At 37.8% G+C, this 144,179-nt stretch overlaps 3 protein-coding genes across 3 annotated transcripts; 2 read left to right on the top strand and 1 right to left on the bottom strand.

The window, feature by feature from the left end:
- The first annotated feature begins 28,188 nt into the window (after positions 1–28,188).
- Positions 28,189–60,041, top strand: Dad (Daughters against dpp). Its single transcript, XM_028305546.1, has 5 exons — positions 28,189–28,717; positions 41,616–41,669; positions 51,517–51,597; positions 57,793–57,977; positions 59,297–60,041. Exons 1-5 carry the CDS (start codon positions 28,204–28,206, stop codon positions 59,639–59,641), a joined length of 1,179 nt encoding a protein of 392 aa, XP_028161347.1. The 5' UTR covers positions 28,189–28,203; the 3' UTR covers positions 59,642–60,041.
- A 2,175-nt stretch (positions 60,042–62,216) lies between these two features.
- LOC114353522 (synaptic vesicle glycoprotein 2A) lies at positions 62,217–83,146 on the bottom strand. The gene is made up of 10 exons (XM_028305559.1): positions 82,932–83,146; positions 80,618–80,815; positions 76,178–76,340; positions 74,871–75,052; positions 74,234–74,418; positions 73,484–73,635; positions 72,346–72,561; positions 69,259–69,444; positions 67,942–68,069; positions 62,217–63,455 (listed from the first exon to the last, which is right to left on the bottom strand). The coding sequence occupies exons 1-10, from the start codon at positions 83,044–83,046 to the stop codon at positions 63,400–63,402; spliced, it is 1,581 nt and encodes a 526-aa protein (XP_028161360.1). The 5' UTR covers positions 83,047–83,146; the 3' UTR covers positions 62,217–63,399.
- Positions 83,147–91,380: 8,234 nt separating this feature from the next.
- LOC114353790 (synaptic vesicle glycoprotein 2A) lies at positions 91,381–129,702 on the top strand. Its single transcript, XM_028305903.1, has 8 exons — positions 91,381–91,705; positions 101,974–102,027; positions 125,303–125,464; positions 126,217–126,361; positions 126,945–127,084; positions 127,544–127,791; positions 128,615–128,820; positions 129,504–129,702. Exons 1-8 carry the CDS (start codon positions 91,678–91,680, stop codon positions 129,700–129,702), a joined length of 1,182 nt encoding a protein of 393 aa, XP_028161704.1. The 5' UTR covers positions 91,381–91,677.
- The last annotated feature ends 14,477 nt before the right edge of the window (positions 129,703–144,179 follow it).

Below are 144,179 nucleotides of genomic sequence, written 5' to 3'. Positions count from 1 at the left end.
GACAAAAAAACCAACAGCATGTGTCTGCTGACTGCAATTCGCAGTTTTAACATTATATGCCTGAAAACTTTCAATTGTCAATCCGTTCCCCCTAATAACAATAGCGAAAGAAAAGGGTAGTATTTGTCAGCGATTTAACGCTTCTAAGCTGCCTCGAAACAAAAACACAACTTTGTTGAATCCTCGCCTACGACTTGTTGCGGCCAGCGCTAGGGATGGGAAAGTATCAGATTCAGAATAAAACCGTATTTTTTAGAACTATTAATTTAAACGAATGATTATTGAGAACCATTGCAAATGAAACCACCAAGGCTGTGTGATACATCATTTTTTGCAACGTTACTTAAACTTAAATCGTTTTTTTTTGGCTTTTTTTTCGTCGGGGTTACGTGAGGCTCGCCTGTGAACCAACTCGCAGGACGATTCTCTTCTCTCATTACGCCCATAAAATTGCAACATTCGAAATGTCGTTTTTCTTTCTCAATTTTCAAATATTTGTAAGTGTAAAGTATAGATAATAATCTGAAGTCGTTACAGAAGTATCAATAATTGTATCTTAACGGTTTTGTATAGCGATTGTGTGTAAGTTAAATTACGGTTTTTATAACGTCCACGCTTTACCACATCCCTGGTCGGCGGAGTGGTGGAATTTGTCGCGTAATTGGTTTCGGGCCCGCAAATATTTCCGGTTTTTGCCGAATCGGTCATGATCGACTTCCACTGACGGACTTTTGTTTCTATTTGGGGTTTACGGAAGTCCTTTTATAGATAGACAATGTTTTCCGATTGATTTTGCATAAAATAAACAAGCTGTGTGAAAGATAAAATAAAAAACAATCTCAGACATTTTTTGTCATTTTTTCCGTCGATAAAAATTTTCACCTATTTTCATATGTGCACTTTATTAAGACCCACACTGTGAATAACATTGAAGTTAAAAGATTAGTTTAATAAATATGACTTCTCTTCTTTTGAGGTACTTTTCGATAGCCAGCACCAAACACAAATTACTTACCTTAGGTACCTACCTGTTAAATTACATCAAATCTTCTCAGTATTAAGTAAATAAAACTAGGTAAGTATTCAGACTTAAGATACATTGTCTTCATGTTCATATACAAATACCTCGTGAAATTCTTCAAAGGTATTGGTTGCCAATAAACGAAAGAAGCCCCTCAAACGTTCGTATAGTGTAAATTAATTATCCGTCTTTGATCATCAATTAACTTTTCACAAATGAAAAATGAAAATATATGCTTTTCGTTAGGATACATAATAATATTCGCACGATTAAAATACAATAATTGAAACAGCCGTATACGTTTTTATGTCATCTGTTTTCACGGTTTTCATTGTGCAGATCCTCTATTATCTATTATCTTTACAAAATCTCCTATTTCAATATTTGTTTGACCTTAGAATCAATATATTTTAACTTTTGAAAAAGTATGAAGTAATTTTCAAGTGCTTCAAAGCGAAGGATATCCCCGTCGCCGGATTACCGGCGGGGAATAACCGGAATTACGGTAAAACAGGTCGAGTAAGTTCAATGGCGGTTTTTAAGATTTTTGTTTGTGTAAAAATGTAAACGTAGCATATCTTACTTACAAACGTGAATAATGAATATTTTTTGTTGCCATAAGAATGTATGAGGCTGGTTGGCGAGAACTAAAATATAGGGATAAGTACCTACCTACATTCAAGTAACCACGTAAGTTTTATAAAAATTGCATGCAAGTCAGATAAGTCGCAACAGTGATTAATTTTACTGACGTAGTATGTTACTTGTTANATAATCTTGGCACCGACTCCAGAAGTATCAATCATGGTATACCTACATAAATATTAATAATTCGTCCTAATAAATAAGTAGGTAATTAGTAATTATTTTTCTACTTTTTTAGTGTAGGTTTTTTGGAGTCGGTTTTAATTTTTTTTATAAAATTTTTATTATTAATAAATGATTAGTGTAATTTGAAAATATTACCTCTAACATACTGAGGTAGGTACTTATTTGCTACTAGACCCATAGCTGTATACATTGATATACATTCAAAAAACATAGTAAAGTAACTGTTATGTTATCGGTAATAGAGTACATAGTAATTAATTTTAACGAGAGAACTAATTGTAAGTTTGTGTACTTATTTCTAATTTTAGTGCAATAGACTTACCTCCTTACTAATAAATGTTGTAATAACCAACTGTTTTTAATTCTTTTAACGTTATTTGCGTTGCAGAACAAAAATAATTCAACTGAAGAATCCCCGACGTTTAATAGTAAAGAGATTATGTATTAAAGTAACCTAAGAAAATAAAAACCGCTCACATTATAATAAAATTGTGTAGTTATCACCATCAAACAATATTATACTCTCAGAACTTATTTCTTTCTTTCAATTGACTTTATTTTTATTAACAAGTGGGACAAAAGTTCATATTGATGCTATACAAAATCAATGGAGAAAATGAGTTTCGACAGCTCACAGAGATTATAGTTGTGAACAACCGTCCCAGCTATGACATTGATAGGAGAACGCTACTATCACATTATCAATACTGGATTATTAAGTAGTTCCGATTTTTGCCACTTGACATTTCTGAATCTTTTTTTATGCATAACAAGGCAGGTATTTGACCACAATCGCACCTGATGTTAAGTGGGATGCAGTCTAGGATGGTACATATCTGTCCTGTAAGTGCCTATTCACTCTCGCCTTGAATCGTTTAACTATACCTCAATTGTTTGGTAGTGTTAATTACTCAACACACATAAGCTGGCAGAGGACGTATTTTAAAACTGTATTTTTATGTATATCAATGTTTCGTATTTCATAGTAGTGTAGCGTAGATTTAGTTTTCATTTCTATTTTTATTTGAGAATATTTTAGAGTTACATTACAAGTAAGGTATCCTATAAAAACTTTTCATATTAGGTATGTATCTAGTTTGAGATAATAATAATTATGTAGAACTTTGTCAATTGCAATCCTCTGATCTGGTGGTTTACATTCTATGCCACAAAGATAATGGTTGCGGGTTCGACCTAAAACTAAACTTGTAGTACTTACGTTCTTATATTATTCTAATTGCACTTATGTCAATTTTACACGTCGTATAAGACGTTTTTCAGGATTTTGTTCAACGGAATGAGTTAAGATATAAAAGTAATTACACGTAAGGACGGTATCATCGTAAACAAAAATATATTGTCATAGAAAACACGTTATTTTACTAGTACCTACTAGTAAATCATTTTTAAGTAATGAAATGTATGATTTTAAAGTATTTTACACTGGATACACATCCGTTAAATACGAGGTTATAAATAATATACATAATTTATGTAACAACGCTGATTTGAAGACATTGTAAAGATAAAAAGAGGATGAAATATCATAGTGTATGTTTGGTATATCAGTATAATAATTTGTCTTTATTTTAATTTGTTTGAGTACAGAATATTCTTTTAAGTTTCTAGTTTATTACTTATTGTAATTATTATATTCCTAACTTAATATAAACTGCATATACTTATTTTTAATTTGTCTTTTTTATTTTAACCTTTATTACACTTCCGTAGACGTTATTCATTCGCAAAAGAGAAGAAAACACATATTATTCGACTGTTATTTTTGATATTTACATAAAAGATATTTATAGAACCAATCAAGGTAACTAACTAAAGTGTATTATTTTACTAGATAGAATATCTGAATACCTATTTTTTCTTTAAGATTATCAGAATTTATTGAAATTATTTGAAATACATTATATTTATCTATAATGAAAGAAAAATGGTTGTATAACTTTAGCCACATTGTATTTAGCTGCAAATAAAAGTTAGTAGTCAATTTCTTCCATTTATAAAGTCTAGATATGCATAATTTAAAATTAGGGTAGTCGTAGAAAAATAGTTGTTCAAAATTATATTACTTAGGTCTCGTGTACACGACACCTGTACAAACGTAAGCACCTCAACCTACTAATTTTCCTCAATTGATTTTAAACCATACACTAAAGACATAAATATAAAAAGACATCGATTGGGATAAGTGTAAACTTACTACTTTAATTATGAACTGTTACCAATTCACTATTCTATCTACTACCCGACTATTTGTCAGTGATATTACCATATTTGGTCGAGTTAGATGAGAGACAGAATTAATGTCGATTTAAGTAGCATAACACTTTTACTTTTTACGTGCCAAACCTTTGGTGGGATCATACTTCAGACTTTATTATAATTATAATATGCCAGGGCCGTATTATGAAATGACACCCGAGTGGGTCAAAATCATAGCAAGGATGGTCATACGAGGGCGGCACTGAAAATTTCGGGAATCAAGGAAGTGAAACAACATTACTATTTAAAAATGTATTTATTGCTTTTTAAAGTATTCTCCGCGAAATTTGACACATTTTTCCATACACGAAACCATTCATTGAAGCAACCATTTCATTCGGAAGTTTGGGTCTCCAAAATGGCCGTTTTGTAGGCTTCCACAGCTTCTTCAGGTGATGAAAATCTCTGACCACGCAATTTATTCTTAATAGTCGCAACATGGCCGGTTTTGGAGACAAACGTGGCCACCATTTTTTTTGCAACACTCCGTGAACGAACAATTTTTGTTGGCTTTAATTCATTTTCGAACACCCAAACTCGTGACTGGTTTTTTGTTTCGGGTTCGTACGCGTATATCCATGATTCGTCACCTGATACGATGTTGTATACAGCATTTGAGGATCCTGCATGTAATCTCCCGAGAGTTCTGACGCACCAAGTAACGCGAGCCGCTTTTTGCTCTTCACAGAGCGAATGCGGTATCCATCGGGAAAACAACTTTTTTACACCTAATTGTTCATGCAAGATTATTTGTATTTGACTCATGCCAATGTCTAAAGTTGCCTGAATTTCGCGGTATATCACATGTCGATCTTCTTCAATCAGCTTACGCACAGCATCAACGTTTTCTTAGGTGACTGCAGTTTTTGGACGACCTTGACGGGGATCATCACTGAGCTTGACACGTCCACGTTGAAATTCAGGAAACCAGCGATAAATTGTGGTTTTGGATGGGGCTTCATTACCAAATGCAGAAATCATCCGGTCAACACACTGTTTTTGTGTTAAACCACTTCAAAAGTCATAATAAATCATCGCTCTTGAATTTTCTCGAGTCAATTCCTTTTTCTCAACGACTAAACAAGTTTGACAAGACCTTGTGATACGACCGAGAATCTTTTTTTAAATAAATAAATGGTATACGATTTTTAAAACCCTGGAGTTTGTAATTAAATAGATTTTAATATGACTGGAACAGTGGAAATATTCCATTCCCGATACTTTTAGTGCAGCCCTCGTATGACCTTAAGAATATGATTTTGAGCCTTGTCATGCAGATGTGAGTGAGTGAGTACTAATCTGCGACTGTTGTCACCCCCTGATGTTTGGCACACGGGGCGGACCTAGATTTTTTAATAACATTGTTGTTATGAAATGTACGCGAACATAGGGCCAGTTTAGTTAGACCAATCGCAGGCTGGAATTTATTCATACTTAAGTACAGATGAAATACTTGGGTATCGTTTCAAAATACGGGCTTTAATTTATTTTATTAGTAACAACAAACAGTCCACGGAATTCGAGTCCTTATGAGCAGTACGACGAATCAGTCGGGGTCCAAAGTTATTTTTGTAAACATTTACACTCAACATTTATATGTTTTTGCATGCAATATTTGTTCAAAATAAGTAACGCAAAGACACCAATTGGCTGACTAACCATATTAAAGAAGGATACAATATTTTTTAAGATTTAGGACCGTTAGTTTATGTAGTTTACAATCTATCGTTATATGGGGAGAAAATGTTCTCATTTCTTTTTTAATTAATTTCAGGTGAAAACCACCACCCTGTATTAGAAAAAAAAAATCGGTTCACCGAATATTGTTAATGCACTGCTATTTATTACTTTATTTATTATAAATTATTATGTATGTTTAAAAAATCCCGTTCTGCTGCACCATGTAAGGGAATTTCTTTTTAATTACTAGTGGTAGTAAAAGAAAATGTATTTTTATTTGAACGTCGAAGTATCGGAAGTTATAAGGATAGGCACTTTTTACTTTAATAAATTATTATAAATGATATTATACGTTTCATTCTCTCCTAATAAAACCTAACCTACCTTTTACCAAAATGTATTCACAAATTAATTCGTAATGTAGTTAGTAGCGAACTAAATGAAAATTAGAGATAAAAGACAAAATATAGAGCTTATAGTCCAATACTTATCTTTCTCCAGTTGGGTTAATCGTTGATATGTAAGTAGGTAGGCAGATTATTTTTTAATATAGGACTAAAGATTTCAAGAAATATCCTACATCCCAGAAAAATAAAGAATTTCGTTTCTGACATCTATTCGTCCTAGATTATAATCGAAAACGGTAAAGTGTTGACAGATTTAGTTTTTCGTAGTATCTAGACACATATTCGGCCATTCCAACCGCCCCAATTGGAGCGTGTCCTACTCATCATGATGTCACATGCATTTCCGCGGCGCCAATCTTTTTACGACGAATAAAAAGACCGCGGTATGCGGCTGAATCACAGACGTAAAGGATTGGCCACACTGGTCGCGATCTGCGGGCAGCGGTTAGGTCGAAGTGAACGCAGCCCGCATAACTCTATGGTCAGGGCAAACGGTCAGCGGTCCGAGCAATACAATCTGTTTGCGTTCTTTGCTCATACCCGCACAGTCAGATCGCGTCAATACAAAATGTAGGTATACTTACTTAGAGACTGGTAGGGCCCAAAAGGTAAGAAGACGTCATGTAAAGTGCCCCTTAAGGGTTTTTAATATTAATTTTGACGTTCATAAGCGCCAAAATACTGGTCAAAATTGAATATTTTTTTGGATTTTATCTAAAAATAAAGTTTAAACCGACAACGTTGTTTAACATGATGCGGACTACGTTCACTATGACCGCTGCCCGCAGTACGCATCCAATGTGGCCAATCCTTTAGTTTCCAGAAGGACCAAGGCTAATAATGTTTATGGTACAAAATACTTGGTAATCATTATGTAGGAGTTAAAAACAGTCATCAACATTAAGATATCTTGGGAGATTGTTATTGTTTTATTCAAAACCGCAAATAAAAGGTTAGGTTCCATTAGATCCGCGGCTACAAAGAAGAAAAGAGGATTTCTTCTGTTTTATCATCCCAGGCAAATTCAAGGAAATATAGTTAATGCTAAAATTACTAAGCTGCTACTGTCGATAAATTACAATCCTTTTACATTTTGTTTCATTTTCATAAGTAATCCAATGGCCTCATAAAGGATTCAGTGATTTACCCAGGTCTTAGGTACTTAAGTGGGTAGACAGTCTTGCTCTTGGTCCTGGGTTTGATTCCCAAGCACACAAAATGATTCAAGATCGTATAAGGTACTTGATACAAATAAGGCCTATGTTCTAATATGGCCTATACATCAGAAAACACAGATAAACAAATCCAACCGGGATAATACTTCAAGGACACGTACTCATATGCCCTACAACCCGGTAGAGTGCAAGAGCGTCCCGATCCACGATCCCAGCACCAATTGGCACGCGTTCTTCTAAGGTGGTGGGTGATTTCGTGCTCTCTTATAAAAATCTGGCGATTTCATCTTAAATTTTCGGTAAAATAACGCTGTTTTAGATTAAGCTTTTCTTAGTAATCGTTTCTAAATATTTCTTACTAGCTAATAATTACCTTAATTTGTACTACTGGCTATAGATGCATTATTTGTAAATTTTTAAAGACAACAAGAGCGAAATATCTAATAAGGCCTAGGCCTTATTTCAGTATGGTAGGCCATATTGGATACTTATGTCAACACCTGATTACGGACAAATTCATTAAACTAAATGAGTCAAAAAGTAACTAAATATTTATTTAATAAGAATATTACTAACAGCACAGAAAATAAAAAGAAAAGAGAGTAAAAAAAAATTACTAAACCTGTAAAAAAAAAAGAAACAAAATACAAAACCAATAAAAAATAAGAAAAAAAAGCTAAAGGATTAAAGCTGATATTATCATGCCTGTCTCGAAGACAATGTAGCAGATATGCTACCATAAAGGACTGCTTTTGGTGGTATCATAAAGATTGTGTAGGAGTTCGTAAAGATGATTCAGAAGCCTTTTTATGCCCTGGTTCTAACAAAAATTGAGATCTCATTTTGTTTACAAAAAATCAAGACTAAATGATGTTCCTAAACTGATTTATTTAAAAGGTTTAATGTGTAGGCCTTATTCGAACACGGTGTTTTAATAAGCCCTATACAAAAAAATAATATTGTTTGTTTTTGATATTTTTTTTGATAATTTAAGTAAGGAATCATTACTTTGTTACTATGAATATTTAATTTTATCTATAATTTATGTATTATTCTTAATAAGTGGAATTTAAGTTTATCTAGAGATATACAGTATATTTCTGTTTACTTGGTATGTAAAATTTTGATAACGCAAACAAATCGACGTGTTTAATGTTATAAGACCGCATTTTGTTTAATACAACCTCAATTTTAAGGTCTACAGGCATTCGAATCATATAGGCCTTATTCCGTGTAGGTGATTTAATAAAGACAAAATCAGTGGTTTCGTAATTTGTTTATTTTGAATAGATTTAGTTAAAAATTGTGTTATTTTTTGTAATATTGCTAAAATTAAAGGATGGAAGAAGTTAATTAACCTTGTTTTTGTTGACTGGCGTTAATATTTCTTGAAATATAAGCATTTAAAGTTAGGTAGGCCTTATTTGTATCAAGTACCTTACATAGAATAGTTCCGAATTAAAAGAGTAGGTAAGTACCTACCTAATATAAAAATCTATAATATCTTGTCTACTTATAATGACCTGACTAATCAATTAAATAAACTAACCATAAAAGAACATAATTTCTTTATTCATAACTTTTCAATCCATAAGATGAGCAAGTTAATAAGGCAAACAAGTCGTATAAAAAGTGAGTAAACAAGGGTCTGTCCAACAAACATGGCAATGGCAGACAGTAGGGAACACCTTTCTAAGCGCGTGTAAAATCATGCGCAATAAAATAAGCCCCAATAAATCATGAGCAATCATTAGTAGGGCAGCAGCGGGCGCGGGCTAGGCGAGAGGCGGTAGCGATTTTTATACAAACAAAAATTAATGAATTTAGAAACAAAGTGATCCAATTGCCATGAAAGATTGGTGAGATGCATCCGACCCACTTCTAATTTCAATTGGGTTTGCAAGTTTGCTTGAAGATCGGTCGGAAGAAGTCGGTTCCAATATGATATGATATGACTACACTCGGTAAGAAAAGATGAAGATGATGCTGCTAGCATTCTGCATTTAATAAGGATCATGGTAAAACCAAGTGGTTCTGAAATTGTAATGAACCTACCAATCGGTTTAATGCATGTTAAGTACTCGTCTACGCAGGTACACGTTCCCCAAGATACTAAACGATCGATCGACGAAGAACCCCTCAGCGCGTCATTTTTTTCAATTCCCATAATATTCCGATTTTTTTTCCTGGTGTTCGTAAAGGGATTTTGGCAAGGTCTGATTGCTACGATCAAGTGTAAAGTATCAAGTGTATAAATAAAATACTTACTTGGCTTGCCCACCATAACTGCACTGATCTCATCGCTTAGGCCAGCCGCTCACTTTCGGTTGGACCGCGGGGCGCCGGCGGGCGGCGGCCCGGCGCGGCTAGGCGGCACCGCCCCCGACGATCGCAAATAACTAGGCGCCACTAACTCAATATTGTCTTGCACCCGCTACATAGGTGTAAGCCTTGTTTTCAACTTGTACGACGACTACTGGAGATAGCCTTGGTCTTTTTTTCGAGTTAGGTTAAAGGTCACTTGCGGGGTTCTAGAGCTAATGTTGTCTTGACCAGCTAGACATAGAAAAGTCTAGTTTTCTCCTGAAAATTTGAAATAACTATTCTAAGATGATATTATTTTCCTAAAGCTTATGATACGAGTAGATCACATCATTCACTCGAAATTTTAGAACTTCACATGCAAGCTTCGCAAACTTTTAAAAACTTTTCTGACTGACGTGCTGCAGATTTTTTATCATTTAGTGGGCAATTAGCAGGTCTTCAATTTCGTGGGCTCAAGTCTGCTTCAGTTTCGTTATCTCAATAATATACTCAACATCAAATAAATCGCACCTTCCGTGACGCGAACTGTCACGATTTTCTTCTGACACAATCATGGTGCCCCAACAATATTGGTGTTATTTGAAAGCCCAATAAATATCCTTAAAGAAAAACACATTTAATTTCTTAATAAATGATTAACATATACCATAAATGTTACTTGAAAAAATACCTCACTTTGGGCCCACTTATGGGATCAATTACACCAATTTTTATGGTTATAAAACCAAATAATGATCTCACGTGTAGGGTTGCCAGGTCCAAAATCACAAAAGCCGGACTTTGTGCTTCATATGGCCGGACATTTTACCCTAAAAGCCGGAATCATCGGTTATTATCCAACATCCTGATCAGTGCGCTTCATATGATTCTGTGGCTCGTCTTTCGCCTGGCGCAGCAACCAAATAAAAAGCCTAACAAAAGCCGGACAGGCCGGACAAGGCAATATTTGGCCGGACAAGTCCCTAAAAAGCCAAACATGTCCGGCTAAAGCCGGACGCCTGGCAACCCTACTCACGTGTCCTCTTTAACAGATGGATAGCGATTAATCCCAACTTAACAGTTTTATAGCCATAAAAGTTGGCTCTAGCGTAACTACCTATTTTTTGAAGAAGTGACTCTGGATCCTTCTAAAGACCCATTTTGGGGTAAAAAACTTTCCTTTAATGCAATGAAGGTTAGAACTAGGCTTTTAAATGGTGCCAATATTGGTGGGAAGTGGGGAAGCATACGTTTGAAAATGCTTGTCGCGGGAGGTGCGATTTATTTGATGTCGAGTGTATTTTGTTGTCTGAAAAATAAACAGTACCTATTTTGAAGTCCAGACGTAGGTACAGTTTCAAAATTAATTTATTTTGCAAACATTTACTCTTTGAAGGAAAATTAAAACGTCTCATAAATTTGAAAAACGCCAACAACACACTTCAAGCCTTAAATAAATTCATTCAAACCCAAAACTTGCCAAGCTATTGTTAACAATTCACGCTCGTATAACCCGAGCTATTCTTTTACGACACCATACTTAAGTAAGTATCCGAAAATATGACATTATCGTGGGCGTCGCGTCAAGTGAACCACGTGATTAGCCGTGCATCCCGACCGGCGCCGCCGCCGACGCCGGCCCGCCGGTCGCCGCCCGGTGCCGGCTGCCTTAGCTGTACCCGCTGTAGGGCTGCTGCTGCCCAAATTGATGACATCAATAAAATGAAATAAAGTCTCTTTATTGTGGGAAGACAGTAAATCAGTTGGGCTCTAAACTCGGAAGTCGTAGATTTGATTTCTCTCTGATCCAAACAGTAAAAGCAGACGCGTGAATCGCAGTGCCACCATGTGAATCGCTTCGAACACAGTCGGTTTCGAAACTTCGATTCCTGTGGATCTAGCAAAGTGCACATTAAAATCGCAAACCAGTCGAAAAATGGTCGAAGGACCTTTTGTTTGTATGAAGTTAAGACGGATCCGATTTTCGATTCATCAGAAAGTGCAACTTGTCTAGGGGGCTGCAGGTAATAGAGATTAGATGCTCAGCTGTGCTGTTTGGTAGCATGGATGTACTTAATTTACAAAGTGAGATTTCTTACTTTTTCAAACAATCACTGTATCGTAATAATAATAATATAGTAATAGTAATCGTTTATCGAGATAGCAAAGCACATAAAATATCTTTATTCTATCGTAGGTAAATATTAACTGAAATAAATACACTTTCAGAGGCTTTTGCCATCCCTTTGACAAGGCACGCTACCGTTGATCAGCGTAGTGATCCAAGGTCGCCATTATTAAAGGGTATTGTCGTGATAGTACTTACGGTAATAGCTACATTTTGTTATATTGCTAAAGATTAGTCTAGTGGTTAGGTATTTAGCTGAGCTCGGGGTTTGATTCTCTGGTGGGGCTCAGGGGGCATTAAGAAACAAAATTTGTACTTACTTACATAGAGCACAATTAACCTAGTCAATATGATAATGAAAAGTAAAATACCTTTTTATAAAAAACTGACCAGCCACGAAGTTTTGCGCTATCGGACTACCCACATCGCCTTATATGTTGGGGTTCGAATCCCGCTGGGGGCATATAAATGTGCTTAATGAGCGCGGGAATTTTATACGCGTATTAGTTAATAATATGGTATGGATTTTTTATCTCTTCGCCATAATAATACTTAATCATTAAGTAGGTCGGTCATTCTCCGGATCTNGGCCGGTGGAATGACCCAGGTATCATAATAAATAACATAATGGATGCAATAAAATATTGAGTATTGAGTATCCTTGCTCAAGCTGCACCTTTCCAAGCAAATAAACTAAAAGCAGCTGGATACTGAAACACGAGACAAAACAAGAAATAACAAATAACATCGATGTAACAACTGCAGTGCAGGTAACGAGGCAAATGAACAAAACAAGCACCAATGAAGATGTTAGCAGCGTCGCCGCGGCGCCGCAGCGGGCGCCGGACGACTCCTTGGCTTGGGGGCCACGAAAAATGCTGTTTGATTCTGAAATTAATGTCCCGACGAAAAATAAACTTTAGATGATTGGTTAAGTTGGAAAAAGCTAGTTGTAATACCTACATAGTGTTAAACAAGCTTTAAAGGATAAATAAATCTAATCAAAATCATGTTTAACATCGCAAACAGACATCAATGAAAATGATAAGTTTAATATAATTTTTCATGTCTAAAGGTGGAAGATGGAGACATTAAAAAACTTATAACAACTGCTGTATGTAAACTGTAAACCCATGTTCGCAAATAAAAATTATTTGATTTGATTTGACAAAATAGACAAAGAGTTGATCTCTTCTATTAAGTGCAAGTGTGCAAGACGCTCATGTGACAGAAGAGGCAACTTTTCCTTATAACACTACTTTATGGTGAAGAATAAAAAAATCATTCTGAATAAAGTATTTTTCACCATAGACTCATTCTTCATGAAAATCCAGAAAAAGCAAACAAGCGAAAAAGGATTCCTTCCGGTTTCAGATTCCGCGCTCTTTTCGTGGCCCCTCCCGGTCCAACAGTTTTTGAGTGTTTGCATAGCATGGCATTGTGGCGGTTATATAAATTAGGGGAGCTCACCGATTCATCGATTCCACCATGACATAATGTCTGGGGGCGCCCTCGCCCGATGGGAAGAATATTGCCCTAATGTGGGATCTGATTGTGTTTGTCCAAGATACTCGGGAAGTGTGGAAAAGTATTCAAGTAGTAACTAGATGATCCTTGAATTCCCTTTGTTGCTTAATGCTTCTCAGAAGTTTTGGAACTTGATAACTTTCGTATTGTTACTTCATGTTACATTAAAGTTAGCTCAACGGTACTTTAAAATGTGTCGCTTAACTTCAAACTCGGATAAATCCAATTCTAAGATTTTTTGAGATTTTGGTGTCAAATCAAAGAGAAAAAAAATATGTTTTAAACATTTTTATCAGTCGTGTATTAATCAGCGTGGTTCTTGAGAAATAAGCCGTTAAAGTCGTAATATTTTATCTAAGAGAGATAGATCCATGAGACATTTTTTTTCAAACGTAGCTAAGTCCACGAGAGCCAATCAGGTAATTGCGTTTCTTCAACATGGCCGCCAGTTGACGAAAACTCAGCGACCAGTGGCACCATGCGCTCCCGCTTTTTATTGTTTATTTGCGATATTCAGACAGCTCCCATGGATAATTATATTAAAATTGTGTCACCAACTAAAGCCCGCAAGCGGCTTAATATAAAAGTTCACCTTAGGAAAGAGGAAAAAGCGAAAACTCGGTAAATTTGAAATTGGCACTAGTGTTGTGTTAACCATTTTCGATTATTATTTTGTCCTTCTATTGTTACAGAATATTTTGGACTTGTATGTTTATGATATACCTAATATTGAGTACATTTCTTTCTCCGATCAAATTTGTGTAGGTATGTTCATGTAAGTTTTAGAATATAAGACATGCTTTGTGGAGTTGGGTCGTCTGGATATGTTTTGCAGTTTTTTGCTAAATATAATAAATTTGTAAATGTAATTATGTGAAATAAAATATTGATCTATTTAAATTATTTATGATAAACTAACATTTTTTTTTCTTTAAGTTAGGGGCTGGAAACGCACTTTAGCCAATTGGGCATAATGGTCATTGTTGGTGGAATTGAAATATGTATTGTTTATAAAAAATGCTTAACCCACTTGTTACGGAATTCACTTTTTCTATCACTTACCTTATATCAGTCATGATAAATTTATCTCAAAACAATCGCTCCAAAACTTTATAGTTATTTACGTCAGTGTACTTATAAGACTTGGACAGTACTGCGACACACCTCATCTTTCAAATGTTGCACATAAAAATTGTTTACACTACCCACATTAGTAAAAATATTTATGTAAAAACTAGCGTTCTTTTAAAAGAACGCTAGTAACAAGTGGGTTAATATTGAAAATGTGATAGGGCGACCAATTCACGAAGAAGAAATTGAAGAAGATGACTGAAGAAATATTGATTTTTTTTTTAAATAATTAAATTGGGTACTTCCTTTTTTTATGAAATAATAACTAGATTTTCTTATTTTGTTTTATTGTTCTATTCAGTTTGCTGCTACAAATTTAACTGTCGATGGTATACCGCGATTTCGTCACTGCCACATGTGCTACCACATCCCTAGCTCTAATCGTGTTTTTTCATAACTAGATAAATCCGAATCTATTAAATCAAAACTCTATAAATCCTCATTGCGTTTTATCAAAGTTGGATAAATTGCATTCCATTATATCAAATGAAGGTAAATCCAAACTAAATATTAAATTTTTGAGAGAATGCGTGATTTAAATACTGAAATGAATAAACAGGATCATTTTCTTCAATAGTAGTGCCATAATAAAAAAAGACTGCCTTTTAATTCATTAAAATAAGACTATAAACACTTTTTGTTAAATATCTCCGAACATGGTAGAGTGGATTTATCCGAGTTTGAAGTTATGCGACACAAATATCTATCTACTCAATTTTCCGCTTGCATTTGATCCAATCGGGCCTTGCAAGGCCTAAGGAACTATTATTTTTTCATAATACTACTACTTACTACTAAAGAAGGAGTGACTTCAATAAAATTTCAGTACTGTGTAAATATTTGTATAGAGACCGCATTGCACTTTCAGGGAATCAGGGTACTTGTACATACGTCCTAAATACTATTTGCTCTGACTTCGCTTCGGGACAAAATGTAGCGCAAGGAACTCGGTCACAATTGTTGTTAGACATTTGTTTAATAACAGGAAATACAATTTATAAGATTTCTCTTTGAGTATTTTTGATCATAATTATTTTCTTAATTGTGTAACATAAGCACTACGAGAGTTAGAACATAAACAATAAACATACTCTACATAATCTACCAAAATGCTTTTCTTTTTCCACTCTGGACACTCCTGAATAACTTAACACCATTGCTGTCAATATCAGCATTGACTGTCATATATCAATACTTTTCTGAATCCATGAATGATTTCTGGTAATCTTTTGTTTTCATCGAATGGTAATGAGGAAGCCAGCTCATCCATCTAAACTTCGGTTCGCGCTTCTAATGACCGATGCGTGATAGATTGAAGGTAGGTAAATAAAAAAATAAGTGTAGGGTCTGGAGGGTGATGACGTTTATGACTGATCGCTAAAGGGTGTTCGGATCACGTTACTAAATGGTTAAAATATTGTTCGAAAATTGTTTGATGGGTTATATGAACTGACTGTTTCACTTGAAGTTTAAGGCTGGAGTGCACCATCTTATTTTAACTACAAACGTCAAAAGTCTGTCAAAATCCATACAAAAAACAACGGTTATTGTAATAGTTACGGTTAAAGTAAGATGGTGCAACTCAGCTTAAGTTATCATTTCTGCTTCGACTTTTTTGGTCAAAAGTCAAGTCAACCAGGACAGACTTGTAGTGGATTCAAGCTTCCATCATTTCATGGTAGTCAGTAATTAACGTTACGAACCAAAACTGGAAAAAAAAAATAAAACCGACTCCAAAAAACCTACATTAAAAAGTAGAAAAATAATTACTAATAACCTACTTATTTATTAGGACGAATTAATATTTATGTAGGTATACCATGATTGATACTTCTGGAGTCGGTGCCAAGATTATGAAACATGTAAAGTTTGCCTGCACCGACTCCAAAAGTATCAATCATGGTATACCTACATAAATATTAATTCGTCCTAATAAATAAGTAGGTTATTAGTAATTATTTTTCTACTTTTTAATGTAGGTTTTTTGGAGTCGGTTTTATTTTTTTTTATAAAATTTTACTTATTTATTGCTTTTTAGTTAACTAATTATTACCTTGATGTTACCACTGAAGGTAGGCAGTACATTGAGACCATACTCTTCATGTCTAGTGTAAAATAATATTCCCTACAAAATACAGGTTACCATATAGGAAACCTAAAAAGACCTTAAACCGTCAGCCCACCTTAAAAACATGAAAGAATACAACTGTTGGTCTATTTGTACTTATAATATTTAAAGAATTATCCTCCAACTCCTAAGCATTAAGGAGTTTTACCTTCTATCATCAGCTCATCAATATGAGATGATGATTTCCAGGAGCAAATATATGAATAACTTAAGAAAAAGTTTGAAAAACGATATACGTGCCTATAAAATTTGAGGGTTGCTCTCGATTTCCCTAGGATCCCATCATCAGATCCTGACTTGGTGACAATGGGACCACCTCAGAAGTGTACCCTATCGAACAAAAAAAGAATTTTGAAAATCGGTTCATAATTGGCGGAGTTATCGCGTAACAAACATAGAAAAAAAAAAAAAAAAACATACGGGTCGAATTGAGAACCTCCTCCTTTTTTTGAAGTCGGTTGAATAAAATTAAATTCGTACTTACCTACATACACTATCCAGCGATGTTCCGTCCCGTCCAAGTCCCGACAAGTGATCTTCGTTTTCATCGCGGTATTTTGTAATGAACACTCTCCATCCATCTAGTTCGACTCCCTGTTCGCGCTTCTAATGATTCGGTGCACGTGTTGACGACCATTGATGAACGGTTTTGCGAGAAATATGACTGGGAAATAGCTAATAACAGCTCAGTGATTCCCAAAATATGCGTAGTTAGGTACTGTCCGTGGTGTACTTCATCTTTTTCTTTGTGTACCTTCATACTAGTTTTTTTTTAAAGAAGTCGATGAGTGGCCTGCACAGTTTGATCTAAAGCGATCGTAATAATTGTAAACAAGTTACTAGTGACGAGAAGAACAGGTAAATACCACTATAAGTGACCAAGTGGTTCTCCTTCTACTAATTCTAGTTCGTGGGTTCGATTCTCAGTTTTGCAGTTATTGAAAACTTTGCATAAAAGCTAGATGAAAAAGACAAGGTATAGCAATAACTTCACAGATAATATTATGAAAGTTATCGTCCTCTGAGAGTATGATGTCACGCACGTGTAAAAAGAAGAAAATCAAATTAATATTAATATACATGCATACCTTTTGCATCATGGCATCCATAATTATGGCAGTCTGGAGAATATACTCATCGTTTATTTTTCGTCAACCCAGACTTCAAATATAGTTATCATAACATGTTTTTACGCTTAATAATACTTAAATTATGCTGCTAATTTGATTACTAATACCGATGTGTAATTAGGTGTTCGCGTGCGATTCTCAGATATAACCCCGGTTGATAAGTTCGAAAGTCGTCCCAAATGGGATGTGAGCAAATAATTTTTATAGTCGGCAGCCATGTGAAGCAGGGATGTTAAGGATATCCGTAACCGTAACCGAAACTATCGGATATCCGAAATAAAAAATATCCGTAACCGTAACCGCAACCGATTCAAAAGTTTCAGATAAAGGCGGAGTCTAAATCTTAATATTTTTAATATTTGTTACATGTCTGGAATCCTCTGGCACCATTCTGATATACCCGCCTGTTTTACCTTTATCATAGGTACCGTCATAGTACATAAAATGGCTATGTGGGTCGCGCAGCATCTTGATATTTGAATTTACTTTTTTTAAATTGTAATATCCGTAACCGAAATTATCCGAATCTTTCGGATAATCCGAAATTATTTACTATCCGTAACCGTAACCGACGCCGGTATAATATTTTTCTAATATCCGTAACCGTATCCATAACCGAAACATCATATTATCCATACCATAACATCCCTGATGTGAAGACAGCGGGCGCCGGCGCGGGCGGCGGCGACGGCGGCGGTGGCGGCGGCGCGTCGCCTCGCTCGCGTAAACAATACCTCCTTATGCTTGATTGATAGATGCTGGTTAATTGACTCGTCTTATTTTTGGCCACCTTTAAATGTCATTTGGATAACAATACCTCGATGTATTTATAAAAATAATGAGGCGTAAAAGGATTTATTTATAGAAAGAAGTAAGAAGGACCTTTGTCCCACAATTAATAATTAAAGCAGCTGAAATAGACGGAAACTTTACGGGGAACCCATCATTCCCATGTTAACGATAAAGTAACTAATTTGAGCTTATACTCGTAGGTATTTGAGCTAAATAAAGTACCTCGATGTCGTAAAACGAATTATTTTAGAAAGAAGTAAGTAAAAAGGGCCTTGTCCTAAAAATATTCAATAAACAGCTGAAATAGGGACGGAAACTCTATGGGGAACCCATCATTTCCTTGTTAACGATATAGTGACTAATTTGAGCTTTTATTTTGAGCTAAATAAAGTATAGTTCCAAAATACTGGACTGTCCTGTCGATGACATTGACAGTGGGGCGCCACCGTCAATACCGGATCGCTGGTTCAGATTTTTGCCATGTTGGAAACCATATAGTTGAACGATGGTAGCGCCCCCCTGTCATTGAGTTTGGCGGGACAGTTCAGCGTGGGTCATCTATACTTTTGATCGGGACAAGATTTCTATTATGACAGACCAAATTACGCGCCATGCCAAAGTCAAACGCTATAAACTAGTGATCTATTTTTTCCAAAATAGGGCTAGATACGAATGGAATAATAAATTAATAGATACTAATAATTATTATTCTTGTTGGTACAATGGTAAATTTTTTTATAGACATCGAACTAATATCACTTAAAAATAAAATAGTGCTACGTCTTAAGTTTAACATGAGAAACTGCCATAGCTTACTACATTACATTATCATTATGAAATAACACAATTTCCATCAGTTTTCATTTTTCTGGAGTCGATTTCCCCGTAGGGCTCCGAGGACGCGTCTTTCCATTCTATACATAGCCAGAACGCAAGGGTGTGAAACTAATCGAGTATAGTTTGGATGTGACTTTTTTTACTAAGCTCCTCCAAACTATACACGACCAGTACGCATACGCTGCGTACTGCTCGCGTATACTTTGTAGTGACTTAGGTCACTTATCTTACTCCAAAATATACATCGTCAGTACACATACGGACTAGACTAATCATGAAATGTATGTATTGTAATAAGTGCGCGATTATAATGTATATGCGAGTAGTTGCATGCTCGTCATTTTGACTTATTTACCTCTCTTTCTATTACATATTAATTCATATCTGCGTGTCTACTTTAACATTGAATCAATTTCGACACGTGCCATTGTTTTGATAAAAAGAGATTTTTGGTGTTTCATATTCTGCCATAGAAAAGATATTTGTTTTGGGGCTGATATTTTATCAATACTCGAATAACTCTTAAATTAAGAATTATGTATGTCAAAATGATTTTGTTCTTGAGATAAAAGCTTATAAATAAAAATAAATATCCCTGGACATTTTACACTGCGCTTCTAGTCCCAAACTAAGCAAAGCTTGTACTATGGGCACTACCCATATAGTATGATAGTGTAGTATAGTTTGGAGCGAAGACGGAATCCATCCACGACACAAACTATACACGATCAGTACGCAAAATTCGTGTATAGTTTGTAGTGACCGATTTACAAACAGGCACTACAAAATATACACGAGCAGTTTCCTATGGGTGCGTTCTGGCCATGTATAGAACGGAAAGACGCTCCGAGGACCTGAGAATAGACTTCAACGCGCGCTTCGTGTTCTAAAGGTAAAATTTCCATGCTCTAGGCTTGTTGTTTTAGGTTCTACTGCCAGATGGGACACAGAAATTGTAATAAATTATTATTTGTACTTAACTACCTCAATCTAAATATACTCGTATATAACTCAAAGGTGACTGACTGACTGACTGACATAGTGATCTATCAACGCACAGCCCAAACCACTGGACGGATCGAGCTGAAAAGCATGCAGGTAGATGTTATGACGTAGGCATCCGCTAAGAAAGGATTTTACGAAACCACCCCCAAGGGGGTATAATGGGATCCACGCGTACGAAGTCGCGGGCGGCCGCTAGTTTACTATGCACTCAATAAAAGAAAGCGCACAACAGCTCATTTAATAAAATCGAGGTGGTCTGATCACCAAAGATTCATTGTCAACTTAAAACATTAATATTGTTTGTTTAACATAAATCATATACTTCTGGCCGAGGATTGATTCCCACGGCTGCAGGTCGTAAACAGTGTTGCCAGTCGGGTCTAGTCAGAAATTACCAGAAATATAAAAAAAAAGTAACCTTTTTGAATCAAAAGTAACCTTCATACGGGGGGGGGGGGCGGGGCTTTGCGGAGCGATGATTGTGTAAGTTTGACCATGGATGGAAAATGAATACAATTGATCATCTAAATTCGAAAAGTGACCAGTCGTATAAAAACGTTTCATGGATTTGCGTTTTATTATCGAAAAACATTCGCTAAAACTCATTTTTTTTAACAAATAATAAATCAAATTCAAGTTTAAATGCACTCTATGACATAATTTTTAAATTGTCACTATTAATATTTTTTACTGAATAACCTGTAAAGTTAATTCTACAATTTCTGAAAAATCACCTAAAAGTAACCTTTTCATTAGTGTAACCTAAAAGTAACCACAGCAGTTTAAAAGTAACCTAAAAGGTTACAAAAGTAACCTTCTGGCAACACTGGTCGTAAATCAGCCGCTCCATTCGGCCGTAAATCAACGCGTTCATACGATCGAGTACATTTGCCAACTCAGTGGCCACCGTAATGGAGATTTATTTCAAACTAGCTTTCCGCCCGCGGCTTCGCCCGCGTGGAATTTTGTCTGTCACAGAAAAACAATATCGCGTGCGAATTTGCTCACCGTTTAGACCTACCCTGGACTATGACAAACATTTTAAAACCAAAATCAGCTCAATCGGCCCAGCCGTTCTCGAGTTTTAATCAGACTAACGAACATCAATTCATTTTTATTTATATAGATAGAAGATGGGCAGTGAGGTTCATGAAAGACAATGACATGTGTTTTAATAGATGTTAATTTGTCACCAGTTTTGGTTAAATACTCAAATTCAAAGTTGGAAGGGAAAACTGCAAGGCATTCTCTTTCTAAAGGAATGGTACCGAGTTGAAAATGTAACTATTACCATATAATAATATTATGGCTATTACTACGAAACATACTACGATTGCTACTGTAGCGTCAGCGTACACTGCATTTGTTTATTAGACAAAACACAGTAGGTCGCGCGTCACGACTGACGCACATCTTATTAGTATATAAGCAGTTAATAATTAATAAAATACGTGTCGTAGCGGAGCCTGTTTTTATTTTTTTACCATAGAGTTAAATATTATTTTACTTCTCGAAATAAATGATAAATAAATAAATAATATCTCTGTTATATGTAGATTATACATAAATGATAGCATCAAAAAGTTGCATCTTATTTAAAAATATTACTGCTGAAAATACAAGACGTCATCTCTAATTTGAATAAAGTTTTTTTCTCTTAATTTTTATTTTTCTTATCTTATTTAATTCCTTTGCGTGTCTACTGCCAAGATGGCCGTGTGCCGCGTCGCTAGTAGTGATGGGATGATAATTTTTCATGCGTACGGCACCAACAGGGCGGATGCAATCTGCCCGCGCGTTCGGATATGTACTCTTGTCGAATTTTCTTTTCATTAATTTATTAATTTTCTTTCTAGAAATATGATTTTCAAGTTTGTTGTAGTTTTCAAATTAAATAACAGGATAGAATAGAAAATCTACAAAGTTAAAAAATATTAACAATGTCATACTTATTTTGTTTATCGTTACAACTGAGGTGAGCTGAATAATCAGCTGTAAGCTTAAGTAGTAAGTGGCGCTCCATAACTTTTTTTGCTAAGTAGGAGCAGGATCAGGTAAGGAAGGTCAGCGTTACGTGTGTTATTCCTTATTTTTTTTACTTTGACTCTATGGCAACTATGTGCTGTCAGACTAGGAGACTGGTGGCTCATTATGTCTGCCACCAGAGTGTGACCTCCCTCCCGACGGCAGCTGTGTTTATGAGAGACTTTACATGACTTAAATACCTACTGTAACTTTGATTTGCCTTTACCTAGGTACCTCTAGTTCATGAAATTTTATTTGTCTAAATTCCCGTCCTACAAGAGCCTGCATCCGAACGCGTCGGTTACGGTTGTGGCGACTAGTGACTAATTACACCAGAGAGCTTAATATCTCTCTCTACCTAAGGATAGTTGTCATGAGGTAAGACATCAGAATTTCTGTAAGACTACCTTATTTTTCTAAACCCATTCAACAAGAGCCTGCATCCGAACGCATCGGTTACGGTTGTGGCGACTACTAACTAATTACACCAGAGAGCTATCCCTCTACCTCAAGATAGTCGTCATGAGGTAAGACATCAAAGTTCTGTAAGACTTCCTTATTTTCCTAAACCCCCGTTTAACAAGATCCTGCATCCCAACGCGTTGGTTACGGTTGTGGCAACTAGTGACTAATTACACCAGAGAGCTATCCCTCTCTACCTCATGATAGTCGTCATGAGGTAAGACATCAAAGTTCTGTAAGACTTCCTTATTGGACTTCTTGTCGGGAATTTGAAGCGTCATGTTAGCGGTTTTGTTTTATTTCTTCAGATTCGTGTTTGGGCGACTATTAATGTGTAATAATGGTGGATTATTAACCATTAAGTGTTCGTGAACGTGCATGAGTGTGGGCAAGTGAAGCAAAACAGTGCATCGTGATTCTTCTGGTTCTCTCAAGTTGTCCATAGGAGGTCTCAGTAAAGCACCACAACTTTACTAAGACTCAAAGGGTGGGAAGGTGTATCATCTATCATCATTCATTATAATATCATTACTTGATCTCATTTTGTAACTCGTATCACATAAATACTTGAAAATGGCACCAATCAAGTCGACTTCGACGTGTATTGCCAACATCATCAAAAAAGAAGAAGAAGACTTCCTTATTTTTCTAAACCCATTCAACAAGAGCCTGTATCCGAACGCATCGGTTACGGTTGTGGCGACTACTAATTACACCAGAGAGCTATCCCTCTCTACCTCATGATAGTCGTCATGAGGTAAACCATCAGAAGTTCTGTAAGACTACCTTATTTTTCTAAACCCATTCAACAAGAGCCTGTATCCGAACGCGTCGGTTACGTGTGCGGCGCCGACGTCGCGCGGGCGCCGCGCCGCCGTCGTGTCGGCGCGGCGCCGCCGGACACCTAGCGCTGCCAATCTGTCGGTTATTGTTCAAGATAAACAATTTCGGTGACGGTCATTGGCTGGACGCGGCCGATGCCTTGGATCGATTGGTGACGGGAAAATTGAGTTTAAATCTGTGGTGGTATTTTCTGACAGATTTTTTTCTTATGAGGGTTTTCGCGATTGAAAAATCCGCCAGATGGCACTACGTAGACGCGAGGTCCAAATGCTGCATGATTGGCAGCATTTTTGACATGACATTGACAGATATGTCAAAATCCACCAATTACGCAGCATTTGGACCTCGCATCTACGTATTGCCATCTGGCGGATTTTTCAATCGCGAAAACCCTCATTGTTTTGAAATTTTTATTTTGCGATTCTTACTGATCTCGACTTTAATTTTATTGTTCCAATAATTATGCTCCGTTATTAATAACTGCCTAACTCAACTGCAACTACCTACTGCAACTCATAATAAACGGTTCTTACGGTCCACAAAGTTAAATTACTTGACGTTTTTTCTCACTGGTTCATATTACTGTTTCTGAAATAATACCTACATTTTTTTTGGGTTTTCGACGATTAATGCTGACCTCTAATAAAATTATAGAGAGTATCAGGCCTCTACTTCAACTTTTGCTACTGGAAAAGTGTATGTATTGTTTCAGTCTTTTAGCTACGTACCTAATGGAAACTTTTTAAAAAGACGGAAAACATTTTTAGCAAAACCAAGCCAAATCTCCACATACACAAAGAGTTTTCAACTCGCAACTTTCATTCAAAGTCGACATATCACTTCATTCAGCCCCAGCAGTGCATAAATACGAGGGCGCCGAGCATTTCCCGCCATTCCGCCCTACGCCGCCGGACTCGCTGGGCGGCCCGCCCTAGCGCGGGCGAACTTTCAAATGTAGGTTCCTACGCGTAGTCGACAATAAACAGAGCTTGTTAGATGTTTAAGTGTGAAGTTTACAGTGTTTATAATGGTTTGGAACGATAGTACAGAAGGTAATTATTATGTTAATTATATTATTTATTAAAACATTATGATTAAATACAAAAAAAATTTTTATGAGGTAAAAATAAAAATAATAAACTTGCAAACAAATATCATCGCTTAAACATTGTGAGTTAAATAAATAAATAATGTTAAAGGGAGTTAATTAAATGAAAATTGAGTTGATATTTACTTATTCTGTGTTAGAGTCGCTTTTCTGGTTTCAATATTTTTCATGTAGACTAAAAACGGTTTATTTCATATTTTAAGTGTTAAGTACACATTCAAAGGATATTGAACAATCTTTTTAAGAATTAACTAAAAACATTAACTTACAAAAAATTTATATCGTGAGACACTACGACGAATTTTAAGTAAGTACTTGTATGCTACACGTCGAAATAAGTACATTTAATTTTTTCAAATGCAAGTTTTTCATTTAATAAATTATTCTTTCATTTATTTAAGGAAATAAACAGCAATATTCATAAAACACATTAACCAAAACAAAATAAGTACCTAAGTAAGACGTTTTCCTTAAATTATTTCAATTATTATTTTATTTAATAACATACTAAAACTTTTACTGAAAATGTGTTTTAAAGAGTTTTCTTTACAAATGGTGTGGTAGATTGAGCGTTTTCAGTACTCCTAACGACATCTATGCTCGACTGCGTGAACTAAAAGTTAACTCAAGCAGTTAGTTATCGCAGTTGTTCAAGTTAATAAACTTTGACTTCCAGTTTCTAAAGTTGGCGTCAATTTCTTTCTGATGAACTTTAGAACTTTTATGTTTGTATGTACTTAGTCATAAATTTATTTTTAATTGCATTTTATGGGATGAGTTCTTTTGTAAAGTAACAATCAGTCCAATATTATTATTTTGCATTTCTCATTATTCAAATTACGAAGGTAGGTTGTTATACCGAGATATCTGCTTACATTTTATAACAAAATCTTCATTCAATAATGCATATTTTATTTTATTATTTAAATGAAGAATAAAAACAATCTTTGATTTATCATACTACTCTTAAATTATTTTTCTAATCAACAATCTTGACTTGGCTATTGACATGTTTATGTTAATCTGATTATAATATTATCGTCTTAATCTTTAATCCTTTAAACTTACTACAAAAATAGGCCCATTTGACTTATTTTATCAACGCTTTGAAGATTGACGTCATTATAATTTAATTTCTGAAAGAAATTAATTTTAACTCATACTAGTATTATATTATCTGTGCTCATACTATTAAATTAAAGCAGGTAGCTAAAACATTTGAACCAATGTCACCTTCATTCCATGTGTATCACAAAATGTTCCTATAGCGCCTATATTTTTTAATAAACTAAGATAATGCATAAACTTCTGCCATTTAATCATTAAATGCATTAAAGTTGTCATTATAGTTAGTGTACCTATTTGTATAAGTACAGGTCACGTGTACTGTATCATAAAAACAACTAGTTAATTCTTGTTTCTGAATCACAATAACTTTATTATGCATTTATTCGGCACGCCTTCTTTTAATAGACAAAATAAAATACCTAACTCCCACGGTCGGCATCTCTTCCTGTCCACCTACATGACGGCATTTTCGAAATGTCCTTAAGAGAACCAGATTACATTTTTAATTTTCACACCGCACTAGAATTCGAACTTTCGCTGGTTTTGAACCCGCGACCTTTGAGGCAGCGCATGCCACTAGGCCACCGCGGTCGTTACCCGCGGTTGGTAACTTCTAGTTGTATGGTGGCGGTGATGTTGTATGGCTAAGATTCGGACGCATTATCTTGAAGGAGCGGCCATTATTTATTAACTTCATGTGTCTTTTAGCTCGCGCATTCCGACGATGGATAGACAAAGATTATTTAGTGTGCAGAGGGGACTTTTTTAAATTCATTCTACCTTTTACGGTTATGAAAATTCATCTCTATTATTTTGTGCTTATTAAATCATTAATTAAATGTCTTTCGGTACATACACGAGTATTTATTTTTTCAGCCTTGCCTAAAAGAAGTTTCTGTATCGTTGATACAGCTAGCTGCTCATGTTAGTTTAAGTTAGTTTTAGTTATTGAAATTAGATACCTCCTTTTTACCAGGCACCAAAACATTGTGGGCAGAGCAACAATCATTAACAAAATGCTAATAATTATCAGATCATGAATTAAGTTTCAATCACATGATTATTATGCGTCAATGGTACAGGGGTGTGTTACGGTTGAATTCACGTGTTTCGCCTACATAAATATTAGACTGTGCACCTGTGATTTTTAATTGCTAATTATACCTAATTGACGCCCACGGAAACACAATGATTGACGTAATTGTATTAATAAAAATGTTATGTAGGTATGTACTACGTTGAATTAACAATTTTTATGATTTCAATTATTATTTTATACTTATTTTATTTTATTGGTAATAATGGGTAGTAGATGTCGCATTAACCTGCGACGAACGAATACGATATGAAAGAAATCAGACTTCTATGTATATTTGAATGGTACACCTATTATACCTGCGATTAACACGGTAATAAATAAATATCCGTTCTGAAAATTAAAGTACAGAAGTAACGTATTTACCTACTTTCCTATAAAGACTATGTTGGTTTTGTTTTTTGGTGGTGGGCAAGCTATATGTACATATTTGGGACGTGTATAAAGTGCCCTAGTAAGGGCCTATGTACTGAATAAACTATTTGAATATGAAGTAATGTTTCGATTTTCTTTTTTTTTTCAAAAAAAAACCTACGGTGTCTCTCAGCGACGCGCCTCTCGTATCCACAAAACATCACATTCTCTTCGCCTAAACTCGTTGCTCGGTGTCCGAAGCGGGCGGGTGGCGCCGCACGCACACAGGCGCGCGCACCTGACGCCGCCGGTGGCGCCAGCCGCCCGCCCCCCGCGCCCGCTGGGTTGCCAGCCCGCCGCGCCGCCGGCGAGCGGGGAGATTGCCGATTGATTGGGGAGACGCGGAAAATGTTGGCGACTTATTGTTTGGTGGATTGCAGTATTGTAATGGACGGGATTTGATGTGAACGAGGATTTGGTTTTATTAGGAAGATATTTTTGTTTTGACATTGTTGCACGTTTCTTACACTAAAATAAATGGTGAAATTAATGTTATTAATAAATAAATTGTACTTTATTTTACTTAACGCTTCCTATTAATTTAATTAAATTACTATTTATTTTTTTTACATCAATACTCTAGGATCTGTCCTAAAAATTTTTCATACAAAGACCACTTATTTCTACTTTCTAGGATTTTGTATTGGCAGATTTTATTACCCATAAATATTTTTAATAGAAACTTGTCTAATGTAAATCATTTTTGTCAACCGAACTATTTAAATTGTGGCAGCTTTAAACTTTAAATTATTGTATTATACATATTGCATCCATGAAACTTTATTAGGTAGGTACACAGCATTTAACCGAAAATATGCTGAAATTTCAAGACATCCAATCAAAACGTAGGGAGTCTTATTTCATAAGTCGAGCACCGGGATCGGGGTGTCCGGGCTGCACGGGCTCGGGTAAACATCGCGTGCAGGTGTCGCGTCAGCGGCCGCTGAGCGCGCGGGCGGCGGCAGTTGCAAGCGCGCACGCGGCGAGCGATGACGTGCGCGAGAGATGTCGCGCGGCGGCGAGCGCGCGGCTCGTGACGCCGCGGCATGTGATGTTCAGACGGCACGCGCTGCGGCGGCGCCTGGCGGCCGCCGGCGCGCCCGCGGTGCCCGCCGACCAGCTGCGGCGCCTGGCGCGCGCCCTGGACGCCGGGCCCGCCGGCGCCGACTGCGTGCCCGCCGGCCACGCCGCCTCCCTGCTCCGCCTGGCCGTCACCCGCGCCTACAGGTTCCCCGACCTGCGAGACCTCGGCGAGCTCCGCAGGGCCCCCCACTGCGCCGACCAGCACTGCTGCAACCCTTACCACTGGAGCCGCCTCTGCAAACCCGGTACGTCCGGCCGTTGACCCCGGCAACAAGTGCATGGAGTAAACACGAATCACTAGTGTATTTTGAAAATAGAATGTGCGCTTCATTGAAACGGATTTTATGTGTACGCGCGGAGTGCATCTGTGCCGGATTGGGAACGTTCGTGAAGGCTGACATGTGATCGCTTATCTCCGAACCTAACCTAACCTCTCGCTGCGTGTGACCCGTCGGCCGAGAGCCAGCGGGTCCCGGAGGAGTTCATGTGCACTTTCCCGTGGCCAGCCGGTGTTATTTTCACCCGCCCCGTGGCTAACTTCGCGCGATTGCAGCGGTTATCAGTGCCAATCGTTATCAAAGTATTTATCGCTACTGTTTGTTTCTGTATCTGTCGTTACGTTGCCGTGACGTCACCGGTCTCGTGTGCCCTGTCACATAGCCTCCAGTCCTCATGTTTCATGCTCCACATCGCTAGAAACCAGTGTTTTCTATTCCAGTAGTGGATCGCACAAGTGTAAACATTTCCGTTCGTTAATCTATTTATAGAGCTGACATCAGTTTAGTTGTTTCTTGGTTTTATTTTATTAAAATATTAAAGGTCACGCACATTTTAAGTTTAATAATCTTTGCGGATTGCTTGCGTCAATAGATTATGGAGAGCGTTGTATTTTTCTTGTTGTTGTCGAGTTGCGAGTGTGCGTTACGATATTGTGGTGGTGCGCGTAGAAAGAAAAGTAAGCGGCTATCACCTAATCTGCGCAGGGTCAGGCGCGCGATAGCTAGACAAGGTCGCGGCGCCGGCGCCGGCGGGCCGCGACGCGCGCGCCGTTAACTCTTGATTCGCGAACGCCGTCGGCCTTTGTCGGCAACGCATGATCTTTTCCTACTCCTGAAGGTTACACGGATGTTTTAAATCTCCGGCCCGTAGAAACAGGCCTCGCCATAGATGGCCAGATTTCCAATAAGATATTAATGGTTTGCAAGTATTCGTGTACGTTTTTGGACACAATCCTATCAATTCTCATCAACGGCTTCTACTTTCTACCCTCTTAAATATCATATTCTACATTCTACTAAACCAACACTATTATACTAGTATTCGTGCTGATAATCCCAAGCTTAACGAACAAAAACGGTGTTTCTTATTAGATGTTCGTTACGTCCGAAAGTCTTTACGATACGATCGAGTCAAACGATGTTTCTGAAGTAATGAGTGGCCATGACATCGCCTCACGCGCAGTCAAATCGCCTACAAACTTCCGCCCACGCCGTGTTACCGATGGGAGTACGTAGGTGTGTTGACAATGCCTTTTAGCATATTAATTAAAAAGAAAGGTGGAGAGATATGAATATTATCGCTTCCTAAAGGTTTGAGTCCTTTGTACGTAGAATGTTGGAGCCACAAGGTACATTCTACGTCGTACCACTGGTTTTGTGCCCCTGTCGGTAGGTGTGGCAGCTTCAAATTAGACTCGTGAGAAATTCCTCCGACTGTGTATTGAGTCATCGAGCTCTCGCCCATCCCATAACATTGGGCGAGTACCTACTTGGCGACGAAATTCTTTGTTACCAAGTTAATGGGCCTACAATCAACATGTGAAGCAATGGGAAACGAAGCGGCATACCTTTTTGGAATGTGCTAACTAACTTAACCCTACGGTAGTCGCGCTCTAAAATATTACGTTAATGGTCGCGCGGATTACATGCGTAAGCCATTTTATGGAGTAAAAAAAGAAGACATATCTTTATAAAAACATGTTTCTTTATTTTTTATATTTATTGTTATGTATTAGTTAATGAAATAATCAAACAAAGAAACGAGCAGTTCTTCTCAGTTTTTATAAATTAACCAAAACATAAAAATCATCATTTTTCATCAAGAAAATGTCAACTTTGGCAGTTTAGAAATTATCCAGTACTAATTGCACTTATTTATTATTTATATTTTGAACAGGAGATACAGGCCATCATGGAATGATAAGGACAAATAAATTTGTTGCACGAATTACAAGTATTTCCAGTACTTTGATTTCGCTTTCTTCCGCAGTAAAAGTAGCGACCTAAAAAACTCCGCTGTGATGGTTCTGAATTAGATGGATAATCACTGGTCTGAGAAACTTGTTCTCTTGTGGAAGAATGTGCACTTCTTCATTAGAAACCGAAGACTCGCCAGAAGATACGCTTTCATTGTCAATTACTTCTAGCCATTCTGCAATTTGTGCTTTTTGTCTATTGTTCATGATTTTTATCTGAAATACAATTATTTTATTGAAAACACAAATGTAAATACATACCTATGCCGTAATTATTTATTATAAAGCATTAATTTACTCTAATAATGCAAAAACAAACACATTAAGTAAAAAAGGTAACTTAAAAAATACTTACGTAATTGGTCGCGCGGATTACACGGGTAGACCATCGGCATTTATGGGGCTCCTGCGACACATCCAAAAGCGACCTGGCGCTCACATGTCATTAAGTGTGATCTTCGACTATGCAACTTAAAGTACACGAAGTATCAAAACGATCGCGTTGACCGATTTCAAAATATTCGACAATTTGCACGAGTGGATTACGGGTGTAATCCACGCGACCACTGTAGGGTTAAATTCCAATTGGCGAACATTTGGAATTTGAAGTCGGAACACATTTTGGAGTTTTGGACATGGAATCTTTCAAAGATCGAAATCAATAGTTAGTGAAACTGTAAATGGAATAACCAAAAATTAACTGAATTGGTTTTATTCAAACATAATATTACAATTCAATGGAACATGTACAGGAAAGAAGATTTGAAAGCTAATCACAAATCTATCACAAAAAGGAATTCATTCACTTAAAATTACAGTAATTGCAGCCATCCATTTTTGTACACCTATCAAAATAGACGATCATATTTCGATACCAGTTTCTACATACATCCTTCCATTTATAGCGTTGGAATGTACGACTAACGTTATGCGAGGCGTCTGGTCCTTGCCTCGCGTTATATACAGCTCACTTTCGCTTTAGATCGCCGCCCATTAGCGACTGTCAAACTGGCCAAACACTCGAGCCAGTGTAGCTGGGTTCTGCGAGCAAAAAAGAAATCCTTTAAGCAATGCAATTTGAGCGATTTTGCTATTTTGTCTCGCTGTAGTTCAAAATTCCATTTGTAGTTAAGACCATGTAGTTTGCCTTTGCACCAATTCAAAATCACCCCAGTTCAGGGTTACTTGTTGCTTGTAATGATAAGAATCGGTAGTAAAGATTTCAATTTCAAATTACAATTTTTGTCCACTTCACTTGGAGAACCATATCAGCTGTTGATGAGAAGAGGTATCACAAGAACTCTCTGTCAACATTGTTAGCTGTTTTTATAGCCGAAGAAGTATATGCACCATTAAGACATTTAATATCAACCATTCCTCACAATCAAAAGCCACTAGGACTCGGAACCCTCAATCGATTTCATTCACACTTGACCAGTTTTTTGCAATGGTGGGCAGCGTCTTGCGCGGACTAGTCACTGCGTCTCTTAATTTGCTCACGTTAATTTGAAGTTAATTAACCGAAGCCTGATGTTTGAGATGCGAATTCGTAAATTATCGACAGAAGAATTTGTGGTAATGGGTGGTCTACAGACGGAGACGTCTGGGAGGCATCCTCATTAATTTTAATGCTATGGCAACTTACATTATTCATTATTTCAAATAGAAATGGTATGATTTTAAGCAAATAAACATCTTCAAGAACGAAATTGCCAGTAATATTAATACTTGTGCTCAAAATAATACATATAATCGTCGAGTCAAAAAGTGTCATAACTTTTTTTACAAAGTTTATACTCATAGCTGTCGCTAGATATTCTACACAAAATAATAATAAATATCGTAAAAACCGTGACAGAAGCGTTACAGTCAGTAATTTTTAAAATTATGAAACGAAACAGGTGACAAAAATACTTACTCGTACACTAGCATCAACTTTCTGTATCGAGTCAATAATTATTAATTAGTGTTTATTTTCATCTGGGGGCACGGCAGTGCCCCCACCAAGTCGAGCAAAAAAGCGGCACGGCCGTACCATCCTTTTCTCGAAGCAATTCAGGCCATTTTCGACCGCCTGTAACTTCGTTGTGGATAAAACTAGAAGGCTGAATTTTCATTAGCTATGCAGGCATTGTAAAGACACGGTATATTTAAAATTTCATTCAATTTGAACCAGTAGTTTAAGAATTATAACGGGTCAAAGTTACTTAATTTTGTCACTCACTGACTGACTCACTGACTCACTGACTCACTCACTGACTCACCGATCATCAAAACTCTAAGGCACTTCTAGCAGACCTAGAAGCTTCAAATTTGGAATATAAGAAGTGTTTGGTGTATGAATCAAGGAAAAACTAAAATATTTGGGGGCACGGTAGTGCAACCGCCAAGTCGAGTAAAATTTTTCAATTTCGGTCCAGTTTTCTAGATACATAACTGCTGTCTACAAAATACAAAAAGAAATGAGATCCCATCAAAAACAATACTTGTCAAAAAAACCAAGTCTCGCAACTCAGTTGTTCTACGGTAAAAAGTTGTGAGATCCATGTAATACCAAGTCCAGGCCAGGAAATCTTTAACGTTTTACATAAATATATTGACTTGGTCATCGCATGAAAACACGTGTAAATAAAATTATTTAGTGCGATGGCCAAGTCAATAATTTATGTAAAACGTTAAAGATTTCCTGGCCTGGACTTGGTATTACATGGATCTCACAACTTTTTACCGTAGAACAACTGAGTTGCGAGACTTGGTTTTTTTGACAAGTATTGTTTTTGATGGGATACACTTGACCGCTGACAGTTGTAGACCTTGAGTTTTCTTATGCACCTCGAACAAGATTCACGGGGCCCCTTCCAAAAGATCTAGCTTATTAAACAATTATTATTAAAGGTTGAATTCTGTGACGAGACGGGGGTAATTGCAAATGCGACTTTTATAAAAATGGCTTTTGTGATGTTACGGAAGTCCTTGGGCGTTATTGATTACCACTATTACCACCATAAAAAAGATGGTCTCTTCTATAACAAAAGCAAAAATATTTGCATTTAGCAAACAAAGGAAGCAAGAGCGCTATAAAAGTCGAAGCAGGATATATTCTAACGCAATTGGCGCCATATCATTGATGAAGCCGTCTTTCGGAAATTGCCGTGCACCTGGTAGTAAGTGCGCCGCCGCCAGACCCCACCTGAGCGTTTTTGTCGGCTCGTCTCGCTCGGCGCCACCGCTTTGTGCGCTTTCGCGGCTGTTCCCACAGCCGCCACCACTAAATATAGTCTGACGCCGCTCTTCGGTCGTCCTTTGATTTGCGTCTCTGATTGACATCCTTGTCTTCGGTTATTGCTGATTGTCTCGTTACTTTTGGACTGACAGATAATGAGACGGTTTTTGCGGACCCCACTTTCAAATTGTCATCGACCATTTAGTTCGCCTTATCTTGCAAAACATTTACCGTGCGTAAATTATTGGCGTCTCGGAAATCAAATTTATTGCTTGAAGATTTGGTTCACATTATTAGCTCAACAAATATCCCCACAACTTATATAGATCTCATTAAAATCATTTTAGCTGTGCAGTTTACCTCACACTACTCGGTTTTATTGGACCAATTCAGGTTTCAGTTATTTATTGGCGTTATAAGGCTAGAGGAATGTTAACTACAAATACGAGAGCAAAATCCATCCACATCAATCTATTGAACATACCATGCGCCAGAGGCGAAGATCGAGCAAATCACGACGTGCCGTCGGCCTCTATTTGTGAATGTTTTTATGAGAGTCGGCGCTTTTCGACCGACGTGGGAGAAGGGCGCGGGAGGGGGGATCGTTATCTTATCGTGCGCAGGCGTCGACGCGACGCCGCACGCTCAGGCAGGACCAAAGATTGGTACGAACCTTGCGCGGGCGACTCCATCATTTGCTCAGTTCATTAACTCTAATCTAACCCTATTTAGACAACACCCGCCATGAGCTCACGCGCGTGACGAGCTCGAAACGTTATCGACGTAGGCAACTACCATTTACAAGTGATTCCGTGCCTACACGCCATTTTACCGGCCATTACGAGTGGGGTCCAAAATTTAATGATGTCGTCTAGATACACCAGTATAAGAATCCATCTGTTGATGTAGTGCGCGTCGCGTCGGAGGCGGCGGCATGGCCGATATTTATTTAGCCATAATTGCTTGTCGGCTGGCTGGCGCCGGCGCCATGTCGCGCCGGCGGGGCGGGGCGGGGAGGGGAGGGCTGCGGCGGCGCAGGTACGCCGCCCGCGCCCGCCACACTGCGTAACTTCAACTCGATTTTCGTGATCGGTTTTTTCCCGTTTTATTGTAGTCTGGTCATGTTTTTAGGTTGCTTTGTTGAATTTGTGAATGGTCCGCATTATGTGCGGCGGACAATAGGTTCGCATTTGAAATTTGTTTACAGCTCGTTACTCCGTGTGCTTTATACTGATTAGATGGCACACGATGGGAGTGTTTTAGTGGTCTCGTCGGCGGAATATTTAATTTGTGATGTATTTGGCGTAGTTGTTTCCTTGTGAGCGTGAGACGGCCAGCGGCCGCGGCACCTGCGCCAGAACCGGTCGCTCCCGGCGGCGGCTCCAGCGAAACTGGAAAAATGTCCACTTTATTGCCTATAACAGCATGACGACGTGTCAGCGATCGCTCACTCGCGCTTGTTAGGAGGTCTCTCCAACAATTTATTGGGCCTAGACAAGATTTGTTTTCGTAACAACGATACTCTGTTGCATGTTGTTGGCATTTAGGATTTCCTTTCTTTCTTTCTTTATTTGAAATGGTTACATCATCTTTTCTAATTCTATTCTCGATAACACTTCAAAACTGTTACGACAATTCCATTAGAATCACGTAAACGATACGCGATAGTAACTTGAGTCACATGGTTATATTTTCGTAATGTTACAAGAATTTGGTCGGTGTCTCGCCAGGTTATCGGGGGCCTCTTCGGGCTTAGGCACCGTTACCAATCAAAATTAATAGCACTTTATTGACAAAATTCATCTTTTATATCTACCTTACTGGGAGATTTTGAGGTAACATTATTTTCTTTGCTTAAGATGGGAGTTGGAGCATTAGTAATATTTGATGGTTTACTAATGAGTGTTAATTAATTCTTCAAAGGCTGATTATATTATAAACTACTAAAGCCGATGTCGGTCGCCTCAATGAGGCTCAATGGCTATAATTGGGCATAATTAGTCTTTGAGGCGGTCCACCACAGCGTCTTGCAGCATGGAGACTTTTCTATGAATATTTAAATACGCTGGCTATGGGCGATTGAAGCTAAGCTTGTTGCTAATTACGCCATCAATTCTGGTACTTGTTGTTTTAGAACCGTTTTCCTACTGTTCCTATGTTTGGTAGAAAAATTATTACTCATACTCATATCTACGCTCATATGCTGTATCCACTTAGAAGTAAAGCGTTCAACCATAACCGAACCAGTTTGCTCGCTTACACTTCAGGATCAATTCTAATGCCAATAATGTTATTTTGGTAAAATACTTTCACACTTCTAGAAAGTGTGTTGGAATCGCAGGCCTCGTTTCAACTAGAAGATCAGTGGAGTCGTGGTTCAGTGTATCGATAGCTTCTTTGTCTTCGCCGATCACTCGTCGTGTCGGATCGTGAGCATCATCTGAATTCTTGTTCCGTGTTGGTAGTACGTCATTGGCTTCCGGTAGTGCTAGCGCGTTGACAGGCAAGGTCCAATGCGTGTGCGCAACTAAGCCGCACGTAGGGCCGACACAGACGACATTCTCCCGAACAATTTGCATAGTTGATATTTGGACTTGATTATGACTCGTGTCACCGTGTGAGGTCAGATCGGGATATTTATCATCGGCATGCGAACAAAAATATGGTAGGTACTGAATAAATGAGAGACTATTCGAGCAGATTTAAACAATTTACTAGCTAATTTTACATGGCTCTGAAAACATAAATTATCAGATAGAATAGATAAAACAAAACTCTGAGAAAGTAGGTATGACTAGAGTCCAATGTACAACTTGCTAGGTGTAAATTGAAATCTAGTCGTATTGACGAATTCTGATAAGTGTTTTCTAACCTTGCGAGGTGATTTGAGAAATATCTAATACACAAGTAAATGTATTTGTAACAATAACACTACTTTCTATTCTTGTACCCGGCTATTTAGATGTACGAGGAATTCACTTTGTAACCAGATATTTGGAGTCTGAATCACCAGAACCAACAGACCGGAGTTATGTAGGTCTCGTTTGCACTTTATTCGTTTACAAATTATCGTGACAATCGAAAATGTTGCAGTTAGATGCTTCGGATGAAAGATGTGATTTAGCATTTAGTTAGGTTCGATCAATTTCAGTTCCCGTGACATTGTGCATTGTGAATAATATTGTACCCATTTGATATTGTTGTATTGTAGATTACTGAGGAAGAAAGATAGCGCAATGATAGGACCTGTCGTTACTATTCCTCCGTTTTGATATTCTGTCAAGTATGACTCATGTCCTCGTCTTCAGCCTATCCTTATATTCGCCACAAGCTTCTTCATGGTATTGGCCAAATATCCCTAGATGATTCAAAGAAGTAGATAGTGCCTTGTATGCAAATAAATCATTGTCCTGAATACCAGATTTCCCAAAACGACGGAATGTTTTCTCTGAAAGTAATCAATCACCTAATGTTGTGCTAGGCCTTACACGTTCAGGCGAGCATTCGCGCTCGCGTGGCGTCGGAGCGCTGCGCCGGCGCCGCCGCTGGCGCCACTCGCGTTATAATTCGGGCGGGCTATTTCGGGAGATTCACACGCGGCCGCGCTCCACCGCCGTTCCGTGTGTATAACGTTTTTTGAATTTTAGATCTGTAATAGCAAACAGATCTTGATTGTAATAGTGCACTTACAAACACCATGTTAAAGACGTAATGGAACTATCCTACTGCGCTTACATAGCACTTTTACTACGAGAGACACATAATGCTGTGTTAGGAGTTGAGGACATGAATTCGCTTACTCCAGACTAGTCACTTTTAGTATATTTAATNTTCCTAGTTTTTATAGTTTTCCCTTTACGTGGCCATTAAACCCTAACTCTGTACCAAATTTCAGCTCTCTGAGTTGATGGGAAGTACTAGTTCTATTTTGATGATCATCAGTGAGTGAGTGAGTGTCGTAAATGCGAAACTTTGCTTCCGCATAACTTCGGAACTAAATGACCTACAGACTTGAAATTTTGGATTTTAAGTATGTGATTATAGCTTACTAGATGACGAAAATTTCAGCGTTCTGGTCTTATCCAGAGGTTCTCAAATAGAGGCCTGAAAATGCGGCGAAATGGTTCCAGTAAAGGATGGTACGGCAGTGTTTGCTTCGCGCTCGACTTGGCGGGGGCACTGCCGTGCCCCCAGATTTCGGATATTATTTCTCCGACGTTCATCATACATAGATCACGGAACAACAAACCAAGAGAACGGTTTTTAAACATCAGCGGAATCCAAACAAATTATTACTGTCTGCTTCATCCATAGATATCTCGTTAAAATGTTCATGATTTATCCAAAATTGTATTTGCTGTATTTATGAATCATTTATTGACTGAGAGCACCAAAAAAACGTGCACGCGTTCTAATGGTTTAGATTGGCATGCCGATCTCGGCGGTTTTGTAAAAATTACGGGCATTATATTAAATCTGCAGCTGGAAGGATGAACATGAAGATATCATGCGTAGCGATGAGGAAACGTGCACGCGAGTTATTGATCATTACGTGAAATGTAGAAGGCATTCAATAAATCGACTGTCGTGTCTGTTCTATTACGCATAATGATCACGATTGAGAGACATGGCGCGAGAGAGCAGATATAAACAGAATAATAATCTATGTTCTTGTCAAAATGTTTTAGATAGATCCAAAATGGAACCGGTGCAGGCGCCTGTCTCGTCCTTGAGACAATATCCGTACGCCGTGGAACAACTAGTTGATACAGGTTTTGTGACGTTTTCTGTTTTCTGGCAGATCTATGCTGTATTTAATTTGTATGATTCGTAAATTATGATTGCTAATTAGTTGGGAAAACCAATTAGCGTGATTTCCTGAATCCCGTCTAAAGGGTTACAAGACCAAATTTGAAAATGGCATTAAACGTTGAGTCAAAGTTGTTTGGAAAACGCTGAATGTTGTAGCATTGTTATAATTTGTGTCACGTGAACGTCAACATAGTTGAAGAGGAATGTTAATGGAAAATCGTTACGGTTATAGTCGTCCAGAAAGCAAGGATTCAATAAAGTTTAATGTTTACTGACTCCTCAAATGCTTGCACCTTAAATTTCTAGTTGCAGCAACGCCAATAATTTTCTAAACACGCCGGTGAATCAGCGGTGTATTTGCCACTTTGTTTTACCGCGCTGCGCCGGCGCCGCTGGCTTGGCACACATAGCTATCTGCGATGGTTGCCTGTGTGGCAACGCCGTAAATCTTTTCACCTCTCGACTCCAGTTCCTCTATAAACGTTGGATTTAATAACAGAATCTCAGAAACGTTGACTATTTCAAAATGGCTGCACCGCAGCTATGTGACTCGAGCACTTGTTTACAAAATCTTGTAAGTACAGGTTTTTATCACACTCTTCCGTCTTTATTCTGAGATTCTTCAAGTCGATGTTTCGATTATCATAATAATTATGCTCAATGAATATTTGATTTTTCCTGGACGCGGGCCGACAACCTGATTTGCCGTGTGTGACTGTCTTGGGTTATACATTCCTGTGAATTTACCTTACAAGTTTGGAATTACGGGGCTTGGGAGGAATCTTATTGATTATGTTATAGTTTAAAACTGTATTATGCGTATAAATTGATTTGGTTCGGTAAACGCGTCCGTGGCGTGGCGCAACTCGCCGTACGCAATGGTTTCCGTCGATAGAGCGATTAATAAGCCTATGGAGCGGCCAGATTGACCGGTTCGCTTGTTACATAGTCACCGAAGGACAAACTGACTGACAACGTACGGTATTTATTGCTATAGATCGAATGTTCAGATTAATTACACATGCCGAGACTCCAGCGCTCCATACTTGCCTACCGACGTATCTACCTCATCAATTGACATTCCACAATCCGCCCGGCCAATTCAAACCCTATCTAAATTTATACAGAACTCATTATCCATTGACAGATCCCTTCAATAATTGAAACGCGATATTGCACATCCTTGTGTTGAAATATAAACCCTCGCACTCAGACCATTCGATACATTTCGATTCGCGCTCCTTGCAAGTTTAAGCTTCGAAGCGAATGAACTAATGATTTCTAATTAAAGCTGTTTCGAAAATATACTTTACAACGGTCAAGACAGAGTCTTTTTTCCAGCGGTAAGTAAGGGCTCATATGATGTAATATGTTTAGAAGAAATTGAAGTCACGCCACTGTAGATATGTTTATATGGATGACTTTGTCGTCGCAGAAAAGAAGATATTCCCGATGATGAATAGCCAATTTGCATTTTGGGCTGCCGTGATAAAGTTCAATTTGATATGGAGAGGCCGCGGTTGTAGACGCACATCAAGAGATTAAAGTCGACAACTGATATTATTTATATCTGCTAGATGCTACGCTAGGCGTTTACGGTCATTTACTTTCGCGTCGCAATGTTTTTTTCAGCTGCAATGTGTTGTGGAGCGCTCACACTTGCGTGACTCGGGATTGCTGTAGGCATAACATTTGGTGCAGTAACACCATACAACATCTTTTATTCAAGAGTCTGTATTGAAATCCCATTTGGTATTGGGAGTGTAAAGTGTTTAAGTGTACGATTAAGCAATAAAAGAGTCGTAAAATGCAATTGACAGATTTATACGTTCCCAAAATCTGTGGCTTTAAAATTGTCACTCAATATGCAGGTGCATGCATCGATTGTTTTGAAATTTCTTGCGCAAACGTCGTTAAGCGCTTCTGGGAACGTTGCACACCGTATGTCATAAAGTCTTATTGAATTCAAAAATGTAATTGACGCATAATTTGTATTCGAATTGTCAACCAGTGCGATACTAAAAAACAACGCTTGACACGTCCCGCCGCCGCTGGCGCCGAATTGCAAATGACAATTGCACAATTCACATTCGGAATTCGAAAACACTAAATGGCGTTCGAAATTCAAAATCACCCGGCGCGCGTGTCTGTGCTGGTTGCGGATGGCATAGGCTGCGTTCCAAATTCAAATATATTTTATCTTTTTGATAAAAAATAACGGATTTTTTGATTTTGGAATCCTTTTTGATTTTGGAATCCTTTTGTGATTGCTGTTTCTAATAGGTATTCGGCGTTAAAATTAGATGGTGATTTCCGAAACGGTGCATGATTGTCCCAAATTATACGTTTGATGCGAATGACAGTCGGAATTTCTGAGATGGCTCATAAAATTGTCGTTATACGAGATCAAAATATAGGTTAGTTATTACCTGCGCGCCGATCAAGGTTCGATTCCCGGCGGCTAATTGCGGCGGTTGTTATACCTGTTCCCCTGTGTTTGTTTAAACTTTTGTTTTTGTTTTATGTAACGCCGGCGATTAGTTGCGAGGGAATTTTAAGTGTCCATTTTTGAGTCAAGATTTCGGCTGGTTGTTTGGAATTCGGCGAAAATTGCCGTTCATTTTAGATGTAGACGGTGTTGTCGCCTGATGTCTAGACGGATGTAAAGATTTTTATTTGATCTCCTGTTAGTCATATTCTAATCCTATCAGACATTGTTTTGTATTTGTTGTTAAGAGAACGCGAAGGTCTCATGAATTTGTATAACCCGTTTAGAGTTTAGAGCTAAATTAAGTCTTATTTTATCAATTTCAGAAGTTTTTTGACATTAATTGCTTGTTTTCTTTTGTTTCAGAAACTCCCCCTCCCCCTTATAGTCGGTTCGCAATGGACGACTGCAAGCCTAAAGGTTAGTATCAAAAATCTATGTTCTTGCTTTCCTACTTGCTTTAGCTGTCTTATTTATCTTAGTGCATGTGCTTTAACATCGGTATTTCTTTATCTTATTTCAAATTTGATATTTCTACATGACGTTTTGTGTTACAATTTTAGTAGTTAGGTTTTTTATGATTTTAGTAGTTTAGTTTTCAATTCACATAATTATTATGATTTCTCGCTGCTGTATTAAATCAGTTAGATGCTTCCCAATCGATGATTATTATGAATAATGCTCTCATAAATACTTTTTAGACAGAAAAGGAGAGATCAGAAATATTATCAGCATCGCCAAGGAGGTGATGACCTTCATATGCCTGCATATCAAATAAACAATTGGATTACATACCTAGAATCAAATTTTTTTTCTGATCACTTGAAAAATATCGCCATCCATTAATTTCAATCTAAGTTATTTTATCCGATCAACTTCATTCAACAAACTGTCCATATAGCCGCAGCTATAGTCATCAATTCCCTTAAAAGAGCAGATAATTCGAATATAGATCATAGATGCGCATGCTCACGCGCACGGAGTGGTCTCGAAAAGGCGGGAAGAGTGGAATCCGGCCGCCGGCGCCCGCGCGGTTCCTGGAAACTAGGGATGCGTGCGATGCGTATCGATAAAAAGTTTCTCTTTCTGACAAAAAAGAATCCGAGATTTATATCGTAAGAAGATTCTGTATAAATCACCGCTAATGTTAAGCTCAGTAAATGACTGATGATTGTTTAATTTATAGTTTAGAATCCGTTGATTTTAAGAGCGGTATTGATATTATTCATAAGTTTTTGATGTGTGGAAAAATTTAAATAAACACCTTATCAATGAGAACAAAGTTAATTCTCCTTATCACAACCAAAGAGGTAATCTAAAATGATATTTAAATATTTAGCATGAAAATCACTCAAAATTGTTATCATGATTTATCAGTATTTATTGGAAGTAGTGTTACTCTGGCGTGAACAGCCAAACATTCTCGTTTCCCATGTCAAATTTATAATTGACTTGCCTAAACACTGGAAAATTAATGAAGATAACTGCGCGATAAATAAAGTGATATTTATGTGTGAAATATTACTTTCACGCCGTCTGATGGACTGGTATAATATATCAAACTAAAATATGACGTTGTGTTTCAACTTAAATGTTTATCAAGCGTTTTTATAGAAAATTATTAAGATTATTAAAAAGATTGTCTCGAGTTGCCAGCGGTTTCACATGATAATAAGAATGATGGTTATAATGAAAAGATATTCAAGTCCCATACCAAAAATGATTATAAACTTATGATTGAGCTTCTCAACGTATCACAAATCACAGGCTTGTCTCTAAGTTTGCCTTTGAATCGAGATTTGAGTATTGTTTACGATGTACTTACCTGTCTTACGAATTCGCCGAACTTGAAAAGAACTTGATTGTTCGTTAGGCGGTGGAAAATTTCAATTAATTCCTAGATTTTCTGCCTCTCACATTCAAGCAAAAACTTGCCTTGTTTACATCAATCCAGTATAAGATGAAGCGATAGCAGCGCGTGCGCAATAGCTTACCTATTAAATACCTAGCAGTTGCTAAATGTAAGCCAGACTCGTTCCGAAGCTTACGTCGTGTCGTGTCTTGCGCGACACTCCCATACCAGGACCATGGGTTTTATGATCTTTATACAAATGTCGCTATTAGCATATGAACTTCATTTTATTTCAGAATGTTGTTCCCAACTTTTGCAGTTAACATTATCGATATTTCCGATTAAATCGAATAAGATACGAATAATACAAATCTCTCAATGTTGTTTTGTGTTTCCAACTCCTGTAAGAAGCTTAATTATGACGGACTAGCTAACTGGTTCCCCAGTTTGAATGCAGTTACCTGAACTGCATTCAAATCCATCAAGCCGTTTGTAAAATATGTACAAACAAAAATACATCGGACGTCACAAACGCGCCGCGGCAGCGAAACGTGAAGATAAACGATCGGCGCATTAGCGACTCGCGCGCAGCCCTACCGGCTGCATTCCGACCCGCCGCCATCTTAAAACTACATTATTAATGCCTACGGTTACGGCAAACATCAGACCGGGCTTTTTTCACGGCACCACACTGAGCCGGAATATATTTGTTTTTAATAAAGACCCTCGCGGTGAAATTTCGGCATTAGGGACATGTCCATTAGTTTCGACAGTTGGTATTTGATGCTGTCAATGGGAAAGTATTAGCGGCACGAGCTAGGGATTGTATTGTTCGATTTGGTGAAGGTTCAAACCATCTGTAACTTGAATGAATTGTTTTCCTATCTATCTAATAGTCGCATTAGAATGTGACTTACAAACCAGATTGAAAAATGAAAATATATTTATTGCCAGAATCAAACAATACAATAACTAAAAGACAGACCTCCACACTAGGCATTGCCTGTCCTTCTTACAAAATTCAAATTCTAGCTCATTCAAACATTATCCTACTAGATTGCCTGTCTTATTTCTTTCTTTATACACCAGTACTTAATGATGTCGTAACTTTAATAAAATTCATCTTATTATACGACTTGTTCATGCCCTTATAGAACTTTAGCCCAATCTAGATTTTTCTTCCCATGGATATGCCAGAAACGTGCAAGAAAATGCTTTAAAAGAATTTCGAACAGTGCAAATTGCACGCTTTAAATGTTATGATCCTGCGTCACAGGAAATCCCATCGTCACAATCAATGGAGCGGCGGGAGGCATTGTGGTATTCCCTCTGTCCTCATCATAGGGTTTCCCGAGGGTTTGGGCCCTCCTGGCGCCCGTCTGCTTTGGCGGAGGGTTCCTTCAGCTTGTTTGTTGATTAAAAGCTCATTTAGGGGCGTGTCAGCTGATTAGCATGTCCTGATACAGTTAATGATATGACGTTTTAATAGCTGTTTTAAATGACACTAATTTGAAGAATGTTAATATTCAAAATGTTTGCATAAAATTGAACGAAACGGTGAAAAGAGTTTGACGTTGGAATTTATTGTTTTACACGTGTTTCCCATTTCCATTAATATCCTGTTGTTTATTTATTCTTCGATAAGACAGATTTTTGGCAGACACAAGATTCTTAGTATAAAATTTATGAAAAGCTCCCAAGTACCTAATTTTATCAATGGCAAACCAAAACAGGATCCGACAATGGATCCAAATGGGCCGCCATATCACGCCAATCCGTAATTCTAATCGGGTCCAATATCCTGTCCCATTACTGAATGAATGGCTACAATTTGGGTCCTTTTTTGATACGGGTGACATTGACATTCCGGTGCCATTACCTTTCTCACGCGGTTCCCGGGCCATTCATCCGGAGATTACCTGGGGTATTGGACTTTAAAGGTACCGTGGTGGGCCGAGAGTGGCCCGGGTCGTATCGCGCGATAAGGGCGTTTTCCATTAGCACTATCGTCACGTTATCGCGGCGCCGGCGCCGCTCGCTGACACAATTATAGCTACGGTAGTGATGTGCGATTTCTGCGTTTGTGTGCATGATTTGAGCCGTATCCAAAACATCGCGAATTCGTGACATTATCGTGCCAAATGCTAATGATGACTATGTTTGGGGATCTAATATTGATAAGATACTACTATCAATGTTATAATGATTAATGTAACAATAACTAAAAAAAAACCCTGAAATTCTTGAACTTGTGCAGAATTTAGATTAGATGACTTTTCTTGAGATAATAGAAAATATAATCATCTTTCTAGAAAACAGCATGCTTTTTATTTCATTTGAACGTAAAATAAACCAAAAACAATGGAATGACGATGTTCTTTTTTATTTTGCCGATCTCTCGCTTATAATAAATGTAATATGCATGTCTCAATAGCCCAATATGCGTTTAGCAACTTGTCTGACTGGTCGCAATGTCTGTCTGACCTTATCGAGCACCGAATCATGCGCACATCCCTACTGTGTTTGTCTTGGTGGAACCACGGAACTCATTAGGTACCGAACCTGCGGCCCGACTTGTTCTCTTCATGCATAAACAAATTTCTTAGGCAAATTAACTCGTACCTGGAATTCTACTTCGCCAAGTTTTAAATTGCTTCTGAATGACTTCAAAAGTCTATGATCGAATTGCCTAAGTTGATAGCTGGCTGGAACTTATTTATAGAAAGGGTAAGGAGCAGATGGGCATTTGATGGATATGACAAAGTCGTCTGCCACCTGCGACATAATGATGATTGTGATAAAGACCTAACAATTTAATGTTCTGCTGTAATAGAACATGAAATGTCAACTTAACTAGAAAATACTTACTAAGAATTAACTTCAGTTGGTAGGTGCAAAACGAATGTCAATCATTTAGTTGAGTTTAATTGAACACTAAACTATGCAGCTGAAATAAAATGTATTATCCACATCATACTCATGAATTTTATGATAAGTCGAAGCGACAATTCATTCGCTGTTCTTGATTCGCCATCAACGTTATAATAATTCGTCAAAATTCGTTGTGCTAATAAAACGCGTCACCGTTTAGTCGCGAGTGGGTTTGTTTTTAATTTTAATATTTTTATTGGCGGAGGCGTCGCTGCGGCGCCTGCCTCCGATTTTGTAATCTCCACGTTTTAGCCTGAGTGAGTCCGATAGCATACTTTTGGAGACGGTAATGCATCTGATGGGCTTTTTATCATTATGAGACAAGATCCTAAAAGCACTTTAGGCTGGCTGTACACTATACCTGAGCGAGCTATCATGTTCTTTTTTCGAAGCTTATAGTCCAGTCAATGAATGCCTTAACGACGGTGTAGAGAGAAATCCGTGGAACACAATTTCTGACCTCGGGACTTTATTTAGCCTAGTTAGGTGGTGAACATAGCAAAAGTCCCCGCCCTTAGCCCTTGAGCCGGCAGGGAGAGGGGGGTTTAAAGGTACCACTTTTCGGTTTTTCGCTTAATCCTCGGAAACTATGCGTCCTAGTAACATGACTACTATGAACCAAAAAAAGCTTATTCAATTTTCTACAGGCGAGACTGTGAAGTTTTTCTATATCTTGTATAGTTTTTGCGGCATCTGCTCTAGAAGGTCTGTAAAATTGGAAATTTAATTTTTGTCTTACATGTTCCTATCAGGAGAAAATCGACTAAATCAACATTGAGCAAACACTGTAGACATGCAGGAGCATGTTAAGCCTAGTTCCAGGGAGGGGACTGCACCGTGCGTATATTTAGACGAACCAATTGGAGCCACTTTTGACTCCTCATCATTCAAAAACTACTGTGCATTAACTCTTCAAATTTGGCTCATGTATTGAGACTTGCAAGATAAACATCAGCTTAAAATTTCATAAATATACCTCAAACGGTTATTTAGGTATATATATTATATGCTTTATTGACTGGACTATTAAAAGCGAAGGCATTGTTCGGTGAATTATTGTTTTGCCTTAACGTCCATAGGCATAAGGCATCCCTTAATCCTTGGAACACACATTTTTTTTTATTAATCGTGAAACCAAAATAGTTTCAATAATTTTCATCGCACCTTTTTGCTGTTCTTAGTATAATTTCGGCACACATCAGTCTCCTTCTAGTTTAGATTCGTCCATTTCGGCTCTAGTCTTTTACAATCTTGTTTAGCTTCTTCCACTTTTCTAGAAATCGTCTAGCCTGGTCAATCAAAAGAGGTCCGCATTTGATGTGCCTCCGCCCCGTCACCGCGTGATTTATAGTGTGCCGTGAGACAGTTTTATTGTTCCACCGGTGAGTCAGGCCTGACGGGCCTCCAACCGCTCTCATGGCCCGGCCCGGTTAGCTATGCCCTATTCGGCGAATTTAACTCTTGTTTTGATTGTCATCTCTTTTGGAATTGCTTTATTCTTTTGTTTTTTAGTCTATTCCGATTGAAATAATTTTATTCAGTAATTTTGAATATCTTAGCCTAGGCGCAGACCATCGATTTTTCGACGGCCGATAGTTTAGTCGGGCAGTTGATCAGTATTGGTATGGGCATGTATGGAAGTGCTCACATTATTCCGATTTGATTTGGCCGATTCTTCATACAATTTAAAATCGGGCACAACTATCGGCTAACTAAAAATCGAAGGTCTGCGCCTAGTCTTACTATTCGTGGTTTTAAAGTTTTTATTCTAAATCCAATAAATTCATTCACATGCAGCTCAAGAAATAATTATGTGTAAATTATTTTATGATCAATCGACGAAAATACTACTTACACAGTTTTGGTTTGTTTGTAAACATCGTCGATTTTCCATCAATCAGGAATGTGTGAGATCTGATGAATTATCTGCATAACAAACAGCATTTCCCTCAGAACCTTTTAATAATACGGAGAATGTTATTATAAACGAATAACAATATTGTTTTTGCACCGAACGGTGCATTTGTGTAAACCATCCTACACGTGGACCGCATCGGTTTCACAACAACTGAATCTTAGATAACATTTTGCATGTTTTCAAACAAAGTTTTGTTTTTGTTTTGTTTTTTAACACCAAGTTGTTCCTGACCGTGTTGACAGTCTCTTTCTTCGATTAGCCTTTCTTTTCCACCTGTTTGTTTCATAACACTACATGTTAAATACATAAGGAAAGAGTGTATTGAAAGTATATGCACAAAATATTTGATTATTTGCGGTTGTTTAAGGTGGGTAGGTTCTTATTTTTTGTTTTGTTCGCGGGTACATTCTGCTGTCTTATCAATGCTGAAGCTGATCTGGGTATCAACAAGAGGAGATCATTATAAGGACGAATTGATTAAACAATACTAATCTGATTGTACTTATTACGTATAATGTGTGACTAAAGGCAGTCCTCGGCAGTGTTTTTTAGCATTATCATAGATTAAAGGATAAAGATAAAACTCGGGCTACCGTGCCTCTTGGCGGTATTACACGCTCGTTTGTACAGAGGGGTTACTTTGAAAAAGTTATTCAAAGTTTCGAATGTTGTCATTCCTCTCATACAAACCGAGATGCCAGCATGAGCGATGGTGACAGATAGACCCGAAACTACGTAAAAAGTGTTTCGGGGTAGCCCTGTAGGCTCTTGGATTTTTTTTTAATAAAAAGCGTTTGGAGTTTCGCGCTAAAAATGCTTTGAAGATTTTTCTTATATTATCATAAAGGGGTAAACCGTGAATTGTCCTAAAGAAATCGGACTGGCTTTTAACCAAGAAGTAAGAAAATTTTGAGTTTTTGCCAACTCGTTCCTATTGTTTGTGTATAGTTGACAGTAACTGCTGGTCATTACTAACAATAACTGATGGACTATGTACCTTTGAACCTAGTGTGTAACCACATTTATTGTCTACAATCACTTGATTGGTAACACGTCCACTTAGAGGTGTTACTCCGTTTGTGTGTGTATTTTCAGGTGTATGTGTCTCTTGTCATTCATGAATGAGAGGTAAGGGAGTATCCTAAAATAAGGGGTTAGCGTTAGGGATTAACCCTGTAGATTTTTATGGATACAGATAGATGGAGGTATGACTTGAAAAACTACAGGGTTGCCCAATAGACTTGCTTCTCTTGTAGTGTCTTCGGAAACTTTTTCCTCACCCCAAACGATGGGATTTTGGACGTGACACAAAAGCATTCGGTCAGTGTATTAATGAAAGTTTAAAATAACTAAGGCGTCACTGCTCAACAATACCGAGAACAGTTTAGCAACGCAAGAAAGACCTAATGTGATCTAATTGAGCACATATTCCGTTTTAATTGTTTTATCTCGCTCTATCGAGCGTGACGTCATTGTTATTTCGACTTATTTTTTATCGCGAACACTTTTCGACCCGTGTGGTCTAAATTCTGGCGGTTCACACATATAAATAGAAATCTGTCTGTGTATGCTGACCTTGGTTTGATCACTATGTAAAACATGTGATACTATATACGGCCACCACTACATAGAATGTGTATGTATGCATGGGGCTACTAATGGTTGTAAATTTTAAAGTTATTTTATAGTGTTTTTCATTGACCAGGATTTGAATTAGAATTTTTAAATTTCTTAGAATTTGCTTTCGAAGGCCGGCTCCAACCGAAATCGTTTTTTTAAGCGTGTTTGTATTGTTTTAATTACCTACCTACTTATTAATATGCATGTGACAAAATAAAGTCATAGAAGGCTATAATTTTATTAGGCATTTATGCATGTGTACCTAATTTACAAAATGCAAATATGAGTTCATGGCATTTTGGATCTGTCTGGTGGTCATGGGGATGGTGTTTATGAAATTATGCCTGTATTAACTAAAACCCTGAATATACCTACTTATAGCTGGTTTTATGGTCGTTGCTCCATATCAATGTAACCGTACAACATCCATTTGAATGGATCATAATAAGATTATCCTTTATTTATTCGGAACCTCCGACTCACATTCATCAATTCATTCATACGTTGATTAGACTATGCCATAATTAACTCCTGGGTGTTAGGCCTAGTGTACATCTGTGACGAGTCGCAGAGTGTACTATAGTAACGTAATGTCTAACACAAAAACAAGTGTGTTTTGTTACATTTGGATACTCTATCTATAATGTCAATTCTGCATTTTAACTTCTATTCTTAACTTTCCTATTGATACTATGAAGAGTATAAGGGTTAAAGTGATTCATACTACAATCGAAAAGTAGATTTTGTCAAAAAAATCTACTGCAAAGGTATGGATGGACTGGACGCGATGAAACGATCAAACGACATTAAAAACAGGGTTCGAAAATATCCGATATTTATTATAAATATCAAAATATCCGATATTTATGATATATATCCGATATATATCAACTTTGATATATATCAAATTTGTATGAAAGCTATACTATTATTTTATTGTATTATTTATGAATACCATTGCATATGTGTTACATAATGATGTTTTTAATGTTTTTAAAACTTAAAATCAGACAAATAAAGCAAAAACATAAAATCTTCTTGTAAATACGGCAAAATCAACTAAAAAACAAAAATCTTATGTCAAAAAGTACAAATACAGTTACAAATTTTAAAAATTGATATATATCATCAAAACCGGCTGGATATATATCGGATATATATCCGATATATATCAAGATATATATCCCTTGATATATATCCTCGAACCCTGATTAAAAACACTCAAAATGTCTATGATTTGAGGCAATAAATCAAGATTTATTAATTGAGCATAGTCTCAAAATTTGGGCCTTATGACGAACCCAACCGTGTGCACTACGTCCAACAATCGTCCGCCGCAGAGGGCGCGTGTGCGCAGGTGTCAGTGTGATGTCATAGCGAAACTTGACATACTGGTCCTTCGGCTCGCACTGGCCAGTTTTTATCTATTGATTACCTCTGTATGGGGCAGACTCATTTAAAATAGTATTATTTAATACGCTAAAACAATTGAATCGTCTCTTTATGTTTGGATTAGGAATCTTGTTCATACAAATAGCTTAATACTTTGCAAAACAAATGGCCATTTAAAATATTAACTTTTTTCTAAGAAGTTTATAAATTGAGTAACTTAAGGATTTGACAGCCTTTAAGCTTTGTATTTTTAACCAACTTCGTGCTGAATGCTACGGTTGCTGGCTTGAATCATAGCAAATGTTAGTACCTACCTACAATGTTGATTCTCGCACTACCCTCAGTTAACGAAGTTTTTATTTTTTTAATATTTATGTACCGATAGTTTATTTCGTCATTATTATTTTTATCTATTGACCAATCCATGTTATAAGCTTAGAATGCCAAGTTAAATTATTATAAAAGTCACAGTGCATAGTTTCTTTTGATGCCAAACGATGGTGGTAAGTGGTATCATAGTTCATGTGATTGACGGTGTTTCTCGTTGTTTCCAGAGCATGGTGAGAGCACAGAGGACGCAAGGAGGACCGACCACGAGCGGCTAGTGAGCGGCTCCCTCGCCACTGACGGCGAAGGTAAATACAACCAAACTCTTCTACATTCTTCTTCTTTTCGTGTCGACAACAAACCTACACAGTGTCAGCCCAAAACTCCGCCACAAGAGTGGCGTTGTCAGTAGCAGTCATCAAATCCTCCTGAGTGCAGTTGCTTGGGCACTCAGGGCATGATATCAGGTGCTTCATCGACTGGGGAACAAAACCGCACCTGCACTCCATGTTTAAGCCATCCAAGAATCCCCACCTGACCAGATTAAAAGTTCTTCATCATCTAAATCTTCTACATTAAAAGAATGCTTCTTTACTCATGTGCTTCTACTAAGAAACGGGATTATACCCACCTCTCGTTCCCACCGCTGCAACTTCTGTGTAGCCAGATCTAAAGCTTGACCGCCATAAAAAACCCAACCAATTAAGGTCAAGTTTGTCCCGGGGGAAAGTTAAACTGTCATTTATTTGGAAAGTTAAACTGCTTCTACTAAGAAAGAAGACACCCCGCAGAATACCGACCTTTAGTTTGGTCGAGCTGGTATGATGAACATAGAACTTCCATAGAAATACACACATTACACCAATTTATTATCGGCCGATTCCTCATACAATTTGGAAGTCGACCGAACTATTGATACCTACCTAACTAAAATTCGTTAGTCTGCAGGATGCCTAAGATCAGAATTAATTTATTTTTACTTAAAATAACGTCAAATCTCGAAAACTAACTACCTACCCACGTATTTGAAAACATTTTTCGGTCTACAGAACCGGTTTAATTGTTAGTTTAGTCTACTTGCAAGTCAACCATCGCGGATCTCGTGGTGCATCTTTACTTTGCCTGTTTCCCTTGACTTGATGGTCCTATCATAGGACCCCTGTGTCCCCTAGATGGGGCAGAGGGCTCCCACAGCAGTCCTCCATCGCGAGCTTCGCGTTTGATCTCGCTCTCCTCTTTCCCTTGCTAAACTAATTACTTTTTGATATTTTTTTATAACTTCATAGCTTCATGAACAAATACTCGTATCTCAGTCCAGCACAGCCTGTCAGCAATAAAGTATTAAACAAGTTTCAAGTCCCAGTCTCAGCCGAAGACAGTTTCAGGTTAAATAATTTCCACCAGCTCTTCGAGCGGTGCATTACATAAGTAAGCAGGGTAACGACCTAACCTAGCACTGTCATGGTTTTACGTAGTTGTCAACTTTGCACTGAAGATCCTGGTCGATATTACAAGCTTTTCATTTGTATAGTTAAACTATCTGAATAGAAATGATTAGTTGCTGAAATCATTACTAAGTTTACCACGAAAGTTTAGATTGCTTTAATTGGCAAAAAAGGTTCAGGTAGGCACTTACTGTAAAAATGTTTTTCACAAATGAAAAGTAAAATGATATTTGTGTAAATTGCCAATTACAAATGTTAAAATAAAAGAAAGTGCCACAAATCTCTTTCCGCTCCTTATACTCTGGAAGACTAATCAGGAAACTGAATTTCAGCCAACCCTTAAACCAAAACCAGATGAAAATGACTAAGTCACACCTCTGTGACTTCCCCAAGCACACAAAAAAAAAACTCTTCAATCAATAAGACTATTCGCGAAAGGTCATAGGTTTGGTTTTGTAAGACAGGGACAAGTCCCACCACTCGTCCCCACAATCATTCTTAGCTTGACTTCATTAGAGCTACCAGCTTGACAGTCCCAGAGCTAACTTCAGAACTAACGGCATTTTATCTGTGGTTCAGGTAGTAGGTACTAGTACTTATTCTGTGCTTCAGTTTACTATTAAAAACTCTCAAAAAACTCATTTATTTATGCATGTAGGCTTTTAAAAAGCACTTTTACACGTCCCAGTATTAATCCTACCACTGCTGCTATTGCATCAGGACAGAGTGCTGAGAAGAAGCACCGCATGAAACTCAGTCACTATTGTCAGCCTCTTTTTCAAGTGTTTACAGACTTTAATAGTTTACATAGTTATAAATACTTATGTATTACTATCTGGAGTAGTCTTTTAACAGGCACATCTCCCCATCACCATCCTTTTACACCTTAATTCTTTGCAAAACATCAATGTTAAAGTTTCACCACCAATCCCAGTCCAGCCCCAAACCACCAGCCAACCTTGACGATCGATGGCGGCCGGCGCGTCGGCGCCACGCGTGTACCATTTTTCATGGCTCCGGCTGGTGGTATTAAGGCGATAGGTGAGGTAAAACTGCAAAATAGACCTCTCTTTGAATCCCTACTCCTCCTAAATGGATGATCCAAACAAGAAAAAAAAATATGTGTGAGATGTATAATATCTTAAACTAAAAAATTGTTGTTCGTTTTTTTTGTTACAACTATTAGTTTTGACAGAAAAAATTCTTAACTTTCTTCTAATTTCACCAAAGAAATTTCCTACTCCTCCTAAACGGCTGAAGCGATTTTAATGATTCTTTCACCAAATGATAGAAAATTTAATTATCTAAAAAATTGTTGTTCATTTTTTTTCAAAAATAATGTATTACGTGTCATACATTCAAAATACCCTGTAATTTCCACACGCGGGCCGCGCGAATGCGGGAGCTCAGTCTTTCACTAGCGTTCGCACGGGGAGGCTGTGTCGCACATCGGCACGCTCCGCTTCTTTGTTTTTCTATAAAGAATTTGGAGAAAGTAAAGTCTTAAATTGTATTCGATGATCAAAAATATTTTATTCAATGTTGACCGATATTTGACCAATATTTTGAATACCTGCACAGACAGACATTTACATTTAGGTAGGTACTCGTACACACACTTAAAAACTGTTAGAAGCTCACTTAGACACACGAATATCGTCAGCCTAACTTTCAAACTGCTCAGGTATGTCCCTTTTTGCAAACTTTACAGTAGGAAATAACTGTTTATTTTTCATAGTTATGGTACTAATTAAAGTATAATGATGTCTAATTGAAATATAATCATTCATCGCAATTTTTTTCGATCTGCGTAAATTAAAATCGAGTTAACATTCCCGTAGGCAGTTATGTTAGAATTGGCAGCGCTTCGCATCTGTATTCTGAGCGCACTTTGGTATCGGGCAGAAGCGCGGGCGCGCGGCGTGAGGCGCGTTGTCTCGCTCTAATGCTCAAGGTCGTTCGGCCATGTAATCGCCTTAACTGGAAAGTGCGAACTTTCGCAGGTCCTATACACTGGATACTTTTAATAAACTCTTAATTACTCATTTTCTTTTTGCAAGTAGGCTTTTAAAAAGCACTTTTACACGTCTCAGTATTAACCCTCCCACTGTTTCGGGACAATAAATGGTGTTATAACACCTAGATTTCCAAACTTATTTAAGACGCGCCCCCTTTCGACCATACAAAAATTCCGCGCCCCCTCTCCTCCAGTCAAGATTATTTATTGGTCAAATCGAGCAGTCTGGAATGCATTCTCTCAGCGGTCGCAGTTGTCATTCACTTCGTCTAAAGTGAGAGAAAAATCATAGAAAAACAAAGTCTAGTTTGATGTGCTTGAAAATCAATGTAATAGTTAGTTGGAAGTGCCTCACTTTTCTTGAGCTTAAGTACTCGGTTTCTAGGCGTTATAATTCTATGACTGGTAGTTTTTGAGAGGTGTGTCAGTGAATTTTGTGTGTAGAGGGTGCTTTGGGTATCACGATAACGATAATCTTTCATTGTCAAACTGAAAGCTATTGCAATGTAGTATGAAAATTTTGAATTTATTTATTTATTGATGAATGGCGTTGTGGTTCAGTCATATCCAACTACCTACTAGGCCAGTAGTGGCGGGTTCAATTCCAGTATAATACAAAAAACGTGTGCATTAACATTGGTATTGTCCTAAATGTTTTATGTGCATAACACCTACATTATCACAGTATTATTATGAATGCATTTACAAAAAAAAGTATTATTTAATGTTTAAATTCATTGTCTAGTCTACGTCATAGCAGGTACAAGCTTTGTCTAAATTAATGTCGAAGGATAATAATTTAAAAAAGATGACATTTGCACTCTTTTACCACTTTTTTTAGCAATCATTATACCAAAACAAACTTTTCTCAAGCATGGTTGACATTATTATTATCAGGGATCCAGATGAACTGAGTGTAGTAAAAGTTTCTAAACTTATTACTGGCACAAAGTTTCCGTGAATTAACTGCAAATACTTCCGTCAACTGGTTGAATTTGGTGAAAAGTAAAACGTAGACACGAAGAGGTTGGGTCGATAGAAAATAATAATATTGCTGCATGGTGTTTAACCTTGGTGTTACCTAAAGCCTGTCATCAGTGTCTGTGGTAACTAAGCTTGTACTAGTTATTTATTCTGTCATTGTTACCTACCTAGCTAGTTAGCATCGATTTCCTAACTAATAAAAAAAGCGTTTGTTGAAGATTTTAGTTTAAAGATGCGATGGGGTCTGCCTGAAATTAATAAGGACATAGGCTAGCTAGTTACGTTTTCATAAAAAACTTGAAGGTAGTCTTATCCACTGATTTATAGTTTTGACATATCAGCATTTCGATTGAGGCTTAGTGCGCGTGGACGCACAGGGTCTGTGTGTTCGATTTGCTAATTTACTTAAGCAAGCATCGTTTTTGAATATGGGTGTTTGTGATTGAGGTTTTATTTTAAAAGGTTTCTCGGCACTGGCTCATTTATTGTCCTGAAGCAGTGGTAGGGTTAATACTGGGACGTGTAAAAGTGCTTTTTTAATGCCTATTTGCATCAATAAATGAGTTTTATTAAGTAAAAACAGATACTTGAGACCAGGTTTAGAGAAGCTACTAATTTATGCCATGTGGGTAAGTGCTAAATTATAAAACAGATACATAAAGTTCTATCGATTCCACCTATTGCATTTCCCTAATCCGGCCATAATTATTCCAAACGAGTGTCAATTGTATATCATCGATCTCATAGGTCCCGGTATTTGTGCGCGTTACATCATGGCGCCTCCAGTCGCGTGCGCATGCCAACTACGCGCGGGGAAAGTGCGCGATTGGTTCAACTATTCCTTTGTTATTTGTAATGTGATAGCCATAATGATCATGAAGGTTTAAAATAAATAAAGTGACAGATGGATGTGGAGGGTAGTTGAACAGAAAGCACGGTCGATCTCTTTTGATGCTTAGAATTTTGTGATAAAGTGTAGTGAAATGAAATTTTCAATAATGTCCAAATCTCAGCAGAACTCCTTTCAAGTCTTGTATCAAGTATAGTCACTTACCTACCTGAAAGAACAAATCATCGAAGATTTAATTCGGTATATTGCCATCTATCGGCGCCGCCATGTAAATCTATGAAGACATCATTTAGTTAGATCATTCCACTTTTCCCAAAACGTCCGTTGCTTACTTTAATAAGAAATCAATCAATAAAATGATCTACCGACAACCGTTCTCGTTGTGGTCGCATTCTAGGCCGACGTCAGGATTTCGTTCCTGGAATTTAATGCATTTCCGACCGGGCCAAAACGCTTCCGACTGGTTTACGGTGATAAGATTGATGAAAGTGAACTGGCATTTTAGTCTGCATGATCCGTGCAGTTATTTTGTTTTAATTATTATTTGTAATTTAAAAGTAATAAAACAAAATGTAAACCTGTATTTTGCTAGTTGCGTCGCCATTTTGTCGCATTCAATTTTTACACTTTCGAGCACTGAATTAGGACACTCAAAGTTATTAAAATTTCTATTGATTATTCTTGATACTTTAAGAGCTGTATAAGTCTTAAAATTTTCCCTTCTATACCAAAACAAAAGTAAAGTTCTGTTATCGAATACAAGCACAAAGTCTAGCATCAAGTAAAATGTGTTTTATGAACCTTGTCAGGCATGCAACTCGAGAGATATGAGCGTATTAATCCAGGAGTATAATTTGCCTCATATTCCCTCTCTTCTTTTAAAAAAAATCTGAACATTGGAGAAGGAGGAGAGCGTACTTCAATACGCTCTCCTCCCTCTTCCATGTTCCTCGTTCTTCCAAGTATAGACCCAATACACTGTTCTGACTTCTGTCCCATCTGTGAAATTTTGACAGGGGGGCGCCACCGTCAATACCGGATAGCTGGTTCCGATTTTTGCCATGTTGGAAACTATATAGTTGAACGATGGTAGCGCCTCCCTATCAATGAGTTTGGTGGGGCAGTTCAGTGTAGGTCATCTATACGAAGTAATAGTACTGATTCTGTGGTAGAAGTATTTTGACATATTCCTTCTCTCCTCTTCCAGAAAAGCAAACCTGGGAGACGGAATGGTGCAGGCTAGCATACTGGGAGCTGACGCAGCGCGTGGGCCGGCAGTTCGGCGTGCGCGGGCGCGCCGTGGACGTGTTCGGCGGCGCCTGCGCCTCCGGCCGCCGCGGGCTGTGCCTCGATGCGCTGGACCAGCGGCCCGACGCGCCTCAAGCTGACCAGGTTGGTTGTGCAACTTTATCTAGCTCAGCTAAGTCACATGACTGCGAAAATCCGATTTTCGGGCTTTAAAACCATTGTGGTCTCTCCCGTGGAGTAGGTATCTCTGAATTTAAAAGACTCAGTGTGTGGTGCATTGTAAGCCCGCAAGCTGGTAGGCTTTTTGGAAAGCAAGAAATATGGAGTAGCTCCACTCCATGCTTCAGAGGTAGCCTGTTAAGCTGCATTTCTGCCAAGTATGGTGGCTCTGTCCAACGATTAAGTAATTGATACTTCTTCAGCTATCAGACTTAGAATCCTCTTCCTTGACCGACCGTACCTGCCACCTCCTTCTGTGTACTATAGAGGAGAATAACAGTCACTATTGAAGAAATAAGAGAATAATCCTCGTTCATTCCATTAAAAAAATTTGAATACGTTTGCATTTAAGATAGTTTAGCAATTACGTCACTTATCAGCTCGTACCAGTGAATGTAACCGCTCCTGATTGCTTATCGGGTTCCTCGTAAACGAGGATCAGGCTCTCGCTTCTCGTGAAGGGAACCAAAGGTTACTGCAATGAGTTCTCATTAATCAATCATTTATCAAAATTAATTATATTTGCATCGCTTTGAAGCATGCCAATGTTATGAAATTGATGGCATAGAATTAAATTATTACATAACTTTAGGCATATGTATGTCCTTTAAAAAGTATCTGATTCTAGCAATTCTTTACTGTGAAGATCTATAGGGTTAGTCCATCTTTAATGAATTGACATTATTTTGTGGCTTTACCTCTTTTTGTTGAAGGCTAAAGTAATCAGCTCGTGCTTCCTTTAGCCACAATTAAAACAAAATTTAAGTTGTATTTACAGTACACCAATGAGATGTGCTATCAATTACTAAGACAGTGTTGTCGATTAGCGTTGATTGCGATAGGGCATATTGATTCGGCGAGCGAGCGATAACCCCTGATACCGCGGCCGGCGGAGATGGCATTTTGTAATAAATTGAATAATATTGTTGTATTTACTTGGCGAATAAGTGTAAAGGCTTACGATTCTCTATGATATCGATAGCAGTATTTTCTTTTCCCACATCAATTTGCGATAAATTATGAATAAAAGCAGGCCTATTATAAAACCAATATAGAAATTTAGCTAGTAAGACTCAGACTTTAATGGTTCAAAAACATTTGCCTTTATTGGACAGCAATAACAGCGTTTTTTGGATTCTGTAGAAGTCATTCCAATAAGACTGCTGATAGCCAACTAAAATAATTTTAGAATTTAGTTTATTGATATTGACAGTATCTAACCAAACTCTTTTAATTCATTTCAGGTGCGAAAAACGCGGTCCAAAATCGGTCTTGGCGTGACCCTCTCTCTAGAGGCGGACGGCGTCTGGCTCTACAACCGGAGCCAAGAGCCCGTGTTCGTCAGCTCGCCGGCGCTCGACGCGGCCGCGGCCAAGGCGCTGCTGGTGTGGCGCGTGGCCCCCGGCCACTGCCTGTGCATCTTCGACCCCGCGTGCCCCCCGCCGGCCGTGTCCCTCCCGCACGTGGGCCCCGTGGACCCCCGCTCCGTGCGCATCTCCTTCGCCAAGGGCTGGGGGCCCAAGTACTCCCGCAGGGACGTCACCGCGTGCCCCTGCTGGCTCGAGGTCCTCCTGGCCCCTCCGAGCTGACGCAAGGACTAAAGTGCTCTGGCCGGCTGCCGCTTTCGGGAACACGACCCTTTTCGATGTACTTAAAACGGTACTCCCGAGTACAAAAGTCTGAAAGACAAATTGATACTTACCTCGTGTCCCCAAAAACAGCAGTCACCACGGTGAACTCACAAACTACAGTGCAGTGCAAAGACAATTTGAAATGAACTCATGTGAACGGTTTTTGTTTATTGTTGGACTTATTTAATTTAATTAATTTAAGTGTACACTTGGGGACGTCGAAAATAGATCACAATATTTAATTTTGCAATCATATTTTTTATTTTATTGGTCTTAAATACTTTTTACTCATATCAATAAATATTTAGACGGTTTTCTGTGTACCCAAGAGTATAATTTATGATATTTTAGTGCATCACACGCGTTGCACTACAATCGGACGGAACCCTTATTTAGGGTCATTCTTACGATCAAGTAGCGTGATGTATTTATTCATTTATTAAATCAATATGTTATCGTTTATAAATGTAAATAGAAATGATTTTAAATTAACCACGCGTACATAAATGAAGAGGCCTTGTAATTTATTTGCTAAATGAATTTCCAAAAATGTGTACATGCAAAAAATATTTATGAGAAAACATAGGGTATAAAACCATCTTCATTTTCATGACATTCTCGACTGCAATCATGCCTCATTGTTCATTTATCACCGGCTCGCATGTTCATCAGTTCGGCGACTCTCTCAGATTGGACCAGCCAATTTCGTCGAGGAGTTCCTAGTGCACCCGTTTTCTCCGCCACGGTAATTATGAGGCCTTACTCCGTGTAATAATGTACCATAATAGTCACTATACAATTTTCTGAAGTTGTATAATATTGTATAGAACTCGGCTTTAAGACAACGCGAGACTGTATATATAAAAGTTATATGTACTATAATATTTGTAATAAACTATTTATAATTATGAAATATGCCTTACCTTAGAATTTAAATTATTTAAGATTAGTGTATAGTTGTCACCGGAAAATAACAAGACTCGTAAGTTGATCAATTTTCTAGGTAGTTGATCAACTCTCGGAAAATAATAAACGGCAGTTGAAATGTACTATTTAACGCATTGAATTTTAGCTAGTTGGTCAACCTACGGTACCTATCCGTAATTTAATAATTTACTATATTGCTTCAAGTAAAATCATCCACAAATGGACCAATCGTTGCCCAGTGTACTATTTGACGGTACACTATTATCCGTCACTTAATACACTTTTCTCTGATTGGTCGACAGCATTAATTATAAGCATTTAGCAAGTGTTTATTCATAGAGTTACAAACACTTAGATATTTTGTTTTAATATATATATTTTAGAGATAGGGATATTCAAGTTCGTCTATGCTATATTAGGTTAAGTAAATGAAAAATGTCTAAAAAAATATATTGGAGCTCAGAGTTTTATGATTGTAAGTTATATTCATAATAAGTATTATAATCAGTTTAATCAGTCAGTACAATCAGTGGGCTAAGTACAGAAAATAAACTGTACTTAGCCCACTGTAGTACTTTTGTAACTCTGCATCAAAGTGTTCTCGATCGACAAAACTAGTATTGCTCACTGATTGTTCGTTTATTTCTACCACTACAGACTCCATTTCACTCATCATAAATAGAATCACGCATTATAATGAGAATTATTACCAAACAAAACAACAATTGCTAATTTTGCTACTGTAAATAAAGGAAAACAAGTACGGACTAGATAATATATTTGTTTACGTTTAAACCGGTAATGGCGGCGGCCGGGTGGCGGGGAGCGGTATAAGAGCACGTGAGTCTTTTAACCAATCAACGAGCACCTTGCCTTTGTCGGATGATTTAACGGCAAGACGCCGTAAATTAATCAACTTACTAAAATACATACGTTAAATAGTACATTTCAAATGCCGTTTATTATTTTCCGAGAGTTGATCAACTACCTAGAAAATTGATCAACTTACGAGTCTTGTTATTTTCCGGTGACATAGTCATACTTCTTTTTTGTACAAAAATATTATTTGACACAATTTTGTATTGCGAGTTGTAACAGTTTATAAATGTGAAGAAGGCTGTGTGAAAAGCATTTCTAACCGACTTCAGTAAAGGTTATCGTGAAATGTATCTCAGTACGTGTATTGTGCGTGATGGGAGCCACCACAGGAAATCTAGTTTCGTTAGACATAATCACACAACGTTTTGATCTTTTAGTTTTTATAATCGAAAAAGATCTGCCAATGTTAAATTAAATTTTATTAAAAATAGTGCAATCTAATTGATTTTAAAAAACATAGATAGGTGAATTGTCTAAAACAGATTTTGAACATTGTGCCTTGCGTTGTATTCAGATATAATATATAAAGTTATAATCCAAAATTTATACATAATATGTAGGGTAAATACAGTCAATTTCACTGGCCTATAAAATAAGTCTATAATTATATACAAATACGTATATGAAAGCTCGAATTTATGAGTGTACTGCTTAGAGACAAAGTGAGTTGACTTGACAATAAGATTTCATTCTAGTCTTTATAAAAATCTTGCTTTGTCGTATTACATAAGTGTACTGGTAATACGTATGAACTGGCCAGTTAAAGAATAAAAGCAATAGTTTAAAATGGTGCCCAAGGCGTAAGCTTGCAAGCGAAAATGTTTGCATCGACATTTTTACTACAGCTTAGAAATTGATTTTATCATCCGTCAGTGCCATGTTTAAAATGCAAAGATTTTCGTTTGCAAGATTTTTTGCTGCTTCATGTGTGCAATGTTGCCCCGAAGAATATAACAGATAATAACAACATCTATGTGTATTTTTTAGTCGTTCGACTGATAAATGCCAGTTGTGTTCTCGGACGGGATAGCATTGACACTTGAATTGTTTTCTATTTATACCGCTGCGGCAACGATACTCCTGGCCTACACCTCTCGTTAAGTTATCGTTCTGTTCATAGTCACAAATGCAAGCACGATTCCGTCGTTGTTGTATGTCTTGGGAATTCATACATCCGCTGTTCAATCATCGCGTTAGACTGATGTAGCGCCTTAATAAATTAAAACATATTTTACAATGTGTTAACTTCTTTTTAAGAGAAAAACAGTGTTTAATACTAAATTATATATTGGAAGTTGTTATTTAGAACGTAAAATAAGGTTTTATACAAGTTGTCAAAAAATATGGTCATACTTTTCCGTGGCCGGAAGTGTACGGTTTCGAAATTAAATTAAAACACATTGTTAAAATATGTTTTGCTGGTGTAATAATAAATAAACTTAATGAGAAATTTAATAATTTAGGTGTCCCTAATTCGCCAGTCTAGTTGCGCCTGCGACGATGGAAGAGATTAGGTTATGATAAATTATAAATAAAGAAAGATAATATTTTTAAAACAGCTGCCGTTTTATTCATCTTCATTTCACTAAGTTACCCTAACTGTATAATTATTTTCTTAACTCTTTTTGGCAATTTCTAAATACAATTTAGGTTGAAATTGCCTAGATTTAGCATAGATTCTGATTCCAAATACCTACTTAGGTACTTACGCAAAGGCGGAATAAATTCAGATAGTCCAGTCCAGGCACATCATTTGGAATTAAAAAAGTACCTTATTACAAGCTGCATTCTATCTTTTTTAAAGAATAGGCGGGAAACCTACCACCGTTATCATTGCAGCCAGTTATTTTACAAAAAAAAGTTTGTGTCGGTAGGTAGGTGTGTTGGTGGTCAGTCTTTATTGTTTTTCTTCATTCCAACTTCTTCAAAGTGGTATTAGGAAGCATGCAGCAGGTCAATCCGCATACTGAAAATTGTAACAATTTATCATCAATGTTCAAAGATTTGTAAACAGCTCCATCTAACTTGGAAATAAGAAATTATTTAGTTTAAGCACATGAATATCAAATAGTTTTGGACTAAATACATAGATGGCGTTGTCGCTAAAAAGAAACTTGTAAAAGTACTAACTTTTTACAATGTCTAAGGGTAGTCAAATCAAATCCTTTATAGATGACCCACGCTGAACTGTCCCACCAAACTCAATGACAGGGGGGCGCTACCATCGTTCAACTATATGGTTTCCAACATGGCAAAAATCTGAACCAGCGATTCGGTATTGACGGTGGCGCCCCACTGTCAATGTCATCGACAGGACAGTCCAGTATTTTGGAACTATATTTTTATTACAAAAAACCAAAAACAAAATAAACATAATACCAAAAATAATAATAATGGGTTCTTAATTATTTTTTAGCAACGCCATCTATGTCTTTTCTAGAACATTATTATGTCCAATTAGTTTGAAATCAGTCCGCATAGTGAAAGAAAGAAAGAAAGAAAGAAAAAATGTTTATTCAGTATCATCGACAATACACTTGCAATAGTGCTAGTGGAGCTAGTGAGAACTCCCATGTTTGCCACCAGGGCGGCGCTTCTCTAGCATGTAGCTAGGCACGAATCCGTCCGTGTCTTACCATTGTGTCGTACAGATTAAAAGACGTCGCAGGTCGCACATTTATCAACCCTTATGACCTTAAATAAATAAATAAATAAATAAAGCAGACTTATCAACTCGGAAAGGGATCAACACCGTATCGCCTTTCGCGAGCTGTCATTTTGCCTTTTGCGCGATGTCAACCGCGATGCGAGGCGTTTACTACGGTGCAGATTCCTTTTCAGGCTGATAAGTGTGCTACGTCCTTAACTGATTGTACGAACATACCGAATTCAGTCTGGATGAAAAAAGCATCTAGTGAGCAGTTTTTATGCCCTCGTTGTTTCATTGTTTCAGTCAAAAGGGTCGTCCACTCTCCCCTCAAAGATCTCCTCCACAGATTTTGCCTCGTATCTCTATAGTGGTGCAAGTACCTACACTATGCGGAAAATGGACAGAGACGAAGCGCTAGATCGCACACCGAAGGGCGGACGCACGGGTGGGCGAAGGAGAAACGGAACTATTCCCACCCCTCGTTCCCGCCGCTGCAACTCCTGTGTAGCTAGGATCTACAGCTTGACCGCCAATAAAAACCCAACCAGTGAAGGTCAAGTTTGTCCCGGGGGAAGGAGAAAGTAAGCGAGATGGTGCAGTGGCGGATTTACAAATTTGCCGCTAGTAGGCCATTCAATTTTTGCCGCCCCTACCTACTGACTTTTGAAATTCAATACGTTAGTTTAATCCCGTTATTAGTATGAAATGATATTTCTGTCAGTTACTAGATTATTATTGCAACCCGCTATGTAATAATGAAGAGTTTAATGTTGACCTAAAAACAGCAGTAGGTATGTAATAATCCTAAGGTGGGCAAAGGCATGACTTAAAAATACCTACACTATATGAACACAGACAAAATAATGTGCGGTCAGTAAACATTGTTTTTGGTAAATATTTTTTATTGGACTTAACAGTTTAAAAACAATACAAACAATTTCTATTAAAATATAACATGTTAACAATTCAGTTAATGGTGACAGACAATGAGATCAAATAAGTTTTACATTATTTTCTTGCGAGATTTTAAATTAGCAAAATCATTAATTATATCGACGTATGAAATCTTTTTCATAAGTTCTGACTCTATGCACAAAAGAGATAAAGCATTAATAGGCCAGAAGAATTAGATTTTAAATCGGAAATAATTCCTACAAAAGATTTCATTGCTTTAATGGCTTCATTGGTTGCCCATTAAGACTCTCCTAGGTTTTCGACTTCGACGGAGTTGTGCTTAAGTGGTGGGGGCCCCCGAAAGGGGCGCTTTTTCGGTTTTCCGGTTATACTGCGTAAAGGACTTACCCTATCGAAAAGTGGTCTTCCTGACGGTTGAAGGGCATTTAATTTTGCATTAAATAAGACCAAATTCATATGTTTTGGACAAACCGTTCTCGTGAAAATGTTCGGCAAAGTAGAAAATATGTGTATAATTAATGACCCTCTCCACGTCCAATAGCTCGTCACCCGTAAGCTCCCAAGCCTTGTAAAGGGTCGCCATAACCAGCGTATCCCTGTCAAGGCTCACGAGTTGGATTCGCTTATCCTTGTTCGTCCCAGCTGTTCCTTAACTGCGGTTGCTGCACCTCTTCCTGGCACTCTCCTGAACGACTCTGTGTTACCTAATGTGGCTGCCCCTCTTCCTTGTACCTTGACTTAAAGTAGATCGTAGATAGTTTTTAACCCGTTTTAAGCAAAAAAAGCTTCTCACCTGAATGTGCACAGAGCCATGCGAAGTCTATATCCAGTATAATTAGCTAAGAACTACTTAAAGGTAAACAGAAAGACCAAGGCTTGGTAATACAGGGTGGCCCAGAAGAAAATTAACTTTTAAAAATTCAAGGAAACGAAAACTGACCTACATTTTTATAGAACTTTAACTATTGCAATTTAAATTATATTAAAGAAAATTTAATGCAATCTATTTTTAAATTTACCTTTATTAAATTACATCGCCCAGGAGATTTCTTTGACGCTTACAACATTCGATCAACACATCAAAATCTTGGAATGCGTTCGTCAGAATTACTTTGAAACCTATTTCTTCCTGGGCTTCCTGGTGACCAGGAGATGTCACCCCTGCCTGAAATTATTTTTTTGTGGGAACATGTCTCTTACCATCTAAATGCTCTCAGTTGAAGTGTGACACGTAGCACCATCTTGATGAAACCAAGTTCTCCGGTCATAACCTTGCAAATCTTTCATCTTTGAAATCAAAAAGCTTTTCAGCCTACTAGTATAGCGCTCATAAGCGCTCTCAAAAATTAATCATCCTTACAAATGCAACAAACCAATTAAGCAGTGGTGAAATCTCACTGCCTCTAAGAAGCGCTAATCTCATTCCAGCAGACTTTTTGTGAGGTTACCTTATGAGCAGAGTATACTCTAATAATCCAAAAACTCTGCAGCATTCATCCATCCTAAATCTATTTTGAGGTAACTCTAAGGGCTCCTGCACACGACGCTGCCACCGCGCCGCCGCCGCGCCGTCGCCGCGCCGCTACACTGTTCATACGCACCGAGTAAAACCGCCGCCGCGCCGCCACCGCGCCAACAAAGCATAATTTCGCGCGCGAACGCGGCGGCTGCGCGGCAGCGGTGTTCACGCAGCGCGTATAAACAGTGCAAAGGCGCGGCGACGGCGCGGCGGCGGCCCGGTAGCGGCGTCGTGTGCATCAGCGCTTACGAAAGTTTTCAAAAATGTTGATGTATGTTGACCGAATGTTGTAAACGTCAAGGGAATCACATGTACCTACGATAAAATTTATATAAGATAGGAAATTTTAAAATAAATTGCACTAAATTTCCTTTAAATTGCAATAGCTTTAAGTTCTACAAAAATGTACAGTTTTCGTTTCCTTGAATTTTCAAAAGTGAATTTTTTTCTGGGCTACCCTGTAAAACAATATGACACGAAGTTGTGGAGAGATGGTGCTCGTGCTAGGCTCCGAAGATCCTGTGTTATTTAAGAGTTTTTTTATTTTATTTTTATTGAAACGCTATTGGAATATTTTAAAATTCATGATCACATTAAGTACCTAAGTATACGGGGTGTTAGGCAAATGGGTATATGAGCCAACACTAGCCCATGTTAACATGGTCATATAAATGGTATGGTGAAGTCAGAAAATTGATATCATCATTTTAATTTTTTTAATTTTCATACAAAATAAATTTTCTAAATTCCGATTTGTATGAAAATTTAAATAATTAAAATGAAGATATCAATTTTCTGACTTCACCATACCATTTATATGACCATGTTAACATGGGCTAGTGTCGGCTCATATACCCATTTACCTAACACCCTGTATATTACAGTGCGTTTATTAATCGTTTATTTATATATGGATTGTGTAGGTATACGTATATTTTTTTCCTGTAAAAAAAAATTTGCTAAATTTGCCGCCCCTCTAAATCTGCCGCCCTAGGCACTGGCCTACTTGGCCTATTGGTAAATCCGCCACTGAGATGGTGTTCACACAATTACGTCTCCGCCAATTTCCCGCATAATGTACAACTTTGTCGGCCGTTTGGTGTAGTGGTTCGAAACGGACTACTATTCCAGAGGTAGCGGGTTCGATTCCCGCACAGTACAAACATTTGTGTGCATGAACATATTTGTTTGTATTGGACTGGGTGTTTTCTATGTATAATAAGTATGTACTTACAAAAAAAAAGTATTTAAGTATGTTTATATCCGTTGTCTAGTACCCATAGTACAAGCTTTGCTTAGTTTGGGACTAGAAGCGCAGTGTAAAATGTCTAAGGATATTTATTTATTATTATTATTATAACTGCTTACCGCCCAAGACCGCTGCGATGGTGATGAAGGGCGGCCAACAGCCGTAGGTGACGAGCGCGGGGAAGATGACGGTGCCCGCGATGGTGCCCAGCCGCCCGCTCATCAGGAAGGTTGCCATTGCCATCACCCTGTGAAACAATAGGTAAGTAAGTACTTTGTTGGCCATACATAATTATAGGGCCTTGCCACAGTGGCGGATTGCAAGTCTTTTTAAAGCGGAGCGCCCAGCGCGGCGTCGACACAGCGAACACGCGGAGTCGCGGAGTGTTCGCTGAGTCACCACTGCAATTCGCTTGCAATCCGCCTGTGTGGCAGCTCACTAAAGTAGGAAAAATACCTTAACGCGCAACACTCTCTTGGAGCAAGTTGGGCAGAAGAAACTCTTTACGGGCCATTCCTGGTACGTATGCTAGAGAGCCAAGATACGTTAAGTGCGGTGCACCACTTCGGCGAGACCTCGCCGTGAAAAACGTTTTAAATTCTACTTATTTTCGTGGATTGTTATTATAGTATTAGCTAAAAAGAAAGAAAAACTAATTAATTTTAAGAACAGTAAGTATTAAGTATTTATATTTACTTTTGACATTGGCTATGGGATTTTGCGACTGTACCAATGCACCCGGAGCATCGCGATTTTGCGACTTCATGCCTGCGGACCCGTGGTTCGGACAGAGTATCAGAATCGCGAATTTTAACGTCAGACTGAACACTGGTGTTCTGCAGAAATGTCAAATCATCGACGGTTTAGACAGAAAGCAGCTCGTTTCGCGTTTTTATGTGTGCGTGGTCGTTGTATTCAGCTCTAAAAAACGGCAAAATTTCTGATGCTGAAGTAGATTGTGCGGTGGCTCTTACCTTAGTGAAGTCGGAAACAGGTCGACAGCGACGCTGTGCATGGAAGCCCCGAAGAGTGAGGTGAAGGCCAGCACGGCCGTCACCAGCGCCGCCACCGACAGCACGTCGTGCCCCAGGAGAGGCAGCAGCACCACCAGACCCGGTCTCATGACCCCTCATGTAGACTTCACCTCAATGAAGTCGAGAATATTCTACTTCTGACATATCGGATTTTGCGACTGTACAAATGCAGCATCGGGATTTTACGACTTCATACGTTAGGACGCAGTATCAGAATCGCGTATTTTAACGTCACACTGAACACTGTGGTGTTCTGCAGAAATGTCAAATCATCGACCGTTTAGACAGAAAGCAGCTCGTTTCGCGTTTTCGTGTGCGATGTGGAATGTGTGGTCGCTGTATCTCTCTCTAAAAAGCGGCTAAATTGCCGATGCTGAAAGTAGTTTGTGCGGTGGCTCTTACCTCAGTGAAGTCGGGAACAGGTCGACGGCGACGCTGTGCATGGAAGCCCCGAAGAGTGAAGTGAAGGCGAGCACGGCCGTCACCAGCGCCGCCACCGACATCGCGTCATGCCCCAGGAGAGGCAGCAGCACCACCAGACCCGCGCTGATGACGCCGCTCACGCCCACCACTACCTTCTTGCCGCATCTGGTTTGAAACAAGCCAATAAAAACGTTGTATAATTTGCAATGACGATATGGAAACAAACCTCTAAATTATATTGTTGTTGTTGTATTTTGCAAACCATCATCGATCGATCTTAGAGCTATCTTAGATAAATGATCACGTCTAGTTCTAAGAAACTTAGCGCGGGGTCGGTGTTTTTGTCATCAGGTTCCACGACCAATGTGTGGACTTAAATGAATGCAATTTTTTAATTAAGCCTATTAGTTATTAATATTTTCAAGAACTTGCAAATCAAACCAGGAATACTGGAATTCATCCCCTTGGACTCGTTGTAATTAACTTTACAATTTATTAGTTAAAAAGGCCCTTTTAGTATACTAACACGTGTCAAATATAGCTTGAACCACCACTTCTGAAGCAACTGTGTATTACGTTCATGCATGGGCCTGGTAGACGATTTAAGGGTTAGCATTTTATATGAGTACCTATTAATCAGCGCTCCACCAACTCCATACGTCAGTACGGAGCCAGCTCCCACCACGGCGCTCTACAGGTACGTCAGGATGTCGGTCTCGATGGGCACGCAGGCTTCATCAGCCACCAGCACCGGGCCCGGCGCGATGTAATTGATTAAGTACATGGCTTATGATCTTGCAAATACAACTTCATTCCTGTGCTTAGTTTATCCCCATTGGTACTCGTCAGGAGGAAGGATGTTAATTATAAGCTAAAATACGATAGAAGATGCAGCCGGCTTTATTACATACCTGGATCTGGCAGGCAACTTTACACATGGGCGTGCCCACCCAGCTTGTGCCTTAGGGGGCAGCTCCCATCTCCTGAAGCTGGGCTGGGAACGCCCATGGGCTTACATGCTCTTACCTGTTAATCAGCGCCCCACCAACTCCATACGTCAGCACGGAGCCAGCTCCCACCACGGCGCTCTGTAGGTACGTCAGGATGTCTGTCTCGATGGGCACGCAGGCTTCATCAGCCACCAGCACCGGGCCCGGCGCGATATAATTGATTACATTGCTTATGATCTTGCAAATACAACTTCATTCCTGTGCTTAGTTTATCCCCATTGGTACTCGTCAGGAGGAAGGATGTTAATTATAAGCTAAAATACGATAGAAGATGCAGCCGGCTTTATTACATACCTGGATCTGGCAGGCAACTTTATTATTACACATGGGCGTACCCAGCTTGTGCCCTAGGGAGGGGGAGTCAGTTTTTTCCTCCTTCAGGGGGCAGGAGGGGGCAACTGCCATCTCCTGTAGCTGGGAACGCTCATGGGCTTACATGCTCGTACCTGTTAATCAGCGCCCCACCAACTCCATACGTCAGCACGGAGCCAGCTCCCACCACGGCGCTCTGCAGATACGTCAGGATATCTGTCTCGATGGGCACGCAGGCTTCATCAGCCACCAGCGCCGGGCCCGGCGCGATGTAATCGATTACATGGCTTATGATCTTGCAAATACAACTTCATTCCTGTGCTTAGTTTATCCCCATTGGTACTCGTCAGGAGGAAGGATGTTAATTATAAGCTAAAATACGATAGAAGATGCAGCCGGCTTTATTACATACCTGGATCTGGCAGGCAACTTGATTATTACACATGGGCGTACCCAGCTTGTGCCCTAGGGAGGGGGAGTCAGTTTTTTCCTCCTTCAGAGGGAGGGGCCAACTGCCATCTCCTGTAGCTGGGAACGCTCATGGGCTTACATGCTCTTACCTGTTAATCAGCGCCCCACCAACTCCATATGTCAGCACGGAGCCAGCTCCCACGACGGCGCTCTGCAAGTACGTCAGGATGTCGGTCTCGATGGGCACGCAGGCTTCATCAGCCACCAGCACCGGGCCCGGCGCGATGTAATTGATTACATGGCTTATGATCTTGCAAATACAACTTCATTCCTGTGCTTAGTTTATCCCCATTGGTACTCGTCAGGAGGAAGGATGTTAATTATAAGCTAAATTTTAGTAGAAAGAAAGGTCATTGAATGACTAAGTGACGAAGTCTCAGAAACTACAAGTCTCAAAAGAGTTCTCATAGGGGTTAATGGTCTATTCCACCTGGCTTTGATCACCAAGATGATCAAAGTGGACTCCAGTTTTTTTTTATGTGATAAGAGGCAAACGAAATTATTTTAAAATTATTATTATCCAGTTAAATTATTTTTTTTAGTGTTCATTGATCACCTATAAAATAAATCATACCTCTGAATTGTCACATACATGTCCAATTTGTTTATTGCGGTTTTTAGAAAATATCAAAAATGTTACAAAACAAAATATGTAGTATAACAGTTGGACATGTGACTATTCAGAGGAGGTGTGATTTTTTTGTAGATGATCAAAGGACACTAAAATAATAATTTAACTAGAGTCCACTTGGCTCACCCAGGACATCGTATCCGTGGGTGATCAAAGGCACAGAATAAATTCAAAGGACACTAAATTGTCGCTGTAAGTCCACTTTGATCACCTGGCTTTGATCAGCCAGAAAGTGAAACACCTCCTTTTAGAACGTAGGTAGTCACTAAGACGAAATTTTGCAAAATTCAACCCTTATGGGAGTTAAAAAGAGGAAAAGAGGGTTAAAAGNTATCACCTATACGCAGAAAAAAGATTTGTTCAAATCGGTTCATAATTGGCGGAGTTATCGCGTAACAAACATAGAAAAAAAAAAACATACGGGTCGAATTGAGAACCTCCTCCTTTTTTGAAGTCGGTTGAAAATACGATAGAAGATGCAGCCGGCTTTATTACATACCTGGATCTGGCAGGCAACTTTATTATTACACATGGGCGTACCCAGCTTGTGCCCTAGGGAGTCAGTTTTTTCCTCCTTCAGGGGGCAGGGGGCAACTGCCATCTCCTGTAGCTGGGAACGCTCATGAGCTTACATGCTCTTACCTGTTAATCAGCGCCCCACCAACTCCATACGTCAGCACGGAGCCAGCTCCCACCACGGCGCTCTGTAGATACGTCAGGATGTCGGTCTCGATGGGCACGCAGGCTTCATCGGCCACCAGCACCGGGCCCGGCGCGATGGCAGAGCACAGACTGCCGTTGGTCTCCGAGCCGATCATGGCGGCTAGTTGCGGGTACCACAGGCGGATCGTGTTGGACCTGGATGGTATATTTCAGAATTATCATCACGTACTTGGTATAGATTCTAAACTAGGAGGTAAGTGTAATGTTAGAGATGATCATTCTTGATTATCCCGTTTTATCTACAACTAGCTGTGCCCGCGACTTCGTACGCGTGAAAACCCGTTTTCGCAACATTTTTCATTTTTGCTCTGCACCTATTACTCGTAGCGTGATGGATACAGCCTTTCTCGGTAAATGAGCTATCTAACACTGAAATAACTTTTCAAATCGGACCGGTAGTTCCTGAGATTAGCGGGTCCAAGTAAACAAACAAACTCTTCAGCTTTATAATAGTATAGTAGTATAGATTTGTTTGTTGGACCCAAAGGTGGCGCAACTGTGGTTGAATTAGAAACCCGGCTATAGAATACTTCTTTAAATAGACCTCTCTATACTTCTTTAAAGACTATTGGCTAGCGGCTTTCCTATTGTCACTCCACTGCTCGAAGCAAAGAAAGGTAATGTATTTAATTTGACAGGAAATGCGTGAAATTGCACCAAACTAAGTAAGTAGTTGTAGGTCATTGAGGGTTATGTTAGCTTATTAATCTCCGCCAAAAGGGTAGCTGTCACTTTAAAACATGACTGGCAGTGTTATTAGGACAGAACTAGGTACGAGTTAACTAGTAAGCGTCTAGAGTAGACAATTTGGTCAACTATCCACCATTCGGTCATGATGAACCCTCACGTTTACCCGAACATACAGCCCAAGTGTATGAAGCAGAGGAGCAGCAACTACTTGGTGCAACGTGCGCACTGCGCAGAGTAGGACCTTCACACTAAAACTTGCCAGTGTCTACCGGAGCCCAAGGTCAGAACTCTAGTTAGCGTCCTGGCCTAGGCGGCTTGGTAATCCACCATGCGTCTTCACTAGGTTATGATGAACCCTCACGTTTACCCGAACATACAGCCCAAGTGTATGAAGCAGATGAGCAGCAGCCACTTGGCGTGCGGCGGCCTGAACAGCGGCAGCAGCTGCGCCACGCCCCCCCTCAGGGCTGCCACTCCTCGAGCTTGTTCTTCCGTCTTCTCTTCTACTAGTTGAGTAATCTGGAATATAGATTTGAATGTCACAACCAATGACATCATCATCATCAAATCATTAAAATCTTCAATCATATGACATACCTTGGCACATACTCTTAATTATTAACACTTCTAAGGCTGAGTTGCACCATCTAACTTAGACCGTAACTATAACGTTATCCGGTGTATTTTGTATGGATTTTGACAGATTTTCGACGTTTGTCAAAGTTAATGTAAGGTGGTGCAACCCAGCCTAAGGGTGGATTCGACCAAACAAGAGTAAATATTAATCTCAGAATAAACATGTCATTTTGACATATATCCCGTATTGAAAATGTCAATGTGCTAGTTATACCAGGAGTTATTCTCGGATAAAAGTTTGGTCGAATCGGGCATAAAAGAGACATGACTGACATAATGTGCACATACTTTTCTCCGCTCGTCTTGTCAGAGGGGTTGCTACTTATCGCCGTTTCAGTACTCTGAGGCTGTCCCTCAAGTTGTTACTGACAACTGTTGTGAGTGAACAAGAGTGAGTAAACGAAAATACAGAAGTGGCGTTATGAATATTTACGAGTTACTAATCCGTTTTGCAACTACACAAAGATAATCTAAAATTCACCGGATAATCTTCAGCAGGCTTGTCCATGTTCATGCTGTAGATCTTCCTGAAGATCTTCATGGCCTCGTCGTTCCGTCCCCTGGACATCAGGAACTTGGGGCTCTCAGGCAGACAGAGGAAGGCCACGCCCGTGAGGAGCGGCACCAGAGCCGTGGCGAAGAGGAACAGGTTCCAGCTGTGGATTACTGGAAATAAGAAGGATTGATGGTGAATTAGAACTAAGATTTTGCTTGCAATTAAAGGTTTAAGACTGTAGTCGTTTAGTTGAATTGAAGAAATTTGTTGTTCTATGGAAGCTAGCATAATTATCCTCGTGGCATGTGGATGTCACAAAGAATTTCATAGTAATTCGTTTGACAAAAAATTATCGGAGTAGGTACCTAAGTTTGTTTACGATTGTGCAATCTTGTGCAATAGTAACAAAAGATGAATGTTGACGCAAAAGATATTCTTAGGTACATCAATTTGATCCATAAGTTGAATTGATTTGGAAGCAAGTGGACCTTCGATCAAAAGCTTTGAAACGTCTTTCAAATGAAATATCACAATGAGAAATGAGATGATGGTGAAAATATGTCAAAAATGTTGATGGTTTTCTGAGAGAAAGTTGTGATCGAAATATGTACAAATTCGTTACCAATAGTATCCCCATAGATGTGGAACTGCCAGTCCTTGGTCAGGATGGCCCAGGCCAGCATGGGCAGCGTGGTGTTGGCCACGGTGTAGAACAGGCTGGTGAGCAGGATCACGCGCGCGCGCAACTCTGTACGGTGGAGCTCTGCTAAGTAGGACAGGAGCACCGCGAAGGGGCCGTTGAAACTGGGGTAGACAAAGAAATTGGACTTTAGATCGGACTTCGAAAAAAAGAAGCGTTTACGACCATGTTTAACTTACGACCTTGTCAACAATTGTCAGAACTAATAGTTACTTCAAATGAGTAGATGAGATCATCGAGGAGATCTCTGCTTTCAGATTTCTGTTAGTACACCTGTGTAACAAAAAGCCGTTTTCTCTTCACTTGTGAGACAAACGAGCTGATATTTTCACGTAAACTGCAGCGGAGTGTCGAAAGAGCAGAGAATTCGCGACAGAAAAAGAATGAAGCTTGATAAATTAACTATGATAGGTTCAAAGAATTTGTACAAATGTTACAAATCACCTCTGTTATACTCCACTAGCTCCAATTCCAAGTGCATTCCAATAGCATTTACATATAAAAAAACACCTCTATTACAACTCCCTTCAGTGTCCCCTATGTATTTAAAATCATATTACAATGTGTTGCTAGATGTGATGTTCCCAGTAGGAACAAAGCAACATGATGAAGCGGGATGAAGATGATGAGCGCGTGCGCCAAGTGACTTTGCAATAAGAAAGTTATTTTAGTCCTACCTCAATTCCCCTAAATGATGCGGATGCTATCGAGCACTGCTAACATAATAATTAGTCACATGTTATTCAAAATGTTTGCTCGCCTGACATCTTAATCCTATTTGTAGCGTTATCTGACATCAGACCACTTTGAAAAGGTGTTCTTTATGTCATTACGTACTACTTAAGCGTAACCTGTAACTTCGTTGGCGTAAAGTACAATAACCTTACCTACTCATAAGGAGTAGATAGGCCTGCTTATTATCTGTCCTCATGAAAATAAGCTAAGTGTAAGTACACTTCGTAATTATGTGTAGGACTCTTAAGAGGTCTTCAATTCTGGGTGAGCTTTTTCTAATACCTACTTGTCTCTACTGTCCTGCACTCTTTGTTGGGTGAGAGATTGTTGAATAAGAATCCATTTAATAAAGTGTTAAATGCTTGATTCGTAATGGTGCAAAGTTTATTTTATCTATCCTATGTACACTTTTTGTGTCATAACTTTAATTATGTTCTAACTAGGAGAACAGCAGGAACCCTATCATTAATTTAAAGTCCTAAGTAGGTACTTACAGAAACCCGCTGGCAAAACGCGTCAGCAGCAGCATGATGAAGCTCTGGCTCATGGCAGCCGCGATCTCCACCAGCCCCGAGCAGAAGAACCCGTAGGCCATGATGCGCCGCCGCCCCAGCGTGTCTGATAGGAAGCCCCATACCATGGCCGATGAGATCATGCCTGGAAACACCATGAAAATTTAAGGAATTGTTAGTTCGTTAGTTCTATGAGCTATGTGCCCCACCCACTAACACTTGCTTGGGAATTGGACGGGCTATGTCTGTTTATGCTCGGTGTTTCTTTACGAGATCGAATCAGAAATGAGGACATCCGTAAACAAACTAAAGTCGCTGACATAGCCCGACGGATTAGCAAGCTAAAGTGGCAATGATTATGGGCAGGGCACATAGTACGCAGAACTGACGGCCGATGGGGCAGCAAGCTGGAGTGGAGGCTACGTACCGGAAAGCGTAGCGTAGGAGGTCCACCCACAAGGTGGATCGACGACCTCATAAAGGTAGCAGGAAGGCGCTGGATGCAGGCCGCCACCAACCGGCCATTGTGGAAATCATTGAGGGAGGTCTATGTTCAGTGACGTGGACGTCCTATGGCTGAAATGATGATGATGATGTCTATTACAGACTATTTGTAACATGCGAGCATCAGAACTCCCCGACCTGATTCCCCAGCGTAAGGGTGTTGGCCAAATCCTTCTTTTCGGTTCTAGTAAATTAGAGAGAGCGTCCTCCTGAAGTAGACTGAATAACCTGATGACATGACATGATGATTATGAGGTACTTATCTAAGGTAGAGTCCCGTCACAGCCGACGACAAAGCAACTACTTAACTATCAACTATTTTCATTTCGTAACACAAGTGCCTGAATCACAGTGCATACAACATAGAACAAGTTTTAGCTTTGTTGCTATTTTTTTTTTACATATTTTTGGATTGTCCGCCAGTTATTAAAGCATTTTTAGAATAACACCATTTAATCAATCCAATAAAAACAGTGTAAAGGGAAATTCCTACTAAGTAGGTACACAGAATTATCAATGATCAAGACATAAGTAGGGGAGACTGGGTACGGTTGAAACAATTTTGCTTTTATTGTCTATAATTTTGTTGTTTAATAACCAAGTGACGATTACGATACGTGAAATTGAAATTTGAAGTTTTAGCTATGATATGGCTGTATCATTATAGTTCCCGGGTTACTATTTATAGAAATATACGCAATTTAAAAAAAAAGAAATTTTGTTTCAACCGTCCCCATGCCAGGGGCGGTTGAAACAGCGATTGGGATCTGTTGAAATACATACAAATAATACAATAAGTACTAATAAAACGTGTTTTATTTATCATTAATAATACGAATATTAAAATTATAGTACCACATGACGACATTAATCAGTCTAAGTATTTAATATTTCTAAAACATTAATTAGCCTTTGATTAGTAGTAAACATTTAAAAAAATAACAGAAATATGATTAACTAAATGATATTTCCAAACCTAATAAACATTAATAATAAAATAATATTAAAATTCTGAATAAAATTAATGAAAATCTTTTTTTTTTCAAACCATACTTTTCCGCCGCCTTCCGCAGTGAATCTCAAGCTTTTACCACCTCTAATGCTTTACTAAGTCAATTTCCTCTCTGGAAATCTTCCTTACCCAAACTCTCGGTATCTACAAAAAATAAACATTAATAAATTTTCTGTTTCAACCGTACCCACAAAAAATGTTTCAACCGTCCCCAACCCCACTTTTGGTAAAATATACTTTATAGTTTCGACACTAATGATAACACATTAAAAATAGTTACTGGCCCTTATTCTACAAGCTTCATTATAATCGCAAACGCACACTCGATACATTCACATAAAAAGAACAGGTAGTACAAGCGTTAATGTCTGAAGAAAAATACTTACTTTTGGGCAGTAAAAAACAATATGGCGTTTTGCACACAACGTCAACGCCTTAGGAAGTTTTAGGCACTAAATTCGTGTTCTGACCTGTTGTCCGCTTCTTTTTCCCCTAGGACCCCTAACTCCCCGTGGAACCGTTTACGAGATATTTGCTCTGTTTCAACCGTCCTTTGTTTCAACCGTACCCAGTCTCCCCTAAATGTGTATTTTAAATACCCCTGATACACAGCAGGCATGAGCGCAAAGTCATATTTACATAGTAGTTACAAAGATGAGCATGTGAGTTTGTCGTAGCATAGACGCGTCACCATGTCAGCTGTCAAATCTGATGGAAACTTTGGAAACTACGGCGCTGATGCAACCACAACGCACTCTTGCCCGCAGTGTGTTAGAGACTTTACATTGTCACCTATTTTTGATCTGGAGGGAGACGTCGTTTGTAAGCTAAAAACTTACCTACTTGTAAATCCCCTAAGTAGTAAGTAAGTAGGTAAGTGTTTGTATTTATGAGAAAGATTCAACCAAAGGATCTATTATAGTGCTGGACTCTAAGCCTTCCCTAAGGATTTCCACAACGACTGTTTCAGGTGCTTCACATGTAATTAGAATGACTAATTAGCTTAATATGAAATCATCGAGCTAAAAATACCATCCAAATATTTCATAACTAGTAAAATAACTGAGTCAAAGTAGATACGGTTTTAACTGCGTTCCCAAAAGAGCCTTTTACGTCACAGCGCCAATAGATACGGATTCACCGGTGACAATGCAAGACAACACGAGTGTTTGCTATGCACATAACTATGTTTGGAAGAGCGCTGAGCATATTTACCCTGATATCGAACTATTGTAGTGTTGTTGTTTACCCTTGATAATTACAAAATACGTGTGATCGCGATGCAAACATAATGTACTCAATGTTACTTTAATATAATTGTGGAAAAGTAAATAATTATTAAGTAAATAATATCGCGTGATCAGGTTTGTGATCATACAGACCTACTAACAAATTTTCATGATAACTGCACGATACATTTTATTGTATTCTGTGGTTCTGCCTTTAAATAAACAAATAAATAAATATGCTTAAAGGAAATTATTAATTAGGTAGGATAGTTTACTGGATGTCAAATTTTTAAGTGTTGCAAAAATGCAAAGTTTCCCAGATTATATTTAAGTTTAGGATTAACCGAAACAGATATGGGATCCATTTTCAGTAAAATGAAAAAAATAGGAAGCAATGGAGCAAAATCAGCTCCATTTTAGATTTCCCTGAGTCCGCAGTTTTGTTTGTACAGTAGTTAAAAGTTATCTTGATATTGATATGGCGCTTTCGTTGCCTTGCGTGGGGCGTGGGCGCACTCGATGCGCAGTCGCCGTATTTCTTATGACTATGAGTCATAAGTTATGAATTCCAAGTGCACTGATTACTGATATTGTTATTGTCTGCGAAAGTTTTTGGATGGGGAATAAATGAGCACAATAATATTTATAAATGTATGCTTAAATATGCCGGCAACTTGGATAGGCGATTAGCATAATGATTTAATTCAACAGAAGAAACAAGGTGACAAAATATCGAGTACAGCTTGCCACCATAATAGGTAATTCTAAGACATACTTTTTATTCCAGTCCTGAAAACAGTGAGTTTCTTCTGTATAATTATATATATTATATTTTGGTGCTATGGAGAGACTATGGAGTGCTATGGAGAGGACTATGCTCGGTGTTTCTTTACGAGATCGAATCAGAAATGTGGAGATCCGTAAACGAACTAAAGTCGCTGACATAGCCCGACGGATCAGCAAGCTGAAGTGGCAGTGGGCAGGGCACAATATAGTACGCAGAACTGACGGCCGATGGGGCAGCAAGGTTCTGGAATGGAGGCCACGTACCGGAAAACGCAGCGTGGGACGTCCACCCACAAGGTGGACCGACGACCTGATAAAGGTAGCAGGAAGGCGCTGGATGCAGGCCGCTACCAACTGTGCGATGTGGAAGTCATTGGGGGAGGCCTATGTTCAGCAGTGGACGTCCTGTGGCTGAAATGATGATGATGATGATGAATTATATTTTTAGTTAGCTTTAAAAATTAATAACGTTCGATTTTGCCTTTGCCATTTGCTCATAAAAAGGATATCAAACGCTGTCGTATCAACTTACCCCCCATTTCTAATTCAAGCATATTGCTTACCAGGTGAGGCTCACGCGAATATTAGTAAAATATTAAGGTGCGTACGGATTGCGCGTACCCTGGTACGCGTACTCAGTTTACGCGTATCCGGAACGCCTAGTCCATGTATGTATGCACCAGTCCATGTATGTATGGACTAGGCGTTCCGGATACNATTGCGCGTACCCTGGTACGCGTACTCAGTTTACGCGTATCCGGAACGCCTAGTCCATGTATGTATGCACCAGTCCATGTATGTATGGACTAGGCGTTCCGGATACGCGTAAACTGAGTACGCGTACCAGGGTACGCGCAATCCGTACGCACCTTTACAGCTTCGAAAACTAACCTCCATAAGTGATAGCGTTGATGGTGCCCATGTCGAGCAGGCTGAGGCTCATGTCGCACTGCGCCCTGGTGAAGATGTAGGACACGGAGCTGGTGACGGAGACCGCGCTCCAGAAGGCAGGGAGAGAGCACAGCATCAGGAAGATGTTGAAGCGCCCGAAGCCCGTTGCTGCGATCGCTGCTTCGAAGTCTGACGGCTCTGAAACTTGAAGATTGTGATGTTGTTAGTGGATTTGCTAATTTTGACTTTGGAAACCTTTAGGTGTCTTTCGTTCGTTTTGACCAAATGACGCCCACTATTGCTAGACAAAGTTTTAAAGGGAGACCTCTTTAAAACTTGTCGATAATGAAGCTGCTGTAATTTTAGCGGATTGCGCCATCCCATTTTTCCCGTGGATGTTGTAAGAGGCGACCAAGGGAGAAAAATGTGAGCATCAGTCCTTCCCAACCCGTCTGGCCAAATGAAGAATTTCTACTTTGTAAAAATTAATTAGCAAGACGTTGGCACATGACGTACCTACATACATAGGAAAAGTTGTGAAAATTTTTCAGGAATACGCAAACGATAGGTATTTCAAATTTTTAACGACTGGGTGTTATGTGGATTGCGAATCTATTTGCGGGTGACTCAAATAAAATTTCAGAAGTTTACGAGCAGTCAAATAACGTCATGTCTGCCGTCCACCGTTGTCCGACTTAATTGTGTCTAAGGTATTTTATTTTATTTTATTTTTCTTTATTCACAAAACCACTCAGTAACTGTGGCGCTTTCCCTTTAACTCAAAACTGGCGTAACCATTTGGTTGAGACATTGGGCTGATAGACACCTATGTATGTATGCCTCCAAATTATCAAATTTCCAGTTATTATGTAGACTAAAGATAAAAACTACTAAAGAAGGAAAAGGTTTCACTTCGGATTTCTTAAAATAATTGTGCAACATCAATATTGTTCTCGTTTTAAGGAAAGTTTTAACTAAAACCGATGGAAAAAGACTTTTCTTTTTTATGCTTAAAGTACTCAAATATATTGGCATTGTTCAGTATATTTAATATAAATAGTTTAACCGCTCGCGCACACGTGGGTCGCCTATAAAATATTAAAGTTTTACTACCGTCTCGTTGGCAAGCTTCCTGAAAGAAATTACATCTCACCTGGCGAATTAAAATTTAAAAGCCAATTTTAACGCTCGTTAGTCTCCAATCCAAATCATCTATTATGGGAAAACTGTAATTAGTGTCAGTGACAAGTCGATATAAAGCTAATATTGAAACTAAAGCTAACATTGGTATTATTGATACTTTTAAAAAAACTAACGATAAGATGATCTAATTGGTACTGTAAGATAATTTTGAGTGAAACACCTACTTAGATATGAAATATTTAAGGGAACTTTTACAACAAGCAATTGACGTCCTAGGACTCACATTTGTCCATACATAATCTCGTCTAGCCAGTTAGGTACAGGTGTCTTTCTCCGAAACGATTGTAGCAACAAGTTACAAGAAATCGTCTATACAGGGTGTGTCAGAAGAAATCATCTATACGATAGACAGTACTAATAAGTTAGTAATTACTTAGGGTGTAAGTTTACTGCTGTAGGCACAAACAAATTGTATGGTTATCTAAGTATGTGTTATTATAAATAAAAGTCACATACGATAACATCATTTAATTTGTATCTGAATCAAGGGCGTAGCGAAAAGATGACGAAATTTCACATCGGAATTACTTAAGTTACATTGCTTTGTAAATTAGGTTTTAAACAGTATGACAATATATTGTTTTAAGTCCAAATCTATAAAAAGTGTTCCACTGCCTACCAGGCACCACGTAGTTCAAGTTCTGTGCGCACCCTGTATACTTCAAAGTGACATTCGCGGTATGGAGACCGAGTTCGCTCCTGGCAGCGTCCCAAGCCCAGCCAGTTGTTTTGATCACAGAACCCAAATCGGCGCATTTTTGTCCATCACCTACATTCAATAAAATTTCAGACTACAGAAATCTTTGGTAACGACCTCCTTGCATGAGTATATGTATAGTAAACGTTTGCACTTTTACTGATTTGGCCTGGATCATATGATATTTCTTTCAGTCTTATTATAAGAGAAAGTTTAATATTCAAAGTTGTAACAAAAAAGAAGCTAACAACCTACTTTTTTTCAGACATAGGACTAACTAAATAATTTAATTAAAACATCACCACAACTTAAGAAACATAACGTCGCGTCCGCGTCGTACAATTCAGCTACAATAGGTCTAAAAATAACCCAAATTGAATAGTATCGTACATCATGCCATCAAGGAATGCTTACCTTGTGCCAACTTCTCCAGATTAGTCGAAGACAATCCCGTCACCTTGAAGAGGTGGTCATGAGGGATCTCCTCCTTCACCGCCGGAGCTTCCACATCAGTCTTGACCGTCACCATTTTAAAATTTAATTTCCAAAATAAACACACCTGTTTCCCATCGAGAGGAACAACCTACCACCATTCTCAATACTACCTTTTTCACCCAAGATAAAGGCTCGCGATGTTTTATACGTAGGAAGGCGTATCTCCAAAGTTGATTTAGGGATTTGGTTATGTTCTCAGTAAATATGATGTGTTCGGTGTTCCTCCAGCTTCTGTATCATGTGTACACAACTCTGTTATAATAGGAGCTGTAAAACAACATCTGATGTCAACACTGAACGGAGTTTATTCGCTTTGACTTCTTTACTAATTGGAAAATTTAGAATGAGGCTATTTTTAACTTTTCCTTGTTTAATGAGAGTTGATTATAACTACATATTTATAAAGTATGTAGATAATAGTGATAAATGATACAAAAGCCATGAATGCATACAGTGTATTTCCGATCACGCCTTATGAAGTGGCGACAATATTTTATGAATCCCTATAATTTATATTAATGTTTTGCCATTATTAATTTCATACTCGTGTTGTTTGTTGTTATCGTAAGAATCAATCTGTTGCAGATTTAGAAATCAAGAATAATATAAAATCAAATTTATATTATTGGCAACAAATTGCTCTTTTACATTGTATCGAAAACAACATTGCCGGGCCATTGAATAGTGGAAATCATTATGCAAGGTGCAAGCGATATCCGAGCGTCGAACCCCGGACTTCTAAAGTGACCTTGCCCGACCAACGGCCTACAGGGCTCTAAGACGTATGACAAAGAGAGATAGATAACAGCCTAAATGTAGAAACATTTTTACAATGTTTGCATATTATAATTAAGTAAGTACATATGAAGTAACAAGTTTATCAATTACATGACTTTGTTATGACTGTACTGTTTTCTAACCCGTAATCCAAATAATCCGCCTGGATTGGTGGTTTATACTACTAAAACTGTGGTTGCGGGTTCGATTCCCACTGGGGGCAATTGTTAGCAAGATGAGTACGAGCATTCTCAGGTATGGGACAAACTTGACCTTCACTGGTTGGGTTTTTTTTGGCGGTCAAGCTGTAGATCGGTCATTCTCCGGATCTGGATTATTTTGTTGATTACCCCGACCTTTTTTATTTTTGAATTTAGAGTAAGTTTAGGTAAAACATTTCAAAATAGACATTATTACGAGCATATTTTTTATATTGGCCCATCTGTAGCAAGCAGGAATAAAAAGTTATGCGACATCAAAATTTTCATGGTCGGGGTAATCAAAGTTGGGAGTCAGAGTAATCAAAAATAAAACAAAATATTTTATTTTCTAAGGTTTTTTTTAAGTTATGGTAAAATAAATGTTGTTATAACTAGCCATTTGTTATTTTGATGTATAAACGACAATATTGTAAAGTTTCAACAAAATCTGTTAAGTAGTTGTTGCGTAAAAGAGTAAAAAACATACATATACATTATACATATAATATTAGTGACTCAATGTCCTATGTCTCCTATATGGGACAGAAGGCGTCCACAACAGTCCTCCATCGCATTCGGTCTTGAGCTTCGTGTTTGATCTCGCTCCAAGTCTTAACAGTGCGCCGCTATGTTTTTTTGGCGCGACCAACGGTTAACGCCCGGACACAACTTCAAATAGTTATTTTACAAAACCTTTTAGTGATATAGTTATATCGTATTTAATTTATCAATGTTTATTTAATCAGTAATCGATTACATAAGCATTGAAAGCGGTAATAATATCGGATTAATTTATACGAGCAAATTTGTTCTGAAATCGGTAGCGCGGACACGTCGTGGTAATCAATTTTTGACGAATTACGATTTTTTTTTAATTACTTAATTAACTATTATTAACTATCTCTGTGGTTTAACAACAAGAACCAAAGTTATACTATTAGATAAAAATATTTGTTACTAAAATATTATGATTTTCGGGTACTTTTTGGCCCCGGACACGTGATTTTCTTGGCCGGTGGAATGACCCAGATCCTGGCTACACAGGAGTTGCAGCGGTGGGAACGAGAGGTGGGAATAGTTCAGTACATGATTATATTTTTGATGCCACCGAACTATTCTTAGTCTGATGGAGGTGAAAAGATTATTTTATTTATCTATTAAAAATATTTTACTACAGGTATTTTTTAAAATATTTTTCAAAATTTTAAAAATGTTGGACCATATCACTCTGTCTACGTGAGTGGGTTATGATGATGAGTGTCACATTATCTCATCATCATCATCTCAGCCATAGGACGTCCACTGCTGAACATAGGCCTCCCCCAATGCTTTCCATGCTGCCCGTTAGGTAGCGGCCTGCGTCCAGCGCCTTCCTGCTACCTTTATGATGTCGTCGGTCCACCTTGGTGGACGTGGGTCACATTATCTATGAGTTACATTTTTGTGCACTTTTCCCTTACACTAGTATGGGCTATATTCCTTTCCCTTACTCTGTAATTTGTTTTCGATTCACTCGGCGGCTATAAATAGACTTTCAGTCCAACTAGCTGGTCATCACTGAAACCTTAAGGTTCACACAACGATTGCCATGACAGGGTTCGAACCTTGGACTTCGGACTGTGACGTCGGGCCCTTTGGACCGGAGTGCAAAGTCCACTCGCAGGGCTGCCAAATGCAATCCGCGCTATTCCAATAACTGCGATTTTGTATGTATGGCGATTTAATTCTGCGCACAAAAAACTCTACCGACATAGTATATTTTTAAATTAGATACCAAAGTGATTATTAACTAGGTAGGTACTTCTTTTTCTTTTCTTTTTTTTATGCTAGACAAGGCAGGTATTTGACCGCAATCTCACCTGGTGTTAAGTGAGATGCAGTCTAGGATGGTACATATCTGCCCTGTAAGTGCCTATTCACTCTCGCCTTGAAAACGCCCGGATCTTATCGTGTCGACAACAAACCTACACAGTGTCAGCCCAAAACTCCGCCACAAAAGTGGCGTTGTCAGCAGCATTCATTAAATCCTCTTGCGTGCAGTTGTTGAGCACTCAGGGCACGACATCATGTGTTTTTAAAATGGGAGAATAGTGAAAACGAGAAAAAAGTCAGTTGTTCCATACAAAAGTTGCTGTCGATTCAAACAATACTGCTTCTTGATAGCACGATAGCCGAACGGTGAAGGGGTCGGAGTGGCCGACTCGAGATCCGAGGAACGCGGGTTCGAATCCCACCGCCGCTCGACTATTGTGGTGAGCCCACTCGTAACACAAGCTTATTTAGCTTAACACGAGGGGCTAACGGCACTATTAGTAATTTGTGCAATACAAATTGATAATAATCTTTAAAAAAAAAGAAAATAACGAACATAACATCATTTGTAATTTCTAAGTAGTTTTGAACTTTGGAAAGTTAATTCCCAATTCAATCCCTATTAACTCTAAACGATAAAATAAGATTATGGCTGATTCATCGAAACCGAGTTCTAACTATCCAAAGCAAACTGATTGTGCATCCTATATTTTATGAATTTTGCATTTATAATCCTGATAAATACCTATGTATATCCCAAACATGTGACAAACAAGAAAATAACATGTTTGTTATTATGATATTCAAAGTTTTCGCAATTAAATTAGGCAATGAGTCACGTCCACTAATACTGCGGCGCATGCGCACAGTCTCGACCAGGGTTCCCTAGTGTGGTCTCCAGACGTAAACACGTGGCCAGACATAACACATCGCAGATGACATAATTATGACTACGCGTCAACCAAATGGACATTGATCGGCTGTTTGGATCAGGACTTATTGTTGATACGATTTGAACTGTACCTCTATCACGAAAAACTTTCGACTTCGAATCGTTTGCGTATTCGAATTGCCATTAAAAAAAATTGTATGAAAACTTAAACAGAGCTCCGCGCCCCTGTGAACGTGACGTAAAGTGAACTTAGTTATGGAGAAATGGTAGCATGAAACTAATTTTAACAATCAAGATCGTCACGTTAGCGCTGAATTCGAAGACTGGGTATCGAATGCGCAAACGAGTCGAAGACGAAAGTTTTCAGTACGTTAGGTAGGTATATTAGTTTTTGGATCGCTGACGAGACAAATCGACGAAATGTGTGAATAAATACCGCTCCAATATCGTCGTAGGAACCGACTTAAATTTTTTTGTTAAGTTAACAAGCACTTATCTGGCCAATAAATGCCTATTCACTCTCGCCTTAGCAAGCTATATGAATGCTATTGTTGTTGCATAAAGCTTATCATTAAAATAGTTGTATGAAGAATGCAGTTTAATTTGTTATCTTTCACCTTTTCACCTTATCTATTCCGGCTAGTCAGGAATCTCTGGGTTCATCCCAAAAAGTAGATACTCGTATTCAAAAAAACTGTTTCTGCATGTGTACGTCCAAATCTATAATAAGCTTCCTAAAGATATTAAAGAACTGTCCTTTAATCAGTTTAAGACCACATTGCAAAAGTGGCTTGTCGCGCGATTATTCTACTCTCTCCAAGAATTTTTAAGCTATAGGGAATAATCTGCAAAAAGTAATAACTACCGTAATAATTATCTATATGTAATATCAATATTTCTTCGATATATTTGCATGTTATTGTTGATGGCTGGATAGGTGATCATATTTTGTTATTTTCGACCTTCTGTACACCCTATTCAAAGACAAATAAATATTTCTATTTCGATTCTTACACCCGTATTCACAAACATTACTAGTATATTATAGAGGTCTCACAGTGCGTGTGGACGCACAAGGTCTCAAAAACCAATTTATTGACAATACTTGAGTGGCGGGGCTCTATTCAACGCTGTGCGTTCGACTTCGCATAACGTGTTAGATTTTTTTTATATCCACAAGGAGGAAGCTCTTGGCCTGTATCTCACCTGATGGTAAGTGACGATCAGGCTGAAGGTGGAAGCGAGCTTCACCCGTTGATGAGATTATTATAGATGAGGTACAAAAGTAGTTATCTCGACGGCAAAGACAAAAATCCTTTTTAAAATGTGTATCATTTGGGACAGCCCTGCGATGCTTTTATAGACTGATAGCGAGAAGTCCGACAAGGGCTGATTGTGGGCACGACACGCGCCCACCGCGTGAACTTGAACGGCATACTTATACATGGGAAAAACATGATTTAACACGAAGAGGAATATTCTATTGCATAGTAACCTTATTTGCGACTAATCATGGCTAAAAAGAGTATACTGTAAAGTATATGAGTAGAAGTAGTTAATGTATTTCTCTAGCCTAGCTCGCGCCCACTTTTTCTTGGAAATTGTATTTTCTGTAATAAACAAAAGGCAACCTAACATTGTCTCAAATTGGTGGTAGGGTAAACTACGAGTATATTGGGAAGCGATATTTGCTCTGAAAAGGGCCTTATAAGGAATTCGAATTTGTTTTAATGTATGATGACATAGTTCCTATACAAATAGAGTTATAAGACGACACGAAAGTTTTCTTTACGTGAAAGTAGAATATAAAATTATTACTCGTAGAAATAAAACCTTATGTCACCATGATTGTGCGATATATCGAACAGCAGTATCGTAAGTATCGTAACTTACTTAATAAATAGCAAATGTAATGTTTTCTGAATTCGTGTTATTTTTAGCTCGCGGCATGGCGCAATAAAAGCTCCCAGTTTCAATTCGCAGCTTAATGGACGCCGCGGGCGGCGTGATGTCACACGGAATACATGGATGGCCTGAAAAATTGCTTGTTTTCTAAAGCTTAACGTTATAACATAGCTTTGGTGTGAAATAGAACTTTGAGCGGAATGTCCCAGCTTCAATTTTTGGTCAGGTTTTGAATTTTTCAATATTATGGAACTCCATTTCCAGAAAACATCCAAGTTTGTTTTGCATGCTATGAACCACTTCATCGCTGTTAGGTAATCAAATCAAATCAAATCGTTTATTCAGTACCTAGGCCCTTTACAGGGAGCTTAAATACACGTTCTAAATATAGCTTGCCCTACCACTACTTCGGGACAATATGGGCAAGTGCAGAGAAGAAGTGGCGGAAGAAACTCATGCCCGTTTTCACCATCAATTCCCAATTTTTAAGTGACCCCTATGGTGGCAAATAACAGGAATTTTGTTGACATAGGGGTCACTTAAAAATCAGGGATTGATGGTGAAAACGGGCACCAGTCACCCTAATTCCAGTATTACACTAAAACTTGGGTAAAAAGTAAATTGGGAATTGCTTATGGCGATGAGTAGGTAAATAAACATAACTTTCTATTATTCGTCGAAGCAACTCGTGGCACCTTACCTCAGTTAGTTCCAAGTGTGTAAACACAAGGTTCTTACTTGGCCAGAAGATGTCTACATGTACGTAGCTCGTTATAACCTTCCTTGTCACTCTACCTAATATACAGTTACGTATGAAAGAGAGGGATGTATAAATTTATGGGGTTGTTTTACAGAGTAGCGCCCCAGTGACTAATGAGCGACCTTGGCCCGCTGTCGATATTGGGTGGGGGGCTGTCATCGGCCCACCTTTGTAGGTATATCTTTAGTACGGCGGGCGCCGATGGGGATGTGGTATATCTTTTTTAATATGATGTCCTATTTCGTGAATATGAACGAGTCAATATGGAGTGAGCATAAAGTTGACTTCCTCTTTAAAAAATCTTGGGCGTCGAAAAATATTTTTAACGTTAACAATCAGAAGTAGGTATTTCAGCAACTTCTCCATTTATTTAAAATTATTCTTCGTCTAAGACTATGCGGAGACCACCGATTTTTAGTTGGCCGATAGTTGGGCCCGATTTTAATTTGTATGAAGAATCGGCCAAATGAAATCGGTGTAATGTGCGCACTTCCATACATGCCCATACTGATCAACTGCCCGACTAAACTATCGGCCGACGAAAAATCGATGGTCTGCGCCTAGGTTTAGTCGTTTTTCAGGAATTCGGATAGCCTAGCTAGGAAGCCATCACTCGTCTTAGCGTCACCCAGACGGCGTTGAAAGACCTCAGGCACCTCTTTTTTATTACAGGAAATAAAATTAACATGATATACCTACAAATTCTTAATTGTGACTAACTAGGTAATTGTAATAGAGTCCATGTAATGTAATGTACTGTACTGTATAGGCATTTACTCTTGTGAATTGTCTCACAGCATTTCTTTGAATTTTTAAAGTTGGAAAGATAAAGATGGTAGAATTCATTCTCCCAAACTGCATGGCAAGTGGGTATAATCTAAAATCTTTCCTAAATATATTTAGATGTGTTAGAAGATCTTATTTGCTTATAAACCAGCTGTTTTCGAGAAATATCCGCCGCCGCCGTCCGCTTGCGAGTGTTAATTGAGAAGTCAAAGAACATTATTACATATTTGTATATTTTTATATGGAATAGATGGAATTATTTTGGTCATTGTTTATTTATGAATAAGTAGGTAAAGGTTATTTTGATATAAAGGCTTTAGATTAGATAACTTAAAACGTTTTCTATCCTATATAAAATACTACCAATTGCTTTGCTCAAATATTGCTTAGGAGAAAATATCATATTATTTAATAAAATTCGCCTTTGGTTGTAAATAAAAAGATAAATATCAAACGTATTAAGAGGACTATATTCCCTTATAAATAATGAAATAATAACAAAGGACTAAGCTATTTAGGACTAATCTAAAATATGGTGTTCCAAATCTTGTTATACTAATAGCTTTCTACAGTAAAGTTTTTTAAAGTAATTTAGTCATAAATTCTTAAAACAAACTTATAAATCGAAAACTAAGATCAGTAATTTATACCAACTCCACATTAAAACAAACATCCTGTATAGATTACCTAGACAAACCCAATCTACTTCGATCACAATCATCATTAAAAGATGGCGTAGATACCCCGGTCTCTAGGGGGGCNCTAGATTATATTATTAGTGATTTTGTAGAAAGGAACAATTAGACTAGGTACTTCTGTAAAAAAACAATGTGACCCTAGTACTAACCGCTGTCACTACACGTGTTTTTCTGGATCTATTCGTAATCAGTGGGCTTAGTGCGACTTTACACAATCGGCGTAAAAAATGACATACATTAAATGTATGATGATTGTACAGCGTCCCTAGCAGATACTTTCAAGAACTAAAATCTTAAACTTTATAGATCTTTTTGATGCACTCGTTAGCAACAACATTAAAGCACATAAAAAAAATGTTTCTCAGTTATATTACTCCAAAACTATTAAATTTCGGATTTTTTTTAATATCACGTGAGATTTGGGGGTGGGGGAGGGGGTCAGGCAAAATCTCACCAAATCTCACCAAGGGGGGCGGGGGGGTTGAAAAATAGCCAAAATTGTCTCACGTAATTTATGGACGCCCCCTAGTCTCACCGCGCAGTCCCTGCGAGACGTCGAATCCGCAACACGCGTTCACCGAACACCATCACTACTCAGTGCTATCTAGTACGGCCGACCGCGCGCCCGCCCAGTCAGTCCCGCGTTCCCTCGCAACACCAATGCATACATACCGCGCGCGAGTCAAATTAAAGTGACCGAACAAATGGGATAAAAAGCCAACAAACTATTTCAAACGGTGATCTTAAGCAAAGACATTACTGATTTTCGTGTGATACTAGTTAATAAGTTAGTTACGTTAATTAGATTTAAGTAGTGTTTACTTTGTGAGTGTACATGTGTTGCAAAATGGAAGAGCACGGAGGTAAATATATTTTGTTTTATTTAATTCACTTTGCTAATTACTTTAATTACATGACAAAGTTTTTTAAGAAATATTCGTGACTCTAATGAATTTTCATTCTGACCCATTATCATTCTTAAAATAAATAATAAGAATTTTCGAATGATGCAAATGAAAAGAGCATATAAATTAATTAAGTAATTAAATTGTGATTTTTGTACATAACTCTTAATGCACATTGAACATGATTTTCACTTGAAATAAATCGGCTGCTTTATTTCAAGAGACGTGAACATTTCTGTGTACATAATTTAAAAAACCTGTTGTGCACTTTGCGAAAAAATTTAAATCTGAAGATCGCCGAAACAAAATCGCCATTTTGTCCATTATCCGTGCCAATAAAGCGATTTTGCAAAGTTGCAATGCTATTTATATACCACTTATTTGCACCAGTAAATAACACAAACACGGCAATAAACTCCACTGTATTTGACATTATATGCGGTCGCCGGCTAGAGAAATGTCCAGTGAGCGTTGTAAATACTCGGAATGTACATTTCAAGGGTTTAATTTGGAAGTCATCGATAAATACCGCAAGTTTAAGCACACAAAAGTTTAATATTTGAAATCCTATAGACATAAGACAAAGAATGTTCCCTTGGGACCTGTAATAGCTATGTGTTAATAAAAAAGTACATAAACTTTTGCTACACTAATGTGCTTACAACCAGTCATGTGACAGATAAGGGAGAATAAATAGATACTTCGATTAAAAACTGGAGCTTCGGGAAGTTATATTGCTCGTGACTAAAGTACATTATTTTATCAACAGCTGTCTCTTCGACGCAGGAATCGTAAAAGAGAAGTAATTGATAATATTCTTTATGTTCATGTCCAATATCGTAAAGTTTACAATCTTCATTTCATCTTGGCTAAGTTGTTCCATTGTTGGTCAAAACCCAAAAGCCGGTAGTTTTTCTAATCCAGTTTCAGTAATCTTTATCTCAAGCCAGGATTAAACAAATCACTCAATAATTATAACTATACTATCCTAAAATCACCTAAGTAATTTGGTATTGAATGGTGAACACGTCTTTTTAATAACATTTTATGTTTCTATGTCAAAATAAACTGTATAAAATAGGTCGCATTTCGCGTAATCATAAATCATAAGCAAAGTACTTTATTCTAAAACAATCCTGTCACAAAACCCAGCCTCATAAAATGGATCACGTCACTTTTTATTAATAGTGCTTTTGACCGCTCTCAACATCGCTTAGGAGTGAAATTGGCAAACTTCAAACGTTTGATGATAATAATTATTCTGATGTTCTTATTTCAGTCATCTGCCTTGACTCTGAAACTAAAATACAGCAGACGCTGTCTGGCATAGATTTCACTGAGCGATAAGGCCACCAAGCCATCAGGGCTTGGTATACCTAAAATCTAAATTCTTGTCTGAGTAAAACTAACATTAATGCTCTACCTATCCCTTCCCGTTTTTAAATAAATCAATTATTAGCTTAAACAGGTGGGCTCTGATAGTTTGAGTTGCTCAATCTGTCTGAAAATCTTACAAAATTCGTTACAAAAGATCTCAGGTATAATTTTTTGCTGTTTCATCATGACTGATAAAGTTTCGTGTATTCGCTCGCACTTTTTGATTACTTCCCTTCTTTCTAAAGAATCGCCCGCTACGCTAACACTGTCCATTAACGCTCGGACTTATTATGAAAACATTTTTCTACCACAAACTCGAATGCACTTGTTTCGCTGGATAATTCTAGAAATTCTCGAAGCGTCATGTAGAGGCTGTTTTTCAAACTCGATGATGTCATTTCGGAAGGGACCGATGGTTAATCCGATTATCGATGAAATTCTTGATGAATTAAAACAAGGACGCGTTTTAGAACAAATAATGTGATTAAGTTGTAGCTGAGCATTATTAGATAAGATTTTTGTAGATAAGGTTTTGAAAGGATTGAAAACGCATTTTTTGTAACGAACGTTACTTAGGTAGGATGTATCAAGTTGCGTGAATAAAATACGGTTTGAATTATTTATTATCTTTTATTTATTAAATCCTATTTAATATTAGCGCCTATTTGTAGCAACAAATACAGCTGAATAAAGAATCTTTTTGCTTTTGGAAGATGGTTGAATATTGAACAAGGTTTGCACAAAAATCGTTAATGATCTACAAAAATGTATAATAAATAGTTTATTTATACATTTAGTGGTTCAAGTGCAGTGGCCTACAAGGGCGGTGGCTACGCGAGTGACGTCAGGCGTCTACGACGTAGCGCGTAGCTCGTAGCCGCTACGACTCCGAATTTGCGTAGTAAGGAAATGAAAATGATGGACATATTTTATAGAGAACCTTTTTTAATGTTTGCAAAACACAATATTTTTTTAGTTTGTATGTTTGTTTGGAAACTCAATAAATCATAAAATTCTTTAAGAAGAAGCTTAGATAAACTTTAACTATGACTTTGACTAGATTTAAATGTACTCACGTACCTACATATAAGTATTTATATGGGTCATACCTATATTAATATTAACTCAACACTCATCCAAATTAACTATAATTTTGTTGTTTAAAAAAATACTAGCTTTGATAAATACGGGGTTAAGCAACAGTTGTCATTATTTAGTCGGAATAATTTACCAAATATTGGTTGAATTTAAAAACACAAACAACAAATCATTAAAAATATCTCAATCGATCCGGTATTGATTATTGTGTATCAGTTTAATAGACAAACGTCGAGTACATGAACAGCGTCGCGTCCGATATTTGGCGCACGCGCATGTATCGGTAATAATAGATCTTTCATTGAGGCGAGTGTCACCGCCGGTTTGTAAACAACACGCGTTACATTTGCTAGCTTTGAGAATGTACGATAAAATATACATTATGAAAACCAACAAAAAAATGACAAATTCTTCATCATTTAATTCTATTTAAAATGTTAGCCAGGAGATCACAAGTAGAAACTTATTGCAATTTTGTGTTAAAATACTGTGTCGCACGCAAACGTATGTGTGTGTATGTAATAAAATAGCATCTGACCCATCATTAGTATCATTATTATCGAACGTTTCGCGGTTATTTTATTTAATTTGACTCCTCATCCTGCTGGGAAAATGCCTGTCAATCACACTACTCCAGTGTGTTGTGTTGACCACTGTTAGAGGGTAAAGTCTTTCTTGTTTATTTTATTACTAATACGAAATTCGATAGTCAAGTGCAAGTGCAACTGCCCCACTGATAAAATTAATAAAAAGAAAAGATAATTATGTTGCAATTATTTTACAAACATGTTTACATAATTGGCGAAAGCAGGTCAAAAACTTATTAATTACCTTCCAATCGGTATTTGGACAGATCAGACGGCCCAAGACCCTATTATCTGGAGTCAACCGAACGTATCTGACAGTAATGTCACCCGAGCATCGACTCCGGCGCATCTTGTTGACATAATACGCTTTCTACGTTTTGCTAATGATTTATTTTGTCTACGCGAGGTGAATGTCATATCGTATTTAAAAGTTTAAAAATTCTTAAGAGTAATTACGGGAAATTATTGTGATAATTGTATTGCTATTGTTTGTTCTCTGTAGCTGTGCGTTAAATAAAATAAATAAATAAAATCGAATCGCAGCACATGTGATAATTTCGTTCGTTTCAGCCAAATTGCGTCCACTGCCGAACAAAGGTTTAAGGCCAAAATTTAATCTCATGGAAATGTAATAGGGACAAATGCACCATAAGTGTATGCTTATGTGCTACCAACTGTAGTTTAGAAATGCTAGTGTAGCGATGGTCATTATTTTCACCCTTTCAGTTTTTTGCGTCTAAAGGCAACTTATGTCAATAAAAAAATATGGTTTAACGCTTTATTCGTGGAAATGTGTCAAAAACAACTTAGGCATGCTGAAGTTGGAATATAATGTATTTTAAGAGTGACTAGTTAAAAATAATAAAACATTTATTATCCTCTTATTGTTGTAATTGCCATAGATAATTAGGCTTACTTTATCTAAGGTACAAATCTATAATTTTCTAGGCAAATCCGTTAATGCTCACATGTTTTTAATCAAATCATAGCAATTTAATCCTAATGTTATCCTGTGTTTACCAGGATTATAAATATTACTAAGTAGTGTACTTAACAAGTAATTGTAAGCCCTTCAGCCCTACAATCTTAATCTTTTTGTTAGTTTCAAATCATTCGATTGATAAAAAACAATTTTAAGGCGGAAATTGAATGTCTTCAAGGTTCCGTAGTTTACCGTAAATAAATGACACATAGTACTCGTATGTAAAACAGTAGCAAACTCCTTTTAAGAGAGTGTAGAGCGCAGCTAGTAAATAATACAGGTAGTCCACCTTAATCAGATTATTTAGTTACAAGAAGTTTTTAATAATAGGTACGAGTACCTAGCTAAAATGTAGGTGTGGTGTGTGGTGAGAAATAAATATTTTCAATTAATTAACGTTTTGTGCATTTTAACCTCACATAAATAGGAGTAGGTAGCATGATAAAACACGAAATTGGACTTTCATCTTGGTAAATTATAACGAGCCAGCCCAGAAATATATCGTCATGATTACATCCGTTTTTTGCAAAGTCCATGAGCCATCACTATCAGTAGCAATCCCACAGTTTACAACACCTTTAAAATCAATTCCAGATTACACATGTTCAACACAAATCCTTGTTGATAAAATCACAATTATCGTAGGATTTGTTCAGATAATTTTAATTCCACAAAAATGGCTGATAAGCAGTGATATTGGCAGCGTATTCACGTGCTTTGAGGTGCGGTTTTATAAATTGTAATAAATAAAAATAAAATACCTAACTACCAACAAGGGCATAAAACTATATCTATAACAGCGATTGACTGACTGACTCACGCACTCATCACGAAATCTCAGAAACTACCAGTGCTAGGAGTCCCAAATTTTACATGGGGGTTCCTTTTAGAACGTAGGTGTTCACTAAGAACGTATTTTACGAAACTCAACCCCTGGGGGAAAAACGGGATCCACGCGTACGAGCTCGCGGGTGGCCGCTAGTTTATAATAAAATTGTTGCATTAGTGATGCAATGTAACCAATGTTCAGTTAATGAAGTCTATTTATTTTTTCAAACATTTCTAGTTTAGTTTCTTATATCCGTCTATGTTTGGACGAAGTGCCAATGCCATTATGGAGGTAAATGTAATTTTAAGTCCAATTTTATATTAAAAAAAAATGTCTGAATACCACTGAAGTGAGCGTCCGAAAGACGTTGTCACGCGTACGCGAAGGTTGCAGACCCATCAAGTATAATTACATATTAGAAATTGTAACATTTTAAACATGTACGATTAAATAAAAACGTTAAATCATCAAACAAGTTTATGAATCATTACTTTTATCAACTGTCTTAGTTCAATGATGAAAAGTTGATTACTCAGAAGCACATGGATGCTATCGTATTTACCTTTACACCCAGGCTCACGTCACTACTCGAGGTTGATTATGTTTTATATCAAATTAAACCATTATAGGTTACTGTCCTAGGGATAATCACCTTCAATTATGATAGATTGATCAATATTTTGTCACTTGATACACTTTTTTTTAGCTTTTCATTACATAATAATCACTAAAAATTCAGGTAGGCACAAATAGCATTCCTATAAAGCAATATTTGAAAAGGAAGAATGGTTTGTCGCCTCCAGGGTTCGCGTTCAACGGTATAAGAGTTAGAGAGGCTCTACCAGTCAAAAGTTTCGATTCCCAAATGTGGTAGGTAAACGAAAAAAAATTACATCGTTTCATAATTTCTTCCTAACTATGTAATATTGGCTAGGATATTGCGGACTTGAATTAACGTTAAAGAATAAGATTCCGTGCTTCGGAGGTAGTGTGCAGTGTGCCTTGCTTTTGAGCCGTCTACGAGTCTGCCTCAGTATTTGTTAAACCACACGATAGCAAAAAGAAGGGTTAATTAAATCTTAGACAAGGGCTTAATTACATCCCACACGAATAGTAGTAGTAATAGTACGCATTTCAATGATAGCATAGTCTATAAATCATTCAATTGTTTTTCATAGAGTCGGTAATTATTGTAATTTAGAAGCAATATTGCTGTTACACTTTTATTGTGTAGCAATAAAAACTTATCGGACAGCAATAATGCGTTATAAAGTGTGCTCATCCTGGCTTCCTTGAAATCTTATTGGGTGTACCTACTATATTTGCATTGAGTGAAATGTAGTATATAAATCGTGTTTAGATCTATACAAATATGAACATGAGCAAAATAAATATGAAGCGACGATAGCCAAACGGTGAAGGTGTCGGAATGGCCGACTCTTTCCTCGTTTCGTAGAACGCGGGTCTGCTCCCCGCCGCCGCTAGACTATTATGGTGAACACTCGCATATTTTTCTTACCACGAGGGGTTAACAGGATTTACAAATTGCTAATATTCTTAAAAATACGTTTGATGTACACATGATGCAATAAATTAGTGAACTATGAACTTATTACTGCATTTAGGCAGTAAAATCAAAAGTCAACTCCACAGTTCACAGATTTCTTTTACTTTATCAATCACCAATTAAAATTTCGTTATTCAGAATATTGGCATTCAGACAGCAAGGCAGTGGCTTCACATACTGCTAATTAGTCGCAGCTATCTGTCAGATAAGATTAAATTAATTAGCGTATGATTAAGGGCTACTTAATCCCCTTATTTTCGACACGTACATGTGTTTCGTGAGATTAGTTCATTATCAGTTGTCTGTGATTTGATTGAAACGTGTTTTTTATTGAATTAGGTAAAGGTCCTTTAGTGTTTCAGGATTGTAATGTTTTTAGTAATTATCAGACTAAAAATCTTAAAAACAACTTATATTGGAAGTGGTTAATTTATTGTCTGCCTATCATATTTTTGACTACCTACTCGCTTTTGTACTAACTACGACCAGATCTTTGTCTGTCCTTAAACCATTACAAAACATGTACATAATAAATAATTACACAAAAATAAAAAACTTTGTCCTGTAGCTAGAAGAATCGAGCCTTAGGTATCGTTAGAAAGGAGCGATTCAAGTTCTGAAGGTTTAGTTTCTCACTTTCACGCGTGTCCTGTCTAACTCTTATATTTTTCAGACTTTTTCATTTATTTTGTTGGGCGATTTGATTTTTTTTCACACTCTATCTTATCTTAGCTTTAATACATTTTCGTCTGTAATATTTTAAAAACTTTAATAAAGCCTTTCTGCAATTATTAAGCCGACAATAACCGCTGGAGTGGTCATTACATAGATAACAGATATGACGGAGGTTGTATGGTAGATAACACATGACGCTAATATGGGAAGTGTTTGGAGTCGCAGTCGCCGATATGGGGAATTAGCGCCTCTAATTTTCACGTTAAAGCTCAAATTGCTGAACGATAAAGTGATAGCATTAGTATTGGCACGTATGTGTGTAGTCTGGCAGATATTTATCGTGATAAGATACGGTAATGATGGAAATGTGTGTGATTTGTGACAGGAAGTTCACTTTACTGAATAGGATTTTACCGCCTCACGCTAGGGCGGCTAGGGCGGTTTACATTCACTGGCTTCCCAAAACTTAAAGCTCATGAATCTAGCTACAGATGGATGAGAGAGAGCTTATTCACGCTACGACTTCTTTTTAATTCATCGCAACTCGTAACTCAAGAACTTTTCCTCCCCAATACGGTTGTGTCAGTTCAGCGAACGATGCGCCTTGCATCAACCGGTGACATCTGGTCTTATGCAATGTTATTCTAACCACATCCAGATCCAAATTTTAATAACCTACATTAACATTGCCGTCAACAGCAGATCATACTCAAAATAAAGTCATTTAGCATCCACTTTTTACCGGTCCAAACCAGATCCAGGCGGTTGCATCCAGAAAAATCTGGCCACACGAATGAGTTATTTATACATATGGTCCCGCGGGTATGTTTCAATTAGTTTGATTGGTGCTAATAACTTGTCGTGGGATTAGTCTAACATTAAAGCGACCGCGAATGTTATGTGGTAGCCGCAATCAGCCGCATTCCTGCTTTGTTTTTGACCTTAGTTAAGTTTATTGTTGTTCCTTAATAGATATATGGGCAAAGATTTTAATTATTGCGGCTGTGTTCTAGACAGTCTGTCTGTAAACCTAGTTGATGTTATAACCTTCTCATAAAAGTTGATTGGTGTATTCGGTTTGGTCGGTTCTCACTAGCTGCAAGTGGATTAAATAATGTTCTGGACAAGGTTTTGGGTTAACTTAGGAACTAAGGCTGGTTTCTACACGTCTGGGGGATTCCCTTTGAGACTCTGAGTACTTAGAGACACTATAGAGTTATAGAGTATCTAGTATAGCAGATAAGGAAAATCAGAAGAGATCCAAAATACCAAAATGAAAAAAATGATAAGCGGTTAAAAATAATTTACTTTGATTTTTGATAAGACCTATTACCTATTTTCCTGAGTATTGATCATAGGTAGATTACGACAGTGATAAGGGGATCCCCTAGCTTTCATTTCGTGAACCTTAATATATTGTTGTACATACACAAAGTTATTTAATACTATGTCATAGAACCTGAATTTGTACAGAAATCGCCAACCGCTGGTGCACGATGTTGGTACTATCTCTACTAGAAACTAGAAATACTTTTTACGCTTTTTTGTCTATAATGTTTTTAGTCTCGATCTATCCAATAACTGTCGCCTTGATTGAGAGCTTTGTTTTGTGTGCACGCGCAAATTGGCACGAACTTGACAAGGATTCCCAATCGCCCCACTGATGGCCAGTTATATGATCTTTATGATGACAGTGAAAGTGACAATTTGTAGCAATTACAGGAAAATGCAACTAGAAAAACAATTGAGTCATTTGTAATGGTACGAGTATAAAAACCGGCTTGGAATTTCGTAGTCGACTGGTCGATCGATCTTCTATCTTTTCCTCATCACGTTTTTCACATTGTCCTCCATTAATAAACTTTAAATAGAGATTAATAATTCATCCAAGATTTCAAAAAGAGATATCTTTAGGGGCATTAATTTACTAGCAAAGTAATTTATTAAGGTACTAGCAGGTAAGGTGATAAAAAGGTATATGGATGGAGACTGTATTTTATTTAATGTACATAATTGTATTAATTCATCACCATAAATAATAAGATATTAGGGATTAAAGGAATATTAAGGATGAGTTTTTCAAAAAACAATAATTTAAAATAATTTGTCTTCATAATAAGTACCTACGATTACTGGGTTCGATTATAAAAATTAATCAATTCTCATTTCTACAAAATTCATAAACAAAGTTGACTTTTGTTTCACTGATCTACATAATTATTGCAAAGGTTATCAATTAGCTACTTTTAATATAACATAGTTAATACGTAATCGCGGGTCACTTTCACTTGGTGTTAATGGATGATTAAATGATCGTTATTCTACTCAAAGCAATTTATTGTTATTGTTATAATCTTGCAATATTACTTAAGTAAAGTATCTAACCGTTGTAGTTACCTGATTCAAATAATGGTTGTGTAATTACTCTGGGAAATCTAGTAATTTGCAAATGGCGAATTATTTAATAATAGTTTTTAATTTGTTAATAACAATAATTGAAACAATTATGCGTGGGATTTACTGGTGTACATAGATATATTTAATTTCTAAATTGGCACTGTAAATGTCATATACAAAGGTTGATAATGATCGCTAGAATGGATGTGTAAATATGATCATCTGCTACTTGCAAAAGTAAATGAGAATGATACAAAAATGAAAATGGGTCAATAAGCATAGTACCTGTACTACCTACGTTGATGGAACAACGCTGGCTTCCAGCATAAAAAAGGTAGAGCCACCAATAAGTCGTGGTTTTGAGTCTCCAAACCAGTCGATTAGTTCAAGTGAAAATCATGTTCAAATACGAAGACTCTTAGGCCCAGCCCAGAACACACGGTGCAACTTTTGAGTTGCATCTAAGTTTCTGCCATAGCGTCCATTAAGAGACCACACATGACGCGACCAGTTTGAAACCGATTTGAACTTGTCTTGTCAACTCAAAAGTAACTAGAAGTTGCAGTTTCGTTTCACCGTGTGTTCACACGTTGTTTACTACTTTTGTTCACCCCATGTTTACCTTTTAAAATTGCCTAAAAGCCGTGTAGCCGCGACGTGCGCGCGCGCACACAGCGCGCTGGCAGCCGTTCTAATCTAATTTTGTGTTGGCAGAGACCAAGGACCGGCTGCAAAGGGCGCCGTTCGAGACCGCCCTGCACCACGCCGGTAAGTAAACAATGATTTTTTAACGCCTTATATGGACATTTTTGTGTAAATTCATGCACAATGGTATAGTAGTGAGAGATTGAGGTTCTTCATACACAAACAGTGGTGAAAAATAGAGAGAGGTATGTATTATAAAACAAAGCTCAAATCTCTATTCATTTGTCCAGCGATTTGTTCAGATATCAACCAATCAGAAGCTTGAATCTATCCTTGAAATTGAGAGTTTTGAGCTTTGTTATGGAAGTTGACTCTGAGGTTCTAACTCGTATCTCAAATGAGACACACGTAGTGTAAAACCATTGTGGGTTTTAAAATATTAATTGAAATTCCCCTTATAATCAGACTTGAATCGCGTGATTGTTCAAAAAGAAAATAATTCGTTCTGAAGACGCGTTACGGTTAATATATTTCATGTTCGAGTATGCTCCAATACCGTGCTTTTTATAGTAGGTATAATAAAATCAGTTCCACATTTAAGCCTAACGACTGAGCTATTTAGACATAGTTCTCTTGATTAGTATACCAGCAGTGTCTTGATGCCGTAGGCCGTGACCCCAGGGCGCGGCGACCCTCCCAGCTCCCCTATCTGCCTTTATCACCATCGTTTAGCTTTATACCCCTGGCAACGTCAGGTGGAGGCGGTGAATTGCCTTGATTGCTAGTGCTGGGTTCGAAGCCTAGTGGAGTCAATATGAAAAACACATTTTCTGAGTTGTTACTGGGTATGTAGAGAGCAAGGTTCTGGAATGAAGGCCACGTACCAGAAAACGCAGCGTGGGACGTCCACCCACAAGGTGGACCGACGACCTGATAAAGGTAGCAGGAAGGCGCTGGATGCAGGCCGCTACCAACCGTGCGATGTGGAAGTCATTGAGGGAGGCCCATGTTCAGCAGTGGACGTCCTGTGGCTGAAATGATGATGATGATGATGATATAGAGAGTCGCCATAATATGAAATCTCGCAAAACTTTTTGCACCTAAACTCAATATCTAATATTATTATCAGTAGGCTATGTGAAAGTCCGCGAGTCAAAGAAAATCACACTAATGGTAAAACACTCAAAACAAATTCATGAAAATCATAAATTCCCAAAAACTAAACATGTATTTGAATGCGGTTCCGAGGTAAAACTGTGTTAACGCTCAATCATTGGCGATAGCAAAAACAATACTTGTTATTCTCTCGCGATGTTTTTCTAAATTTCCCCGAAGTTTAATTACATTTTTGAGCCGTGACTCATTCAGGTGGGCGGCTCATCATGTAAAAACAATTTTCTCAAATCTTAAGTGATGATTAGTTAAGTACCTACTTCGATGAGAGTTTGTCGTGTTTTGTAATTAATCAAGTCATATCTGAATACCGATTCACGTTTTAAAAAATGTTGTCATGTTAACTTATATTAAAGACGAATAAAAGTAGATCAGTATATTTCTAGCCAACTACGGTACAAATCTAGGTGAGACCGTTGCCCAGCTGTGGGATTATCTACTTATCTGTATCTGTTTATTTAAAAGTATAAATTGCCTTACTAAGCATAAAAAATATCCTACATAAAACTATCCCCGTCCCTTTGATGACACTACCTACCTAGATAAATAAATAATAGTATGTTTGAATTGTTTGGCTTTGTGTCACCATTAGGAAATATCGAACATTAATAATGCGAGACACCTAAGTATACCTACAGTAATATTACTTGTTTATACTTTTGTTGTTACTAGTAAATATCTTATGAATGACAGAGATGGACGGATGAGCTAATTTATTGAAATTTTGCAGAATTTCCCGCTGGTAATTATTCCTTACATTTTTACTGCCGACTCGACAAGTCCCAGAAACGTGAAAAGCCATTTCTCGCCAATGTCAGAGGCGCATTAACTAAATATACAGCGCGGCGGCTTTGACGTGAACTAAACTAATATTTAATTTTAACTGTGTGCGCACGAACTTATTGTGTTCGAGTCAAATAGTAATTGTTAAAATAGCTTAAAAATAACTTGAATTCCATTTTACAATTGATGAACTGTAGGTGGAATCTGGCTGTTAAGTTTTGATAACTCCCGTTTTATGACGTCTATTTTTTATTTTTCACTATCTCATTGATTCAGGAACATAAAATACGAGTAGATAGTTTATATTACTTCGTATCTGACCGTCTAAACTGAGAATTAAACTAGGCATTAAAGTACTTGTACTTTATTCTATTAAGCACAAAGTCGAATCAATTAAGAATGAACTGTTTCATTGATGACTATTTTTTTTTGTTAGACTTCATTTAAATGAGACGGGTCACGTGACCTTTATCATGCTTAGGTAGAGGTACTAAATGTTACTGTATTGGTCTATAAACTTTATAGTATAGACGATGGAACGTTGTAATGAACTAAAGATAATTAACTGACAAGTCAAAAGTGTTGTTAAGGTTAGCAAACGCGCGGTCGTTAGCACGGCAACAAGTTGTCGGAACTTTCCGCGGGGGCGCCACTGAAGACGACCTTTATTGTTTGTTTTGGACAGTAACATAAATATAGGTTAGTAAGTATTGTTTATAGGCAGTAGATTTCAGGAAGTTTGAGGAAATAGGTATAATTGACGAGGAACGACCGCAAAAATGTTTCAGCGATCCGCCCTAGCTTTTCAGAGATAGGCACTTTTGCTTAATTGGAATTGACTGTGTATTATGCGTTAATCATAAACAACAATTTATACTCGTATGCTCTTTTTAACAGGTCTTGATGCATCGATTATATTTTCATATTTCTTTAGCTAACTTGTTTCTTAACATTATTATTTTTCATTTAATTTATTTAAATACTTGGACCATGCAGTTGGGTTCGATCGACTCTACACGATTCTATAGTGGCAAGAAAATTATGGACTTGTATGGTTTGTGAGATCGTTTGATATCATAATTAATTCCTCAGAACTTTCAGGCAAATTAAACAGAAGATTCTCTATCAAGAACCTTGACCGGTATTGGTGACGTCACCGCCGGCCATCGATGACGTCACACGATCTTGGCGCGTGGGCGTGGACCGGCTTTGTATTGTTTTGTCATTATCAAACCCACTTTGTAACTGGAGCCTTTGACAGGCATATTATCCTAGGGGATATCTTTTATAATAATATTTTCAGCTAATAATAGGAGTAGTGAAGGAGCACATAATAGAGTAAATCTCAGTTTTGTGATGGTTAGACCGTGTATTTTTTTTATATTAAAGACACGTAAAGGTGCTTTTTAAAAGCAAACTGTTGAAGTTTTATAAAGTTGATACCTATAAGTATACAGAATGTCTAAACATTAAAAAAAAATTGATAGTTTTCAGCTGCTGAAATGATTTAAAACGACTTGTTGATCACATAGGTATTACTTGTTTTATTTCATGTGCTAATTTCATAAAGGTCAAAACACTTACATCTACTTTAGCTGGCACAAAAATTATTAATTTAGCCTTTGCAATGAATGGGATTACGTTTTGAAATTGAAATGTGTGAAACTCTGTCACTGATTGATGAAAAAACTAGAAAACATAAGTAGGTACGAGGATTATAATTTAGCACATAGCTAAATTGTTTATATCAAGGCTTTCCGAGATCGTTTGATATCATGAAATCGTAACGTTAATGGTCATTAACGACCAGTCGATAACTCAAGCTCTCATGAGATTCAATCGAATTACGTAGGCACTTCCATTTGTACCTACATTCGTGTTGTCGAATTAAACTTTAATATTTAGTCACAATTTCACCAGATGTTAAGTAAGTGAAGATGCAAATGATCACACTTGTGCAGCGAGTAACTATATTATTCACTTAAGCCGTGAGGGAAGTCATACCTACTTATAAAGGGCTAAAAGCTGGCATCATTGTCTTCATAATAATGCCTACCACAGTCCACTGCTGGGCATGTGAATCTTTCAGTATGTCCCTAAGTCCAGACCTCGGCAATACCCTTACAATCGTAACCATATCACTGTCAAAGTTCTACATATCTACCGAGTGGCAAGTGGAATTTTGTCTGTCATAGAAAAACTTTATCGCGCGCATCCCCGTTTCAAAAACCGAGTTAAAACTATCATATGTCCTTTCACGGGACTCAAACTATCTCTATGACAATTTTCATCAAAATCGGTTCAGTGGTTTAGGCGTGAAAGCAAGACAGACAGACAGACAAACAGAGTTACTCGTACTTTCGCATATATAATATTAGTAGGTATAGACTAGTATAGATTAGTATAGAAGTATAGATTAATTACGGATCCTGAAAACCAAAGAAAAGCGAACAAACAAGCCTCTTTCGCTGACGCACGAGCCGTAGCTTTCACTCAACTGTCGCTAATAAATGCAGCCATCATACAGTTAAATTCATGTGTTTAACTAATTTTCAGGCTTCAGGAAAGCTTCAAAAGAAGCAATAACTGTTTCTTTCGAGTCAAGGTTTGTTTTGGCGGGAAACGCGGATGACATACGGCCGCCATCTTGACGCGTGCCAATTCAAAATGTTGTATGAGGTTTTGCGCAAACCTCGGTTTTTCGTTGATTGAAACATTTTACTTGAACAAAATACTTATTTTTGGATTTAACAGGTTTATTTGGGTTGTTTTTGAAAACGGTAAACATCATTACAGTGTCTGACTTGGTGCATAAATAAATAATTGATTTCATTTTAATGGTCGAAGAAGAAAAATTATCTACCTAAATAGCAATTTACAAAAGATTTCGTCAGTTGAAAGAAAGAAAAAATATTTATTTATATGTTTATGTGAATCAAACCACAAGCAAAAAATTTATAAGAAAAATTGTTTTGATTTGATTTTCAAAAAACTTTGCGACTGTTTTAGCATTTTAGATAAAATAGAAGTCTCGGTCGAAAACGAGTCATGCGTACGCAGTCGCGGGCGCATCTAGAAAATAAATAAATAACTGCTTTATTACTAAGGCTACGTATAAAAAAACCTCATTTATTTTTGCAAATAGGCTTTTAAAAAGCACTTTTACACGTCCCAGTATTAACCCTACCACTGCTTCGGGACAATATGGGCCAGTGCTGAGAAGAAGCAGCGCAAGAAACTCAGTCACTATTGTCAGCCTCCTTTTTAAGGGTTTACAGTCTTTGAAATATACAAATTATAGTCATAAGTATTGATGCGAGCTGGGCAGTTAAACATTTATTATAAAATAAACTATTGATATGACTACGTACCCCTAATCAAATTTGATAACCTCGCCACAGATGTGCCGCCCACGATATTTACCTGCGGGTACCCGGCGTCCTCGCGGGGACCTTGGCGCGCCCTTAGTTTGCTAATAGGGATTACCTAATGGACACTCTTAATAGACTTAATCGCCATTACGCTGTAGATATAGCAACAAAATGATACTGTGACGAGCTATTACCGGAAATAATAGGTATGTTAGGTAGTCGGTTACGGATGGGACATAACGTTTACCATTAGAAGATTTTCGGAAAAGTTTCTATGTTTAATGCTCAATTCGACCAAACTTTTATCCGAGAATAATTCCTGGTATAACTGGCACATAGACAGTGTCAGTATGGGAAATATGTCAAAATGTCTAATAACTGACGATTTATTCTGAGATTAATATTTACTCTTGTTTGGTCGAATCCACCCTTTAGATCTAATTTCTTTATTCTTCGTGAGAAAATGACTACTTGTATAGGATGGAAAAATAATGTCTGAGAAATCTAAAGTCAGATTTTATGAGCTTTATTTGATTGTCCCAATTAGACCCTCCAGATTCAATTTTATATCCTCTGAGATAGAAACGTGGAATAATATTTCATATGTCAAACCGAGTAAAACTTATACTTATACTATGGCGACTAGACAACTGATTTATAAAACGAAAGCGAATGCATTCTAATTATACTAATCATTTAACAACTGTAACAATATTATAAAAGCTCGGGCACTACTAATATACTCGGACTCGCAACCACTAGGCCAGTTTATATTTACACAAACAGAATGTGTCCAATGTCCAACTCCACAGTTATCCGCCGTATCGAGCTAGGGCGGGCGGGTTTTCCGCGGGCGGCCATGGGCGGAAAATCCCGACGTGCGATCTATAAAAAGCTGTCTGCATGCCGCCTAACTAATGAGTTTGGAACTTTTAACTGCTCTTTCATGTGTTAGTTTGTATCTTGCAATTAAATCGTGTAGAAAAGAGATAGTAACTTTAGCTCTCGCCTTATAGACAAGTGGACTTTTCACTGTCGCAATAGGACCTTCTGTTATAAATAAATAAATAAAATAAACTTACGTAGATGACATCTGTAATCTCTCTAAGCCATAATTTTAATCGTAATTGAAACTAAAATAGTATAAATTCCGTAGTTTTAAAAGAAAACATTAAGGCTGAGTTGCACCAATTTTAATCACAGAATACAATAGTTGACAACTATGACAATAGCCGATGTTTTTTTTTATATGGAATTTACAGATTTGTTAAAGTAAAATGGTGCAACTCAGCCTAAAAGTTTTTTATTTTTAAAGTAACTTAAAATTCGACAGTTTGTCAATCCTTCCGTGATAAAATTGTGGTTTCAGTAAAATATGCTTGCTAGACAGTCAACATTTGAATGCAATACTTTCATTCATTTTACTGAATGTGACCACAAAATATTCAGTTAAAACAAAAGCCTATTGACGTCACGGTACAACATTGTTTTGGTGATTTTTGTTTGTGAGATAAAGCGAGCGTTACAAAGGACAGACAGACAGACGCGTCTGCAAGTTCTCGGGCAGTAATCGGCTATTTATCACGCTGACTTTTAGGGGACCGTGTGGCGATGTAAAAACGACTTTATTCTTTTACTTAATATTTTTTTATTTAGACATTAACCGGATATTTTGCGATTAAAATGAATATTTGATTTGAAGACTTGTAAAGATTTTTTATTTCAGAAAAATTATGGCCATGTTCAATTTGACTAGCTATTATTTAGATTTTTTATAAAATGCTTCTATTAACGGGAAGTGGCTTTTAAAAAAATCACACATTATAAACAACATTTTACAGAGTAACAAACAAAAATCTCCACCACTCCACAGGATCGATGGTTATCCACAAATCTCTTTAATATAGAATAGGTAGCTTTCTGCCCGCGGCTTCGCCCGCGTGGAATTTTGTCTGTCACAGAAAAACTTTATCGCGCGCGTCTCTGTTTCAAAAACCGGGATAAAAACTATCCTATGTTCTTTCCCGGGACTCAAACTATTTCTATGCCAAATTTCATCAAAATCGGTTGCGAGGTTTAAGCGGGAAAGCGTAACAGACAGACAGACAGACAGAGTTACTTTCGCATTTATAATATTAGTTGGGATTTCATTACACACAAAACTGTGATAATGTTAATCACAGGTGTTGATTACTAATGAGGCGCCATCTTTTAGATACTAAAAGAAACAGAATGTACAAAAGTTATTTTCTTTTCGCGCTTGGCACTTTTTTATTGCTCCCGTTACATCCATTGTATGCGGAATCATGAAAACATGGAAACGTCTGCGGGTTTGTTTACATGTCTGAAATAGAACTCACTGAATACATAAATATTTCAGGTGCATTTTGAACTTTATTTTAAAAGCATTAAGAACAGAGAGTGCCTAATCGGTAGGATGCGCGCGCGACTGTTGATATAACATGAGGGATTACTAAGTAATTAGATTGCGTTCTAGTTCAGTTTAGTTGGTCATTCAGGTTAAGAAATCACGTTTTGCATAATAAAGATATCCAAATACTGAGTTTTAAATAATTTGGTACTTTTTGGATGGTGTTGGTCAGCATTTTGAATTTAAAGAAAGTGCAAATGTACTTGTATTCTAAGGCTGACTTACACCACCTAACTTTTGCGGTAACTATAACGTTAACCGGTGCTTTTTGTATGGAGTTTGACAGATTTTTGATGTTTGTCTTAGTTAAAGTATGATGGTGTAACTCATCCTAAAAGTCCTGTGTCTGCCTAATTATCCTTTTTTTGTAATCATTACCAAAAATAGCAACAATCTTGAGTCATGACAAAGAGGCAAAATAAATAAACTTGTATATCGTCAATGGAGATCACAATAAACAATTTATTTGCGGCTTTTCCTTCGCAAGTGGCGGACTTAAGCCAAACTTGCTGCTATAATTAAAATTATAACGCATGCGCGCGACCATCCTCAGATCTTAACGATGATGTATTAATTCCGACGTCAATCGCACCTGAACCGAAATATCTATATACAGGGTGATACGACTTTGAAGAGAATCAATCTTCAGGTTATAATCTTTGCCTTGCCTTCATTTCATATAGGGCGAATGCAAGCCAATGAAGTCCGTATGAGGACTATGTGGTTGACATTGGGCCACATTTTCAAGTCGATAAATAATAGACTTTCCTAAAGACGTGTCACGACTTTCAGTTTTCGAATACATTTCAAAGAAGGTTCTCGAAAGCTTAGCAATATATTCCCTCTGACTCTCCCTCTATCAGACAAGAAGTGGGCAGAGTCATCGTCTTACTGATAAGATGGTGTCTCAAGTCCACTATGACCCTCACTCGGCATGGGGCACACTGGAAACCAGCGCCGTGGCCTTCGTCACCGTGGGCCACGGCATATGCTGACTGGGGTCCCGTTGCAGTGGGCATCTTGTTGGTGAATGCGTGGCACTGCTCAGTTTACTATTGTTTTTATTTTTTCTTCTTCCATTATTATGTGCCACTGTCATGTCTATGTAATTGCCTGTATTTGTGTGATGTCCATTGTAATAAATTTATCTTTCTTTCTTTCTTTCTATGCGAGCTCGGAAAGCGCTCAAAGTATATATTCCCGCTAAATAAATCTGGGTCTCTTTGAGTACTTATGAGTAATAAAAGTCCTTACATTGCATCTTCACTTACAGGTGAGATTGGGGTCAAAAGCACCTCAGTTCCAATAATAAAAAAAATCATGAAGAAACGAATGCCATTGCAAGTTTCCTTGGTCGATTACCATATGTTGCTGGGATGCATCGTACTCGTAATGTATTCCATCGCTCTATATTAAAATGGGGTTCTTCCACAATACAGCTTATGTCAATGACCGGGTGGCAGCCTAGGGTTTCATATTTAGCCTGATAGTAACTATTATGCTAGCATTTATTGAACGTCCTAGACGCCCAATTAGTTGGTTAATTTAGCCAGATACATACTACTATATGGTCTGAAAAACTTTGGATATCTCATTCTGCTTCAACTAAGTATATTTTCTCTTTCCCTTCAAACCTTCAATACTTAACTAGAATGTCTATCACCTGGAAATTGAGTACAAGAGGAAGCCAGAACTAAAAACTATCTCTACTAAACCATAGAGCCGAATTCACTGAAAAATACAAAAAAAATACCCAGTTACTATCTGAAATTCGTTCTGCAGACCATTGGGTATACAAATGTCCGCGTAAACGAGGTCAAAGACCTCAATCACACACACACAGGCAACATTTAGACCATCGCTGAAAGATGTGAACGCTACATCTTTGAATTTCAAAAATTAAAGAAATATATTAGAAGAAATGAAGATAAAGGTCAATGCCCGCTACGTGTGAAAATGATCTAGCCAACCTAAATATAAATTAAATCGCTCCTTTCTGTCATCAACTACCCACACGATCAAGAATTTCACTTTAAAGAGACCAACCAATAATAAAAACCATTCTATGGCCGATTTTATTTAATAAACTTTTCTTAAAAGTACCTAAGTACAATGATAAAACGGACGTTATCGTGATGTATTAATAGTCCTTGTTTTTACATTAATTGAATTAACAAGGTTCAGTTTCTAATTTATTATGCTATCGATCTGATTTAAGTTAATTATGTACAATAAAAATAATTTTATCTTTTTGAAGCGAGCATGTTTTTAAAAAATATTACTATCTGCTTATATTATTAGTGATATATACAATTTTAGTTCAGGAAGGACACAACACTAACCAAAGAAACGTATTTGTTTAAGAGCTTTTTTGTAAAATAATGTTACACGATGAAAAATACCTTCCTAAATGTTTATTGTATCTCATATTATTGTTTAAAGAGAAGATTACTTTATATAGAGGAAATAACTAACTAAGCAGTCTTATTCAATAGACATGATATACCTTAATTACCTTAGATTCACTTTATCTCCAGAATTATAGCAATTTCTGGACTCGTTAGTCCATAGTACGTGGTTAATTAGGTCACATTAAAATAAACTAGCTATATTTAGTCTCGTGAGGTAAAAGTAGACCGCATCAACGAAGAGAATTTTCATATAAAAACTTACATTCAGAAAGTTATAAAATGTAGAGCGAAAAGACGAGATTAGTAGACAAAATCGTAAGAGTTTTTAAGTAAAAGCTTTTTATAACGTAGGTAGAAAACGCTATAAAGATATATTATCTATGAAGTTATAAACAGTTAAGTGGTTTGAATATAACGACACCGCAAGGATCTGCCTGAGCTAATGGTAAATTTTACTATTGTCAATTTTGTAGCTGATTTTTGCGCCGTTGACTAATATACTAGTATCTGCGCCACTTCTTATTAGATTCGAATATAAGTTATGTTTTTTAAATGAGGATAATTTCTTTGCCTCAGATCGATATGCAGGAAAAGAGGCGATCGTTATTTACTTTGCCTTCAGACACGTAACGATCAGCTGATGGCATAGTCAGCCGAGTATGTATATAGTATAGTGTATAGGTCGTTCCCACCGCGCCCGTGCCAACCCGCGTCACGCTAGACATTGGACTTGGCCACCTATTTTCTTTCCTGCATGTTTGTTATGTCATTCGACATCAGCTATGTCTAATCTGTGTGGCGAATAGCTTTATTATTTGGTTTTCGCAGGCCTATTTTAGTCCAAAACACAATTTTATTTACTCCACTGAAGTCATAAAAATATGGCACATTTAATAAATGTCATCATTCCCACTTTAGAGCTTTGTTTTTCTGGGATCAATGACGCAACCAACTATCAAAAATTCCTGTCCCTCTATGTAAGTAAGAGTAAAGAACGTGGCATCTTGTATTTGATGTGTAGATAAAATTATAATTATTGATTTATTGTCAAAAGAAGGCAGAAGTCCGTAATTAGTGCATTGTGAGTTAATAGAGTTATCAATTTCATAGTAAGTAGTAAAGACTTGAAACATGACAAAATATTGTTATCAAGCGAGGTCATTTTATTAGATTGATCTCGAAATATTTAAACATACAGCCTTGCCCAATGTCATAGGTTTAAAATAACCTACATTTATTTATTTTTCTGGTTTGTTTTCGATCCCGCGACAACAAAGCGACAATGAAAATAAATAAGTGCCACAGTCCGAAGTCTGCCGGTGCGCGCGCGCACGTGGTCGCCGAAATAGATCCAAGCGATCCACAGAGTAAGTTGCTGTTGGGCAAGAAAGAGTTGAGGTTGCCAGCAGATCGGCAACTTATTGTTGTTTTTCCTTTTGAATTGTATTCAAACTAAGCAGATAACTAAGTATGGGGAGCACATACTTTTATCTTTATTGGTACCATTTTTCCATGACTAGAAAACCAGATGCACCCACACTCGAAAGTGGAATGTCCTTATGTATTGAAATAGGCTCTTTTCAGGGCGTTTGTACATGTCAATACGATTGTATTATAAGTAGTAGTAGTAGTAGTGTTTATCCACAACGAGGAAGCTCTTGGCCTGTGTCTCACCTGATGACAAGTGATGATCAGGCCGAAGGTGGAAGCGAGCTCAGTGTACTCTATCCTTTGGTATAGGTATGTATAACTATTCTTGTTCTTATTACTATCTTAATCGATGTTGTTGTTAGTTCTGCATCAGTTGCAACTCAATTAAATTATTGACGCTTTAACCTTGACTTTCGAAACTAATGGCACGATGACGAGATTGAAAAAAATATAAATCTATTTTCAGCTATCACCCGTACGTTTTTTTACTTAAGGCTTGGTATTTCTGCTAAAGTAGGTATTTCGCGCTGTCGAAATCTGCGCGCGCAATACTTCGCCGAAGACAGCGCGCCAAAGAGCTCTCGCGGCTACACAGTATAGAAATACGCAGTTTAGAAATACGCAGTTGGTTAGGTTAGGTTNGATACATAGATTCAAGCTCTAAGAACATTTCCAATGTAAGCTGACCCGTACAAAGCCAACAGCTGAAATAATAAGAGTTCATCTTATGATGGACACATAAGTCTTGATATTCTCATAACATTGTAGGTAGCCGAAACGCCGACATAGCAAAATAGTGTGAGAACGTGTCATGTGCTTGCGCGCAAAGCTGCGCAGTTACAATACCTATGTGCAGGATGTCATTTGATACCGATTCAAATTAATTTCTTGCGATAGAGATAAAGGTGGGTTTACATGTAACAAATGCGATGTTTGAATATGTGTTTAGTTTTTTTAGGTAACTAAAATGTGGTTGAATCAGATATAATAGGTTTATTATTATTTTATCGATCATATTATTTGTCTGTGAAGATGTTCCATCAAAATGTGTATTATAATAAAAGTGATGTCATATTTCCAAATGTATCCCATTGTAGGGATGGCGATTCTTTCCGAAAAAGATCGATTTTTAAATCGTTTGGAATCGAAACCAGTACCTCTAGTAGGAAAAACTTTCGAGTTCGTTTCGTTGCGTATTCAAAGTGTCATCGAAAAATTTTGTATGAAAAATTAAACAGCGCCCCCTAGGGCGGCTATAATATAGGGGGCGCTGTTTAATTTTTCATACAAAATTTTTCGATGACACTTTGAATACGCAACGATACGAACTCGAAAGTTTTTCCTACTAGAGGTACTTTCGTATTGGCACAACTTGTTATGCGTCACTTCGAATTCTCTCCAATAAAGTTCTAGAGTTTCTAGTTTTCTTTTGATGTAGTCCGGAGTTTTCCGATCTTTGCCATCTTTCTTGAAATTAGATAGCAAAGTCTCTATTCCCGTGACTACTTGTTGTTGGTTTTGAAGTAGCGATTTGAATTCTTCCATGGTGCTTGTTCACTTCGGAAGCTTGATGAGAATTTGTAACTTGATTAATTGAAAACTTGATAGAGCTTGTTGGTTCCTGTTTTTCTTGTCTTGATACCTTGATATGTGAGTTTCAACGTTCGTGTCGGCTTGATGAACTTGATTTCTTGTTGGTTGCTCTTGATAGCAGTAGAATTCACTTGTTTCTTGATAGAGATGCTCTTGATAGCAAAAACTTGTAAGTTAGCTCTTGATAGCTGATGAATGGTCTTGTAGCGCCTCTTGTTGCAGCGGTGTTTCTTGTAGGTACTGCTTGTTCAGTTTATTAGCGTTCCCGTAGTCCTCGTATGGTCTTATGCGCCTTCTCAACTCAACCGGTGAGACCCTCTTCCGGGAGGCCAGTTGAGCCGATTCGCAACCACACAAAAACCACAAAGAACACCAATAATTAATGCTCGAAGGACCATTAAATGTATGAGTCCTTGTTAACTCATACATTTATCTTGATAGTGAACAGGAAAACACTTGATGAAGCTTGATAGGTTTATTATTGATGTGTGCACACAGTGACAATTGAACGTGAACTAAACTAAAAATAATTAGCAATTAACATATAAGCAAGCGCCTACTTAATCTAAAGCGTTGACGCTGCAATGTTCGATGTAATCGTACAAAGGTATTTATTTATCTTTTACGCTATAGTTTTTTGGGGCGTATAAACATTTTTTTAGCGAATTTCAATATTTCGAATATACAGCTCGATAGAGAAAAAAATTCTGATTAAAATGGTATATATAACTCGATTTGGCCAAAATGGTTTATACGACAATTGAACCTGAAGGTGTCGATATTATTATATTGTTAAATTATTTTTGGAATCAAAACTAATAGTGTTATAATTTAAATTCACATTTTGCAGCATGAATACGGTGTAGGTGATGAAAACAGAAACGAATGCGACGAGATACCCGTAGTCAATGTTGTAGAAGTTAGCGGCTGTGAACTGGATGGGTCTGGAGTGCACCAGATCCCGGAATTCCAAGAGGGCGTCTCTCATTTGGGGACCTGTAATAGAGAGGTTAGACTTAAGTGATGGTGGGTGAGGCATATGGCTCACAGAATGAATGGCCTTTCAGGTAAAAAAGTTATCAAGTGGTAGAAAAAGTTCAGTATAGGCAAAACCCTCACTTGGTGGACCGACGATCTGGTCAAGGTCGCGGGCAGCGCAGGACTGGTTGTTATGGAAATTCTTGGTAAGGTTGGTGAGGCCTTTATCCAGCAGTGGACAGAATTCGATGGAAACGAAACAAAATAAAGAAGGAATTAGCTGAATCATCATCTTTAATCATCAAATCATTTGTCTCCAGTGCAGAAGTACGATCTCTCCTTGTAAAGAGGTAAATGGAGAATTTGGTCTACACTTTCCACGCTGGCCAGGCGAATTAGGCAGGCTCAAATTGGTTGGGGAGGCAAATAGCTAAATGAATTTGATAGGTTGCAATGCTGCAGGAAACGTATACAGTGCTAAAAGTACTGTACTTACTGATATCTTTGTCAACGAGTAGGTATATGATCCACAGAGCTTAAGACGTTTTCTCTCTCACTGTATGTGTTTTCGCAACGCTTAATGAAGTATACGAAGACTCCTCCACTGATTACTAAGCTTGCTGAAGCCGTGATACCCAACAACGAGTTTGCACCAAATGACACCTGAAAATGTAACAGGATGAAGAACTTCAGTGCAGTTCATGTGACTTAAAGTATTTGGAGAATCTTGTATTAAAAAATGCGTAAAATTATGATACAATTGAAATTGAAAAGTACCAATTAAACTGTACGCCATGTTAAGAAGTGAAAGAAGATTGAGCATTCAACAAAGTCTTTGGTTACTTACGTGTTTTTGATAAAACACCCAAACAATTCCAATTACACCATAAATTGAATTCCATATAAAAGTGAGGTATTATTGATAAGAACCTGGAAACGGGAAGATTTGTTTAAAAATATACTTGATATTTTCATAAAATTCTGAGTTCAATACTTACTCTTACACCAAATATTTCGTTAATTAAATTGGTTTGTTTGACCAGCAACAAATAACTTTTACTAATAGTAATGACATCTAAGCTGTTATTTATACCCTTCCTTGACATAACAAGGTGTTTATTTTGTTCTTTTGGTGTGCATAGACACACTGGTTTACTCCCAACAACATTTAAAACATTGAATTTATTATTGGTGTCAGAATATAGTTTATTGACCATATCTTTAATGGTTCTTAGTCTGTACTTGATGTGAATAACATTTGCACATGCGTCTATTAATGTTAGAGTATTCAATGAAACCGTTAAGAATTCAATAAGGATTCGAATGTTTGAGTAAATATTGCCAAATAATGTATACGCGCAGAAAGTGCAAGCCACCTTTGTAAGGTCGAGAAAACCGTAAATTGAGATCGTAATAACTGTTATTTTAAAAATGTTAGCTTTGATGATAACATTATGTGATGTTCCGATGATCTTGTCTATTTGATCGTAGATTCTCAAGTAGCACAAACTCAGGTTTCCTCTTTTGAAAACATAACCAATATATACGAGGTATTCCATGCTTTTGCAAAGATTAATTGTTCTAACTCTGACAGGCAAGTCGGAACTCTTTGGTTTAATTTCGGTGAAAAAATAATATAGACAAAAAGTATTGAATGCAAACATTCCAATAAAGACCATAATAATGGTCACGAAGAACGCAATTCGTTTGAACAATGGATAAATTGCAACTTTCGATTGCGTACTATCACGATATAGGATTGTGAAGTAAAATATTTTTAACACTCGGTGTAAAGGCGAAAAGGTGTCAAAGGCGTTGTTAGTTGTGTCGTTGACATTTATTGAAATTGTCATTCTTTTCTTTTAATTATGATCACAAATAAATAGGATACTTCGTAATGACGACCTAACTCAATGGCAGACGGTAACTAACTAAACGGTATGATTCAGGTGTGTAAGTTTGTTTTGTTAGGCCTGGTTTCCTCCACGGCGGAGCGATGCGGAGCGGAGCAGAAAAGTTTTTTGAAGAACCAATTTTCCATCCATTATAATTAATTTGTACAACACCACTTTGGTGGAAATGGATCGAGCGGAGAAAAGCTGAGATGTGTTGGGCGCACTTGTTTTTCTATGGAATTCGGCGTCGTGGCGCAGTGCGAAGAAGAGCGGAATGGTGCGGAGAAGTGCGGAGTAGTGCGGTTGCATAGAGAGCAATAGACTGACAGCTGACAGCTACGCACAGCTCACACATCTACTCTCGTCTACGCACTGCTCCACTCTTCTAAAAAAAGTTAAGTTATTTGCATATTAAAAATAGTGCTTACATTAAAATAATAAATAAAAAAACTTTAAAATTTTGCTTTTAACGAGCCTTCACATGTCTTTAATCTTTTTGACCTACCAGCGCTTCGTGACCAACATTTGGCTTCAGCAACTTCGCTGTGCTTTAGTGGAAATAGCCTGCCAGCTTCGCCGCCCATCTCGTTTCCGCAGCGCTCTGCCTTGGTGGAAACCGGGCCTTAGTGACTATTCAATTCATATAATAAAATCCATTGTTATGTAGGTTATGATTTATGATTTATTTGTTACGACATTAACATTAGCAGTCTTTTTAAATATTATTCAAAGTAACTTTATTGATCTGTCTGTACCAATTTCTTTGTACGCGTGCGGGAGGGAAGTTTAGATCTATGAGTAAGGTGTGCGCGACCGTTATGTTAGTTATAGGTATAACTCAAGGCATTATACGTTAAATTACATCATTACATAGTATAAAACAAAGTAGCTTTTTCTGTCTGTCGTGTTGTATGCTTAAATCTTTAAAACTACGCAACCGATTTTCATGCGGTTTTTTTCATCAGATAGAGCAGTGGTTCCCAAACTTATTTTGTCTACTGCCCACTTTGAGAATAAATTCTTTTTGTAGCCTAGTGTCGAGTGCGGCTTTTACCCGTGGTCCCCCCAACATGTCCCCCTGGTGGGTCCACGGGTAATTTTTTTTACCCGTTGTCCCACCGTTCTGAACAGTGTTTGCCAGTGGGTCTACGGGTAATTTATTTTAACCATGGTCCCACCGCACTAAGTGGCAAACATTGCTTGTCCCCTAGCCTAGGTATCTATAATATTATAAAAAAATCTATAATTAATATAGAAAATAATTATAGGTAGGTACGGCACTATAATATCTTTATACTATCTTCACATCACACATGTGGGTTAAAGTCACTCATATCCTTCTCGGCGTTTTCAAAAAAAATTCAAAATTCATTTATTTTTGCAAATAGGCTTTAAAAAAGCGCTTTTACACGTCCCAATATTAACCCTACCACTGCTTCGGGATATTTCATCCCAGACATAGGTGACATGCAATGTTTGCCACTTACTGCGGTGGGACCATGGTTAAAATAAATTACCCGTAGACCCACTGCCAAACACTGTTCAGAACGGTGGGACAACGGGTAAAAAAAATTACCCGTGGACCCACCAGGGGGACATGTTGGGGGGACCACGGGTAAAAGCCGGTCGAGTATTCAGTAGATGTCTAAGAGTCCTCCTAGTAAATGACGCCTCCCAAGCCTCTACACAACGTCCCGATTTTTTTTCTGGGTCTCTTACCGCCCCCCTTTAAGTCTGCAGCGCCCACAAGGGGGCGTTATCGCCCACTTTGGGAAAGACTGAGATAGAGTGATTCAAGAGGAAAGTTTATGTGTATTAAGATATGCATAATATAGTAGAGAAACACTGATAATTTTAATTTTAGAGGTCTAGCGCGCGAGTCGTGTTAAGGCTTGTTATTTCTGCTAAAGTAGGTATTGCGCGCGCAGATTTTGACAGCGCGAAATACCTACTTTATTATTACTAGGTATTTCGCGCTGTCAAAATCTGCGCGCGCAATACTTCGCCGAAGACAGCTCGCCAAAGAGCTCTCGCGGCTACACAGTATAGAAATACGCAGTTGGTTAGGTTAGGTTGACTTCCTTCCGTTCAAGCGTCACACTCACAGCACTTTCTAATACAAATCATATCCAAGTGATACAAATTAAAACAACTTTCAAAATTTTTGGGAATATATTTTAGAATCGAATAAATATAGAATATAACTGCCAAAGTAAACACGGTTCAAAGAGGCGTGGCGTCACCTGACCTTCCGGAAGTTCCGCGCCGGCTAAAAGAATTTCAAGATTACGTCACCCGACCTATCGGTAGATCCTCGGGAGCTTGAGCGATTGGAAAAACATTTTATGATCAGTTACTCGTAGTAGCGATTATTTAGAGCTTGAATAATTAATTATAGTTGTTGCAATTCACAAAGCTTTGCATGTGGTTAATTACATTAATCAGTACACGCATCAATTTTGTTCAGTCTTTTTGTTTATTAATAAATAAAAATATCATACTAAAATTGCATACATATTTGTTTGTATTGGTCTGGGTGTTTTCTTTCCATAATTTATGTATAACGTATGTACGGGGCTCTGTATCGAAAATCACTATGAGCAATAAGCATCACACACGGTTACCTGGAGTGCATTACCGCAGCAAAATTTTTATAAATGTAATCCCGAGTTCGTCTGCCAGTGCGCTCCTCACGTACTTAACCACTTTTCGTTACCCCGCGATATCGTAAAAATTATACTCGTAACTCATTCATGTATCGTTCCACTAACGTTTACAATAAAAACTTCACAGAAATTGATTTGTTTAATGTAACATTATCAAAGCTCAAATCCGTCCTTTTTCATAGTTTGGCTAGTGAATAGCTTTCCAATCTGTCACTATCTTTGTGTTCCTCATTTTTTTTTCTGTTTTATTTTATTTTGTTTCCGACTGACAGCATGTCGGATCATGATCTACATATATTTTAGTTGCAAAAAGTAACTATTACAACTACATAAGATTCCATAGTGGTTGGCTCGATATTATGCTGTTGTCTGTGCACTAGGTTTTGGCTTGGTGTTAAAAATTTTAGTCCTAAGAGTGGCTCATTTGTAACCAATATTGTAATAGCTATAAATGTTATAGGCACTAATTTGGTCTTTAATCATATTCATCTTTACTATAGTACTATTGATTGTACATGACTGTATGTTGCCTTAAATAAATAAATAAAAAATGTTGTGCTTTAGAGAGTCGAGAGTATGTATAGCAGATAATTAGTCCATCGTGAGCAGAAATTCGAGGTTTCGTCAGTACAGTTGCGAACAAAGGTGTTTGTGTAGTGTAGTTGAGTTGAGAGGTCAGATTATTGAAATAATAAAACGAACATTTTATTTTTTAAATAAATTTTAAAAATAATTTACATTACAGATAACAATGAGAGGATGACATTGCAAGGTGGTGCCAGTCCAGTTTTAAATCCGTTGATATCTGCTGCATCTGCCATGTTTTTGGCTATAAGATTCTTCTATCTTACGACTTAGACCTTTAGCTACAGACCTTAGACAGTATTTTTGTGAAAATTCTTACGCATGGTGGAGGAAGGGACGCTCTAGACACTCAAGTCTACAAGGAGTCACATCAACTCCAGTTTTAAATCCGTTGACATCTGCTGCATCTTGGTTAGAAGATTCTTCCATCTTGCAGCGTAGACCTTTAGCTACAGACCTTAGACAGTATTTTTGTGAAAATTCTTACGCATGGTGGAGGAAGGGACGCTCTAGACACTCAAGTCTACAAGGAGTCACATGAACTCCAGTTTTAAATCCGTTGACATCTGCTGCATCTGCCATCTTTTTGGCTAGAAGATTCTTCTATCTTGCAGCTTAGACCTTTAGCTACAGACCTTAGACAGTATTTTTGAAACATTCTTACGCATGGTGGAGGAAGGGACGCTCTAGAGACTCAAGTCTACAAGGAGTCATATGAACTCCAGTTTTAAATCCGTTGACATCTGCTGCATCTGCCATCTTTTTGGCTAGAAGATTCTTCTATCTTGCAGCTTAGACCTTTAGCTACAGACCTTAGACAGTATTTTTGAAACATTCTTACGCATGGTGGAGGAAGGGACGCTCTAGAGACTCAAGTCTACAAGGAGTCATATGAACTCCAGTTTTAAATCCGTTGACATCTGCTGCATCTGCCATCTTTTTGGCTAGAAGATTCTTCTATCTTACAGCTTAGACCTTTAGCTACAGACCTTAGACAGTATTTTTGATAATTTATTTGTGTCAGTGTGCTCTTCTAAAGAGTGTAAGACGATTGTATGTAGGTACTATTAAAATGTAATTTTAACTCATTGGTTTTGTCTCATATTTGAGGAATGTACTATGTATCATGAGTAGAGTCTTCGTTTAAAAGGATGCGAACGATTTAAATTTCAATAGGTAGACAAAATTGATAATTTTTAATTATCAAAAATTTAAGCTTTCTCCAGTAACACTGATATTATTATACTGTGACTCATCAAAGTCATCATTGTCAAAAATATTGACAAATCGCGAACTGTCACGGCCAAAAAACTGACACGCGTCCGTCCTCCGTAAGCGCCACCGCGCGACTGATTGAGATTGTCCAAGCCGTCATGGACGATTTTTTCCACATTTTTTAACATAGTAACTAAATAAGACGCAATATAAAAATTTCATCCGTTAAAAGCCCTCAAGTTATTTCTGAACTTTAGTTTAGTAAAAGATTTAGAATCTCAAATCGCTTATTTTAAAAATAAAACCATAAATAGAAAACGAATAGAGGTAACTTTGGGAATTTATTCTATCGAGTCAACTTCATCAAATCGTGTTGCCATCCGTTAATAGCCCTAGAAAATATCCTCAACTATGCCCAATAAAAATCTTAGCCTTTAATTTTACTGTTTAGTACCTCAAAAATGAAAGATGAAAACCTCATTTTCGCCATTTTCTCTGCTACCCGGCCTTAATTATGTTTTAGGACATACATATAATTCACGAGAGACTGATAAATATAGGATACGACGTCAAAAATATTATCCCTTCAAGCCTTGCTAATCGAGACAATACCTATAAATCAATTGTTACGCGGTCCTAAGCATAGAGTAACTTGTATAAGAGAATGGTCCTAAGCGACCGCTTGGGATTCGATGGGCTAATATTTTTTAATTAATAAAAAATTTTGTTTATTTGAATTTTGTAAAGTTATATAACTAATCAAAATATTGACCCCGCCACTAAGCCGCAAATGCGATTTACTTACGAAACGGCCAGATCCAATTAATCGGGAACCACGCACAGCCTTGGGCCGTAGTACGTAGGGATTATACTAAATAGAGCATTCTAGAACTAAATCACATTGGACTAGTAGCCCTTTAGTAGTGTACGAGTGTCATTATCAGGACATCTGAACTGAGCCTACCCTTTATCATGAGGTAAAACCTCTTAAAGGGTGACAAAACAACTGCACGCAGGAAGATGAGAAGATTTAATGAATGCTGCTGTCAACGCCACTAGTGTAGCAGAGTTTTGGGCTGACACTGTGTAGGTTTGTTGTCGACATGACAAAAAAGAGAATAAGCTATGTCTCTTAGGTGGTACCCTACTCTACCAACGTGTATCCCATGTAGGGTTGCCAGCTGTCCGGCTTTAGCCGGACATGTTTGGATTTTTACGGTCGTGTCTGGCCTAAAATTTTCTTGTCCGGCCCGTCCGGGGCTTTTGTCAGGCTTTTTATGTGGTTGCCGCGCCAGGCGAAAGTCGAGGTACAGAATAATATCAAGCGCACGCATCAGGATGTAAGCTATGNGGCTTTTCGGGTAAAATGTCTGGCCAAATGAAGCACGAGTCCGGCTTTTGTGTTTTAGGACCTGGCAACCCTAATCCCATGCAGACTGACTTAACCTACCTAAATATGATTCAGTCTAAAATTGTAGGTAGGTACTTGTTACTTATTACGTTAAATCAGGCGTAACTTAGTCTTACTATCAACCAAATTGTTATTGTTTATGGAATAAATGACTATGACTATGAAATGAAAAATTAATATTAAATCAGACTTCACAAGTCATGAAGGCTAGTGTACCACTAGGTTTACAAGCACAGCCTATGGTGTGACCGTGCCCTGGAGGTGGCAATTCCGCTTAATTGTTATTAATAGACCTTTGTACTGGTAATAAAATCCCGGCGTCCAGTTCAATGTCAGGGCAGCGAATGATCTATTTCGCGTCATCGATTCGCGAGCGCTCATTGATCGGTAAATTGGATCGATATTGAAACACTTGCGTTAATGGCGACAATAGATTGAAGTGCATTCGCCGAGTAATATAATTTGTATGAATGACGTTAAATTTTAATGGCTTGTACTACATAACGGTTTGGCACCAACAACGAGTTGAAATGGTTTTAGAGTTACCGTTGAAATGGTAGTAAAGATACCTAGGTAGTCTTATGACTAAAGAGTGTTAAAGTAATAGGTATTAAGACTTTTATATAAATTTATTTTTGGTATAATAGGTACGCACGGCGCACCCCACACTAAAGTTTCTAAAAACGTAGGTAAAATGCAGAGCTCTACCTTACCTACATTTAATTGTGATGTGGTATTAGCAAATTCCTTGTCTAAGAACTATAAATGGCGAGATTATTTCAGGCGTTTATAACAATAGTCATACCTTTTTCACGCCGCGCTGGACTAAAGTTCATTGAATGGAATATTTATTATCACGGTTAGTATCCTGCATCAATTATTCTATCTTCTTCGCAACATCTTGGGAAAGCGCATAGCCAGTGCTCAATATTAGGGTTGATCAATATCTCCTTAACTCTCCAGTCATTAAAACAAATGAATGATCGTAGTCAAATTTTGGAAGTTCTTTTAATTTTTTTTTTAAATATTGTTGCGGGCGCCAACCATCGCCTCTTAATCCTCCTCCTTGGCTGCGCGATACTGGCCACCAACAAAACCGGTATTTTTTCTCGACGACTAATATTGATGTTCTTTTGTTTTTTTTCTCTATCTCGACTCGAATTTTCACGTATATTTTTCCACGACTCGAATTTGTAAACATTTTGTATATTTAAGTTACCGTATTTCTCGAGTATGTACTTATTATTATTCTGTGGTATTACCTAGATATTTACAATACCACGAAGAACACGAAACAACATTTAAGGCCCATCAAGCTACCGCATATTTTACAGGCGTAGACTCAAATCGTTTATTGCGTGTCACATTACATATTTTAATAGTGGTGTTATAATAGAGTTAGGAATACTCGTAGTCAGTTTAAACATCTTTTAACACACGTTCCTTCTGTTCCAGGCTATGGCCTGTTCCAATGGCTGCTGCTCATGTCGTGCGGCGCAGTGTATGCTGTTTGCGCGATCAGCACCACCACCCTCAGCTTTGTGCTGCCGGCCGCGGAGTCGGACTTCAACCTCACCTCCAGCGACAAGGGGCGGCTCACAGCTACACCGCTTATTGGTAAGTTGGACTTGGATAAAAGGTACCATATTATTTATCTCATCCATCCATTACACTAGACAAGAGTCCTGATAGATATGCTAAACTTAAGGAGATGATAAACTAATGGATGACCATCTAACATTGTACATCGTTGAGGATTGAGCATAGTAATGGTAGAGGTAATCTTAAATTCGTATTCTTCAGTACCTAGTTACCTTGTCAAATACCTTTTCTCGTGTCTTCAGGACAACATTTTCAGCATCATATGCTTCTTTCTGTCTATTTACTTACATACTATACGATGGATTTAGTTCAAAGTCTATTTTATCTCATTTAAGCTAACGCAAATGCAGCGTATTGACTAGACAGTTTCCTCCTAACCTCCTCAACAGAAAATTATGATTTTTGAGAATAATGGGTCTCTAACGCGATATTTATTGTGTAGTAGGTACATGAGTAGTACTTAGATACAGCTTGTGATCACTCTGTTGTGTCACTTGTATCTAAATGCTTAAAAATTATAATGAAGAACGTGAAAGATTAAATCTATATAAATAAAAATGAATTGATGTTCGTTAGTCTGATTAAAACTCGAGAACGGCTGGGCCGATTGAGCTGATTTTGGTTTTAAAATGTTTGTCGTAGTCCAGGGTAGGTCTAAACCGTGAGCAAATACGCGCGCGATATTGTTTTTCTGTGACAGACAGAATTCCACGCGAGCGAAGCCGCGGGCGGAAAGCTAGTTATGAATAAAATAATGTTCCTTCCAGGCATGTGCGTGGGCTCGTACTTCTGGGGCAACCTGGCGGACGGGCGCGGGCGCAAGAAGGCCATCATCGGCGCGCTGCTGCTCGACGCCACGGCTGCCTTCGTCTCCAGCGTGGTGCAGTCCTTCCCCGCCTTCCTGGCTTGCAGGTATCTTGCACTTTAACTTCTATGCTCTTGTGATTAAGGTTTAATATTAGTTACTTGTCCTCCACTTTGTATTGATAGGAAAGTTGATGTATTTCGAACTCCTCGTATTTGATTCGTTTCAACCAAATTCCGTCCAAGGATTCCTAAATGGATCTCCACAACGACCGGTTCTGCATTGTCCGCATCCAGGTACTACACGCCTTATATTCTGCTGATTAATTTAGTTGTGGTTTCAATGACTTTCCCCCGGGACAAACTTAGTCTTCCCAGGTTGGGTTTTTATTGGTGGTCAATTTGTAGATTCTGGTTACATAGCAGAATTTACAGAATCTGATTCAGTTTCAGTTGGCTTGCAGGTATATTCGCATTTATAAAATGACAAACCGCCAGCTTATGAGGTCATAAAGTCTGTTGACTGATATCTGCAGGATTGTAACCTCAAGTTCTTGAAGAAGGTCTTTAACAAAAACACGAGACAACATTAATTTCACGCTCATGACTAATGATTTTAACATAGTCAATGGTCGTCACGCTCGCATTTATCCCGACGTAACTATTGGTTGTAGACTGCGCCCTCTTGCAGGTTTTTCTCGGGTTTCGGCATCATCGGCGCCACGGGGCTCATCTTCCCTTACTTCGGGGACTTCCTCTCGCTGCGGCACCGTGACGTCATGCTGTGCCGGCTGGAAGTATTCTGGACAATCGGCACTATTTTGTTGCCAGGTTAGTTCTTGATTGCACTGTACCTCGTTCGTTTCAGCCGAAAGACGTCTACTGCTTGACAAAGCTCACTCAAGGTTTTCCACAAAGAGCGGTCCTGCACCGACCGCATCCAGGCGCTTCCCGCGACCTTCACCAGATCGTCGGTCCACCTAGTGGGAGGCCTGCCCACACTACGTCTTCCACGCTCGTGGTCGCCATTATTATCATTTAAGTGGAAAGGGATGCTTTGATTGCGTTTAAACGTAAATGTAAATGATTCATTTTGCCGTGGACAATGAAAACGCATTAGCTTTGGTAAATAAGATAATTTGGATTTTTGTGCTGGTTGTTTAGTTCAATTCAACATTATCTGTTGCTCTAATCGATGGCTCGCTATCTTGAAATGGATCATGCATGTTTATTTATTAAGTAAACATGTTAAAAGCCAGCAATCACATCTTTTATTTTGCTATCTTCCAGGTATTGCCTACGGCATCATCCGAGGCGATACATTCAACCTGACGGCGGAAGACGCGTCTTTCACCTACAACTCTTGGAGAGTGTTCGTGGCTGCTTGCGGAATTCCCTCCCTCTTGGTGGTGTTATTGCTGATGCCTTTCCCAGAGAGCCCGAGGTTCCTCCTCCACGTGAACAAGGGAGAAAAAGCGCTTCAAGTGCTGAAGAGGATCTTCGTGGTTAACACGAAGTTGAGTGAGAAGGATTTCCCTGTGAGTAACTTTTTATCAAACTATACTTACGAGCAAAAGTATAGAATCACCCCTTTGTGTTCCGAGTGGTCTTAAGAACTGAATGACTATGTACCTATTGTATGTATCTTTGGTATCAATTTAAAGTTTATAATATCACCTTTAAAATGGTGCCATTTTTATTGATCTTCTATTAGTCATTTTGTTCTTATGAGTGTAGATACCTTATTCCCCTAACAAAATTTTAACTGCACGAGTACAGATAACGGCACATTCGAGACTAAGTACCTACACGTTTCTGACGTAGATAAGGTTCCACATTGTTAAACATGAGGCGCCGTCTGTAGAAGACTGCTTTCTATAGCTTTGGTTTTATCTCTATCTATTTATCTCTAAGTGCTTCTACAAATAACTATAGCTTTAAGCACTTTTGTGACTGTCCGAAAAATAGCTTTTTTTACTTTTACTTAGGTATACTAAGCAACTGTTTTCTAGGTTGTCTAGAAAAGATCGCTCGCTACATATCGATAAGGCCACCTAATGTGCCGTCTCATTTGTGAATTTCTTTCTTTTCGTCTTGTATGATCCCTACTAATATTATAAATGCGAAAGTAACTCTGTCTGCTTGTGTCGCTTTCACGAATAAACCACTGAACCGAATTTGATGTGGCATAGAGATAGTTTGAGTCCCGGGAAAGGACATAGGCTAGTTTTTATCCCGGTTGTTGAAACAGGGACGCGCGCGATTAACTTTTTCTGTGACAGACAAAATTTGGCCGACTGGCGGAAAGTTTAGTGTATAATAAAATTAATAAAGTGCGTTCTATCTATTTTTCTCTACCAGGTGGAGTCCATGATCAGCTCAGAAGACGGCGAAGAAGAGGAGATAGTCTCAGGCGATAGAGACAGGAACGGCAATGAAACTAAGACGCCCTTGACTTGGAACCAGCGCTGGGAAGCGTTCTGGGTCCGCAAGAAGATGCTGGTGACGCCGCCTTATATCGGCCTTCTAGTGCTCTGCTGCTTCGTAGACTTTGGACTTATGTTCAGGTAAATATCTTTGCATGGACCAAATTCGTATATAAATATTTTTTTATCCACAACAAGGAAGCTCTTGGCCTGTATTTCACCTTATGGTAAGTGATGATCAGTCTGTTACAAATTCAAATGGCATAGATTCAAAATTCAAATTCAATTTTCAAATTCATAATGTGAAATTCACATTTTCACTGATGAAAGTACGGATGTATTACGAACTGGTTCGTGTCAGCCAAATGACGTCCACTGCTGGACAAAGGCCTGTCCCAAAGATTTCCACTACGACTGGTTCTGCGCTGCAAGCATCCAGGTACTTCCCTTTTACCAGATCATGGAACTGGTGGTTTAATTTACTTAAATCCTTGAAATCAGTTTTCACTTCCTGTCCACCACAGGGAACCTTCGTATTCAGGACACCTTGCATAATCCAATGGCAGAGCGGTCGTGGTCACGTTGAGGCGTTGTTCACATAGGTTGTAGAGTCGGATACAACTCTCCGCACGATCTCCCGATATCTCTCTATTGGCAGACTGTCTGGTGCAGTCACATACGCCGTCTCCCACTGCTGATTTCACTTGGTCGGTCCAGCGCATTGGTGACCTGCCACGCGATCGGTTTCCTTCACATTCTAATAGAGAAGAATATAAGCCACCAAAACTTTTAATTTTAGCAAGTTCTTTATTGTATCTTTCCAGTTACTACACACTTATGATGTGGTTCCCGGACCTCTTCGAGCGGTTCAGCCAGTTCACGTCGCTATACCCGGGCGTGTCGGCCGGCGTGTGCGAGGTCTCGCTGCGCGTCGCCAACGAGACCAGCCCCGCCACCATCGTCGAGAACGTCATCGCGGTGAGTGTGACGTCACACGCCATGTGTCCCGGACTGTACCTCTAGCATGAACAACTTTCGTCTTCGAATCGTTTGCGTATTCGATAAAATTCGATACTCAACCTTCGAATTAAACGATAACGTCACAATTTTGATTCTCAAAATAAGTTTCGTGCAACCATTTCATACACTAAGTTCACTTTACGACACGTTCACAAGGGCGCTGTTGTAGTTTTCGTACTAAATCTTTTGATGGCGATTCGAGTACGCAAACGATTTGAACTCGAAAGTTTTTCGTGCTAGCCGTATTGTTCGTGCGAGGTCTCGCTGCGCGTCGCCAACGAGACCAGCCCCGCCACCATCGTCGAGCACGTCATCGCGGTGAGTGTGACGTCACACGCCATGTGTCCCGGACTGTCTGTCACTAACTTTAAAGACACCCATGTCGCAAAAAAAACTTTTCCCCATAACTTTCAGTGTTGCCAGACTTTTTTCATAAAAATGGTGAAATGTCATTCGGGTCCCCAAATGTCACCAGACTGCATTCCAAGTTTATGGAATTTTTGGAAATTTCCATTTTCTACTATCCGGGGCCGTGGTGGAAAATTTTCTTCCAAAATGGTAGTTTTTTCCGATTCATGGCAACACTCGAATAACAGACCAACAATCGCCCGGAACATTGTACCCCACTCCGGTGTCGCCATCTGCCGGAAAATTGCTACCAAAGTTTGGGAATTTTTTGATCGCAACAAAATGGCCGACGGCTCAGCCGCCATCTTGTTTTTTGATAATCTGTAAATGTGGCCTTGAAGCAGACTATACAAGTCACAAATACCCAAAAGAAATTTTCAAAAACAATTGCGCATCTCGGAATGACACCTCTCCAAACACATCCCTGAAATTGCATTTTCAATCCAAGATGGCGGCTCGGCCATTTTGTTTTTCCATTTTTTTCTCACATTTTTTAACACACCTTGGCAACCCCAACAAACCACCAAAAAAGAAAAAATTCAGGACCAAAGACAGAAAAGTTTATGTTTCAAAAAGTGCCGCCATTTTGTTTTTTGGTTCAAAAAATATACTAAAGCTGGCAGTCGAAAAATCTAGTTTGAGATAAACACCTACAATTTTACCCCTCTCCCCTCTAAATACCCCAAAAATACCCCTGATCAGTCAGTGAGTCAGTCAGTGAGTAGGAATCGAGCTTTATATAATATAGATATCAAACCATTTTGCGGTAGGCAGAGTATGACTGTAAAACGTACGATTACATAACGTACGAATATTGCGTGAAAAAAAGCAGATTTTTATGAGAATTTATGGAGCAAGTTAAATCCAAAGCACACGATGCGTTACGATGGCGATGCGACGCCGGAGCGGTGTCGCTGCGAGGTCTTACAACCCGATCGAGTTAACTGCGCATCTGGTAGCTGTGACGTCACATCGACGCTCAGGTACGGAACGGGGTGAACGCGGGTGAGTGCGAGGAAGAGTCGCGTTTCAACGAGGTGCGTTGTTAACTCGTCGATCGGGTTCTACATAGATAAGATAAGATAAGAAAAACTTTATTTGACACAAAAAGAAAAAATAAAAAATAGAACAAAGGAACTTAAAACTATACACGCATATTTTTGTGCCAAAAAGGCGCCCGCTCAGCATTAATCGAGCCACGCGTGCATACACGCGTGCCCCGACCCTGGTTTTCAGCGGGTGAAAAAAGTAAAAAATAAATCATGAAATTAAAATATTGTACAACACTGGAGGCGACTCATGACGCTAGCCCAACAAAGGTTATGGCCAACCCAGTGTGCACCAATGCAAGCACAAAAACAAAAACAAAAAATCACACAATCACAATACACAGATTACCAGACAAAAAGAAAATAAATTATATTAAACTTTCAAACATTTATAAAATATTTAATTATAATAAACTATTTAAACACACCTTTTCACTTCCCTTGTGAATGTCATAAAACTCAAAGGCATGAAACAGAGAGAAAAATAGAAATATCTGTTATACTGTGATAGGGCGAAATTTTGTTCTTTGGTTTTTAGTCATCACATCAAACTGTGCATTTTGGTTGCAAAATCGCTCTTAATACATCAATTTAAGAAGCGTATGTGTAGCTTTATGTACCTTCTCATACATAATAAGTAGGTACCTACATTGCTTAAAAATCTTTAAATAAATTAAAAGTGCTGTGCCAAACTCAAATTAAAAAACTCATAAAACTCATTTTATTTTTGCTACTAGGCTTTTAAAAAGCACTTTTACAAAAACAAGTGTGTTTCTTTAGAAATAACTTTTATTGTACAAATAAAAGATAAAATTATTATATTTTTACTTCCAAAATAGTTTCTCAAATAAACTTAAACAACTAAAATACAGAATTTTGTGTTTATTGCTATACTTTCAGTTAAACCTATCTCAAATCCGGTAAGTGTATCTGAAAATACATTTTCCTCTAAATCTAAGGCGACGTAAAACTGAAAACAGCACGAAACTGGAAGAATTGAATCGGAAACGTAGTTATTGATAACTTTGTTTGCCAGACGAAAGAGAACCGACGGACATTCTGAGATCTGCAGTTTCTAAAGCAGTGGTTCTTAACCTTTAAGCCATGAGGGACCATTTTACCAAATGTTTGTCCTGTCAGGGACCACACAATTAGTTATTTATTTATTATGTTACAGTCAAAACTCGTAATCGGTCAAAACCACTTTTGAATGCAAAATCAGTTAAATGTGGTTTAGACTGATGCCCTTAGTCAATATCACTTGACCGATTTTTCCAGTCAAAAGTGATTTAGACCAAGGTGTGCAAGTGCACTTCGTGGACCACTTGGAATCCCTCCAGGGACCACCAGTGGTTCGCGGACCACCGGTTAAGAACCACTGTTCTAAAGCAATGTTTAGATAGGAAGATAAATAGATATTATTATTAATCACTATCACTACGTAGTATAATAAAGTCGCTTTCTGATGTGAAGTTAGATCTTCAAAACTACGCAACGGATTTTGATAGTTTTTTTTAATAGATAGTGATTCAAGAGGGAGGTTTATAGTAAACTTAGCACACGTGCAAAGCCGAGGTGGGTCTTTAGTATTGAATAAAAATTTCTTAAACATCCATAATATTGCACGGCTTTCCACATTTTAAGTATCGTAAAATTAAATGTAGTAGTGTGACAATGTATTAATCTTGTTAGGTACATAAGTATATACAATATCGTAATAATAGTTACCTATTGGTAAAGGAAAATTAATTTAACTTCGAACAATATTAGGTACTAACATTGAAGTAATATTAATAAAGATTTGCGGTCAGCACTCATGCACTTTAATACTGTATTTATCGCCATTTATGAGGAAACAAATGAAATTTGAACTTGATAATATTTCGAACTGCACCTTAACAAAGATTGAAGAATGATTTTGAAGTTACACAGTATTTAATTATGTTGTGTGTGTGCGGTGGTATAGTACATTAACTTCAAATGTTAACTAACATTCATTACTTTTCATTTACAAGTCGTACCTACTAATATAAATGCGAAAGTTTGTATGGATGTCTGGATGTTAACATGATGAAACTTTACAGTATTATTTTTTATTACCCAGAATAACATAGGCTATAATTTATGACGATCTGTGACAAACTTTTCACGCGGGTGAAGCCGCGGGTAAAAGCTAGTATGTAAAAAATCATACACATTATACATTATTGATATTTTTTCCTTATAGTCTCATGTAGCTTCTAGTAACAGGTGCGTGTGCAACAAATTAATATAAATTGAATATTTTATTACACAGTGTACAGTCAGCGTCATGAACTATTAAACTATTCGTGACACCCAAGGTAGCCAATAAGTTTGCAATACGTATTTGTTACATTTTTAATCTGGTTGTGCTATCAACCTTTTGGCCACTTTAGGGCTGAGTTGCACCACCTAACTTTGACCGTAACTATAACGATAACTGGTGTTTTTGTATGGAGTTTGACAGATTTTTGACGTTTTTCAAAGTTAAAGAAAATGGTGCAACCCAGCCTAGGTATCATGAATTATTTGAAGCTGACTGTACTCCAAATATGTATATTACGTCATCCCTTCTATTGTAGAGCTTGTGAATACCCTAAAATGTATAACATAGTATATTATTCTGTTATCAAGATAACTTAGCTTGCTTCGAGCGGACACTCAGCTATTTTCCCTCAAGAGGCCATAACCATGACATAATATTATAGAATATACTATGTGTACGACACTATCGCATTTTCAGTGAATAGAATTCAGCTTCAGGACTAGAATGTATGTAACTTAGTTTCAGAAACTAGGTTTAGCATTTGGTTTTGCTCGCGTGTTCGTGACTGAATCAAAGCGTATATTATGAAATCTGCAGTGACTAGCTTTTTACTAGCATGCTTAAATTAATTTTGCAACAGATCATTATAAATTAATAGTTTTTCCCACGGATTCACCCGCGTGAAATTTAGTTGTCACATATCGTTATAATTATAGCCTAATGTGTTAATCTTATGTTTCAGGAATAATACTGTAAACTTTCATCAAAATCCGTATACACTAGTATATTGTTACTTTTTCACGTAAAATAGTTTTTATGTATGTATAACATGTAACATCCATACATCCTCACAAACATTCGCATGTGTAATATTAATAGGTATGATTATCATATTCTCTCTATACAGGGTGGAAACGATAAGTGATCTCACTCGATTATTTCTAAACTATACAAGATATCGAAAAACTGATTACTGATCCTGAAAGTGCTTCACGAGCTCTTTCAAACGGTACTAATAACAAGTTACAGAATAAACGGGATCTATCCGAAAATTTAATGTTTCCAGCTTCCATACTAAATGTATGCTAACCACTCAATATTAGAAGTGTAATTTTTTTAAACTTTAAATAAACTCATAAATTGCATTCTTATTTAAAATTATTTATGGAAAACATTAGTTTTAGGCTTCACTTGCTATAATATTGTCAAGAGATGAGTACCATTATCTGTGATAGTACTAAATGTATGGAAGATGGAAACATTCAATTTTTAGATAGATCCTGTTTATTCTGTAACTTAATATTGATACCATTGGATAGAGCTCGTGAAGCACTTTTAGGATCAGTAACCAGTTTTACGATATCTTTTGTAGTTTTTAAGATTATGAGGCTGTACCAAATGTATGGAAGCCGGAAACATTGAATTTTCGGATAGATCCAGTTTGTTCTTTAACCTATTATTGGTACCGTTTGATAGAGCTCATGAAGCACTTTCAGGATCAGTAACTAGTTTTTTAATATCTTGTATAGTTTAGAAATAATCGAGTGAGATCACTTATCGCTTCCACCCTGTATACCTTTCGAACTAAATCAACTCTATGTAGGCATTTACCAACCTGCAACACATAATGCAGGAAGTTTTTAATTTAATTAAATTTTAATTAAAACCGAGCACAATAGGTACTAATAAGCAGGAAAATAACTTGTACCTGTTATCATTTGAAAGTTATTCCGTTAGTTATTTAGTGGAATAGCCCAAAATTTCATCATTTTCAAAACGTTGCCATGAAATTAATGAAGTGCAGGTTTGTTTTAATAAGTCTCTAAATATAAGCTACCCTTTGCAAGCCACAGGAATGCGGGAGTTTGTAACGGTATTTAGAACGACCGCCATTTTGGTGGGGCGGCCATTTTGTTTGCGAGTTTGGCGGGAAGAATCTTTGACCATAGTAAAGGTATAAGCAGTAGATGTCCTCTTATTATAACATGATACGTTATGTTGATTATTTCGTGTTTCTTTCTCGAATTAAATCATTTATTTCTTGCAAGTTGGCTTTTAAAAACTTTTACTCCTGTCAAATATACCTTGTCTACTTCAGGACAACAAACTTAAAAGATCGATACAGCTCATTGACATTTAGTCACAGTAACCACAAAATCAGTAACTTACAATTTACAATACCTCCCACGACCTCCACCAAGGTTCTCGTGAAGGTCGCGGGAGGTGCCTGGATGCGAGCGGAGCAGAACCGGTCTTTGTGGAAAACCTTGGGGGAGGCCATTGTCCAGCAGTGGACGTCTTTCGGCTGAAACGAACGAACCTTTGGGCCTACCACTTTCATCTACAGTACATTAGTGGTTTTTAAAATGTATTCGGGTTGCAGAATTATACCGAGAAAGGTATAAACTGTAGGTAAACTAAACGAAGCTATTGCTGCTGCCAGGTGGTTCCAGATTTTTGCTATTTTGGTAGATGAAGCCATGAATCTTAATCCCTAGTCAGCATTCATCATCATCATCATCATTTCAGCCACAGGACGTCCCCTGCTAAACATAGGCCTCCCCCAATGATTTCCACATCGCCCGGTTGGTAGCGGCCTGCATCCAGCGCCTTCCTGCTACCTTTATGAGGTCGTCGGTACACCTTGTGGGTGGATGTCCCACACCATGCTAGTCAGCATTAGTGCTACAATTAAGATGTTAATCATTTTTCTTTTCTAATCTTGGTAAAAATCAGGAAATGAGACACTTTGACAGTTGCTATCTGTTTAATTGATTTACTTTTAGAGTTAGTTTACACGATTGTTGTTGAAAGATCAGAAAACAAAAAAAAAAGTATTTTGAATTTTTGACTGACTAACAAAAGAAGGAAGTTCTGAAATCTTTTCTTTTGTTTTTTTTTCTAGACAGTTTTACTAAGAATAACTTTGAAAAACCATTCTTTTCTAGACGTTGTACAATCTATAGATTTATTGTATAAGATTACCAAAATATACTTTGCTACCACTTCACGGTTAGGCATAATTACAAATTATGACAAAAACCAAAAACATACCTAATGATAAAAAAAACTACCTATTACAATAATAATTACCTAATGTAATGTTTACTTATGACTAAAAGTATAACTAAATAATTTTACATGATAAAATACTGACAGACACATAAACAATCGGTATTACCGACGTTATACCTATTTTTAGCTTATTGTGTACCTAAATGCATACGTTTTATTATAATAATATCAAGTAGGTAGTATTGTGATGTCACCGAAGTAGAAATAGATTTAGTTCAGTGGGCCTAGTGTGAGTTTACGGCAAATGCATTCGATGTCGACGGCGTAAAAAAGTGATATTGAATGTATGACGGATTATATAGCGCCCCTAGCGGAAACGTTCAAGAACTAAAATTTTCATTAATTTTTTTAACGCGCTCGCTAGTGAGGACCTTTGAAGATGTAAACTCACCATCAGGCCACAGACTGTGTAGGTTTCAGTCTGCCATTAAAGTCTCTATCAAATAAAAAAAAAAAAAAAAAATTACATTCTTCAAAGTAACATTTTCAAATCTCTCAAAAGGAATCAATCATCTTACTATTTTACACCACTTCAATACTTTAGTTCTCCTAAGTTTTATAAACATAATTATGTCTGTTAAAAATTTACAATGCATTCGAATAATTAATCAAAAACATTAGGGCCTACTTATTTATTTACCTTAATGATATTACCTACTATAGTTACAGTTGAAAAACCCCATGATCTATGGAGGAAAGTCAGAAAATATGGCATCAATATTCCTGACATTTATTCCTTCGGTAATGACAATCTCCTCATATACAGGGTGTCCCAGGATGGATGAATCAAACTGCTAGGGGAGGTAGCTCTGCTCATTAGCAGCAAAAAAATAAAGCGCATAAAGACACAAAAAAAATGTTTTTGAAAAAGTGAAAATAAATCAGCTTTGCCTAAGTATCTGGCTATAATTGCTGCGTTTGGAGTTTATTTCTACTTTTTTCTTACTAATATTAATTGTACATGATCGCTTCGTTTATCTGTAAACAAACTTTTGAAAATAATGACTAGATTTCGAGTTTAGAGCACTTTACTTAAAAAAAAATCCGAACTCAATTTTTTTTTCATATTTTTTAGGTACAGTACATTAGTAGAGCTACCTTCCCTAGCAGTTTGATTCACCCATTCTGGGACACCCTGTATTTACAAATAGCCTTATCGCTCTATAACTGTCATACTTTCTATACATTCATTCCTTTATTTCAACCACCATACGGTCATTGGTCTGCTTGAACTTGCTGTATAGAAACTGATGATACTCCACTGCAACTGCTGGATGGAAGTCGACCCTTAACTTCGAACTCCTCCTATGTTCTTCTGATTTCGTTGCGGGTCCAATGACAGTTTAAGAACTTCACTGGTTGGGTTTATTGGCGGTCAAGCTGTAGATCCTGGCCACACAGGAGTTGCAGCGGTGGGATCGAGAGGTGGTTATAGTCCTGTATTCCACTGCTGAGAGCTGATGATGTGTCTGTCATGTCTCACGATCAGGGCAAGTAAGTGTTGGTAATGTTCCAGCAAGGTCGATGCATAGCACATCATCAGATATCACTCGTTAGCAATATTTCTGGCTTTCCACTTTCTTTGACAATTTCTTAAGCAGTGGTTGTATTATCATCTCCTTCTTTGTAACTTTCATTCTTTTAACACTGATTTGGTGTTCTTCTGTTGTACAAAAATTTTCCACTAAAAAACTATAATGACTTTCAACTTTCTCACAGTCTGTTAGCAATTTAACTTGCTGACTTCTTCATAATCAATATCTCCTCTTATACAACAATCGCCGATTCTGTCAAAGTCCATCGGACAATTTGCGCTGACGAATATATTCCTGTTAACCACCACCAATTCATTTTTAGCTGCGCGAGGTATATTTAGTAACCATACGCCATTCCTTTGGGGTCCTCTGTTAACTTTAGGTTTCACTGTCACTAACTTATCCAACTCATTGTCACTGAAGAATATTATGTCCTGTGCTGATGTCACATAGTCCATGATTAAGAGACACAGAACTGCTGTAATTACACTTTTTCTACTCATTTTGACGTGTAATTAAATTGGTAAGCGTAAAGTGGAGTGCACTCTAGTGTGGTCAAACACAGACTGAATTTACTCGATTAAATGAATCATTTTAGTGGTGATTAATTAGGAAGGCACGAGTTAATATTAATTGATTTGTTTGCAACCGCCCAATGCGTCAGTCTAGTACAGTCTGAGCTTATTTTAGGCATGTTGACAGATCCCTTAAGCCAGGATGAACTTTTATCATGTCATTTTATCGATTTTGCACGATAAGTTTTTTCGTCGATAAGATTTTATCATGACGCGTATCCTACCTAGCCCGGCTGGTATTGTAGGAGGATTCAATATTATAACAAAAAACATGAATTATTAAGTCATGAACATAGTATACTTAGAAATAGTAGAATAATCAGTTGACCTAAATAAATTACGGTTTCTTGTACAGTCATACTCGTATGACTAGTCATAAATTAATTGAAATGTGTACTTGTGGTTAATTATTAAGAAACTTCGTTGTGTTAATTAATTAATGGTGTCAAACCATGTTATTACCATTGGTTTGGGTTTTATTAGTCAACTCTTGAGTAAAATCATTTTATTACATTTGTCCCTTTTGTAGGTATTTTAATCGATAAAGTCAAAGTCAAAGTCAAAATTTCTTTATTTGTTTGGACTAATAAATAGTGCTTACAAATCGTCATTTTGCTCTTAAGGAGAGACTTCGAGACCAACATTTGGCAAGTGCTGAGAAGAAGCGCCGAACCAAACTCAGTCACCACTGTCTGCCGGTTAATATAAATAAATAGAAATAGTAGTAGTAGGTACATTCGATTCAGGAGCAGTTCACTGAATTTACCATGCATTCTTGTATGGTGTATCTTATAAGAATGGGTATACAAGATTGCGTGGTATATTAAACAAGTTAGTGACGTGCTAATATCTAGNGTGGTATATTAAACAAGTTAGTGACGTGCTAATATCTAGACTTACATATTAAGATACTAGTAGAAATGACTCGCATACATAAATTTGAATAACTTGGATTGACCAGTCCCCGAAAGCAGCGCCTGTTCACAGACATGACGAGTGAACCAGCCATCGCTTCACTCGACCATAAAATAGGCCAAGTGAATAGTTACTAACGCAATTATGGACCGCAACGGCGAACTTGTGACATTTTCTTCCAGTCAACCTTTGACAGCCTGACATATTTTAACAATATACGACTACAATACATAATGATATTAATTGAACTCTACAAAGATAAGCATAATTTTCCATCGTTCAAAAGCAGCCGTGAGCTAATGTTTGCGCCCGGCGTTGCTTGCTTTCCTCTCGAACGACGCGATCTAGGGGAAGTAAAATATTTGCTATTCCCTGCCTACAGGCTCGGCCAAACCAACGCGTGCAGCCTGCGTGCGCGATGGCAATGGCAATCAGACATCGTGTGTGAATTTGTAGCGATTAGTTCACATCAACGCGTCCTGTGATTGGTCGCGTTAATCAGAGTAAATACAAATGACTAGGTCATCTTCATAGAAACGCCCGAGCGCGGTTTGTATGTGAGCGCGCCAATACGTATTCGGCGCGCACGCACACACTGACAAAATTTAGCGTGGATTAGCGCTGAGGTGCTGCGTAGTAATCGCTATCGCCATCACCGACGCGAACAAACGCGTTGATTTGGCCGAAGCTTACTACGGACCTATTTCATATTACGTCTATACATCGCCCCAATCGTGAAGTATGTTGCATCAGCGCTTGCATCGCAGTTAATTCAAAAACGGACTTTGTATCATTGAAATAAGGCTCACAAAATTAGTTCCGAAAAATTCCGCTGGTATAAACATTTTGTCGTCTTCTATTCACGATGAAGTTGCAGGGAATTGTGCAGTTTTGTTGACTGTTGGATGCTTTCGCTGTTTTCTTAAGTTTGTTTCTTTGGAAAATATAACGAGTACTAGCTTTCCGCCCGCGGCTTCGCCCGCGTGGAATTATGTCTGTCACAGAAAAACTTTACGCGCGCGTCCCTGTTTCAAAAACAGGGATAAAAACTATCCTATGTTCTTTCCCGGGACTCAAACTATCTCTATGCCAAATTTCATCAAAATCGGTTGCGAGGTTTAAGCGGGAAAGTGTAACAGACAGACAGACAGACAGACAGACAGACAGACAGACAGACAGACTGACAGACAGACAGACTGACAGACAGAGTTACTTTCGCATTTATAATATTATATATATATATATATATATATATATAATATATATATATATATATAAAATATAGTTGGGATTGTTCACGTCAATAACGAATTACCTATATTCCATTTTGCAGATGTTCGGATCTAGATTTACCGTTATGGTTTCTTTCACAACAAAAAAAAGGGTTCATTTAATTTCGATGTCTTAACACATTCTCTGCCGCGTAGGTCATCGGTGACCTCACCTGTACTGGATCGAGGCGCCGCGGCAGAGAATGTGTTAATTAGATCGGCAAACATACCTACTTATACATACGTATTTGATAAAATAATAACACACTTCTGGGGATTCAGTTACGGAATCGCAACGAAATCGCATCTCTCTAAGGAAAAATATTATGAAAACTTATAAAACTCATGGACGCGTGAATTAATTAGAATGATAACTGGTTAGTAAGAAGCTCGATGAAAAAAGCGAGAGATTGTAAAGAAAGAAAGAAACAATTATTACAATATTCCAAGACGTTCCGAAGTGGACCGCCACTGAAATTATGATGATGATGATGAAATAAATATACAGCCATGTATTTGTATCATATTAAAAGTAAAATTATACAAGCAACTTTGATTGTTAACCAATGACAGTTTAACTTTCCCCCGGGACAAACTTGACCTTCATTGGTTGGGTTTTTGTGGCGGTCAAGCTGTAGATCCTGGCTACACAGGAGTTGCAGTGGTGGGAACGAGAGGTGGGAATAGTCCCGTTAAGCAACTTTGATTCCTTGATAAAACTACAAGCATTTCAAGACCTGTGGGCTGAGTGTGAGGATACATCAAATGTATTTAAATTTTAGTTTTTGAACGTTTCCCGCTAGGGGCGCTGTACAATCCGTCACACATTATGTCATTTTTTGACGCGCTCACTAGTGAGCGCGTTTGATGTAAGTAAACACACACTAGGCCCTCTGAGTACATACACATACTTTGCTCTTTCTTCGAGTAGTTTCCTCATAAATCTAAAAGCTTGTTACATTGATAATTAATAATGGCAGCCGTAATGAAAGCGTGAAATGTTTACAGATCCAGATTTAATTACTCCGACTGGGCAAAGTCAGGGGATAATTCCTCGTTATCTCCCCCAAAATTCATGACTTCCCCAACTTTGGGGCAGAGCCGATAAGGAATGGAGACGGCACGTTTTGCAATTTTGCTATTTTTTGTGGGTAAATGAACGGGTTATTATTTTTTCATATTTTTGAGGAAAAGCGATGCAATAGTGTTGTGGTAGCTTGGTCGACTCATTATAAATAAATAATAAATTGATATGTTGTGAAGCGATAACAAAATTGAATCTGTCATTAATGTTACATTTACTGACCTGTACAAAACATTCGAATTAAATCTGAGGTAGTAGGTAAACATTCCGCTAAGTCCCGTAGTGCAGAACAAAAAGTTACCCTACACAAAGTATTAAAATACATGAGAGTTTTTATTCCGAAATCACTTCGATCCGGCCATTTTGGAAGTAATATTCATCATAAAAATAAAAAATATCCTGGTCATTCCTTAAGCGATTTCGAAATCAAATCTATCACGAATATGATATTTTATAACTTAACTAACGGCCGCCCGCGACTTCGTACGCTTGGATCCCGTTTTACCCCCTTAGGGGTGGAGTTTCGTAAAATCCTTTCTTAGCGGATGCCTACGTCATAACATCTACCTGCATGACAAATTTCAGCCCGATCCGTCCAGTGGTTTGGGCTGTGCGTTGATAGATCACTATGTCAGTCAGTCAGTCACCTTTGAATTATATGTATAATTATGTCCATTTAGATATCCCCAGTAACTTATTTTCAATCGGATAGAAGTCTTACTGTAACGTCTGTAATTAATCTATCGACTGGTCTGAACCAAGAAAAGAGTTTACATTTTGGATACATTGGTCAAAGCTATAACTGCCAGCCTCCTCCAATCCCGTTTCTTAATCTGAAATGTTGTAGCAGTCGGCAGTTCTGTTCAAACTTATTTAATTAGTACTCAGTAATGAGCAGGACTGCGACACTTCGGATCGGTTTAATTTTTCGTTAATCGCCCTAAGTAAAACCACAGTTAAAGAAGGGTAAGTAAAGCTAAATCTATTTGTCAAAAAAGTTAGTAATTCAATTTTAATTCAAACTTATGTGTACTTAATGGATTACGAAAAAAAAAGAACTGCTTTATTTTGTATCCTACAGTTACTTTTTCATCATCATCATCATTTAAAAAAAGAAAAATAATTAATACACAATAAAATTCTAAGTTCAAGTTATAATCAATTATCATAAAGTCATTTAGCTACACTGCAAGGAGGGCGACATGTAAATTCCTGATTGAGTGGATGTGTTCCAATAAGACTTAGTATTATTCTTCATACTTACTTAGAATTTCCTTAACCCGTCTAGCCAGCGCATAGGGAGTGTAAGTCAAATCCTATTATTTTTTTTTTATTATTTAGAGAGGATATTTTTTTACAGAACTTTTATTTTTTAGGTGATAAAAAATTCAATAAATAAATACTTAAAACATTAATTTGTAGTGGATTTGCGGTTATCACTTATACTATGGCAAAGCTGTATTCACAAACCGTAACTCAACAAGATTAAACTTGAAATCCTTCCATCCTATGTTTTGTTTCGCGATGTCGTTTGGACTCCATTTTGATCAATTTTATGGTTTTCTTCCCAATATCACAGAAAACTTAAACTAAGGATTAGTTCATCATCATTATCATCAGGTCATTTAGTCTATACTGCAAGATAATGACCTACCACTCTCTTCTAAAGGCAAATGGAGGATTTGGTCTGCACTCTCCCCGTTGGTCAGACGGCTTGAGGAGGCCTGAACTTCGCATATTTCCCAGTTATTCACCTTTGACGTCATCCAGAGAAAGTGGGGGTGGTCTAATGACAGTTTAACTTTCCCCCGGGACAAACTTGACCTTCACTGGTTTGGTTTATTGGCGGTCAAGCTGAAGATCCTGGCTACACAGGAGTTGCAGCGGTGGGAACGAGAGGTGGGAATAGTCCCATATATTAAGACACTGAGCGACCCGTTAAAGAACATCTCATAATCACTGACACGTAATTAGCCCCACTTAATTAGTCACAAGGTACTACTGTTTTAATTGTTATTTCCTTCCTCAATTAATGCAGTTTGACAAAATAAACAAATAGTGACGATGTAGACACTCTTGGCCTGTTTATTATTTTTGTAACAAAATATTTACTATATGCACAAGGATATGAGGTCATTAAAGTTTGTAAGAAAATTTCTAAATTGACGCATCTATGTCTAGTCATACAATTAACCCGGAAAACAAACTTGTTATTAAAACTAAAACGTTAATAAGTAGTGTTTACAATTGTGACAATCTCATTATTTTAGTAACAGGACAT

The sequence above is a fragment of the Ostrinia furnacalis genome, unplaced genomic scaffold (assembly GCF_004193835.3).
Source record: "Ostrinia furnacalis isolate ACB-3 unplaced genomic scaffold, ASM419383v2 OfSCF0183, whole genome shotgun sequence".
In the NCBI taxonomy this organism is placed as follows: domain Eukaryota; kingdom Metazoa; phylum Arthropoda; class Insecta; order Lepidoptera; family Crambidae; genus Ostrinia; species Ostrinia furnacalis.
Note: the sequence above shows the minus strand (reverse complement) of the source record. Positions and strands in the feature narration are given on the sequence as shown.

Excerpts from the sequence above, each read along its gene's own strand:
- Dad (XM_028305546.1), top strand. The coding sequence starts at position 28,204 with ATGCTGAAATTTCAAGACATCCAATCAAAACGTAGGGAGTCTTATTTC. Across the intron at positions 51,598-57,792 it reads CCTCGCCACTGACGGCGAAG|AAAAGCAAACCTGGGAGACG; the intron begins GTAAATACAACC and ends CTCCTCTTCCAG. Across the intron at positions 57,978-59,296 it reads ACGCGCCTCAAGCTGACCAG|GTGCGAAAAACGCGGTCCAA; the intron begins GTTGGTTGTGCA and ends AATTCATTTCAG.
- LOC114353522 (XM_028305559.1), bottom strand. The coding sequence starts at position 83,046 with ATGGTGACGGTCAAGACTGATGTGGAAGCTCCGGCGGTGAAGGAGGAG. Across the intron at positions 75,053-76,177 it reads CGTTTTGCCAGCGGGTTTCT|TTTCAACGGCCCCTTCGCGG; the intron begins GTAAGTACCTAC and ends TGTCTACCCCAG. Across the intron at positions 68,070-69,258 it reads CTGTTCCCGACTTCACTGAG|GGTGATGGCAATGGCAACCT; the intron begins GTAAGAGCCACC and ends ATTGTTTCACAG.
- LOC114353790 (XM_028305903.1), top strand. The coding sequence starts at position 91,678 with ATGTGTTGCAAAATGGAAGAGCACGGAG. Across the intron at positions 102,028-125,302 it reads GACCGCCCTGCACCACGCCG|GCTATGGCCTGTTCCAATGG; the intron begins GTAAGTAAACAA and ends CTTCTGTTCCAG. Across the intron at positions 125,465-126,216 it reads CACAGCTACACCGCTTATTG|GCATGTGCGTGGGCTCGTAC; the intron begins GTAAGTTGGACT and ends TGTTCCTTCCAG.